General features: G+C 44.8%; 1 protein-coding gene across 1 annotated transcript; it reads right to left on the reverse strand.

Annotated features, from left to right (window-relative positions):
• Positions 1 to 2,242: 2,242 nt before the first annotated feature.
• Positions 2,243 to 104,913, reverse strand: LOC127212233 (rho guanine nucleotide exchange factor 28-like). The gene is made up of 9 exons (XM_051172277.1): positions 104,834 to 104,913; positions 51,834 to 51,981; positions 49,585 to 49,878; positions 30,218 to 30,401; positions 26,964 to 27,144; positions 21,190 to 21,259; positions 5,224 to 5,276; positions 4,652 to 4,712; positions 2,243 to 2,421 (listed from the first exon to the last, which is right to left on the reverse strand). Exons 1-9 carry the CDS (start codon positions 104,864 to 104,866, stop codon positions 2,243 to 2,245), a joined length of 1,203 nt encoding a protein of 400 aa, XP_051028234.1. The 5' UTR covers positions 104,867 to 104,913.
• Positions 104,914 to 144,179: the final 39,266 nt, after the last annotated feature.

Here is a 144,179-nt window from a genome sequence, read left to right on the forward strand (position 1 = left end):
CAGACTTAAATGCCAGCCTTTGGGAGGTGGGAGCAGGACTATCAGGAGTTAGGGTTATCCTCAGGTATTTGGTGAGGTTGAGGCCAGCCTGGACTACATGAGTCCCTTTCTGAAAAAATGACAACAAAATGACCCAAAGGCAGCAGTAATCAATATGCATTGTATTGTGCTAATGTAAGGAACATTCAAAGAATAAGAATACTGTTTAAAATGTTTGATAAATAGGGGCTGGAGTGATAACTTAGCAGTTAAAACTTCTGGTTGCTCTTTCAGATGATCTGGGTTTGGTTCTCAGATTCTGAGCACACACACACACACACACACACACACGTCAGGTCACAACCATCTGCTACTCCAGTTCCAGGGGATCTGATGCCCCTCTCTGAGGGCACAGGTATACATGTGAGCACTGAATGGTTCACAGACATACATGCAGACAGAACATACGTAAGCATAAAAATAAGTATTTTAAGATAAGGAAACTATTTTTTAAAATAAAAAATGAGAACCGGGTGTGGTGGCACACACCTGTAATCCCAGCACTTGGGAGGCAGAGGCAGATAGATCTCTGTGAGTTCGAGGCCCACTTGGTCTACAAAGTGAGTCCAGGACAGCCTAAGGCTACACAGAGAAACCATGTCTTGAAAAACCAATAAATAAATAAATAAAATAGAACTCATTTTTAAAAATGATTGCAATTTGGGCCCCTGCATGAGCTGGCCTTGTCCCTCATGGCATCTAGAATGCATAACCATTTTCCCTTTCTTCTTTCTTCATGCTTTGGATGAAAAATATGCACAGCAACCTTTCGAGTGATCGTCTTAGATAGGAGTCACTCAAGGGATTTAATGTAAAGTAAATAATGAAGAATAAAATTACATTGCTTGTCTGGTCACAGCTCTGTCAAAAAGCCTAGGGATGAGATATTTTCAAATTCAGTAGAAAATATCTTTGGGTAGAGAGTTAACGGAATATTTTCTTTTAATATTTAATATAACCCTAGTCTTCCTAAACTTTTCATTATTTTCCACAACAAGTATTGATATACTCTCTAGATATAAGATACTAAACCACCCTCAAGCTTTTAAAGCTTGTTTTTAACTTATGTGTACGTATATTTTGCTTCTGTGTACATATGTGAACTGTGCAATGAATGCATGCAATGCCCAAAGAGGCCAGAAGAGGGCGATGGAACCCCTGGAATTGTATTGCTGCGGGTGCTGGAAATCAAACTCTAGTTCTAGGTGAGAGTAATCCTAACCACTGAGGCATCTCCCCAGTCCCTCCCCAAAAGTCTTATTTATCAAGATTCTGTTTAACATGTCTGCCCTTTGCCAAGCCTACTCTCTGCCAGCCAGATCTGAAACAGCAATCGATAAGAGATGGCTTCTTGCCAGAGCCTCACGATCTTGAAACTTCCAAAGAAGACCGCCAACCAATTTCCTTCACCACCAGCCCCAGGATGTTCTCTATCTCCCGCCAACCCTCCCCCCACTCCCAAGAAAAGTTAAGACATGCCCCATGTCCTTGGCTTGCCATCTTAGTTTCACCATTCCTTCATTTTTTTTTTTTTTTTTTACCACACCAACAGCTGCATGACACACAACTTTAGCCAAATACGTTCACCCAACCTTTAACCCCATGAAGCGCATGCGCGATGAATTACTGCAGGAAGTTTGGCTTCAGTGTGTAGCCCGGGCAACCTCATTCGTATGCTGAAATATTCTTTCCCGAAGGTACAGGGCACTCGCTTCCCAGAAGCTTCTATGATTCATTTACAACTCTGGGACTATAGTTTCACGGTCCTCAGACAGAAACTTAGCATTCGATTGGGATTCTTAATTTCCGACCAAAGCCACACGGCTTTCCTTTTTTTCCAGAGTGATTCTTTTTTAAGCGGAAGTTTGCCAAACAGCAGGCTGTCTGCTGCCCGGCTGGTTCCGTGTGGTTATGCATCCTTGTGGCTAGGATTCCACGCAGCTCACCCTCCCACCATAGGTCCCATAGGCCACGCACTCTTGCAGCAGGTCCCTCCTTCCTCCAGCTGTCTAACTGTGAAGGCAGCCCACTGTCTTGTGGAGGCAACAGTATCAGATCCCAGCCCTTCCATGGATGGTTCTCTCTTTGAGTAAAACTAATCCTGCAGTTTCTCCACACAACAGCCCAAGGATAAACATGGATCCACCCAAGGTGAAACCATAAGCGTGCTTAAAACATAAGACACTGCTTTCGTGATTTCTTTTTATGACTCAATCGTGTGACAGATGACACGGTTTGCAATCATGTCCGCAGAGAACAAGGCCATTATTCCTGAACTTGACATTAATGTCATCTTCTCAACGTTGATATCAACTATCCACTCTGGCAGGTCTGGTGCGCTGGCGTGGATGAGTTCACACGCTATTCTATACCCATCAACTCCTACGATTACAGTCATTTCTTGTGTATAAAACTAACAGCCAATACGATTCTAATGTTCCTTTGCGAGGGGCGGGGTGTCATGAGGAACAACACAGAGAACGTACTCTAGCCTGACCTGTCTGTTAGAATAAAATTAAAGAGAATTAAGCCTACACTTTCTCAGACACACCGGCCACACAACCGATGCTCGACAGACATGAGTGGCTGCCGCCGACTGTTCTGGATAGCACAGTTCCAGACACAACCACAGCACAGAAAGGTCTACTGGAACAACACCGATACAGTTTGCAAGATGCCATTGCGTTTGTACTGCATCATTTAAAATAATAACCACACAGCGCCATCTTAACACTTCTATCCCGCAAATCGTATCAGCAGTTCCTATGAGTCTGGACAGAATTCCCAGCACACAGAAAAGACAAGAGTTTTGAAGTGGCCTCTGGGGCAGGGGAAGCAGCTTCCCGGCTGCTGCTCACTGCCGTCCTCTTCTTGGTGGTTCTTTTAAAGTCTATTCTTATTTCTTTCATAAAGCCAGGAGTCCCCACCCACCCCCTCTTAATTCAAACATTTAAGTAAACAACAAAGCAAACGCTACAGTCAGAAAGGCGTGCCCATGGCCCGCTTCACAGGTGTTTGGACCTAAGTCTTGCTCAGTCCTCTCTCCCAAGGTCTTCCTAATGTCCCTCCTCAGACGCAGTGACATCACCGACCAAGCACTCAGTTTAGGCAGGGCTACTGCAGTTTACAAAAAAAAGAAAAAAATTCTCACCCAACAAGTACACCAGTAGGAGACTGGGGAGAATTTCTAGAGCACCAAATTAAAAATAATCCCACTATTTAATACGTTTAACAGGCAGCCTCTCCTCCCCCTAGCAATCTGAGTAAACAGTCTTCAAAGCCGACATTCCCTGGAGTGTGATGCAATCCGTAGATGAGGCATCCTGCATGCGTGAATAACAGCCATGCTCCCAGCTTCGGGGCCCACAAGAGTCATGTAGTCTAAGTGATGTTTGCTTTTTTATTTTTTTCCCCTCCTTCCTCTTCCCCTGTTCTGGCCTCTGGAAGTTAAGTTATCCTTCTTACCTTATATAGCAACAGTAACAGATGTGTCCACACTGCTCAGTTGTAATTAAGTTTCTGTTCCAAGTTCAGCAGAGCCCCAGGCGGGGACATCTAGCAAACCACTGGCTGGCTGAGGGCCAAGCCCAGAGCAGCATACTCAACCACCCCCAGCGGGTGCTTCCTCCTGGCCTCCTCTAGGCTATGGGATTTCCCGACTGTTGTAACAGCTCAGACACGTGTCTACTAAGGATGCGGAATGCAATGACAGAGCAGCCAGGAACCCCCTCATAAGCTGCTAGTGATGCCTCCCAAAGTCAGCCACCTTTGCTGCTCAGTGACTCTCAACTCTTTAGCCTGAGCAACTTTTGCCTAAGACCCCAACCTCCTCACCTGGGGCCACATCCTAGACAGCTCTGCTCTCTCTCGTGCTCTCCAGGTGTGCCGGCTGGCCCAGCTGCACTGCACCTGAGGGAGGCTCATGGACATCCCATGCACATCCCAGGCCTCTGCTGGCAGCCTGGCCCACTGACTTCCCCAGGAACTTCATTCTACTCCACCTGCTTCTAGATAATTCCAGGGATGTGTCTGGAGAGAAACTAGCCTTGGGAAACATAAAGGAACCGGATGAGGAATCCTGGGGAAAAGCCCAGGGAGAGGAGAACAGAATATTCCAGGTGCTTAGAATGAATCACTTCTACCCTTGCCCCACTTAAGGGGCCCAACACCCCACAGTAGCATCTGCTCCTCTCCTGGGGGTGGGGTTAGAACTACATGGGCTCATCCCTGTAGGGACACACTGAACACTTTGTGAAACACGAGGAATGGCACCCAAAGTCTATTTGTGTATTTCCAATCCATGGGGCTTAGTTAGGTGTCTCATGGAATGGAAGCCCCCGTTGATGAGGTCACCATGACAACTACCATGCCAGAGTCTGGCAGAGTGAAACCTCCTCAGGAACAGTTCTGAGATCGTCCTGTGTGTTTCAGATGATAAATGGAAGTTGTAGTGTCGTCACTGGAACCTTAAAGAATATTGACCTAGGTAGGCTGAAAGAAGCAAGCAAGGTTCTCAGGAAAGAATATTTCAAACATATTTTCTTTTTGTTCATTACATATCTGGTCCATAGGAACCCCCTGGCTGCAGACGATGCATCATTTTCAAACATACCCAAATCTAGACGGTCCTGGTCTTCGGGTTCATTCGGTCCATCCTCCCGGCTTTTGATGCACTGAAACGGACACAAGGGAGGTATTTCATCAAATTCCATCTTTGCTCCACCAATGTTTATTTCTCGTGAGCTAGAAGCCTGCTCTTGGGAAAACATCATTAAACCCACATCGCTCACATCACAACTCGTAAACAGGAGATTCGTCTGTGCGTATAATTAGCACCGGGAGTTAAAAATAAGGAAAGGATGTGTGCCCAGCTAGAACACACCTGAGCGCGGTCCACAGGTAAAGCAACATCAGCACACATCCGCAGATGAGCCTTCCAGGGCACTGTGTTCCGGAGGGTGTAGTCAATTCTCTTGTGCTTACAACAGTGACAACTTGGAAAGATAGCTAGCTAGGCTTGGTTATCACGTATAGCCCGTTGTGATCCTAACAAAAGAAACTGGATTTGGGACACACCCCTGCCTACTTGTGGATTTTCATAAACCAGCTCAACTGTCACGTCCACTTTAACTCTGTAGAGATACGCAAAGGTGACAGTGAGGCCAGGCAACCATCATTCCTTACCTTGGCATCGTCTTCCTCCAACAGTGATCTGCCAGACTCCAAATTCTTAACCTCTGCGAAAGACATAATTCTTTAGTTTAAAAAAATTTAAAAATTATAAAAAAAAAAAAAAAACAAGAAGAAGGAGGAAAGTAGAAGACAAGTATAAACAAGGCATCCAGGACCCTCTGAGCAGTATTAGCTAGGTTTAGATTAGGCTCCTTAACAGCCAACTCTACCAGAGAATAAAGGATGTGATCACCTGCCCGCACATTCACTGGTACCATTTGTGTATATTAAAATGTAAACAAGGCAGGGAGCGCTCAATGGAAATCCTGGGGCAGCAGCAGGGGTGGGGGTGAGAGGAGGCCGGGGAGGTGGGATAGAGAGGATGGGGACACAACATTTAAATAATCAGTACCCTTGACTGCAAAGGAAGGATGCTCACCCCTGAAGTCTCTAAATAGATGTTAATGATGGGACTGGTACCCACCTGAGGGACTGCTCCCTTCTCCCTGGATTCCACAGTGTCAATGGGGGAAAGAAAAAATGACTAATTCATTCTAAAAAGAGATTTAGCGGTCCCTTCTGCAGCACTGAAAGTGGACTCACATAGCCCTCAGCATCGACCTCAGCTGGCCAGACTGGTTAAGCAGTGACTGGCCCCAGATGCCTACCCCCACCCACCCACCCCCAACCCCCGTGCTCCCCTCTCAGCAAAGTTTTTCCTGCAAACAATGGTCAGGATGTTCTATGATGATCAGGAAACCCAGGTGAGGAGGCATTGTCTCTGTTCCTTGGCTGATTGACTTTCTTCCCAAATACCCAGTTTCCGGGAAACAAGTACAAAGGCTGTGAAAATAACCACAGGGCTTAGCCCTAGAAAGAGTAGTGTTGATATCCGCCCCCCCAGGGGTGAAAACTTTTCACCTAAATTTAGAGGAATATACGACCCCGCTGGCCCGCAGGGTCTTTTCTGGAATCTCAGTTTCCCAGCTTCCGATGGCCTTCTCGATGTGGTCCCAGAGAAATGCTAGGAATTTCCCCCAGAAAGTTCATAAACTTGTCAATGCCTACTCCATTTGCTTCTGTTAATTTCAGCTGGTTACTCGCCTCAAACCTCCAAGCAGATTTATTCAAGCTCTTCACACTACCAGGGGCTTCGTCTATGTTTCTGCACAGAAAATATACAAGGCCTGACTTTATAGCCCTCCATGATAAATCAGACGGAGCAAGAAGTGATGAGGCAAAAAAGGAGTAGCCACAATTCCACTTGTCACATGTTTTTAATGCTTAAGAATAACTGAATCTGGCCTGGAGGGATGGCCCAGATGCTAAGAGCACTTGCTGCCTTAAAAAAAAAAAAAAGATTTATTTACTTATTATATATACAATGTTCTGCCTGCATGCCAGAATAGGGCACCAGATCTCAGTATACATGGTTGTGAGCCACCATGCGGTTGCTGAGAATTGAACTTCGGACCTTTGGAAGAGCAGGCAGCACTCTTAATCTCTGAGCCATCTCTCCAGCCCACACTTGCTGCTCTTACAAAAGACCTCCTGAGTTCAGTTCCCAGAAACCACAACTACTGAGAACTTTAGCTCTAGGGGATCTGACACCCTTTTCTCACCTCCACTGGCCATACCTGTGTGCAGACTTATGCACAATGCACAAACATACACCTAAGTAAAAAATAAATGACCTTTTTCAAAAACTAACAATTTATTTTCTATCAAGCGAGTAATGCTACAGTGACACTGGACAATTGTGTGTTGACCATGGACTCACAATGGGTATCAGGCTTCATGATGAAAATGAAAACACAACAACCTCAATTTTGTGCAGTTGTGTCAACTCCTCTCAAGAGAGAATACGTAGAGACAAGGTTGTACTCAAGCCCAGCCTGGGAGTTTATACAGCTAGTGTCAATGCCAGCTTTTAAAATGCACTTCCCACAGATGGCCTCCAGGTGGCAGAAGAGTAACATTTGCATAAAGAGCCGCCAAAGGAGTGAAAATAAGTTGCTTTTGCCTTTGGAGTGTGCCTTTTCAGTGCCCCAAACTCCAAAGCAGAGTCAAAGCCAAGTTCTCCAGTCCACTTCACCGATGTACAGAATCGGTGTGAATCGCCTACCTCAGTGTTGGCCACATAGGTGTCACCAAGTCCCTTTGGAAACTCATTTCTATGTGAGAAGACTTCAAGTAGATAAGACTCGCGATGGCGATGGCGTGCCAAAGAAAGAAGGGAGTGACGGGAAGCAAAGGTCCTAGGAACACATCTGCACCAGACAGGAAGAGGACCGTGCAATTCTATCCTGCTCGCTATGGCCTATGCCCTTAAAGCCACTTCAGACCACTGTATTTCTAAAGCATTCCATACGTGCAGGCATTTGCTCTGAAAAGCGCCCTGGAAAACAGGATATGGCCTGTAACCATTTGCAATACCAAAGGGCTCATTCAGCTTTCTCCCTCAGCACCACCCCACAAAAGGCTGACCCCATGATCTTGGCACATTTACATTTCCAGTCTACATTTTCCCCTTATCTCCTTCTCTCTCTCTCTCTCTCTCTCTCTCTCTCTCTCTCTCTCTCTCTCTCTCTCTCTCTCTCTTAAAACAACTGCGGTAGAAAAACTGACATCCTGGGGGGTTGGGGGGGGCGGCAATCATATTAAGCAAAAGAAGCCAGTCTCTGAAAGACAAATACTGTGTATTTTCTTTCATTTGTGGTTCCTGGATTTTATATAAATGTGTGTAGGCATGTACATGTTTAATAACAGGAGTAAAATGAGAGGCAAAGTAGAGTAATAGAACGGGGGTGGGGGGGAAGGTGAAAAAAGAAAGGGTAGGAGGCATGGGAGGTCTGCATGGTAAGAAACTTCAAAAGCAACTAAAATTTCAAATGATTTTGGAATCTACTACACTTGGCAATGAAATGATAGATTCCCACCATAATCACTCTTAACTTGAAACATAACTTTCAAATGTATAAAACTCCTCACCCTAACACTAGATTTTAAATGTTTTGAAGATGTGTGGATTCAGATCCATAACACATCTTTCATTAATTTGGAGCCACTCACCAGAACGGCATCTCAGAGTCTGGCACTTGTTCTACTGGAGTTTAATTAAATGGCTCCAGGAGAGTTTCTGCTAAATTAGTGGGCTCCTTTTACACTAGCCTAGGGTACCATCAATTGCACAGTGCAATCAAACCGCTTGTTGCTATAGTAACCTTCGGTTGATAATAGTATCAGTAACTCTAGCTATTCTGCTTTAAGGGCCTATACCGTTGTCTTCAAGGCCCACCCAGAAGGAAGAATTACCTCTCTAAATCAGACTTACCAAACTCGATAAGCACGTTTTTTTGTTTAAATATTGCCAAACTATAATAAAACAAGAGATAATCTCTAGTACTTCTGTTCACTAATGACACAGCACCAACAAACAAGGATTTTACCCCAGGGCTAAGGAGCTATAAGATTAAAATCAATGTCTCATTAAGAGGCTCTGCCCGGAGAGAAGCTCACACCTCCGCATACAAGCTTTCCTACCTCTTGTTGCAAGATGGATCCGATCTAGATTTAAGCAACAAAAAGTGAGCCAGAACTCTCTCGACTGCCCTGTGACTGACCTCAAGGCCCCTTCCTCCAGAAAGAAAGCAGCAAGAGAAAGGTTCTCACCAGAACCAGGCTGCCCACCACCTTCTACTCTCCCATTCTACTGGCCACTGGCCACACCTAACTGAGACTGGCAGAGTCCTGCCATGCACATGGCCTATGCTCTGCCTCCCTAACAAATACCAAAACAGCACCCTAATGATGCTTAACCTCACCCTACGACTCCTCTAGTTACACACTAGTTCACACGTAATCCAATATCCTCCCGGGTGTGTGCCACATGCCTGTAACCCCAGTACTGGGAAGGCTGAGGCAGGAGGCCACATAGTAAGCTCCCCGACAGCCTGAGCTATGAAACATGATATCCTGTCTCAAAAACACAAAACCAAATAGTCTTCGAATGACTCTTTTTCTCTTCGTGGGCAGTGAGTGCATCCTGGAACCAGACTTTAGGCTCCGACCAAATTGGCTTAGGAACCAAATGACTGTATCCCCCACCTGTTACATACAAGGTGGGGATCAACAAATGTTTCTTCCCCATCCCCCCCCACCCGCCAACATTTGATCCCCAAAATACACCCATCTGATAAGATATGGTGGGTGTTAGGCTAGCTCTGGACCGGAACTGAGAATGGAAGCTGTTTGCTTTCCTGGATTGCTAACTCAAACACCCGCGGTCCCTGCATACGCTATTACAGAAGTTCTGGTCGCCAGTGCTAACTGGAAAGGCCAGGGCTGTGCCGTCTGCTTCTTCCTACACTTGTCACTCTGCCACCTCCTTTGCCTCTCTCATTCTGTGCTAAGGTACCACTGCTGACTTGCTCACGTCCTTGTACTATACGGCTTAGTGTTCCATTCACCCCCAATGTGAGCGTGCAGCTCCCAGTGCCAAACAGCCAACATGGTGAAGGACACACTCTGAATTCTATAACACTTGAACTTCTGTTGAATTCCGCCACCCCACCCCACCCCCATTAGTGGATGTACAAACGTTTTTGTTTTGATCGCAAATGTGGGATGGGGAAGAGACTTGTGAGAGAACAGGTGATGTTTATCCACTAGAAGACGAACCACCTCGTGCAGGGGCTTGGGTTTTGCCAGCTGAAACACATCTTAGTGTGGAGATATGTAGATGAGCCCAAAACAGGAGGTGGGGCTTTTGGGGTCTTGGTATTGTTTGGCTGTTCATCGCTCCATTCTGAGACGCTCCTAGAGAGAACGAATGTTCCAGAGAACACTTCAGGGCTCCTGGGTTCCCGCTGCTGTTCCAGGTTCCAGCAGCAACTTTGGTTGAATTGCTGGTCTGCTGAAATCCTGCCAACTACGCCAGGGGAATCGCTCCCAGGAACTAAGTTCAAAAAGGTCTACTTCTCCTGTTCCCATTAACCTCTTTTGTCTCCTATCTAGGGTAGGTGGGTTGGAAGGGAGGTGTAATCATTAAAGAACCACAAATAAAGTAGGTTTGGAAAAAGTCAAAGCCTACACCCCGTCCCCCCCCCCCGGCCCCATTTTGCCCCAAGTGGGAATATTAATGATAGCCCTCCGAGAGCTCAAACCTTACAGGCAACTCCATAAGCTCAAATCACCCCTACAGCAGCACAGATACCAATGAAGGAAGCTGGCCCTTGAGTACATTACCATGTGCTGGCTTAAGGTCACCTTATTGTTACATTCGAAACTACTCAGAATGAAAAGGGCATCTTTGTGAAATACTTTTTATCTACATCTCTCTTAATACTTTTTTTTTTCCTGAGCCACAACAGTAATTGTTTAAGAAAACTTGAAATAATATCAATACAATTGCCGTCAGAGGAAAATAAACCAAATTTTAACGTAGGTTATGCTTGCCTAGCCTTCCGCATATATGGTGTGGTGTGTGCATCACACCACACCACCCATCCACTTAGGGTACACAATTCCTTTGGCTTTAGTATAGTCCAAGGTGTGCGACCATCACCCACCATCAATTTCAGAGCTTTCTCCTCATGCCAACACAAAGCCACACAGCCATAAACAATCATTACCCATAGTTTCTCAACTGCCCTCTGTCCTTTGACCTCTGACCCTCTCCTCCTCTTGCCACAGCCCAGGCCTGACAACCACTGCCTTATTTTCTCTTGGTGGTTTTGCCTATAAGAATCTTATACAGCTGGAATCATGCGGTCTTTTGTAATTGGCCTTATCAACACAGCACCATGCCTTCAAGCACTATAGCAGTACTTTTATATTTCTTAATGATTAAAATCTTTATTTGAGGGGGTATGGAAAGATGGCCCAATAGTGATCTTCCAGAGGACCTGAGTTCTGGTCCCCAGGACCCATGTCAAGCAGGTCACAATGACCTATAATTCCAATTTTCTTAAATGAAAACAAAACCAAAACCAAACTTAACTACAAAATTAATCTTATAAATACTCCAAATTATCTACACTAGAGTGAAATAAAACAGCTTAATTTCCTACACACTAAAAGGCTATAGGTAAAATATAGAGGAATTTAACCCAACAGTCATAAAGGTAGCCCCATCTGTATTTTAAAAGTATTGAATATGGGGGTGGGGTGGGGGTGGGGAACGGGAAGCAAACATTAAAGAAAGAGTTCTCAACTTGAAAACATCTCAACTAAACTCAACCAAAAATACAGTCCATGATTTTTTGTTTATTTTTACTTTTGCATATGTGTGTGTTGCTGTATGTATGTGCATGTTCATTATGTAGAGGAAATTTGTGTTCACAAGCACATGGGCATGTGTATGGCAGAGGTTGACATGGGGTGTCTTCTTTCATTGTCCACTTTTTGTACTGCATCAGGATCTCACTTAGCTCTGAGAGATCCTGTCCGCTGGCTACTCCTACTAGCTAGCTTGCCTCAAGGAGGCCCTGTGCTGGGTTACAGGCAACCCTCCACATTGGCTCCGCTTTTAACTTGGGTTCTGAGAATCCTAATTCTGGTCCCCACACTGAGAAAGCACAAGCTTTATCCACCAAGCCATCTCCTTGTCCCAACTTTAAAAACCACCACATGAAGAAAAAAACTTCGAATGAAAATGGATGCTACCACCTACTTTCCAGTTAAGCTACCAAATTGATTGGTATTCTGGAAACATTTGGAATCATTTTTAAACATTTGCTACTTTGATCTTGAGAAAAATTTACCTGTGAAAACTAAAGCTACAATCGGCGTTCATGTAGAATGAAAAAAATTTTTCCTTTTTATTTTAAACTTAGTTATCATACAAAATATTATACAGGTTTGTGTGTGGACATATGCCCTTTTTTCTCTTGAGTATATGTCATGTGATGATTCTGTTTAATATGTCTCGTATGAACATTTACGTCTATGTACATTCTATCCCTAGACTCTCGGGGGGAAAAATTCAACCAGGCATCAGGGGAGATAGCTTCCGCTCTAAAATTGTGGTGCAATTATCAATAAGCATGGGCTTTAACAAAGTCACTATATTTCAATGTGAAATTAGGGCATAATTTTCCTAATTTAATCAACGGCTTAAATGAGATGAAGTAAGTGACTTTCCTTTAGAATTGTTCTTGAGTCCCCATAACTTCACTTAGAGACTACCTTAAGAAAGGGGCTCCTTGGCTACAGTTTTAGGATAAGCTATCCAAATCTATTACTCCTTGGGCAGGTTTTACACTCGTCCCGAGCCTGCTAACTTGACCCATCTGGAAGAAAGACTCTAAATTAAGAGTAAAACAACTTTATTGCCTTGAGGTGAACTATGGGAGCCCCTGGCCTGCAAGCCACAGAAGGTAGCTGTAAAACTCCACAGACGGTCTGTAAAACTCCCTCAGGCTCAGTCAATTCTGTGATATGATGGAAGGTGGAAAGGCTTTTCTTTAACATATGCAGAAAAGCTAGTATTATTCTAACGATGTACAAAATGAGCATACTCTCAGCTCGTCACCCTGTCTTTAGCCTTGGACCTTCACTGATGAAAGTCGTTTCCCTTTTAGGATTAACAGACTGCCAAGGCTCGGTCTCTAAAGAAAACCCCAGAAAAGGATGAGCTTCCCTGGAGTGAAAGAACTCACTGCACACCACGTTCCGCCTTAGAGGGACGTTTTCTGCAATCCTTTTGTGATTTTTTTAAAAATGTGTCTTTTTTTTTTTTTCCCGGAACCACCACACTTATTTCCATATTGGCTGCACCAGTCTGCACCTCAATACACGGCCCCCTTTCCCCACATCCCTGCTAGCATCTGCCATTGCCCTTATACCCACAGATCAATACATCTCTCCACTCTCATTAGAAGCTTCCACTCACACTAGATGATGATTGACATTGTGACCCACAACTGGCCGAGGTGCAGAGAATAAGGGACTGCAGAATGCTGAGCTTTAAAACAGATAATTATATCACACATATCCCCTCCCAAGCCCTGGGGATCATGGTGGAAGAGGAGGCAGAAAGAGTGTAAGAGCCAGAAGTGGTGGAGGCCTACCAGGAAACATTATTGTCTGGACACAGCACGGCAGCTGTACTAATGAACTCACAGTGGTTGGGAGAGCAGGCACAAGACTTGGACAAGCCCACATGAGGCAAAATCCCAGCATGGAGGCGGGTATTGAACACCCAATCTGATCCCTAACTGTGGAGCTATTGGCAGCTGCTAAGTGCTGGGAGAAGGAGCGACAGTTTTCTCTAAGAATATAGCCATACAACTTATTCTCGAAGAATAAGTTGACCACATTCCAATGAGAGACCACACATCCAAGAATAATTGGGCAGCACAAATTAGTCTTTAATGACAAAAAGAAAAAAAAAAAAGACACAAAGTTGGAAGGGGAGGGGAAGGGGGTTAAATCTCAGAAGAGTTGGGGGAGGGGTGAATATGGTCAAAACAAGTTGTATGAAACTCCCAAAGAACTAACGAATTATTTGAATTGGCACAGTCTTATGTATATTTACATGTGCACAATACATCAGAGAAATTTGCATTTCTACCACGTCTTTGATTTCAGAGCCTATAAATCCCTCTTTTCTAGTTCTTAAAATATCTAAGGTGTTATAAAGTAGTCTCCCTGCTGTGCTATGGAACAATGTGTTCCTTTTACATGGCAGTATGTTGGCACTTGTCATCCAAATTCCCCATAAGACTTCCTCCCTCTCCCCAGTCTCCCACCTTCCCAGACTCCAGTAACCATTTTCTCTGCTCTCTCCTATGACATTAACTCTTGCGACTCCACCAATGGATGAGAGAATACAGTGTATTTTGATGCCTTACATTTTAAATTTGCTGAAAATGCCCAAATCCCTGTTGTCTCATTGTTGCTATCTTCTTTTCTTTCTTCCTTTCTTTCTTCCTTCCTTTCTTTCTTTCTTTCTTCTTTCCTTCTTTCTTCTTCTTTTTCCTCTTCCTCTTCTTCTTCCTCTTCTCCTCCTCCTCCCTCCCCTTCCTCTCTTTCCTCTTCTTCTTCCTCCTCCTTTTCTTTTTTCTTTTGATTAATTTTTCAAGACAGGATTTCTTTGTGTAGAGCTCTGACTGTCTGGAATTCACTCTGTAGACCAGGTTGGCCTCGAACACAGAGCTCTGCCTCCCTCAGCCTGCCAAGTGCTGGGATTACAGGTGTGCACCACCACCACCACCACCACCCACCACCAAGCTTCCCCTGCTTCTTGGTGAATGATGTTCTCCAGGCCTCAGCTACTCCAGACTAGGACTAGTAGTTGTACCTCAACTGAGTAACCATCTCAGAAAACAGCTTCCTTAATGATAGACAGCCTCAGTCCCCAACACCTCAGCTCTTACATCTTGATGAAACACTTCTGGTACTACATGCAACTATTCTAAAAGGCCCCGAGAGGCAACTATGTGTAGATAACGAGCTCTTGCTCTTCCAACACTATCTCACAGGAAACGCTTACATATGGAGAACCAGCCTACCATTCCTCCGCGAACCACATGAACAACATCCAAGCAAAGAATCTACTCACTTCCAGTCACTGTGACGGACGTGGTGTGCCTGGTACCTCATAACACTCTTTTGCCATCACCTACACTTCAGTATAAGCTGAGGTTATTTAACCTACACTTAGAACCAGGCATGAGGCACTGAATAAGGTGCCTCACCTTTAGTATTAAGGGACACCCCACCTTTACTCCCCCTCCGCCCTCCCCCACCATTTCCATAAAGGCAAACAGGGCCGAGTAGCTTTTATAACGCTGAGAAGCCAGTTCACAGCCGAGTTGAGTTCTGAGCTGTCTGTTTTGCTGCCTGGCAGCATGTGTCATTAAGACAAGTCTGAGCATGCAGGCCACAAATTTCCCCATGACAAAAGCTTGAGATTACCATTTCCAGGCAATGATCCTGATGTTACACTTTTTCCATCACACAAACACCAGAGAAGATTCTAGACCTGCAGTGTGAATGAGCAAGAAATAAGATTCTCTTGTCCGGGAGTTGCTGGGATATTGCAATGCAGTGGGTAAGATGGTAGGTAACGTCTGACTTCTGACTGCCTGGACAAGATGTGCTATTTAAGACAAATTTCTGCTGGGCTACTAGTCATGAAGAAAAGTCAATTCTTGACTCTCAGAAATGCCCCCCCCCCTTTCATGGCCACTAGCGTGTGTACTCCATGAGGACACACACTTCCCTCGATTCCCACCCACGTGCTCAGTGCCTAAAACAGGTCCTGGCATACAGCAAGTCCTCAGACATGCTAAAAGAAATTACTCAGGGTAAAGTTGAGAGCAGGGCTCTCATTGCTTGCTTTGGTTATGGCTGACTCTCCAGGCCGACAATAGTGTCCAGTACAATGTAGGTACAAAATACACAGTTAGGGACCATGCAAGGAAACAGCCCACGGGACTCATACTGCCTGCCCAGGCTGTGTCTAGTGTTGGGTTCTCTCATCAGACCCACACAGGCGAACAGCTGAGCCAGCCTAGCCCCAAAGGAAATGGTTTTGCCCTGCTGGAACTCATGTTCCAATCCCCATTTCCTGTTTCCTTGTTGATGAAAACAGGGGGAAGCTATTATAATAAAGTCATAGACCAGTGACACAGAAGTTGAGACAGTGTATCACACAGATGGTTTGTGCCATCTACAAAAGAATTTTTTTTAATGGATGAGTGTGATCAAGTTATGTTATTTACATGTGCCATAATCAAATCTACTCATGTGTATAATTGATATACAGTAATAAAAATAAATACAGAATAATGAATAATAATAAGAACAATAACAGTAACAATAACCTGGGCTTGAACAGTGGTACCTGAGATTGCAATGGTTCTTCTCAGCTTATGCTGCGACCAATAAGCTCTAAGCAGACAACGCCTCTTGTGGCATCAAGAACTGTGGGATCTAAGCGTGATGGCTCACAACTTTAACCACAGAACCCAAGAGGCAGAGAGGCCAAGTGGCCTCGTATACAAGAAGGCCTGAGTCTCAAAAGTACAGAAGTAGAAAAGCAATTTTGGCAGGGTGTTAGGGGTTAGAGATGGCCTCACAGGCACAAGACGGCCGTGAGCAGTTTCAGATGCACCTCCCGAGACGATGTGCAGAGAATGTCTCCATGGTGATAGATGCTGAGAACCTAGGTGGATAGGTGGAAGTGAGGCCTGTGAAGAAGGGTCAGGAAAGATGTGGAACAGCACCACTCACCAGAGTGCCGTCCTCAGACCACTTCCTCAGGACCCTTCGTGGATCGGCTGAGTTGTAGGAGGCAGCTCCACAAGCTCCTTATTCTAAACTTACTAGAGTCTGTGACACACCAAATGCATTCTGGGACCCTACGTTAAGTTTCGCACAGAGTATTTTCTATCCACTAGTGGTGGAAGGAGCCATACTTTTCAGGGTGTCTTATGAAGACTAGTTCAGTACATAGCTGTGCAGAAAGTCGTAGGGTATGTAGCGGGCAGAGTGGTGCACAGTGTGTTCTCAGTGCTTGGGAGGTAGAGGCAGGAGGATAAGTTTAAAGTCATCCTTGTCTATGTAACAAGTTCAAAGTCAGCCTGGTCTACATGAGACCCTCTCTTGGGAGATTGGGAAAATAAAACAGAAGAAAATACTAAGTAGGAGACTGAGTAAGAGTAAGACTATGAAGGCAAGAGGGAAAATGAAGTTTTGTTCTTTTTGAATGACTTTGGGGCCTGTGGCGGTTTGAATGAGAGTGCCCCCCCCCAATAGGCTCATATATTTGAATGCTAAGTCACCAGGGAGTGGGGCTATTTGAAAAGATTAGAAGGATTAGGAGGCGTGGCCTTGTTGGAGAAGGTGTCTCACTGGGGGTCAGAGGTGGGGGTGAGTTTTGAGGTGTTAAAAGCCCATGCCATGCCCACTGTCAGTCTCTATCTCCTCCCCACCGCCACCCAACTCTGCTCAGAGATCACTGTATAGCTCTCAGCTACTGCTCCAGCACCATAGATGCCACCATGCTCCACACCATAAAAGACTAAACCTCAGAAACTGCAAACAAGCCCCTAATTAAATATTTTCTTTTATAAGAGTTGTCTTGGTCATGGTGTCTCTTGGCAACAATGGAACAGTGTCTAGACGGGCCCATTTCATTTGTGCAGAATAACTTCCCATTATTCTCCAAGTACAATTACAATCATGAAATTATAAGTCCGTAATTGGTTCACAATAATAATAATAATGAAATCGTTTATCACACTCACAAGGACAGCAAAGTCAATTTCCAATGCTAAAGTTATTACAGTTCTTTACTCTGTGACAGCTGCAGATTCCAGTGTAAAGTCTGCACCCTGACTTCTTACAGCATCAGGAAGGGAGGAACACAATAGGTCTACTTTCGAATGCACAAAGAGAAGTTCGGTTTAGCGTTAAGAAGAAATAAAAGAGGACACTTTTTCTTCCAGTTGAGTCTTGGGTAGGTAGGTACCAGAAAGTAAGAAACCAAAGTATCTTCACTCTAGTCAAATACTGCCCTCTGCTGGAAGGTGCAAGCAGCTCCACACATTCCCCCTCAAGGTCTACGGAATTTGCCTGTTATGCGGATCTTGCAGACTTGGGGTTCTTGCCAAATTCTTTTGGTTTGGTGCCCTCAGTCCTGGTTGGTTGTCCCGTAGACCCATCAAACTCAACCTGTCTAAAACTGAGAACATTGTGTCACAGCCCTCCCTTCTAGCCCACCCAGAAACATGTCCTAGACACAAAAGTGTCCTTCCTTCCCACAACCCTCGTCTATCTCCACTCGACTCCTGGCCTTACTGCGACACGGTACAGCTTTTCTGTATGACTTTCTAAAGCCCTCTGGCCAGTCCCCTGCCATCCATTTGGACCTTCAGCTCAAAGCCCCGTTCTCCCAGAGTGACCTTTCCAGGTGACTGTTTAAAACAGCTCCCGGAGTTCTCAGGGAGAAGTCACAGCCCTCTGAGTCTTCCAGAAGCTCTGCCAAGCTGGCTACTCCCAAGCCTGTGTTGTTGGCATTTTTACTACCACACATGGGTGGGCAGACGGGGAAATGACCTGGATCCTCCACATTCATCTCCACTATCCCCTCTATAATCCCCTTTCCTCCCTTAGTCTCCTAACCCCAGGGGCATATCTTCCATGAAGCCTGCCTTGATTGTGTCCTGTCACAGGCTACAACATTCCTGGAACAATATTTTCAAAGGACCCATGGAGCACTTCCCATAGTCTGCTTGGGAAGCCTGTCTTCCTGTCCAGCCACGACTGCAAGCCCCTCAGCCCCAAAACTCCAAAATCTAGTGTTTACTTAGACTTCATTTTTGTTCTGAACTGGTTTGAAGATGGATAATAAGAAAGATGCATGAGATAATCTCTATTTTTAAAAAATCATAGGTTGGCCGGGCAGTGGTGCCACTCACCTTTAATCCTAGCACTCAGGAGGCAGAGGCGGATCTCTGTGAGTTCGAGGCCAGCCTGGTCTACAAAGCAAGTTCAGGACAGCCAAGGCTACACAGAGAAACCCTGTCTTGAAACTCCTCCCCCCAAAAAATCATACATTGATTTTTTTTTCTCAAGACAGAGTTTCTCTGTGTAGCCCTAGCTGTAAGACAGGGTTTCTCTGTGTAGCCCTGGCTGTTCTAGAACTCTCTTTGTAGACCAGGCTGGCCTCAAACTCACAGCGATCCACCGGCCTCTGCCTCCCGAGTGCTGGGATTACAGGCATGCGCCACCACACCCGGTTTAAGAAGTTGACTTTTAAAAGGAGTGGAGCATAAGAAATAGAGGTGAGATATAAAGACGCAGCAAGCACTGGGAACTGGCAAGTCAGACGCTTTCAAGTATGTCTATCAGCCAAGTAAGAAACCTGATCAGCTCCAGTTACAGCAGTAAAAATGGGGCAAGTGCTTAGGGGAAGCCAGCATTCCCAACACAAGAAAGAAGGTTCTCATACGATCTTCAAAGAGAAAAGATAACATTGCCTAGACTACCTCCCTGGGTGGGCAGAGCCACCAGCAGCAGCACTCAGGGAGAATGGCCAAGGCAGTTCCTAACTCAGCCCAAAGGGACAGCATGGACAGGAAGTTCAGCTGCTCAGGCTTAACCCTGCAGCAGGGGCAGTGTGTAACCCCGCAGCAGGGGCAGTGTGTGTGGGTGACACACAGATCCCAACAGCTCTTCATACATACTTTCCCCAAGGCCTCTCTTCAGCCAACACAAAGGCAAAGAAACTAAGGTTACACTCTCTGTCAAATACATAGAAGGCAGCTACCCTGCGCTGCTAATTAAACACAGAAGCAAAGTACTAACCAGCTGTTAGTTACTAACACTCGCAGAAAAACAAGGATCTGGCCACCTCTGCCCCTGACTCCAGCATCTGGAACGGTGATGCTCAGCCCCATCAGACTGAGAGTCCTTCACTTTTCTGATATTTCATGAAGTCCCATGACTATCCCAAAGTCAAATTGATAATTGATTTTAGCTCCACAGACACATGAATAACCTTATCTGTACACATAATTTCAAAGCAAAGAAGTCAATATAATACCCCTAGCTAGAATGTGCAACAAAAGGAAACTGATGATAAGATCATTTATATTTCAACATTAACAATGTTTTCCTGTGCTGGCGCGGCCACCATTGGAAAGCAGCAGGCATGGCCCCTGCACTACTTCATGGCCATGGGCCTCTCCACGAAGGCCACAGGTTAAGAAAGAGTGGCAGCAAGCCAAGGCCCAGCCTGCACCTCACCAAGCACACCAAGTTCGTGTGGGACTTGATCCGGAAGGCGTACAGTTTCATGCCCTGTGAGCACTGCACCATGGAGCTGCTGATCAAAGTGCCCAGGGAGACAAGCATGCTCACATTCATCAAGAAGAGTGTGGGCACACACATCCATGCCAAGATGAAGTGTCAGGAGCTAAGCAATGTGCTATGGGCCATGAGGAAGGCCACAGCTAAAAAGGACTGATTCCCTCACTCTGGCCCCCCAATAAACATTTACGCTACAAAAACACTCAATGATTTCCTATGTACCTGATAATTAGATTTGTCTGATGATTGGATTTAGAAGGAAATTAAGGTGCTATTCCACACAAGAAGCACAATATGCAAAGAAACCACGTGAAAATGCTTCTTACAATGAAAACGTTTAGTATTCAACTTTCTATCAGGATGATTTGTGTAGAAAAAAAATGTGTGAACTATAATAAGGCTTTTATAACCACCTCCACCACCATGATCCCCCCAAAAAAACCCTGCCACCTTGAATAGAGTGAGGAGAATTGGCAAGCTGAGTGCTCTGAAATAGGGTGGCTATGGGATTCCTTGTGCGTTAATGTGGAGTAGAATAATAACAATGTATTGAATAATAATAATAATAACAATAATAATAATGATAATGATATAATAATTGCCACAGTGAGAGCCCCTACCACTGGCATACCTGCCTTTAATCTTGGTATCGGCTCAATGCAACCAACTCCTAGGCTTTCAGGACCATCCAAACATTTGTACCCTGACAAACACCACCAGCACCTCATCTCCAAATGCTAGCGGTACTGTCCATTTTTTGTGCCAACAAACACACCTTCATGCTTTGGAAGCATTCCCTTGAGGATCCACCAGCCCAGCCCAGAGGAGGAGTTATACAAGCTTGAGTGAGCAGAGTAGCAGCCAACGGTTGGATGAGGAAGGAAACCATGAGCAAAGCTAACTTTGGAAGGAGGAAAACAGGTGTGCTGGGACCTGGCCCAGGGCTAGCAAATGGCATCAAGTAAATACTAGCTGAATAAGAAGCAAACAAAACAGTGCACTGTGCATGGGCCCAGGAGTGGCGCTGTATCCCACAAACCCAGATTCTGCCTCTACACCCCTTAATTCCTTCTATGCTTTACTGCGCACGACAATGGACTGGTTATCAGGTCCTGCATTTCCTGGGTTCCTTACATGGGGCAGAAGCATGCTTACCTTCTTCGGTTTCTGCAGCTCCTGAAGGCATGGTTGCTCTCTCCTCTGTCTTGGCTTCTTGCTCAAGAGCCTACAAGATAAAGGCAGGGAAATCACTGAAAACCATTTTGGGATCCAGATATGCATTAGAGGTTTAAAAAAAAAAGTCAACATCACAGATCTCTGAGCTGGGATAGCTGGCAAGGAAAGGGTTGGGGGTAAACCCTGAGAGAGGAATTCATAGCCGGTGTCCCAGGCTGACAAAAGAAGTCAGGTGAAACCCAAGGGCAGGGCAAAAAGCCTGCCATAAATCATCATTTTTTTTTCCTGCAGTTCATAATAACAAGTTTCTCAGAAGTGCATGAACCAACCCAGACAGGATCTTGAGACAGAAAAGGGAGGACTGAGTGGACTGAGTGTGTGTGCACACCTGCCCTACTGGAGAGTCCTGCATCCGCATCACACACAGGTGACGTGAAAGGACAAGCTAAGGTGGTAGGACCACAGCCAGGGCGTATCCAGAGGGACCACAGGTCAAAGAAGTATACAGGCTGCCAAGGCTGTCCCTAGCTGGATCCAAGTCACAGAGCCATCTCAAGGCTACGGCAAAAAGCTAGCCTCTTGTGACCAGGGTAGGTTCCTCTTAAGATTCCCTTGGCCCATGAAAACACAACAAATCAGAATTATACGTTAATGTGCCGAACAGTTAAGCAGCCAAAAGAATGGTATCAGTATAGGTTCTGCAACAAACCTCCAGCCGCCTTGGGTGGAAAAATCACACGATTACCATAGTGGCTGAGTCCTGCCACACACACACACTCTTAGGCTGGTAAATGGAATGCCTCATTTACTGACTATCTCAGAACATCCTAAGGCCAGAATATATACCCAACATACAAAACTTCAAAAGGACAGCAGGCACTCAGGGCCTAGGCATTCAGCATGGGCCACAGTGGTCAATGTTCCATGTAAGAAGTGCTGTTCTCTCTCCTGGGCCCTATGAGATTAGGAAAGGACTAGACCAAGTCTACAGCAGATGCTACTGAGAAAGGAGGACCTAGTTTGGTTTTTTTTTATTATCAACTTGATACAGCCTAGAGTCACGTGGAAAGAGGACATCTTAGTTGAAGAGTTGTCTTGATCAGATAGGCCTATGGCCTTGTCTGCAAGAGACTCTTGATTGATGATGGATGTGGGAGGTCTAAGCCCACCATAGGCAGCACCATCCCCAGGCAGATAGGAAGCTAGCTGAATGAGGGTAGGTGACTCATCAGTTAAGAGGAATTGTTGCTCTTCCAGAGGACCTGGGCTCAGTTCTCAGCACCTTCATTGCAGCTTACAACCATCCATAACTCCAGTTCCAAGGGCTCTTGATGACATTCTCTGACCCCTGCTGGTATCAGGCATGCATATAACACACACACACACACACACACACACACACACACACACACACACACACACACACGCACGCACGCACGCACGCACACGCACGCGCGCAGTCAAAACATTCACACACATAAAACAAAACAAATAATCTTTAAAATCCTATTATTCTTAAGGAAGATAGAACGTGGAACATGAGCCAGTCAGCAGCATTCCTCCATGGCTCCTGCCTCTAGGCTTCTGCCTTAAGTTCTTGTCCTGATGTCCCCTAATGAGAGACTGTGACACAGAAGTGTTACCCAAATAGACCTTTTCCTTCCCAAGATGATGTTGGTCATGGTATTTGTCACAGCGTCAGAAAGAAAACTGGGGCAGGGTGGCACCTAGCATGAGGAATGGAGCTAGACCAGGGATCATCATACGAGTTCAAGACCTGAGATAACCATCTACCATATGTTGTTCCTGGGACAGCCTTGACCTTGAACCCCTGTCTTTCATTGGAGGGAGTTGCCAAGCCTATACTGCATCAGACAACACTAGTTTCTGATTACAAAACTAAACAACGTGATGCACAACACTTACCTTTTTTTCCCCCTTATAAATGAGAGGTGTAAAAACAATTTTTATTTCCATGAATATTTTGGAATACAAGTTTTAAAGCTTAAAGTTCCTAATTGAGTTATTCATTATCCACTTCGTTCTAGAACCAAACTTACCAGCACACTGATGAATTCAAGGAGGCTTTGTGAAGGAAAATACTTTTAAAAAATTAAAAAGGTACAGGCAGGTCAGGCTGTATATGTGAAAGGCTCCAAGTTCAATCCCCAACACACGCAACAAATTAAACAAACAAAAATATATAATGTTTAGGTTTATATATACATATATGTAGAGAAAGACCTTTTAAAATTCTTCATTAAATTTTGCTTGTTTGCTTTGTGTATATGTGTGTGCTGGTGTGTATGTGTGGAGCAGAAAACAACTTGCAGGAGTTGATTTCTCTCTTTCCACTGTGCATGCCCCTGGGGATGGAACTCAGGTCGTCAGCCTTGTCAGGAAGTGCGATCACCTACGAGCCACTTTGACAGGCAGAATCTCTTCACATTTGCCACTACAGTTTGGATATTTAGTAACAATTTGACTTCTAATATTGTAGTGATTTGAATGAGAATGGCCCCCATTGGTTGATATGGTTGAATTCTTGGTCCCTAGTGGTGAAACTGTTTTGTTGCAGTGTCACCCCCAGTGACATATCTTCAAAAGCCTATGCCAGGCCCAGTGTCTTTGTCTCCGTCTTTTATATCTGGGTCTCTCTCTCTCTCTCTCTCTCTCTCTCTCTCTCTCTCTCTCTCTCTCTCTCTCTCTCTCTCTCTCTCCCTCTCTCTCTCTCTCTCTCTCCTTCTTTCTCTTGTGCCTCTGTCTTTGTCTCTCTGTAACTCTCTGTGGCTCTCTGTCTCTCCCTGCGCCTCTGACTCTCCCTGTGTCTCTGTCTCTCCCTGCATCTCTGTCTCTCTGCCTTATGCTTACGGATCAGATGTAAGCTGTTAACTACTGTTCCAGAGCCATGCTCCCCGCCAAGGTGGTCACAGACTCACCCTCTGAAACTGCAATCAAGGCCCAATGAAATGCTCTCTTTAGGATTTACCATCTCTTCACAACAATACAGCAGTAACTAAGACAAGCATTTATTACAAATTGTTACAGCATTAACATTGTCAACTCTTTGACAGAGAGAAAACACCAAACATTAACAGCTCTGAGCAAGTGTGGCTTCTGAAGGTGACGAGAGACAAGCTCGGGATTGGACAGGGTTTTATGACTAACTTCTAGAGGGCTGTAGGTAAATGAGACATGCCCAGACCACCTAGAATGAACATGTGTCCTTGCCAAGGACAGCGTATGCCTGTGTGTCCATGTGCACAGGGCAGCCGCTCAGACCATGGTCATACAAAAACAGATTTCAGTACATATCAGATTCAATGAAGCTTGAATTCTTTTTCTTTTCCCTCCCTCTTTCCTCTCTTTCCTTCTTGTGTTTTGAAACAAGATCTCAGTATGTAGCCCCTGCTGGGCTAAAACATGTAATCTTCCTGTCTTAGGCCTTAGCCGACTGGAATTACAGAATTAAATGTCACCCCTCCTGGGGGCTGGAGAGCTGGCTCAGCAGTTATGAGCACTGACCGCTCTCCCAAAGGACCCCGGTTCAATTCCCAGCACCCATGTAGCAACTCATAAGTGTCTGTAACTCCAAGATCTAACATCCTTACACAGATATACATTCAGGCAAAACACCAATGCACATAAAATAAAAATAAACAATTTATTTAAAAAAACAAATGTCACCCCTCCTGGTTTAGCATGAATACACTGTATGCATAATCCATATGGAATCACGTTAATATTTATTACCCACAGTTGTCTTAGTATAGATACCCAAATTAAGAATTTCATCTTGGAGCTAGAGATATAACTCAGTAGTTAAGATCACTTGCTGCTACTGCAGATGACTAGTGTTCAGTTCCCAGCAACCCCTTTGGCAATCTCACAACCACCCTTAAGTCTACTTCCAGGGAACCCTACATCCTTTTCTGTTTCCATGGGCACCAGGCACACATATGATACATATACATACACACAAGCAAAAATGCATACGCAGAAAGTAGAAATAAATACATGATTTCTTTAAAAAAAATGTTTTGCCTCTGGCTTATGCTTACAATAACATGTGAGCATGTGCGATCCAGCATGACCAATTTCTAACTCAAGAACATAGGGAATCATTTGTCATGCCAGTTGGAGTAAATGACTTTGGGTGTCAGAAGAAACGCCGACCTTCTCCGCACCTTCCCACCCTCTTTGTTTACCACCCAGTCCTATCCCTTGAGGCAGGAAGGATAAAGGAAAACAAAGACATTTGGACCAAAAGGGTCATTTCATTGCATTTAATTATGCTTGTCTGTTTATTAAGACACAGGATAATCTCAAGTTCATGGCAATCCTCCTGCCCTTGCTTCCCAGGAAATAACATTACAGGATGAGCCACCACACCTAGCTCTTAACTGGCTCTTTTCTTTTTTTCCGTGCAATGAAAACTTCAGAAACTTGTCACTCATCTCGCTCTCCATCATGACTGTAGAGCCCCCTAGTAGAAACAGCTGTGGCATCTCGTTTTATTCACCCAATACCTTTCCCAAAGCCAGCATCTCAGATGTGTGCAGTTGAAAGACTCTATGATGGTGCGGATGCCCGGTGTGTTTGCTGCACACAGAACTTGTCCTATTCCTTCTAGTTTAGGTACCACGCACCACACTGTTCTCTGAACAGCTCTCTCAGGGCCATGTGTGTTGCTAGGCTCTACCCCTGAGGTTCCTGGGGACAGCCTCCTCTTGAGAGTATGTGCCCAGCATCTGCCTGGTGGGGGACTCATCACCATATGGCACTTCTGTGAGAAGCTACACGAATGGCTAGAGGCTTTAGTATCATTAAACAACAAATGAAATGAAACTAAAATGGAAGCTAAGCCCTCACTCGTATATAATAATAGAATTTTTTAAATCAGAAAATTACACACAAATTTCCTAAAACTCAATGGGAGTCAGATCAGACTCTGAAGAATATATTTCCTTTTAATTACTTAAGTAAAATTCTATATGGGATATGCTGATAATATTTACTTGAAACATGTTTTCAACTGTATTTGTAGTTAATTATATAACATAAACATAGAAGCCAAAAAGCTATAATAGACTGTAGTCTCTGTTTCTCTGAGTTGATGTTTTAATCTCTTTGAAAACCTGTACAGCTGAGGAAAACTGTGTCTTACTAACAGATGTGCTTGACACGCAGGACCACAGAGTCTAAATAGTAAATTCAAGGGCCGCTGAGCTCTGTGCACTAGACTGAACCAGGTTCTAATCAACACAAGTTTCCTTCTAGCTATGGCAGGAAGGGTAAATCTCTTTATAAAAGAACTGTGTTCTCACCTGTCCTGTTCATATACAAACAGGACAGAGTTTTAAGTCACACCATAAGAAAGCCCAGCAGCTGATGCTATCAACTGCTGTAGGTAAGAATTAGAACACCGTCAATAAGTACAAAGATGTAAAGGTTGTAAGTTCAAGGCTAGCCTGGGCTGCATAGCAAGACCTTGTCTCAGAAAACAAAACCAACAACAAAAGAAATGCAGGAGAAACGAAAATCTATGGACTACTGGTTCAGTGATGCCTAAATCTATGTTGGTCTTCACTCCACTGATCCAAACCCGGGCTCTAACTCCACATCCTCAAGTTTTCATTAGGAAAAAATAAAAATAAAGGTGTTAGCTACCTAGCTCCGCTCCAATACAATAAACAGATTCCACAGTTACTAAAGGAACATGCACCACTGAGTGCTGGGATGAGGATACAAACCTTGACAAGAAGGGCCCTGTCCCAAAAATATTTCCGGAAGAGTTTGATATCTGCCTCCAACAAGTGCTCAGATGTATGGTTGACGGTCAGAGTCAACGTTTCTGACGAATGAACGAACTGCAGAGAGGCATCCTCGTTGAGATGCAGTCGGGAGCAGCCTGGGGACCGCCTTTCCTGAAAACTGAAACATAACAAGTCAAAATCCACACAGCCTCGCAGATCCCATCCCCCATCCTGCCCTGATATTACAAATCCAAATGGAAAATGACCCTTAAAAGTCACTTACACATTCAATTACACAAGCTCCTGTAAACAGATCTGGGCCAAGCCGTCTTTCTTTTTCCACAAAAAGACACTTTGTTGTCTTTTTAAAGACTACATGTTTTAAAGGTTCCTATAAACAATGAAACAGTCCTGATTTTTAAGCATAGAACTTTACCTCACTATTTCACTCTCCTTTTAATCAGAAAAGATGCCTCTCCCTTTAACAGAGCTCCCAGAGAACAAATTAGCTGGCAGCCAACAGTTTGTTCGGTGATTATAATGAAAAACAGACTGACTCCCCAGGGAGTGTGGTGAGGTTTGGATGTGACAAACAACTGATATATGCCTAACACACTGGTACCACTGTGCTAAACCATTTCCTCATGCAAATTAGAACATGCATAAATTTGATTAGGTCATAGCCTTGAAAACATTCATTAACAGTGAAACAACATACCCAAACTAAATTCTTGTATACAAGCTTATTTTCTTGTCTGTCTGGGCTGGCTAAGAACAACTATGTTAGCTACACAGGTTATTGGTGGCTGAAGTTACAGCAGTAAGTATATATAGCTTATGAGTGTATATGGAGTATACTTACAGCTTATAACAGAAAAGATGCCTCAGGTGAAAAATATTCCTGTTCATCATGTGGTCACATCCCAGCCAACTGTCCCCAGATCCTCACTTCACAGAGCCAGCTCTGCCCCTTCCTCTGGCATGACCTCATTATGCTAATGAGTTGTTTGCTTACAGAAATATATTAAAGAGCCTATAACTTATGATGGCTGATGTCTAATTTGTCATTTTTGCAATGCTGTAAACGACAGAAGAATCCTTAGAAATGTGACTTTCCGGGTTGGAGTTTTGATTTTGCCCACACTGGAGGGATACACACATGGTAATGTTACTCTCTGCAGCTGCTGGGCAGTGGCAAGAACCATCATCCTGTACTCAGGCACACGGCCATGAGGCTAAAAATCTGACATCCCATGGTGGACCGCATTGCCCAGAGCTGTAGAGGAGGCTAGGTATCATACATGTATTGGCAACTTGGGATGCTTTCAACCTAAAATAGGTTCACAGAGCATACCTCCATTTAAAACTGAGGAGCCTCCGAGCTGACTTTTATCTCCACCACATGGAGTGACAAAAAGAGTCCTCTAAAGGGCAGTTGAACTCAAACACAAAGTCTTTACATTAATTCCAGAATCCTCTAGCAAACATTTCCTCATGCCAACAAGCCACTGAAGTGAATGGGCCAGGAGCCTAGGCAGTAGTATAGCTCTTGTTAATTTAGAACATGGACATGGTAGAGGATGTTTTTGTGACTCTGTATTCAAATGCAGCTTCTGTACCCAGAGATCTGGTGATAGTCCAGATGTTGGCATTGTTGTTCTTATCCCCTGACTCAATATTCTGTAAACATTGCTCTCTATCACCTACTGATTGGTCAAATAAAGAGCTAAACAGCCAATAGTTGAGCAGGAGAGGATAGGGCGGAACTTCTGAGCCCAGTGAAGGGGTCCCAGGTGGGAACTGGAGAGAGGAGTCGCCATGAGGACACAGATGGAGAAAGTACAGCCAGGGCAAGACTAAGGTGGCAGGTAATGGGTCACGTGGCTGGGAAGTAGGCCAGGTCACTATTGGCAAGTTAGAATAGCTGAGTATCTGCCCAGCTACGGTGCATGAAGCTGCATAATAAATATAATATGTCTCCATGTCATTATCCAGAGCAAGAGTGGGCATAGAAAAACTTCTCATTTACACAGACACTCCATCATATGAGCCTATGATTCTATAACCATATGACCACATATGGGTCTACTTTTAATTACATATATGAATGGGTCTATCAAACATGTAAACTTTTAAAATATACAGTATCTTCTGGGGTTGGAAACAGGAAGTAGTCCACCTCCAGGGAGGAGCACTGCACCAGACGCCATAACTCATTCCAAGGTCACGTTCTTGCCTCTTCCTTTTTTAGCCAAGAAAATGGGGTCGTATTCATAACCAAAGGAAAGGACAATTCCCCCTGGAGAGGCCTGTCCCTTGCTTAATGACTATTTAATCAAATAAGGCAAGGGAGGAGAAAGGGAAAGTTCTGGCTTCTGCCTAATGGCCACTAAAGGCATCAAATTACTATTAATTAATTGCATCAAATTAATTACATTGAGTTATATGAGCCAAACAAGAAAAACCATCCCACTAAGCCACACCATGTAATAATACTCTAACAACATTTAAAGTTCATGTTGCAATTTCCAGTGTACTATCCTATTTATAATTTGTATTTTTATCATGGTATACCAAGGCAATCACTATACATGACTCCTTGTTTCATAATTTAGGGTAACAATCCATCTGAGCCGACGGAGCTCACAACCCACTGGTCAGTCACGGGGAGTGATGAGAACATCACCACTCAGACAACTTAGTTAATACATAATCTCCTTTCCATGAGTTGACTAGATCCTAGTGACTGCCCCCATAGGGTCTGCCTAGTATTCTTACAATGAAAACTATGACCTTGACACTGAACTAGAAATAGCTCAGTAAGTAAAGCAGAAACAGTCCCATTTCTCAAATGATTTAAAAGACAGCCAAGTGGCCATATGTCTGTGTAATTACAAACTGTGATTATTACTAAAATTAATCATAATCATAAAGGAATCTAACTCAGAAGCCTTGGTTGAGGAAATAATGTCGAAGCTAAGACCTGAACAACAGTATAGACCACTGTTTGGCTGACAGTTTGTTTCCTTATCTCCTGTCTCTCCCTCACAAAATGTTCCCTACAAAGATATCTGCACACTACACACTAGCTACATGCAAACATATGTACTGTACACAAGAAAACTACCTGAAAAAAAAAAAAAAAAAGCCAACATTGGCAGATGGCTCAGTCATTTCCCTTTTCCCATAATGCTTGCTGGGTTTTAGACAGGCATGGATTAAGAGAGACACTGTCAAGCACTTGAACTCACGTTGGGATGTCTCCCACCAATGTGGAGTATCCACTGTGCAAAGCTAAGTCTGATGGTGTGGTGCCTTCTTCGTTGGGCAGCTCCAAGGCCTTGACTCCTCCAGGGAGACACAAGAGGAAATGGAACAGCTTAGGCAGGCCCCATCTCACAGCCAGGTGCAGGAGGGACTCTCTGCGTAGAGTTACTGAAGAAAAGGAGAAAACATGATGTTAGTTTCCTCCAGTTATGAAGTTTGTTTTATACGTTTTACTAAAGAGATGACGTATCAGGTGTAATAGACGCATCAGAGCTGGAAATACATCTTGACCTCGCACTCTATGAATGGGATTGCTGGAGGTCATGGAAGCAGAGGTTATTGGAACTAGGCTACTCATAGCTGGTATATGCTCTTTTCATCCAGTATGCTACGCCTTGCTGCCATGTGTCACTAAAGATGCAGGATACAGGTTCCCAGGAAAGGCCATCCTTTGGAAATACACTCTCATCAACTTCCATGGTACCCAGGAAGCAGATCCTGCACCCAGGCAGAGCAGGCTATCCAGTCCAAGAGCATAGAGAAGCCTCTGTTTTTTACCATCTGTCCAAGGAGCCACTCTTCCCTCATGAGAGGCTGTCACAGAAAGCAGTTTCCTAAATCCAGAGCACTGTGGCCACAGTCTGTCCCCAGCATCATTATGATGCTATTGCCCAGCCATTAAATCCCTGGGTACATCACAGTGCCAAAGGCACCCTGGTGCTCAGCTGCAGTGAGGCCTGGGCCTTTGCAGATGCCCATCCTTGGCATCTCTGTGCTGTTTACCACTGGCTGTTATGATCATTTCCAGACTCCACCGTACAGGCTGACAGGCCCTTGAAGATTTCCCTTCTTAACAGTAGCTGGGAATGCAAAAAGCCTTTAAGCACTTGCCAAGTTTAAAAGTGACTAGTTATTAAAGACCTCAATTTTGTATGTTTATTTACTTCATATGTAATTTGTAGAGTGCTTGTGCATGTGCCTCCCAACTTTAATAATACTTAAGATATAGGTGGTTCATGACAGACACTGTATTGTATATATGTAAACTATAAAAAAACATTTTCTTATACTAAAAAAGCTACACCCAAGCTGGCTGTGGTGGCGCATGCCTGGAATCCCAGTACTCAGCACCGTGAGGCTGGAAGATCACTTGAGCACAGGGCTTTGAGACTAACCTGGGCAACACAGCAAGATGCAGACTGCAGACTATATACATACATACATACATACATACATACATGCCAAGCTCATGAAATCAATTTGCATGGTCACACTTTAAAGACACCTTGTTCTAACAGCCTCTGCATAAAAAGCTGGTCACTACAGATGTATTGTGATAAGCAACAGACAGTGGGGGTCTGGTAAGTAAGATACCAACTGTACTCATAACCCAAGAGAGCTAGAGCTAGACAGTGAAATGGAGGGCCCAGCAGGGTCGGAACCTTTTATTCCGTCCTGTGGGGTCCCTTGAGCGTCACAGTGCCTGGCATACTGGCTGAGCATTTACAGATGAGATGAAATTACTGGCAGATCCCTGTGGAAGTTGGCTTTTTGTCCTTGATTGTGCTGCCCTACGGAAAACCCTTCTCCTTCAGTTCTGCCTCGCGTAGCTCCTAAATGAGATCGCACAACACACACTGTGTCCTCCCAGTTGGTACTCCCACATACAACCAAGACATTAAGGACAAAAATGCCAGCTTCCCACACAGCTCACTGTCCACAAAACCATGGTCTGATTGTTCCATTGTCTTCATTACCATAACGAGGCTCTTGCCCAGGCAAACCAGTGACTGTTTACTACAGGAATGTCCCACAAGACTCATCAACCCTTCAGCAGAAACCACCAACGGACAGTACATAGAAGCCCTAAATCCAATTTTAAACTATTATGATGCTTGCTAACTCCTAAGGAGCCCCTCCCCCAATCCTGCCATTCCTGTCACCATTACTGACCCTACTCCCACAATGAATACTCTTTTATTATGCCAAGCTTCCATTTCTCAGTGAATTTCTGTCTTGCACCCCCAGCCCCTGAAGCCACTAAGGGTTTGTAGCAATGTCACCAGTCTTACTATGACAGTGATAAACACAGCTTTGTCTTATCAGTGTTAAAATTATTTGTGGAGCGGGGCAGTGGTGGCACACAGCTTTAATCCCAGCACTTGGGAGGCAGAGGCAGGCAGATCGCTGTGAGTTCGAGGCCAGCCTGGTCTACAGAGCAAGTCCAGGATACTCAAGGCTACACAGAGAAACCTATCTCAAAACCAAAATAATAATAATAACAACAACAACAACTTGTGGAGGGAGCATTGAACAAACTCTAACACACGAGACAAAATATCCCACTGTGCATGAATATGAAATAAAACCTCTCACCTGACATTTTCACAGGTCTATCCTGCTCCCCCTCATCCACATCAGTTACTTCTGGCCTGGACATTTCAGTAAAGTACTAGCACATTCCCTGCACAGTTGCTCCATCATTGGTCCTGTGACACAGCACATATGCATTCCACAGTGAAATAATGGCCCAAGTCCCAGAACATCTAAAAACAAACCTGCAACCTGGCTGTACACAGTTACCAAACATTTATTTAATATGCCTCCTCTCATCTTTACAAAAATCACAGGACGTGTTGTGTTGCCTTTTCCACTACAGGTGCTGGAAACTCAGCCTAGTGCCTCATGGGCACTAGGCATGAAAAGATTGACCATTGCTTTTACCCTTCTAGTTATGTCTGTTATACTTTTTTTTTTATTAATTTTTATTAATTAAACCTTTTTTTTAATTAATTTATTCTTGTTACATCTCAATGTTTATCCCATCCCTTGTATCCTCCCATTCCTCCCCCCCCCCCCATTTTCCCATTATTCCCCTCCCCTATGACTGTTCCTGAGGGGGATTACCTCCCCCTGTATATTCTCATAGGGTATCAAGTCTCTTCTCGGTAACCTGCTGTCCTTCCTCTGAGTGCCACCAGGTCTCCTCCTCCAGGGGACATGGTCAAATGTGAGGCACCAGAGTACGTGAGAAAGTCATATCACACTCTCCACTCAACTGTGGAGAATATTCTGACCATTGGCTAGATCTGGGAAGGGGTTTAAAGTTTACCTCCTGTATTGTCCTTGGCTGGTGCCTTAGTTTGAGCGGGACCCCTGGGCCCAAATCTGCCTATCATATTGTTCTACTTGTAGATTTCTAGGACCCTCTGTATCCTTTTATTTTGCTATTCTCCCATGCGTCTCTCATTTAAAGTCCCAATAGGATGCCCTCCCCCTCCCTCTGTCCCAGTTTCCTGGTAAGTGAAGGCTTTCGTGGGACATGTCCCTTGGGCTAGTATGCAGATAGAAGTGAGTATATACCATTTGAGTCTTTCTGCTTCTGGGTTAACTCACTCATTATGATCATTTCTAGCTCAATCCATTTATCCACAAATTTCGGGAATTCCTTGTTTTTAATAGCTGAGTAGTATTCCATAGTGTATATGTACCACAGTTTCTTTATCCACTCTTCTACTGAGGGACACTTAGGCTGTTTCCATGTTCTGGCTATTATGAATAAGGCTGCTATGAACATGGTTGAGCAAATTTTCTTGTTGTGTGCTGGAGCATCTTCTGGGTATATTCCAAGGAGTGGAATAGCTGGCCCTATTCCCATTTTTCTGAGATAGCACCAGATAGATTTCCAAAGTGGCTGTACTAGTTTGCATTCCCACCAGCAATGAAGGAGTGTTCCTCTCTCCCCACATCCTCGCCAGCATGTGGTGTCGCTTGAGTTTTTGATCTTAGCCATTCTGATGGGTGTAAGATGGAATCTCAGAGTTGTTTTGATTTGCATTTCCCTGATGACTAAGGAGGTTGAGCATTTCTTTAAGTGTTTCTTAGCCATTTGATATTCCTCTGTTGAGAATTCTCTGTTTAGTTCCAAGCCCCATTTCTCAATTGGGTTATTCGGTTTGGTGGTGTTTAATTTCTTGAGTTCTTTATATATTTTGGATATTAGACCTTTGTCAGATGTAGGGTTGGTGAATGTCTGCTATACTTTTATGACTAAAAAAAAAAAAAAAAAATCCTGGCTTTCATTCTTAACAGACTCCCAGCAGGACAAGTCTGATGACATCTGTACTTATTTTTCCTATTTTAAATAATAACCAGGAAGAGACTTGCTAGGATCGGGTAACAAAATTAAACACACACTTGCACCCACAAGCATACGCACACACCAGCCATCAGAGGACAGCCTATCAGCATGAGATATTGAGCAGTTGAGCAGCCATACTAAGGAGAATTTTTACATCACAGAACCCAATCTGAATATGGTGAGAAATGTCCCATGCTTGTACAGGTTGCAATTTGCTTCCAAGAAAAATACAATCTGGGGTGGGGGGAGGGGCGATACTAAACCCTCAGTGTGCAAATGGTATCATTGGTAAAGGCGAGCATGGTTTCAGGTATGTTTCTTAGACCTATATTCCTTCAATTATATGCCTTAGAGTGTGTGCTACAGTGATCTAGAACTGGGGTACTGTGGACTATGCTCAGCTGATTAAGAAGAGTGAGTGGAGGGGGCTTGGCTCCTCTAGAAACTCTCAAGTCTGTATGGCTAGTCCTAGGCACCTACCTACTCTCTATTTGTGGGGAGAGGGGAGGATCTATCCTCACATCTTGAATGGGAGAGAATAGAAATAATGCCGCAGCTCACCACTCCCTCCACGCCACCTCCCACCTCAGACCGCCACCTCCACTTCTGGAAGAGGAAGGAGAAAAAAGGGCAGGGAAAGAAGCCGTTTCTGCTGGTTACAGAAAGCACATAACAAGCATCAAGGAGCGCACACACTCCCGCTGTCTAAAGTTCACCATGGAGAAAGCAAACAGCTTGAAATAGGAAGCATCATGACATATATAAATAATTCTGCTTGTTGGAAGGTTCAGATTTCTCAGCAGCAGCCGATAGAACAAACTGTGGGGAGGGATTATCCAGTCCAGCAGAGGTAGGGCTGTTGAATTAAAGTGGACAGACGGAAAAAAAAGACCCAAATAAATGCCTGTTCATGTTTGTATCGCTAGCGCCAGGAATTATCTGAAACGATGTGACTAAGACAGAACTTGTAATAACTGCGCTGCTGGCGACCATTTAAAGGTATGACTTCCACCGTCCCCGGACACAATCACCCAGACTCAGAGAGGAACTGAACAGACTGTGACAGTCAGTCGACCATTCCTGTTTCAGAACAGTGAGGGCCCATCTGCCTTTAACCGAGAACGAAGCTTGATTTCTGCATGCCTCACTCTGGGGCATCAGTCTGGCATGCACAAAAAAGGATCCAACAAACCCAGGCTCATTTGCCATGAGCAAGTATCTGACTGGCAGCAACTCATACGAGAAAAGGTTTACTTCAGGACATGGTTTGAGAGATGCGGTCCTTGATGGCAGGGGAGGCACAGCAACAGGAGCCTGCAGTGTCTGGTCACACTGTGCTTTCAGTCAGGAAGCAGAAAGAGAGGAACATTGGTGGGGGTGGATCTCTCCTTTTCCACAGCCCATCACAATGATGACGCCTGCATTTAGGGCAGGTCATGTTGCCTTAATCCTCTTTGGACATGCCCAAAGAGGAGCCTCACTAATGCCCCAGGTGTTTCTTTAACTCAGTGGAGCTGACAATTGAAATTAACCACTCCTTCTCAACTCAAAGCGTCACTTTTAAACCCAAATATTCCACCGTCCTCAGAGGTCCGTGGCCATTTTACAGTGTAAGATGTTCATCCCCAAAAAAGGCTCTTAAGTTTACCAGTTCGAACATTATTCAAGAGCTCAGAGTCCAAAATCTCATCTGAAACACAAACAAATCTAACCGTGAGCCTGAAATAAACCCTCTAAAATTAAAAAAAAAATTACATATTTTTAATATACAATGTTGCAAAAATAACTATCCCCATTCCAAAATGGAAGAATAGGGGCATAGTAAGGAAATACTAGATCAAAGTGAGGCTGAAACCCAACAAGGCAAATACCAAAACCTGGGTGAGGCTTACAACAACATTACTGGTGCGTTATTAGGTTAAGAGAGCCCGGCTTCTCCAGCCTGAGGCACATAGAGCCTTTCTCTTAGACCTGGTACCTAGAGCTTTCAGTGTAGATGCCCAGTGCTTTCTCGGGCATTTCCAATATCCTGTTGGCTCCATGGCAAATTGGACACCACGGTCTTGGCTTCATGTACCCTTGCAGGTAACCTGCCCCCATCACACACGGTGCCTGGCCTTAGATGCATTCTGGAACTGTGGGGAATGCCTGTATGACTCCCTCACTCTTACATCTCAAAAGTTGTGCCAGGAGCTTAAGACCTGGCCTTCCGGCCCAGAGCTACCCCAGCTTCTATGTGACTGATCTTTCTGTGTCTTAAAAGCCAATCCTCGGACTATACTTGTAGGCAGTCCTGGGCTTCATCTTTCCTATTGTCCTCAGGCATGTGAAAAATTACTGTACCTTCTACCTCCTCAGATTGTCATGAACCTAAAACTGCTCAAAAAAAAAAAAAGCCCCTTGGGTTGGTGAGATGGTTCAGTGGCTAATGGCACCTGCTGACAAGCCTGAGGTCCTGAGTTTGATTCCTAGAACATACATAGTAATACAGAATCTACTCTCACAAGTTGTCCTTTGACCTTCTCACATGTGCTGCAGCATATCCATGCACGCACATACACAAATAAAATAAACAGTGAAAGAGTACAACTAACTAACTAAATAAATAGGGCTTCCTAAATGTAAACTGTAAGGCATTTCCCATGAGTTGCCTCCATATCCATGTTTATTGACAATAAACTATTCACAATAGTCAAGACACAGAATCAGTCTAGGTGCCCATCAGCAAATGGATGGATAAAGAAAATGTGGTAAACACACACACACACACACACACACACACACACACACATTTTATGTGGCTAAAAGAAGAATTAAATTATGTCATTTGAGATTAAATGGGCAGAATAAGAGATCATCGTCTTGAACAAGATAAACCAGTCTCATAAATTTTGCTGTTTTCTCACATATGCGGAGTATATGAGAGCATGTTAAAAGGATATGAAATTAAAAGGTGGGCTAAGATGTGGAAGGGAGCTGGGAGGGAGGGGGAATGAGGGCTAAGGAATGGAAACGAGGAGGAAAATAAAATCAAAGTACAGTGTATACATGTAAATGATATTGTAGTGAATGAAACCCAATAGCTTTGTATAATTAATATTTTAATAAAAGCATTGAAAACATAATCAGTTGAGTATGACTCAGGACCTCACTGTCACTGCCAATATCATACACGTTATATTATATTTCATTATATCATATTATATTCCTATAAATACCTGGGAACACAGGGTATTATCTAATAAACTTGTATCTTACAGCCCGTAAAAAGCTCATTCCTCATATTAACTCTAGCAATGAGTATGGTGTGTCAGGAAACATACACAAGACCTCAAAGTTCAACCTTAAACAGAACTTCAATGTTCGAGAATACAAAACCATCATAATCATTTGTTGTGGCTAGAACGAGAATGAGTCCCCATAGGCTCATATGTTTCAAGAGTTGGGGGCTGCCTGGGACGGATTAGAGGTGTGGCCTTCCTGAAGGAAGCATGTCCCTGGGGCACATTTTAAGGTTTCAAAAGACTCATGCCATTTTGACTTAGCTCTCCCTGCCTCCTACTTGTGGCTCAAGATGCAGGCTCCCAGCTGTTCCTGCTGCTACACCTTTGGTTTGCCATCACGGACGCTAACCTTCTGTAAGCCTAAGTAAACACTTTCTTTCCTAAGTTGCCTTGGTTATGTTGTTCTCACAGAGAAGAAGAAGAAGAAGAAGAAGAAGAAGAAGAAGAAGAAGAAGAAGAAGAAGAAGAAGAAGAAGAAGAAGAAGAAGAAGAAGAAAAGAAGAAGACAAGAAGAAAAGAAGAGGAAGAGGAGGATAAACTTCTTATGTAATAGTATTATAATAATAAAAATAAACTACAAGTCCAGTGAGATGACACAGTATATAAAGCCTGGTGGCCTGAGTTCAATCCTCAGGACCTACATGGTAAAAGGAGAGAATCAATTCTCGCAAGCTGTCCTCTGACCTCCATATATGCCCTGCACTAAATAAATAAATGTAATTTCAGAAAGCAATGATGCCACTAAACACACACACACACACACACACACAGACACACACACACACACAAAAGGGAAGAAGGTTCTAAAAAATAGCCAAACACTCAAGGCCTTCCCCAGAATAATTAAATCAGGACATCTGAAGAAAGGTGTGAGCACCCATGTTTCCTTTTGACTCTAACACTAAATCAGAATTGGGGTTCTGCCTCTTGACCTCAGTATTTGTCAAAATGCGACTGATTCGCAATCTTCTCTGGAGAGCTGTCATCAGTTAAAAAAAAAAAAAAAAGAGTGTTACCCAAAGACAAAAATGACTGAAGTCTCCTGTGAGTTTAGCAAGTTCTTTTTCACTCAGAGTGCTAACTGCTAAGCCAGGAAATAGCTTAACCACTTAGCAAAAGGCTAAAACTAACACACAATGAGGATAAAAATCTAGAAACAAATGATACTTTTAAGAGCTTTTTAAACACAAGTAAACTCAAAGCAGGATTTGGTAACATTTCAAAACTCTTGAGGGAAGCCATAGGAATGTGTTCAGCATAGCAAGTTTTTGAAGACCAGTGGTCTTGCACATAAATTCAATCCATTAAAAAGAAAGTTCTACTCCAATTTCCAAAGCTGCACAAACAAGCAGGCCTCAACTTGTGCCCCCAGGTTATTCAGCAGACAAATATTAAATGCTAGTATTTCTATGTGCCAAACCCAAGTGCAGAGGGACACGGCCCCTCCCTGTGAACAGCAGACAGCTATTGTGTTCAGAATAAAATAAAAGTCTATAAAATTGTTGTCTGGTGAACTATGATTCTACGTCTCAGACACAAAAAGTCTATGAGTAAATAAGGAAATGATGTGGCCACTAAGAAAACATATCTGCATATCGAACCTATGAGGTGTAATGACATAGAAGTTTACAGGTGTTTGTAGAACACCAAATACAAAGAGCGAAATATAAAGAAACAAGAGGAAAAGATTAACCAAAATGTATATGGAGATTAAAAGAGAAAAGCTGGCATGGAATGCACGCGCGCGCGCGCACACGCACACACACACACACACACACACACACACAGGCGCTGAGACGTCTGCAAGGTTGTCAGTGAAGCTAAGGCAAGGGGCATGCAGTGCAGCATCCTCCACTGATGAAGTCCGCTCAGGGCTCCAGTGGTAGATCTGCAGCCAGCCTTCAACACAGAAGGTAGGATGCTGGTGAGCCTGAAGTAGGAATCACAACTGCAAATATCCTAATGAGAAAGAAAAAGAGCGAGCATCATAAAGAACAGATGGCCATCTGGGCAGCCACAGCTCCATCATAAGGCCAAAAGGGAGGCATGGAGAGGCATTAGCACAGTGGCAGGCCATGCTTGCCTTGGGCTTCTTTCTGCCTCGGATGCACTTGAGACAGTCAGATTGTAATCCTACCTAACTGGGAAGAATCTCAGGAAACACCCGTCGCCCACCATCACCCCAGAAGCTCTGTACTGTGTGCCTACAACTTAGATGGATTTGGCATCTCACAGAGCTTGGCCATGTTTTAGCTTCCGGAACCAGAACTAGATAGTTGAAACACTAAGAAGTCTATTAGACCTCCAAGATGAAGACTTCCTTTTCGGCTTTTACATCTAGAGACATTCCAAACTAGAATGGACAACACAAGCAACAGTACCAGGTACTAAGAATCCAGCCACAACCTCGGAGAGTACAAAGCGGGATGAACAAAGGGGCTCAAGACCTGGATTTGGGCACTTAGGGAGCCCTAACTCTGGGGAATTGCCTGGCTTGTAAAAGGGAAAAATGATATCCACCTAGCTTACTACCTCAGAATGTCAGAAATAACACATAGGCCAGAGCTCCAAAGAACTCTCCATGATCTTTTTAATGTAAGAAATCACAGTGTGCTGTCACTAAGTGGGTACGTGGCGTGTTTGGAAACTGTTTTTCTCTGGTTATCATTTAAAAGCGTAATTGAAGGGAACTAGTCTCTGGCTTAGGATGCCCTGTAATTGCATCAATGCAGAGCTCCACATGAGCCATTAAGACAAATTGCCTGTAATCCCCTGCCTGGAGCAGCAGGCAATCATTAGGTGTCATGGTCACCAATTACTCCAGACTTTCTTTCTAGCCTATGAAATCCATTTCCACCCTTCCCCCCCCCCCCCCCCCCCCCCCCCCCGCCGCCCGCTCTCGTTAACTAATGTTTCTTCAAGTTCACCGTCTATTTATGGTGGACTTGCTTGCAGCATCTGCTCGTCCCTCATACCACAGGTGAGTGGAATTCTCGGATGCATCCATGCCTTGTTGACCTTTCAGAGACCTTGGTTTTCTTAGGCATCAAAAGAAAATGCACTGCGGTTTTCAGTGTGTGTCAGACAAGCAGGAAAAGTGTGGATTTATCTGGCAACTGGCCTCTTGAAGTCTGCAGGAATTTAGCCAGTGATCTACAACGGGACAGGCTCTACTCTTTGCCTGGGTACTGGACGCCAGAGCCTCGGGGCCCAGGCTAAGAGACCTTAAACTTTTCGGGAATGAACTATAGCATCATTGAGACATGTGAATCCAACTCATTCAGTGTCAGGGGCACAATTAGCAAGGGCACAATTGTCCCCAGTGAGGGAAGAGAGAGAAGGGACGCAGGATCGACCAAACAGGAAGTCAGTATCAAGGGGCAAAGCTGAAAAGGCTGAGAAGAAGCTGCAGTAGAAATGTATTTACTTGTCTCAGCCTTTTCCTCCCAAGGCTTAAGGATCATTGCAGAAGAGGGGGCGGAAAGATTTTTAAGACTCAGAGATGGTGGGTGTTTAAAATGAAACAGTATTTTTTCTGGACGCAACAGGGCAGCTGCCCATATGAACACTATGTTGTTATGACAGCAGTCACCAGACCCACACACGCTCATGACAGATAAACCCCAGGATGCAATGGGGGGAGGCAGGCATGAAACTCCATCTCTAGCAAAGGATCAACTGAAAATGGGTAGCTGTTGAGAAAGAGTTAGGTTTGGTTTTGTTTTTTAAGGAAATGATACGTGCCCTCCCCCCCCCCCCATTTAGATCAGCCACATTCCAGGAGGTGACCACACACCCACGAGTATTCAACTAACACAAATTGGATTTCATGGGGGAAAAAAAAGACATGAAGTAGGGTCGAATGGAGGTATCAGTGGAAGGGGGAGAGGTGAATATGATCAAACTACAGTATATGATATTCCCAATGAATGAATAAAAATATTGTTTAAAATAAATAATAGAAAATTTCCAGAACTCACAAAAGTATGTATCAAAGGCGAAGTTTTATAAAATGTAAAATATATTTCAATAAAGTTCGTATTTTATTTTAAAAATGAGCCACCACAGCCACATTTATTCCATGCTTGTGAGGTACTTGTGACAACGATGTTAACAGGTCTGACATATTACGCAATTGCGCAAGGTCACTCAGGAAGCAAGGAGTGCATTGAGAACTGAGATACCAGCTAGGTGTGGGGGTGCACACCTGTAATCTCAGCTCTGGGAGGCAGAGGCAGGTGGATGGCTGTGAGTTCCAGGCCAACCTGATCTACAAAGTGAGTCTAGGACAGCCAAGGCTACACAAAGAAACATTGTCTTGAAAAACCAAAAAAGAAAAGAAAAAGAACTGAGATCCATTTTCTTCCTCTAAAACTTTAGTTCCTTCTTAGCCAACATCTCTCCCATAATGCAAAGGCTTGAAGTGGCCTCAGCTGCAGTGCACTTAAGGCAGACAATAAGAAGATAATAAAGGGTCACATGTTGAGTGGTAACAGATTTATACAAAACAATTAAAGCTCCATTATTAAAGATTCAGGGATGGATTTATTTAATACCATTTGTGCTACTCCTACTATAAATTATGGATGGGAAAGAAAGAATTATAGAGAAAAATAATGCAAAAATAAAATGTTTTAGAAGAGGACATGAAAAAGTAGACCCCTTAGGAAACCAACAAACTGAGGGTGGAAGGAGGACATAAGCAAAATGAAAATGAGCTGCACAAACTCTAAGGACCCAGGCTGATGACCCAATCTCAGGCTTTGACGAGACAGACAGACAGACAGACACACACACACACACACACACACACACACACACACACACACACAAGCACGCAACATACATATGACAAATAAAAGCAACTGTAGTTACAGGAGTGGGAGGGAGCACAGGTATGTAAAAATGCAGAATGGTATTAGAGAGGACTCTTACAGTTTCTATTTTTAAACTTTTTAAAGATTTTATGCATAAGAATGTTTGGCTTGTATGTCTGTCTCTGCCCCAAAGTGCGTGACTGATGCCCATTGAGGCCAGAAGAAAGTGTTGGGTTTTCTTAGACTGGAGTTACAGGCAGTTGAAAGCCGCCATGTGGGTGCTGGGAATCGAACCAGGGTCCTTTGAAAGAGCAGCCAGTGCTCTAAAGCCTGAGCCATCACTCCGGAGGTATCTATACAGCTTCATGCACATACCAGGGCTCCTACTTTGTAAAAGTCACTGGGGCCAAGTAAAGGGGACCTGAACAGAGCACACAGCTGGTCATTTCCCCCAAAACATCATGGATTCTGCTCCATTCACTTCCAGTCTCTCCCACTCACCTCTTCAACCACTGTGCTTTTAACCATCAAAGACTGGCAGTTTTAAAACTCATGTGTGATTAAAACAACAACAACAACACAAGAACAATCACCATCATCCAAATCCTATTAAGAAATGCAAGAAAACTGAAACTTTTCACCTTTTTTTTTTTTCCATTTCAAAATACCCATAAAATGATTCCTTGGATGCTGTCACTTTCACGTTCAATTCTAGTCCCTTGTGTGCAATCAAAAGCTGCCATGAGCACCCTGTGTGTTTGGGAGAATCCAAGAGCAATGGACTTGGCCAGCAGAGGTGAACTTCAAAGCCTCCCAGGGCTTAAGTTGCAGTGGGAAGCACACCAGGGTGAAGTGTTCAAAAATAAAAGCTCCCATTTATACTACTTTTTTCCCCCTGAAAATTATAATTGGGAGAGAAAGTGACCCAAATACAACCTTCTGTTCCATTTCCCGGATATGAGAATACAGATGTGAGTCCTTCTTCCAAGTCTAAGGTCCACTGTTGCCAGACAGAAGCTCAAGGTTCTAAAACACTTATTTTATGTGGATGAGTGTTTGCCTGCCTGCATGTTTGTGCATCATTTGTGTGCCCGGTGTCTGTAGAGGTCAGGAGAGAGCATCAGATACCCTGAAATGTTATGAATGGTTTTGAGCCACCATGTGGGTGTCGGAAATTGAACTCCGTCTGGTCTTCTGCAAAACCAGCCAGTGCTCTTAACCACCGAGCCGTGTCTCTCTCTCTCTCTCTCTCTCTCTCTCTCTCTCTCTCTCTCTCTCTCTCTCTCTCTCTCTCTCTCATCAGGAAGCTAATGTTTTAAAAAAGAGTTTGTGATGTTTCTTTTACTCGAAGGCACGGTTTCTAAAAAGGAGAATATGCCCACTAAGAGACATCAACTCAAGCTGCAAAACAAACCCAAACCATCTGGAGGGGACAAGGTTCTTTTCCTCACGGAATTCAGTTCAGCATTGTATTCTTTACCACCAGAAATCCTATTCCTGGAAAACCTAAAACAGGCTCGGAGGACAATGAAAACAGTTTTTAAGTGAAAGATTTAAATCTCCCTAAAGGATACCTACTCTCAAACCAAGATGCCGTGAGATGACATTTGACACTGACATTTACCATAAGCACCATTCCAAAGAATGCTGTCCCTGCCATTAGTACTCACCCTGAAGGTTACCTTAGCAACCAAAAGAATAGAACATGAAGTTAACATGTCAGAAAAGAAGTGCCCTATAGAAAATACAGAAGCATCAGAAGGCTAGAAAACAACACTGAGTACATACACAATTACTTAAAACAAACAAACAGAAACAAGCTTTTCAAAAGAAACATACAAACTGCCAGGATCCACTGTTTCCTATAATGCAATAATTTCAAAACTCTGAAAGAAAAAAAGAAAAAAAAAAAAAGCAGGAAATTTCTATGTTGTACCGAATCTGTCTTGTGTAGGCTTCCTACCCACCAGTATTTCAGCTCATGCCATTTGAAACTTGTTGGCCAGTATAAAGCTTCAAGTAGAGTGACAAAACAGACTGGCCCCGTGATCTGCGGGCCAGGAAGCAAGCAAGCCTCATGGCCCAGCACATCCCCCCTACTCACTTAGAATTGAACACAGTGAAGTCAGCCCAGTCAATGGTGCCTGCACCCGAGCCTCGCTCTCCTTCCCTCCTGCACCCTCAGCCAACACACTGCTTTCAAGGTTAAAAAGGGCCCACCTCCATCTCAAGTGCTCACAAATCTGGCCTCTTGCAGGCTGCAGGTCTCTTTCCCATGCAAAGAAAGGACAAACTTTCTCTTCAAACACTGCTGACCCACAGACCCCTTTCCCTTGCTGCCTAGTAGAAAGGTATGGGTCTATGTGGCATGGAGCAAGATGTCCATCATGTGTGAACACTGACGAACAAGACAGTTTTGTAGTGTCTTGTAGTGACAGAAGAACTCTAAATCTTACAAACTTTCCTCCGAAGCTCTGGGGGGCTCTGTATGCCCTTCCTCTCATTAGCTGCAATGCATAGAGAACCGAATATTCTTTGGGGATGCTAATGACCCTATTTAGCAGAGCATAACCATGCTAAATGCCCATCTCCACTGTGACAGCACCGCTGTGCTACTTTCCCTGTACTGTACATTACGTGTGTGTTTCATGACAACGTCCACTATTTTTTCCTTTAAGTTCCTATTCATCATGCTGTAACTGGTTTTCATACAAACAGGACACTGCTCAGACTTGCTCTCAAGAACAGCTATTCTGCGACTGGTAAATCGTAACTCTAATTTCTAGATTCAAGTTTAAACCTAAGAGAGTGTGCCCAGCTACAGAACATATTTTTTATTTAATATATGGTTCTCTAACATACCTCCACTCCATCTCATCAGGACCACCAACCAGCCCTCTTTGATGATGGATCTTCACCCAGCACATACTCATAGCCTCCTAGATACATGGGCTATGTCTAAACCTGAGACTGCCCTGAAGAAAAGCTGAAAGGACCAATTGGCTTATCTTCTGAATTCCCTCTGTGGGTAGAATAACATATAAAGGCAGAAAGTTGACCACCCTCTAACCTCATAAAGCAACCTAAAAGATCAAACTTTGTTTTGTTAAATACTTAAAATTTTCCCCTGTAGATTCAGTTCTCTGCAGCACTCTTACAAAACCAAGCTCAATGCTTCCAGTGGGTGTTAATGGAGCCCAAGCATCCCATCAGGGACAGAGAGCATCTGTCTAGAAAGGCCTGAAGGAAGGGATCCTTGTCTACTTATAGACCTGCAGATGGGTCCAAATCCATCTTTCATGATATTAATTTGCCCTTATTTCTGGATAGATTTAAGTCAACTTGACACAAGCTAGAATTATCTGAAAGGAAAGAATATAATTGAGAAAAAAATAATAAAAAAAACCCCAAGATCTGGCTGTTGGGCATTTTCTTAATTAGTGATTGATTGGGAATGGCCCAGCCTACTGTGGGTGTTACCTTCCCTAGGCTGGTGGTCTTGGGTTCTATAAGAAAGCTGGCTGAGCAAGTTATGATGAGCAATCTAGTAAGAAGCACTCCTCCATGGTCTCTGCATCAGCTCCTGTCTCCAAGTTCAGGTCCTGTTTGAGTTCTTGTCTTGACTTCCTCCAATAAGGGACTACACTGTGCAAGTATGAGCCAAATAAACCATTTTCTCTCCAACTTGCTTTTGGTCATGGTGTTTCATCATAGCAATAGAAATCCTAACTAAGACACTACAAAAACAAATTTTTCAATCTGTCAATTTGCTATACATTAATGTATATATTAATGTATCAATGTGTATCTATTAATATATGTGAGAAATACTATTTATATGACCTTTTTTTAAAAGGGTCTTTCCTCACTCTACTTAGAAAGCACGCATAGGACAAGCTGTGTCTCTCAGTAGGCTGGAAAAGAATATGCTGTGGTCACAAGGCCAGTGCCATTAGAACTGAGATGGTCACATGGCAGCCCCCCTCTGGTGAAGCCTGGCTTACCAACAATCTCTGTCAGGCTTCTGGAAACACAAATGCAGGAAAGCCATTTGGTCGAGCAGGAAGGGAGGCTTCAATGCAAATGTCAACTGAGCACAAATCAGTAAGACATTAGAACATTTTATCCCAGCTAACCTAATTGTCTACATTATGCCAATCTCCGAGAAAACATGTCTGTCAAAACACAAACAGGCAAGAAAGCCAAAGCAAAGCAGATAAGCTGTGACATCTTCTTGGATAATTCTATTACCTCACCCAGCATCTTACTGCAAACAAGGAGTTCAGAGGCCCTGCAAATGCTTCTATCATGAATGCTGTTTTGCAGAAGAAATGGGTTTAATTTTATGAAATAGATATGCAGCTTAATGTAAGGCCTGAAATTAAATAAAGCCTGGGACACTTCCTTCTCTTGCGTGCATAACAAAGTTGCATTATGACTGATGATGGGTAAGACGCAGGCCAAGAAGAGATCTTGCTTTTCTTTTCTCTTCTTTCCCCCACCATACCATTTTTATTGGTTCTCTGGGAGTTTCCCATCATGCACCCTGACCACATTCACTTCCTGATCCTTCCATATCCATCCTTCACCTTGTGACCTCCCCCACCAAAAAAATATATATATATAACAATAATAATAATTTTTTAAAACTTCACTTTCTGTTATCTATATACTTAAAAGAGCAAGATCAAACTCTCAGTGGCCTACTTCTTAAATAGAACGGAGTCCTTCCCCCTCCCACACTCTTGCCAGAAGCCATCAGTTGTAGAGCTCTACACTGCAACATCACCATCACAGTTTTTAAGAGTTCTCATCAGTGGCTCCCTGTCTAGGCGCTTCCTTTTTGTGGAGAGTGGGATTGTCACGGAAGCCTTCCATGTCCCCTCCTCTCACCTACACATCAGCATTCATCGCTTTCACAGCAAAAGTGGCCTCCTTGCCCTTTGCAGTTGCTGGGAGCACAAATCATGGGCCACCACACACTTTCTGGCGACAGCACAGAGCACGAACATGGCCCCCTGCTACAGTAGGACCAAGGCCCCAGACAAGGGGGTGCCTCGACATGGCCTTGGGTGGCAGTGTAGGCCACTCACATCAGTATGTCCCCTGGCTACAGCATGACCCGCGAACACCAGCATGGCCTCGGGCTGCAGAACAGACAACAGAAATCCACATGGCCCTTGGTGGCACACAGGCCATGGATATCAACACAGACCCTAGCTGCTGTAAGACCACAGACCCGGATGTGACCCTAAGGAGCAGCTTGGCTCAGACATCACCATGGGAGACCCTGTTTTTCTAAGGAGGAGCAGTGCTTCACTCCTCATTGTCTGTCCCTGATAATCAGCAGAGGCAAAAAGAAAAAAGTACAATATTTACCACAAAATACAAAGGAACCCAGTAATGCTCCATGGTGGGCCTTAGGTCAGACTCTTTCTACAGCAAAGCTATTATCAAAGTTAAGTAATACTCCTCTGGTAAAAATAACATCTACACCTAAAGAGACCATGAAAAACAGACGACAAATTTAGAGGATGAACAAAGAAGTTTTAAAATAGTTTTTTTTTTTTTTTTTTTTTTTTTTTTTTTTTTTTTTTTGGACAGGTACAAAAATAATTGCTGAATAGTTTGTAGGATCTTGAAAAAGTCCTATGCAGAACAAACACGTGGTGCAGTAATTCTACTACTTGATACTCAAAGGAAATAAAATCAGCTATCTAGAGAGACACCTACATTCTCATACTCATGGCGGCGCCTGTCTCAGTAGCTATGGAACTGGCAACAAGCGATGAGTGGGGAAAGAAAACGTGGTCATATACAAATGGAATACTATTCACCCATAAAAGAAATGAAACCAGTCATCGATGGCAACATAGCTGGACCTGGAGGTCACTGTGTTACAAGAAATAAGCCAGACACCAGACCAGTTCCACGCGATCTAACCTACATGTAGACCCTCCAAAAGTATGCCGTAGAAACAGAGAATCAAAGGATGGTCACCAGAGGCCAGGGAGGGTGACAAGGAGAAAATGTTGAGCAACAGGTGTTAACGCTACAGCTAGGTTGGAGCAAAGGGTTGTAACGGCAACTATTCATTTCAAAAAGCTGCATTTTAAAAGTTATAAACATAAAGAAATGATGAATATTTGATGTAAGCAGATTTAAGCAGATTTAAACATTAACACACATTTGATATGTGTGTACACATAATGAACACACATATCAAAACACTACATAGTACCCAGCAACAGTTTTGAAAAATAGCAAAAGATACATTTTTTAATGTTTCAATCGCTTCAAATAAGTACATTTAAAAACACAATTACTAGGAAGGAAACTGGATTTGGCTTATGATGGGTATCCCCACCAGGAATACAATACACATCTCACGGGCCCAACCCTCGGCCTGTTCCTCACGTCATCATTATACTAGTAAAGGCCAAGAGACCAGAAGGGGACAAGAGGAGGAGACAAATCAAGGGGGTTGGGAAGGAAGACAACGAAGACAGGGAGAACTAGAACATGTGACACAGAAACAGTGGCCACTGGGGGATGAAGGAGACCATTGGTGCAGAGACCGGTGCCAGGGCTGCAGATGGCCCCTTTTCATGCGGTGCTCCATCAAATTCAGGCCTTCAAGCTTGCTCGGCAAGCACGTCCTATTGAGCCATGTCATCTCCCAGACTCGTAACACTGTTTGAGATGTCAGCTCATCTGTTACCTTTCTTCCAGGCTACACTCTTCCGATATTCCACAGAGCCCCCCTTTTGTGCCTGCTTCCTATTTGGATAATGGCTACAACGTCCCTTCTTGTGGCAAGAAACGAGCCAAGGGAATTAGAGCCACGATCCAAAGGCATGGGCTCAAGGGTCAGCCATAAAGAAACAGTCTACCTCTTCTGAGCAAAGCCCTTTGATGTCACCTCCTCAGATCTCCTGGGCACAGAAGCATTAGCCAGCTGCAAGATTAATGGCTGAAGAACCCAACCACCCCAAGGCTAAAGGCTCAGCTAAGAGGTGGGAAGAAAAATCTACCCAGAGAGACAGACGGTAAACTGTAAAGCACATTCTAAACATATCACACATCAGAGGTCTCTGACACAGACCTACCTTCAAGTGAGGCATTTCCCAGGACTGTCCAGCCTAAAGGCAGCTCCAGTTGGGTCAGAGCCAGCACAAGCTCCTCATCCAAGGCAGGCAGCGCGTCTGCTGTCAGGGCAAACGGAGTCAGCAGAGTCTGGTGACTACAGGCCGTGAGACGGTCAGCCTGAGTGACCAGCAGACGAGCCAGCCTGCAGGCCATGTTGTCCACGTAGGTCACTGAGCCAGAGCCCATGGTCACTGGGGAGTACCCTTCTGAGCAGAGGCACACGGACACCATCACCGTCTCCTGAAGCCAGTGGCCTAGAAGACACGAAAATGAACCATCCAACCCATGTCTGAAGGAGTCACACAGAAGCCCTGGCTGGGAAGTACTCTACAGGAACAAGCGGAAAGTTGAGTGTCATCTGTAAATGCCACCATCCCGGGAGGGTGGGGGACAATTATGAGCTGACATCGTTTCTTTTCAGTGACTCTGGAGTTTTAAATGATCCTTTAGGAGCTCTGAGAACTTCAGAGTCTCTTTCCACCAAGCATTGTCACCTGCTACGCTTCACCTTCCACTTCTGCCTAAGCCCTGGATTCCAGTCTGCAAGTCTGAGGATCTTCACTCTTTCTGCTCTGCCGGCGACTGGACCACTTGCCCTTAGTCATTTATTGAGGCAGTAGATTTCTAAAATCTGACTTAGAAGCCGATAGAAGTGCACCCGAATTCCACAGGGATGCTTGGGATGTGGGGTAATGACCACTAACTAGAGGCTATGGAGATGAACACACCCAACAGAAAACAGGAGTTCCCAGGGTCAGCAATGGCTCCAATGCCCTGTAGATGTTCCATTGTGGCAGGTTGCCTTCCTCCCTGCTGTCTTTACACTCCTCTTTGCCTTGCTTTCCTGTCTCACCAAGGTTGGTGAGCTTCTTCCCAGCTACATGGTGTTTTGCCTTTGGTAGAATCTCCAAGAGTGTCACCTCTGGGACCATGACAGCTGCACTGAGAAGAGCCACTCAGGTCCCCATGTACCTACTGTACAAGTGCTCATGGCTTTGTGTCCTCTTCCCCTGCCTGACACTCTAAGCTTTCCCCCAGAGGCTACAATGCCAGGTTTCCAAAGACCAAGAGCATCTGCCCTCCTCACTATGACTCTCCAAAGCAGAGGCTCAGAAGATGCCACCCCATTAGACTGTACCTATCTAGTATAAATTGCAGAACATATTTGCAGTGGTTGATAGGCTACCCTGGTAAAGCTAACCATTTCCCAGCGCTCAAAGGCCACCTCAGTAAAGCTATTACCAGGGAAATTTAATGTTAAGAAAATATACTGTCACTCACCCCATGAAACCTGTCAAAATGAAGACAAGGGCCCTCACTTTGAGCAGGCCACAAAATTAGGAGAAAGGCTTGCTTTTACACATAAGAGGGCCATGAGGCTGACCCTTCCATGTAAACAGAAAAGAAATAAAAGGTTTCCTATGAGAAGGGGCATTTTTGTTATTTTTATTATTTCTCTATAAGTTTCTCATTAAAGTAGAAAATAAAAGTAAAGTAGGAACAGAAAGTATGCCAGTTTATTTGCCAGAGTAACAAGGGTAGAAGGGACCAACAACAAGATGACAGGGGCCATTAACAAAATACAGCAGTAGGTTTGTTTGTTTGTTTGAGTGCTTGTTTTTGTTGTTGTTCATTTTGTTGGTTTTTTGTTTTTGTTTTTGTTTTTGTTTTTGAGACAGGGTTTCTCTGTGTAGTCCTGGCTGTCCTGAAACTTGCTCTGTAGACCAGGGTGGCCTCAAATTCAGATATCCACCTGCCTCTGCCTATTGAGTACTGGGATTAAAGGTGTGCACCACTACCGCCTGGCATTTGTTTTTTATATATGAGTCCTGGAGCGGCCAGGCTGACCACAGAGAAATGAGGAAGGAGGGTGTAGACATGGTGTGTCATGTCAGCTTGTCCTGAGCCAACCCAAGTGACAGGCTAGGCCAAAGGAGATGACTCAAGGCACATCCTCCATTGGCTATGCCTAAAGAACACTAGACCTTGAGAGCTAGGGGTTGCGGGGGTGCATCCAGGACTAAGTCAAGGCAGACACCAGTGGAAGGGCCCAGGGAGTCGGTGGCACGGGGCATGTGTCCAGCATGTACGTATACCCCCTTGTGAACTCCTGACCTTGGAGAACTTTTTTCTGTTTCCTCTTGATTCTCCACTTAAATATCCCTGAAAGGAAGATGTCTCCCCCTCCGCCACTAAGAGGCCTGCTCACCTGGAATGCTGGATTGGAGAACATTATCCTCGATGCGCTCAGCGATCACCACATGCCTCTGATGCGACCCGTCATAAATAAAGTAAAACTCCGCGTCTTCGGGAAGATAAACGTTTCTGCCAAACTTCGCATAGACCGTCCTCTGCCCCTGAAAAAACAAGTTCAGTCTGGGCATCAGTATACTTCCTTGTTCTGCCTCTGAGAAAACCACAGGGAAAGGGCACAGGCCCACAGCCCTCACACCTGTCACATGCACTGCACGTGAGTGAGCTCAAATGTCACAAAGGCGCCTTCCAACAACAACCTTTTCCAAGTGATGGCCTCCTGATGTGTTTAGTATGAGAGTCAAGGCTGGCCTGCACTGCTCTGAAAGTGAAAGACTATCAAGGAACAGGAATGAATAGGCTCTTTAATTTGCGAGGTGTGTGAGTGTGACTTTTCAGTGCCTACAATTTCAATGCCTTGAATATCCACATCACTGTGGATGATAATGTTATCATGTATGCAAAATGTCACTATAAATATAAAGGTTCATGATACTTATTCTTAGCTTGGGCCCTAGCATATGCTAGACCACTGTACGCTGCAAAAGCCATAGATAGTCACAGACATTCTCAGATAAGCAAGAACGCTCGCTCACTGCATTGACCATGTCTCCTCAGGGTGCTATCTAAGCCCTCTTTCTCAGCTGGGTTAGCTCATCTTTTGTTTTAAGAGTTTCTAGCTAGCGCAGAGCCTTACAGAGCATCCCGGTTCCAAGGAGAAGCACTCCTTCGAAGGAATGGAACAGCAGGTCTTGAGGGCTTTGTCAGGGGCTTAGCCGACAGCCAAGCCTGCCAGATATCTCAGGATCCTGCAGGCCTCAAAGATGCAGAATACTCCCTGCCTGGAGTACAGAAAGGCAGCCCAGAGTAGGCCTCCCAGGAGAGGGGATGCATTCCGCCCAGCCTAGGGGAGCGGCAGAGAGGTGGGAAGAAAGCAGAGAGTAGAAGACCTTACTTAGTGTGGAGAAGATTCCAGGTATCTGTATTGTTGCCTAACCTAACAAAAACAATCCAGTTTCTCAGCCTGAGATGAATGGGAAAGAAACCAAGGAAGGGTCAGACCAAGTCTCCTGGGCATGAGTGTCAGCTGACGGTCCCCTACAGCAGCATGACATTGTGGGAAGCGAAGAGTCAGGCTAAGGAGGAGCAACACACAGTCCAAATGAGGCCCCTCCTTCTTTCCAATGACCATATCATTATTTGATCTAGAACTGCTTTTGACATTAAAAAACAAACAAACAAGCCGGGCAGTGGTGATGCATGCCTTTAATCCCAGCACTTGGGAAAGAAAGGCAGGCGGATTGCTGTGAGTTCAAGGCCCACCTGGTCTACAAAGCAAGTCCAGGACAGCCAAGGCTACACAGAGAGACCTTGTCTCAGAAAACCAAAAACAAACAAAAAACTGTTTTTTTACACTGGCTTGCGATCACACTCTCAGAATGGCATCTAACATTACGAACTAGTATAAATACAAATCGGTGTTCGGAGAAAATGCCCTAGTGCTCATTTCTAAAGTTTCCTGTCTCTGCATGTGAGCATGCACATGTCACACACACACACACACACAAAAATTCTACCATACAATAGCTTCAGAAAGAGCACAGGAAGGAGAGCTGAAAAGCAGAAGACAGAAACAATAGCACACATTCGACTGGACTGAGAGGAAACTCCAACGACTTTCCATTTCCTAAGTAAGGAAGCACAGCTTGCTTTAGTCATGTTCCTGGTTGCTAATTGGCCGTTAATCCTCCATAGATAGACTCTGAGCTGCCCCGCTGATGATTTTCTTAAACACAGAGCAGGCTGCATAAGTAGATCAAAGATTTTCACAGATGACAAAGCTATCTAATCTGTATCTACTCCAAACAATGGTCACCTCAGTGTCTCAGTTGGCCAGGTGAGCAAGGACTACCACTTAGGCAAGAGTTTTGCCACAACCATTCCAGGTACATCCCTCCCTTGACAGTGCAGCCTTCCTCCCTCCCAGGAGCCACGCCATGTTTTACGGTTCATGACGGCAGAGGCAACAGGTCCCCTCGAGAGAGGTGACCTAGTGTCCCAGCACGGAGGATGATACTCAAAATAAAAGGAGTCTCCTTAGTAACCACAAGGACATCAGAAATACGATCAAGGATTCTGGCTAGGGGAGGGAGGTGATGAAGAAGCTGGTAAGATAGAGGCGGGCAGGTGGGAGAGGGCGGCAGAGGAAAAGTACTGGAGGTCAGGAAAATGAACAGGAGCTTCAAAAGAAACCAGCCGAGCTGAGCTGTGCAGGAGAAGCTGGCGGGGGGTGGGGGGGAGCTATTGGAAAAAAAAATGGGCTGACCCTGTAAGTTCCAATAATCAGCTGCAGGTGACAGTCCCAGGCTGAGACTGAGGGATCTCTGGCCACTGTGGCCACCCAAAGTCTGCCCCTCTTTTTATGAAGCCACTGAGCTTCGCATGTGGCCAAGACAGACTCCACTTTCAGAATCCCCACGTACAAACCTTGCTCACGCCCCCATCTGAACTCAGCTGCAGGCTTTGCTTTGACAACTGAAAACAATAACTTGACCTAATAAAACTGACGTATCAACACCAGCACTACAGTTGCAGATGGGTGTGTTAGCTCCTCTCTGTTGACTCTCTGCCCCCACCCCCAAATCTCAAATACTTCATTAAGAGGCTAGAGAGATGGCGCGGCTGTTGAGAACACTGGTTGCTCTTCCAGAGGACCTGGGTTCAACTCCCAGCACCCACATGGCAGCTTACAACTATCTGTAACTCCAGTTCCAGGGGATCCAACATTCTCACACAGATATCCATGCAAGAAAAACAACAATTCACAGAACAAAATAAAAATAAGTAAATCTTAAAAAAAAATACTTCCTTGAAATTTCTGGAAACCATGAGAGACATACAAGATTACCTTCTCAAATTAATTTACAAATTTAACATATTCTACTCAAAGCCCAAACTGAATATATTCAAAGAAAATTGAACAAAGTTATTCAAAAGTTTATTTGGGAGAATAGATAAGAATAAAGATTTAGAGAGGAAATAGTATTTGAGTAGTGAGGAGATGGACAAGCCATACCAAAGCAAAATAAAGAATAAAACCAGGGTCTTGTAAACAGAGTGACAATGGCAGAGAGACAGAACCCAAGGTAGAGACAGACACATGGACATACAGAAACTGCATAGTAAAGATGGCGGTGCCTCAAGTCAGCGGGGAAGAAATGGCCTCAGCTTCTTTTTCATGGGCTCATGAACTAACCTGCACGCTCTCAGCTTTTTCAGCAGTCTGTCTCTATAGGGTGACTGTATTAGTTTAGTTACTGGGCTTTCTCACACTGATGCCCCCTTAATTCTCACCCAGCATGCAGGGCACAGACATATATCTATACTCTGTCAGTGACAATGGTATTCGCTAGGCAACCTTTACTATTTAGTTTCTAAACTACCTAACATGCACAGCATTTTTAATCAGATGACGACGAAGACAGTACATCTGTTTATGATGGGGTTCTGCGATCGAGGACCATGGGAAGAGTTTTTTATGAGTGGATATTAGGTAGTCCCGGCACATGCAAAAATCATTAACAAGACTGTGTCTGTGTATATGGATTCATTTTCTGAAGGAAGGGTTATGATGGCATTCATCATCATTTCAAAGGCCCAAAGATTTTTTTTAAAGGATTATGAGTGCTAGCTTTTATAAGGAGAGGCAAAATGCAAACTCAGCATATTTTTATGGCTTTTCAATGGTGATTTTTCAACTTTTTATAAGATGATCAGAACATCCAAATATTAGACACAGCTTCTGTGTGAGAGGGCTTTAGGGACAAGAACACAAGAAAAGTGAATGTGACCTGATACATTAAATTTAGTTATGAAAGTTTACAAATACATAAAATCCATTATTCTATTACTAACAGTATAGTGTAAGTGAAATACCAAGTTTTGATTTTTTTAATAATTGAAATTTTTTATCATAATAATCTGTACTAGCCTTCCCTGTAGAACAAAACCTTTGAAAAGTTAAACACCAGGAAGAGAACCCCAGGATAATTTTGCCATTTTATAGGAAAGTTAAAACACGCTACAGGTGCCAATGAGCCTTATGCAAACTAGTTCAGGACTCTAGAGTCAAAACCACAATGTTGTTTGTGCTGATTGATGCTTCACCCCTGAGCCAGTTCTCTCACTGTCCGTGTGTGATGTGAAAGAAAGTGGTAAGAGCAGACAGTATTCCACTTCAGATTTCTGTGCGTAACTAAAGAATTTCTGTAAAACGTGGAGCACTGAGAGACAGCGCTTGCACAACCATGAGGACCTGCATTTCATGCCAAGAACCCACATTAACACAAACAAACAAACACACATACACACACACACAAAAACAAGCAAGATGGCACACACTTGGAATCCCAGTGCGGTGGGGAGTAGGGGGGTAGTGAAAACAGATGGATTCCCTGGAGCTCACTCTCCAGCCAGGCTTCCTTGGCAAGCCCCAAGCCAGTGAGAGAGCCCACTCCAAAATCCAAGTCTAACAGCAGCCTAAAGAAGACACCGTATGCTGATTTCTGGCGCCTCTCTCTCTCTCTCTCTCTCTCTCTCTCTCTCTCTCTCTCTCTCTCTCTCACACACACACACACACACACACACACACACACACACACACACACACATACACACACATGATCACACACACGCACGCACTACAATTAGAAACTGTTTCCTTATGCATTTCCTCACTTTATTCTACAAGAATGCCTGTGAGGAACTACTGTGATTCTCATTTCTAAAGGAGACCAGGTCTAGTGACCAGGCTGGACCTTCCTTAATCTCCCTGAAGATACAAGGACAGAGACATTTATGTAAGGACAATTCTCTCTGTTAGTCAGAGACCCTTAGGCGGCAGCACAGAAGTCAGGCCTGAGAGATATAAAATGCCAATTCTGCCTTGTTCAGAACTGAGGAACCTACTAATTCCTCTAGAAACAATCCATCTATGCTCTATCCGGTCAGAAACACCGAGGCCAGGGAATGTTTCAGTATGAAAACAGGCAAAACTGGCCACATGTTTAGAGGAAAGTGACAACGATGCCAAAGAGATGCAAAAGGCATATTGTCACAGGAAGAACAATTGAAGGAACTGGTGTTGTTTTGTCAGAGAAGAAGAGACTGGTGGGTAAACAGTCACACCGCAAATATCCGAGGGTCTGCCATGCCGACAAGGGACTAGACACGCACTGCAGGACCCTGGGGAGAGCCCAGAACAATGGAGGGAAGGCTAGGGACAGAGTTCAGCATTGTGAGAGCATTGTCAGGACCAGAGATGAACAGAGCTGTCAGACTTCGAAGTGGGGGGGGGGGGGGACCAACCCTCCTGGAGAGGGGACAGGCTTGTGGCTGCTTATGTTTCTGTGTTTGTGTGTCTGTGTGCTCTACCAGACAATAGTGCCAAGCCAAGCCCAGTCCCGAGAGCCAAGAGCCCATAGCATCTAGGATGCATTGCCTCAGTGAAAAACTGAGAACTTTTCATTCCAATCCATCCCTCCCTGTGCTTTTGCGCTTAGCTCAGTTAGGTGCAGTAGACTAGTGATTTTTTTCAAGCTGACATCAACAGAACCCTGAGGTTCTAATGGAAGGACACTGGGAATTTACAAACATACCATTCAAGTTTCGTTTTGGAAATGGATTTCTTAAATTAAATCTTAAAAGGCTGCTGTTTGCTTTAGTGGATTATTCACCAAATTTTAAGACCCCAGAGAGCCTCCCAACTGCCAGGCTTGATCAAATTTATACAACGTAATAAATTTAAACTTAAGGGATAAAATTATCATTGTAAATTCTTGTGAATTTACCCAATGAAGTTCCAGGAAAAAGTATTTCTCCTATAAAAGTTCCCATATCATTTCTTTTGGGTCTTTAAGTCCCCTCTAACTGTAAGTCTAGACCCTCTGCTCTCTAATGGAAGAAAACACTCTATCAATGACAGTGATCTAAGAAAATACTTCCCCGTACTTTTTCCCTATAATCCATGACTCAAATGGCTTGATAATCACAACACTGTGAGGTCCACACTTTAGAGTCACGTTGAACCCACACAGACAGCAACCACACGTGTTTATTATTTAACATTCAAGGACTGTGTGGTCATGTTAAGCCAAATGCTGCCTGCCGGTCAGGATAGATCAGCTGACAGCTTTAAACATGCCAAACCTAAGCCAAGACAGAGAGCACAAACAGCCTTAAGTCCCTGTAAACTGATATGCCCTGGGTAAAGAATGGCTCTGTAACCATAAAAGTCTTCCTTCAGGGGTGGACCACTGAGGCCCTGTGCGCCACAGAAAGAGCCCCCGAGGAGGTGTCATAGCAAGGATCAGTGCTCTGTCCCCCTCAGCTGAACAGCAGCTAAGCCAGAACACCGTCGTGCACCCCAGCACACATGCGCCACCTACACACGTACCATTGAGCAGGCAGTTCCTAAGAACACCAAGGACCCTGCCAAGGAATGCCAAGCAAAGATAGAGAATCTTGCCATCCTTGGCAACAGGACCATGGCCTCAGAAATTACAAAACAAAGCTCATCCGGATCCAAGTCGGCCAGGGAGAGCAGTTGGGAAATCTTAAGAAGGACTAAGGAGGGAACACTGAAAGGAAATGGGTGACAACAAGTCAGGAACTGAGGGCGAAGATGGGAGACACCTTACAATGTATCCTTTCCTGACATTGGCGAGTGAAGGTACTTTCCCAAAGCCCTCCTTTGTAAGCTCAATTTTTTAACCAATATATTTTATTATAACTTATTAACCGAGCGTACGTCATTTATAACCCAACTAACCAAAACCATAGGAAATGAGGATTAAGGAACACAACAACAAAACCATAAGGATATCAGTTCCGAGGAACGATTATCCTGGTGTTATCAGCAGGATTTCTTCTGGAGTAACTGGAACCCAGAACCTCAGCAGGAGCCGGAGCCCCGAAGCCTTCCCTTGAGCGGTTCTCTCTAGGAGTGTCTCAAAGTGGAGCAATGAACAGTCAAAACTATCCCAAGTCTCCAAAAAAGCCCCGCCTCCAGTTCTGGGCTCATTTATATATCTCCTCCCAGAGTCTGTTCACAGGATCTTTTCAGCTGACAACAATCGAGCTCCTGCATGAGGTGGTTGGTCTTCGAGTGGATTAACATCACCTGTTCTCTCACAAGACCGTGCTGGTCCTGCACTTGGGATCCTAAAAAAACCATGTTTTTCTCTCCTTTACTCCTTCCCAAGTAACCACACATCTTTGCATTGCTAAGTCGGTCTCTCTCGGTGCTAGGCATGGGGAAGAGACCCTCTTAGACAGCCTGGCCCCACCTGGGCAGCTGGTCTTAGCCTGTCCAGCTCAGACAGAGGTGGCCTGGCTTGGCCATTCAGGAGCAGCTTTTGCCAGCCTTTTTCTGTTCCTCATTCTTGATCTCACTTTTGCACTCTTAGTCTCTCCCCTCCCTCTTTTCTCCCTCCCTCCCCCCCTCTCTCCTCAGGTCAACTGTTTGGAGGCTCTAAGCCAGAAAGAAACAGACCTGCTACAGAGGTGCCAAACCTTGGCTTCCCCAGAGGTGTCATCTGGCCAAAGCAAACCAGGCTCCACGCCCCTCCCCCCTCTATACTTCAGCACGATGTCCAGCGGTGTGAGGGGAAAGACTATAGCCATAGACACAGAGAGCTAAGTGAGAAAGGCCTGAGAGGAGAGTGCAGCTAATCTTGTTAAGAATAATCCTCCATTTCCTCAGTGAGGACACCACAGGTAAGTGAATGGCTCAGCCCCGCCCCCCCCCCCACCCGCCCCCAAGCAGTAGCACTCTGTGGTCTCACTTACCCATTTATATTCACGACACATATGGAGAATACAGTACGTGTTTTAGCTAAAACAAATGGCCTGCCTCCCCACATCAAAGTTTTCTAGTGTTTGGGGGGGGGGGACACTGACAAAAAAATAAATAATTATGCATCTGAGAAGTGCTCAAGAGCACATCAGAAGGGAGGGATGGGTAAAGAGACAGAAGCCCCAGATGATTGGGAAGAGCCTCTAATATAATGTTATTTTTAACAGGGGCCTAAATAAGGTAAGAGCCAGAGCCGTGTGGACACAGAGAGAACACATGAGGCAGAAAGGCCAGCAGGAGCATGAGGAAGCTCGCTGACACATTAGGGGGAGAACAGGAGGCAAGGTCAGAGACAAGCAAAGGTCACATCCAAAAGACTCAGCTGGTAAGTCTGATTTGGAATAGAGAAGTTTGGTGTTGAACTGATGCTCTGGCTGTGTTGTTGCAAATAAGCCTAACTGGGGAAGGTGAAAGCTGGGGAAGCCAGCGCATCAGTCCAGGTGAGATCTGAGGTGGTATCGTTACAGAGCACTGTCTGCACATGTCACTGAGGCAGGTCCCCAATGATTCTCTCGGCCGAGAAGCGCTGGTGCAACTGTGTTCCAGACCATACCAGTGCTCAGCTCTGCTTCCCAAGGACCACAGCAGCTCCAGTGGCCACCGGGACAGGACGCAGAACTTCCTAGAAGCCAAATAGGAGGCGGCTGCAGTGATCTGCTGCTAGGGTGGGCTTAGAACTTGGGGCCCTTCCTTCCGTTCTTAAAGGGAGATGGATGAATAGACAGACAAGAGAGAGTAACCAGTGGCTTTTACTAGTAACTACGTACAGCATCCAGTGATTAAATGGTGATGTAGGTCAGGTAGCATTTGAACCTCAACGTGGGAATACCTTTGAGCATATCCCTCTGAGTCCAGCTGTGGCGAAAAGGATTAACAAGATTTGGATTTTTCTAATGTCAACTGCAAACAATTGACAGGCACATACAAGCTGAGATTGCTTCTAGACCATGGCAGGCGCCTACTGAAGACACCTACACATCGTCGGAGTCCCTTCCATACAGACACTCCTGAAGTAAACCCGGCTATGCAGGGTCATTAGCCACTGTTTCGCTATTGAATACTTTTTTAAATGTGGACCCTCAATGTGAAAAGACTGCATTTGTTATCTGAAGTTGCTTAGCGTCCGTAAGAATAACAACGGCTGCCATAGGAGGCATGAATGCGTTCTGTGTGCTTCAAACACACGGCATTCTGGGAAAGACAAAACTATGGCAATGGGGAGAGGAAGATGAGTGGCTCCCAGGGTGGAGTGAGGAGGGAACCTGAACAAGCAGGTCATTGTAGTAGTTATTTTGTTTGTTGCTGTGCCAAAATTCCCAACATAAAAACCACTTCCATAAGGAAGGGTTGGTTTGGGCTCATAGTCTGAGGGTGAAGTGTGTCAAAGGCATGGCAGCATAGGTTTAAAAACAGCTGGTCACACTACAGCTACAGACAGGAAGCAGAGAGAGAGAGGCATGCTGGTCCTCAGCTCCCTTTTCCCTTTGTATTCAGCCCATGGGATGGTACCACCAACACTAAATGCAGACCTTCCCTGTTAAATCTATCTGGAAACACACTCTCAGATACATGTAGAGGCATGTCTTCCAGGTGATTCCTGAAATCTAGTCAAGTCCACATGTGCATTAGCTTTCACAGTGGTTTGTAGAGCAATAGTGGATGGGTGCCATTGTACTTCAGTTCAAGCCTGGAAGATGCCCAACATTAAGAGAGAAGCTTAATTTACATCATGGACTTCAGGTGACTGTCTATGTAGTTCCTAGGGTGTAACACAAGTGCCACTATGGCTAAGAGTGTCGATAATGGGGAAAGCCACGCATGTGTGGAGGCAGAGAACATCTGGAAATCACTGTACCTTCTGCTCTGTTTTGCTGTCAATCGAAAAAGGCTCTCAAAATAGTCTTTGAAATAGTTGGAATGAGGTCCAATGACCAAGAGCCACTTTCAGACAGGCCAGTCACAGGGAGCTCTCAGAGTTGGACATAGAGGCTGAGATCAGAGTGGCAAGGTGTGTTGAGGGTTATCCAGGAGGGAAAGTAGTAATGATGGTGTGAAAGGGAAGAAAATAAAAATGGATAGTGAAGAAGACAGATCTATTGGAACATCAAAGGCTGCCGAAACATGGCAACAAAATGGAAAGAGCTGTGGCACACCCGGGCTCAATGACAGTGAGATCATCAAGAAGGCAACCCAGCTGCTGTCTTACAGAGACCCCAGAAAGCTGTCGATATCAAAATAACCTCATATCTAACAGTCACACCCAAATAATGTTTGGATAACTTGTTCCAAGCAGTAGTCTAGGGCGCAGGCTCCTGCCATCTTGTGGCTCTGTAGCCTGTGACTTAGTTCCTAATTTGCCTTCTCCATTTCAGGAGGAAGAAAGGAGCATGGAAGACCATGGCTTTCCAGGCCTGTGCATGGTACCCATCTCTTCCACTCCATTTCAGGGAGTAAGAATTCAGCACGAAGCTGTGACTGGGAAGGCTTTTTTTTAAAAAGTGGGTATCCATGAAAAAGACCAAACGGTCTGGTTATGGGGTCCATGTCTGCCATAAGCTCTCATCAAATGAGTGATGCCCTCAGAACATGTAAGGCAGAGAAGACACGGCAGTGGGAGCTAGTCACACAGCAAGCAAAGTTTAATCAAATTTGAAGACTATACTTTAAAACAAAACACACCCAAACGATCATGAGAAGAGAGTAAAAAAAAAGTGGTGATTTCTGTTGGATACACTGATTAAATAGCATCTCCCCACCCACAAAAGTACATTCCCCTCTCCCCTCCTCCACCCTTCTCACTCCAAGTATATTTATCCTCAACATAGCATCAGCATCCAAGGTTGTACTTACATATGGATCTCTTAATTTGGCAGTAATAGGAACTGGGAAAAGCAGCATCATCAATAAAAAAAAAAAATGGCTGACTACTTGCATTAGTTGTTCCTCTCATTGACACAACTAAATACTTTACCAGAGGAACTGAGGGAAGGAAGGATTTATTAGGGGTCATCGTTCCAAGGGATACAGCCAGGGATGCTCTGACAGTAAGAACAGGAAGTGGCAGGTCACATTGTATCCACAATCAGGAAGCAGAGAACGATGGCTGCCCCCAAGCTATGGGACGGTGCCACACACAACGTGAGTCTTCCCATCTCAATTAATCTAACATGGGGAATCCCTCACAGACGCACCCAGGGACTCGTTCCCATGGCGACTATAAATCCTGAGATGCTGACAATCAAGGCCGACATCACTCTAACGTGTACCCTTGAAACCACCCAGATTCCAACACAAGTGACCTAAGTTTTTTCTGGCCTGTGGCTCCATAACCTTACCTATCAGAACGTAACACCGTATCATTCCATAAACACCACACCCCTTCAAAACCGACGGCTTAAACAGCAACCCGCCAATCACGTGGTGGCAGTAACTATGGGTTTTTCTTAAAGTCTCCCATGATGCCTATGGCTGTTCCATATGGCTGTTCCAGAGACTCCCAGTTATCTCCTTAAATGTAAATGACCTCAGGATATTACACAAGACTGCTTCCCCTTGACAACACTCTTCCACAACCCAGCTGACGCACATATCCAAACCGTGCTGCTTGGATCTGAAGCATCTTTTTGAAGAGGCCCTCAGATTTGTTTAACTGGTTTCCTTCTCCTTCGAGACTACGTTTCCAAGCTTTGGTCCACACAAGGAAAGCACGCATAACTCCGGTGAGTCGATGCAAACACATCCCCAGTAACTACAAAAATTAAAGCATTCCTGATGAAACCCAATATGCTAAAATTTTGTTGAGCACACAGTTGCTAAAAATGGAGTCTTCTTGTCGGGCTTTAAACATTTCTGGATAAGAGATTTAATTTAGTTTAGTTTAGTTTTTTTTTTTTTTAAACCAAAAGCAGAGAAAAGAAAATCAAAGCACATTATATGATCATTATAAAAAGTACCAGTTCAGGCAACTGAAATGCATGTTTTCCATGATTTGATTAAAAACTCAATACAAACTTTTTAAAAAATATAAAAGTCCTAAACAAGTTGCTAATTTAGGGAACATCAAGAATAATCTGTTCTTTTTAGATCTGAACTGTTAAATCCTAAACAAAAAGACTTCTAAGTAAGCTGTGCCTGTGTCAGACTGTGGTGACTGTGTTTTGCATCCGTTATCAATGGGCAGCCCACTGGAGTGCTTCTCCCTTCATCTTGCCTCAAAAGCCCCCACAGAGGAAGATGGAATCCAGCAAGGTGGGCTGCAGGCCTCTACCTCCTCTCCTCCCTCCCTAGCCAACGGTCAACCTGTCAGCCATTCTCCAGGCTTCTAGATCATCTTCCTAACAAGGTGTCAGGCATTTTAAACCAGTGTTCTGCGTAAAGTAGACACAGACAACATGTCTGCCTGGGACAGATTGATATGTGAAAGTAAACCGGGCTTGAGGCTAAATTGAAATTTCATTACACTTCACTTTAAAACTCTACAAACAGAGGTTGGAAGGATAGCTCAGTGGTTAGGAGTACTAACTGCTCTTGCCAAGGACTTAGGTTCCATCCCTAGCACCCACACATTGGCTCACAGCCATCTGTAACTCCATTTCCCAGGGATGTAACACCTTCTTCTTACCTCTGTGGTGCACGTGGTATGCCTATGCAAGTAAACACTCAAACATATTAAATAATTTGTTTTAATTTAAAATATGTATAAAAGCATACGAACAGAACCGTAAGCCATCAAGTTAACTATAAGCTACAAATAGAATGGCTATTCATGTTTCCTACTGGTCCCTGAACTCAGTAAAAACCAATCTGCAACCAAGATTGGCTATATATTCACTGGACAGCACTAGGCCCCTCTGTCAGGAACACGCACACAAGCACTTCGTGGTGTTGTCTATTATTCCTACTTTTTAAATGAGAAAGATGAGACTCAGAGCAAATTAGGTCACAGCTGGGGTTCAAATTCAGGCCTAGCTGCTCACTGCTTACTCCTATTTCAAGATTAGCACTATTGTTAGTGTGTAGATAGCTCCTGGGTATTTGAAGTCCCCTCCACCAAAAAAAGGCTTGGTGCTCTAGTCTCCCAAGCTGACAGTAACAGTCTGGATAGCTTGGGGGAAATTGGCTACTTACCATACTTTGGGCATCTTATCAGGGACAGAAAGGACCTGACTTTATAGCATCATAAAACAGCGGCCCCACCCTCGGAACATGATCAGGGCCTGAATGAATAATAAACTCAACACATCTCACGCACGGAAATAAGCGGGGATGTAAGGAAGAGCAAAGAAAGAGCAAATGTCTCTTTTAGACATGAGGAATGTTCTATGGGACAGGAATTTCTCAGTGTTCCTTTAGCATTTCCCCACATGTAGGGGCCAGCCAGCCAGCACAGACAGGTAAGCATTTCAGCCCGGCAGCTTCCTGTGGAGGCCACTGCGATCCTAAAGCTACCAGGAGAAATGGTCTTGAAGACAAAGTCACCACTCTCCAGAGCAGCGCAGATCATCACTTCCTAGCCGACCAAGCCCCTCTCCATCTGCCCTCAGCTCGATCGCACCATCCTCTGAGGCAGACATCTGTTTTCATCTCTGTTTGACAAACACGGAAGCTGAGGTAGACATCACTAAGAGAGACTGTCTAGTGCACTGCAGTTTGTTAGAAGGCTGAGCCAGGAAGTTCCTTGTCATCTTGTTCCTAGGTCCTTCGGGAGATTACGCTACCCAAGCTGATGATCTCACAGGCTCTTCAAATGCCAGGGAATCAACAGAGCTCTCACCATTCATGGAGAGATCCCCCTCCCCATACAGTGACAGCCGTGTGGCTCACCACAGTGTCTAGGGTGTCTGCGATTACCTGTTTTTTGTTTTTTTTTGTTGTTGTTGTTGTTTTCCTTATCTTTATTCTCCATAACCTTGACTCTGCTGTAAGCTATAAAACCACTCACGTACCAATGTCAGTATCACACTTTCACTCTGTCTTGGGGAAAGAGTTCACACACCTGTGCTCAACTATCCCACATCATCGCTGCTGTTTTTGAACACCAAGGAGGTGGCACAGAGAAAGCCCACAAAGAGCACAGGGACTGAAAGACGTGCACAAGCCTGGGTTACCCGGCTGCCTCGTCATCAGGTGATGCACAGGTCCCTGTGACGCTAAGCATACCTCAGCATCATGACCTTTAGCCTCCCACCTGGCTTCTCTGTAGGTAGCAAATTCAAAAGGGCCTTTAATATAGTCCTTTCCATACTGTCTCCAAGAATTCTGATATTGTATCTTTTTAAATGTTTCATTGGCCTCATAAAGTCCAGGCTAGTCTCAGATTCATTACATGGCTGAGGCTGCCCTGTTCTTCTGAGCCTCCTAGGGTTACGGCAGTGTGTTGCCCACCTGGGATTATGCCACGCTGGAGATTAAACTCTTGAGAAGGACAGGCAAAGACTCCACCAACTGAACTGCACCCACAGTCCCTTAAAATATTGTCAACATGTTAATTTTCAATAAAAGACTTAAGATCAACACTATCAAGACGGAGGCAGGGGGATTACTGCAGGCCAGCTAAGGCTATATATATAGTGAGACTCAGTCTCAAAAAGAAAGAAAGGAAGGAGGGAGGGAGGGAGGGGCAGAGGGGAGGAAGAAGATAAGAAAAAAAATTGTTAGCTAGCTAGCTATCACCTAACTTGAAAGAAAACTGCATTTCAAATTTGCCAAGTGGAAGAGTTGCTCTGAAATCTGTCTAGGCATTAAAAAAAAAAAAAAAAAAAAGCTACCAATTGTGACCACTGATTTAATCAGCAACTAGCCTGCTTCCTTATTATACTGTGATAAAACAAAGAGGTGATTATGCCAGGAATGAGAAACGTTCAAGTTAACAAGTGGGGCTCTGTGCTGTTCTCAGTGTCGCCTCAGTGAAGGCTCAGATGCACTTATCAGATTTGCCAGTGGCAGAAACAAGGTTGCGAGGGTCAGTTCTGACGACCCAAGATTCAAAAGGAATTCAGCTGGGTCAGTACTAGGATGAGAGTCACTAGCAGTGAGATATCTGTGCTGGGGTAAAGACACCCCAACAATGTGGTGGGGAATGGAAGAGGTCCCCTAAACTACTGCTGCTGGGGAAAGGACCTGGGGATGCTGAATACAGGGAGCCCTGGCTGGGTCACTAGGCATGATGCAGCCGCCCAGCCTGAGCTATGTCCCTGCAAGACAACCTCAGTTCAGGGAAGGTGACATGGCCTTTCCTCCTGAGATGAGCGGAGACAATGCAAGATTCTGCTCAATTAGCGGCGCCACATGCTAACAACATTAGAGACTCAGTTAGGAGCACCACATTCTAACATTAGGAGCGTATGCACCGTAACAACCCCCAAACCCACACTTTGAAGCTGGGGTTCCTGCTGCTGGAGAAACACCTGCAGGAGCATATGAACATGCTTGGCAATTTTTTGGGCAAATCCATCCAGGACACAGTATCTTAGTGGTCAGAACTGGAACCAAAGAAGAGAATAATTGCGGGGGCGGGGGGGGGGGGGGATGAATTATTGGAAGCAGTGAAAAGTATTAACATTTGTTCTAGTTTGCTTTCTGTCGCTGTAACAAACACCACAACCAAAAGCAACTTTTGGAGGAAAGAGTTTATTTGACTTAACACTTCTATGTCACGGTCCATCATTGAGGCTTGGAGTCAAGTTAGGAACCCAGGCAGAAACCGTGGAGGAATACTGCTTCCTGGCTCAGGCTCAGGCTCAGGCTCAGGCTCAGGCTCAGGCTCAGGCTCAGGCTCAGGCTCAGGCTCAGGCTCACAATTAGCTGGTTGTCTTAGACAAACACACCGGGCTACAGATGGTGCTGATCACAACAGGATGGGCCCTCCCACATCAAACATCAATCAAGACAGGCGCTCACAGACACGGCTGGGCAATCTGACTGAAGCAATTCTTCAATGGAAGCTTCCCCCTTCCCAGGTGGCTCAAGGTTATGTCAAGTCAACAATAAAAACAGAACTACTGAAAGCTAAGAAGGATCTTGTAGCCAGGCGCGGTGGCGCACACCTGTAATCCCAGCACTCAGGGAGGCAGAGGCAGGTGGATCGCTGTGAGTTCAAGACCAGCCTGGTCTACAAAGTGAGTCCAGGACAGCCAAGGCTACACAGAGAAACCTGTCTCAGAAAGAAAGAAAGAAAAGAGAGACGAAGACAAGCAGAAGAACGAGAAAGAAAGAAAGCGGAGAAAAGAAGAAAGGAAAGAAAGAAAGAAAGAAAGAAAGAAAGAAAGAAAGAAAGAAAGAAAGAAAGAAAGAAAGTTATTTTGTAATAACGACAACTGGCCAAATGTGGACTCTTCCTCTCCCGTTAGCTATGCTAAGGAGAGTAGCCAGCATCCCTCCTGCTGTCAGAGGGAGTTCCTGCACACAGCACTCCACGATAAAGATGACGCTGTCCCATGATGAACAGGAACGCCTTTCTCTTGGGGAGTCATGAAAGCTCAGAGTGAAAGTGATCATATAACAGATCTTTTCACACCTTCCCTCAATTCTAACCAAGGAGACAAATTGCCCACACAGACCACACTATTTTTTTCTTTATATGTCTCCCAAAAGAGATTTCCCTATCTTCATAGACCTGGCTTTGGGGGACTTTCTTCCCCCATGCTAATACAATTCGTCCTTCTCAGTTATATGAACCCACATGGTTACTCTTCTGTTACTGTGACAAACACCAAGACCAAAACCAACTTATACTGAGAAGGAATTTATTTTGGTTTATGGTCCCAAAGAGCTGAGAGTCCATCACGGTGAGGACACATGCAGCGAGCATCAGGAAGGGCAGCAGGAGCAAACTGAAAGCACAATTCTTCAAAGGTCCCAGGGAAGTACGTCCTCCAACGAGGCCACGCCACCTAAACCTCCCAACTCCATACAGGCTGAAGAGCAAGTGTTCAAATGCCTGAAACTGTGGGAGGGATTTCTCATTCGCATCACCCCAATGAGGACAGACTGCTCTTCCAGAGGAGCCAGGGTTCAATTCCCAGCACCCACATGGAGGCTCATAACCATCTGTTATAGAAGTCTAAGAGATCAGACATCCTCTTTTGTCTTCTGCAGGTACCAGACACACACACATAATGTACAGACAGGCATGTAGGCAAAACACTCATACATATAAAACAACTAAATAGGTTTTAAAATTAAAAAAATAAAAATAAAACCCACACCAAACTCTAATGAACTGGATTGTTGTTTTGTCAGATTTTAAAAAATATTTTATTTAATTTTAATTTATGTGCTTTGGTGTGGGAGTGTCAGATCTTGGAGTTACACACAGTTGTGAGCTGCCGTGTGGGTGCTGGGAATTGAACCCAGGTCCTTTGAAGAGCAGGCAGTGCTCTTAACCACTGAGCCATCTCTCCAGCCCTGCTTGGTCAAATTTTTTAAAAACAACTATTTTTTGTTTTGTTTTGTTTTAGACCTTAAACACCACGAGTCTCCCAGATTTCTGTATGCCAAAAGTCCTTCAGAATCCTAGCCCCATCAGGAGGCCCTGCATGCTTCCACTCTGAGTGCGAACACTAACTCCTTGTACAAGAGTGCTGCTTTTTCTTTTCAGACCCAGATGTCTGCCTCCTTGTAAGAGAGCAAGGGAGTGACTTAACATGTTTAGATTAAGCCACTCAAAATGGAGGATAAATAACAGGACACACAGGCATACAGGACACTTTTAAAAGGCTGGTGACATTCCTTTTTTTTTTTTTTTTTTTTTTTTTTCCTTTCACTTAAAGGCACCAAACTACAATTTCAATAAAACACATCCTTCTCTCATTTCTCTGGGGACTGGAAAAGCTGCTGAAATACAGCGGTTTGAAACACGCTTAGTATAGAATTCTCGCTGGCCCTGTTCCTAGCAACCTCCACTGAGCTTGGCAATGGATCGAATGTCCCATCGACATGCTGCTACACAGCCACACCAAACTAATCTGCTGGTGAGTGAGCAGATCAGTTTTCCACTGGGCCTCCTCCTTTCCCAGCCAGATGGAAGGCATATACCAGAGTCTGTTTAAATGCTTTTCCAACAAAGAAATGAAAATCAGGGACTGGAGAGATGGCTCAACTGTAAAGAACACTGGACACTCTTCCAAAGGACCAGAGGCTCAGTTCCCAGCACCCACATAGTGGTTCACAACATCTGTAACGCAGATGACTGACCTCTTCTGGTGACTGATGAGACACCAGGTACACACATGATGTACACAGACATGTAGGCAGGATACCCATATATATATATATAATAATTAAATAATTTTAAAAATAAAAATAAGAAAAGCACATCAAGTTTTAATCAACTGGGTTGTAAATTTTTTTTTAATTTTAAAAGAAATGTTGTGTATTTGGGTGGGTATAAGGGCTTGTGTATATAACTGCAGATACCCAGAAGGCCAGGAAAGGGCATCACCTCCCTGATGCTTCATTACAGGTGACTGCTAGCTTTCCGTATAACCTTGACCGTGATGTGCTGGGATCAAACTCAGGTCCTGTGAAAGAGCAGTATGCTGTCTTAACCACTGAACATCTCCGGTCCCTATAATCAACTCTTTTAAAAGAAAAACAAAAGTTGTAACTGCTATAGCTTGGTTTTAGGTAATATGTGTACATACACCAGATGGCAAACTAGTATCTACATTAATATAAAGACTACATGAGTCTATATGGCTAGTCATACCTGGTAGACAGGAAATTCAGAATCTAGAATGTCAAAAGAAACTTCAAATTTTCCATAGAGGAAACACACCACACCCCCCCCCACACACACACACACACACCCCACACACACACATTTTTTTTCAGGTCTAACTAAGGCCTGGTCTTTGCAAACAAGCTCAGGACAAGTGGGAGGAATGGCACACATTGTGGGGTATTTTATCTGTAATGCTATGCCATGTACTATTTGTCTTGAAGTTGGAAACGGCAAGAAGAGTGCCAAGCATCCACAACAGCAGCCCAGTCTTTATCATCTCAGATCCTGGCTCTGCTCTTCCTCGCCTTACCAAAGCCTGTCAGGCAGGTCTTTACCGAGTCAGGAAAACACACTTCACGCCTAACCACTTTAAACCAGACATGTGAAAAAACATCCTTCGCCCCAAGAACAGCCAGTTTCCCTGATGCCTACAAACACTCTTTCAGCAGAGACTGCCCTCGAACCAGCAATGTGGGGAGTATATTTCAAAAGACAACAATTGTCAGTAATTAGCTGATTATTTATAACAGTCTCTAACCTTAATTTCATTTTGTTAGAAAAAAACTGGATTCTCATACAGATAGAGATTTAAAAAAAAAAATATTCACCACATAAAAAAAACCTGTTAAGAGCTATTGTTGTTTACTTAAGGAGAAAACCTAGTGCCCACTAGATCAGCATTCTATTGCTACTCATGAGCTCACACCTGAAGCATATTTCTCACAAGACAACAGGTCATAAGCCCTAACTGGCCCAAAAAAATCTTCAGAAAACAGAAATCTGTATAAATACAATTGGGCACATACAAAGAGCTACACACACGGAATGCTAAGCTCTGTACAGAAACAGCTCACCATTCTGCCACTGATTAAACTTAAATTAAGTATTATGGAGACACTGAAAACTATATCTAATGACACAGAACAACACGTGTATGGTGGACAATGCGTCCCAGAAGCAGGTAAACGGCAACCATTTTTGTTACAGTGGGATGTACCTAAATGAAAAAGGAAAAAAATACACGTAATTGATGTTTCTTTACAGCAGGAGTTCTCAGCCTGTGGGGCATGACCATAAGAAAACACATATTTATGATGGTATTGGGACCACTCCCCCAAGAATAAATGTATTTTTGTTGTGACCCACAGGTTGAGAACCACTGGTGTAGAGCATCATGTCACCTCAGGTTAGTACAGGCCCTGTGGGTCGTTATGGCAGCTCTTGTCATAACCACCAGCAAACGCACACATCCCCAGCACTCTCCAGCAACTAACCTGGGGCCCCTCTGTGCAGTGCCATGCTACCCAGAATCCACAGGAGCAGAGCCCTAAGATGTGTAAAAACCCCAACGTCTCCTGCACACTGTGCAGTTAAAAGGGAGACTTGAATGACCACATAATGTGTGATTCTGCTGATATGGCATCTGAAAAGTTCCTTTTGGTTTTGATAAGTTATCAGGAAGAAAACAGAACAAGAGTTGTGGGTGTGGTTGGAAAAGGAGTGGCCTTGATTCTTGTGGATGATGGACATGGTCCACACCTGATGGTAGTGCTGACTATGGGACAGTAAGCCTTTGTCCAAAACCACAGAACACATACAAAAAAAAAAAAGTAACCTGCATTATATATGTAGGTTGTACCCTAATGGATTTGCCCTTTTACAAATAATCACCCCTGTAGAACTAAAAGTAGTCCAGATTATACAGGTTCTATGAAATTCTTTTCCAAAAATGTCCTATGGAAAAGAGCTGGGAGGTTATTTTTTTAGCAGTTACATGGATATTATGTAGTAGGCACAGGACTGTAAAGGAACGGGACACAGATATGAGGATGTTGCTTGGTTTGCTTTGCTTTGGTTTGGTTTTTAAGACAAGGGTTCTCTGTGTAGCCCTGGCTGTTCTGGAACTTGCTCTGTGAACCAGGCTGGCCTCCAACTAGGTCCACCTGCCTCTGTCTCCTGAGTGTTGAGATTAAAGGCGGGAGCCACCACACCCAGCAAATGTGAGGATTCTTAATAGGGATGTGTACATCACATAAACTCTTAACGTCAGACCTCTACAGGCCACTGATTGCCACGAGGGGTCTCACAGGGTTAGACAGGAGGTTCTTAAGCAGAAAAACAATTAACCAAAAATGTTTGACTGTCAGCCCCCAAGTACAGGGTCGACACAGGAGCCAGAGCTCGGCCACACTAACTGCCAGTGCCCCTGAGCCTCTGAACGATCGTTTCTGTAGCAGCTCATGCATGGCTGAGTGGTCCCCAGGCTGCTTTAAATTGCTCTCCATGCCTTCTTGGTGTTATAAAAGTGTGTCTGCCAGATGCTGGAGAGGCAAACAGTTGTTCTCCTAAGTCAGTGGCTCTCAACCTTCCTAAGGCTGGGACTCAAATGGTGGTGACCTCCACCATAAAGCTATTTTTGTTGCAATGTTATAAATATAATTTTGCTACATTTATGAATTGTAATGTAAATACGTCATTTCTATGGAACAGTCATTTGACCTACAAAAGGACTGTGTCCCACAGGTTGAGAACCACTGCCTTAAACGGATTTGGGAGCAAGGAACTTTCTCTTGGCCTGAATGGGGGAACTGGCCCTCTCGGTTTATTCCTTTTCATTGGAAAGCACATACAAAGAGGCCATTACTGATTTCTTGTCAGAATTACAAAGTCATACTGAGACCACAGACGTGAATACTAGTTTGTATAAAGCAAGAAAGGGTTTTTCTAAAGAAACATTCTTTTTCTCTGTATGGAAAATATGAAACTTGTTTTCTGTGGAGAGCATGAAAAAGTAGCCCGGGCAGGTGCAGGAAAATGACTGGGCAGCAATTGCATAATCCCTTCTGTCTGTACACATCTTGAAAGGATTGTCCAGCTTCGGTCAGTATGTGGACTACAGATACCACACAATAGAAGAAAGGCTGCCTCGCAACCGAGACTCCAGAAAGGGAACACTTCAGCCAATTAAGATATTAAATTATCCTTAAGGCCTTAATAAGACCATTTGCATTTCAGCTGGGCACAGTGTCACACATCCAAAATCTCAGTCTTGGGAGGTAGGAGCAGGGAGATCAGAGCTGAAGGAGTTGAAGACTAGCCTTGGCTGCACACAGAGTTCAAGGCCAGACGGTGCTGCTTACACACCATCTCAAAAACTGAGTCAAGCCAATGAAAATGAGAGAGGGGAGAGGGAGGGAGGGAAAGAGAGAATAAAAGAAACAGAGAAAGTAGCAGAAGGGATGAAGGGAGGGATGGGAAGAGACCTACATTTAAAAGTGGAAAGTGGGGTATGCTGTTCTAGCTTACTTATTAAAGCAGGCTACCTGGAGCTGGGGAGGGGGTGGCTCAGTTATAGAGTGCTAGCTGGGGAGGCTAGCTGAGGACCTGAATTCAGATGCAATTAAAAATGTGGGCATCGTGGTGTCTGTAATCCCAGCACTGGGGAAGTGGAGACAGGCAGATCTGCAGGGCTTGTGAGGAGCCAGTCCAGCTAAATTGGTGGTCTCTGGGTACAGGGAGAAAAGTTGCCTCCGAAAATAAGGTGGAGTTTGACTGATGAAGACACCTATCTCTGACCTCTCACCTCCATGTGCATGTGCACATAAAAATAGTAAAAATAAAATAAAATAAAATAAAATGTAAGCAAAACTAGCCAGCTCATCAAAGAATGGTGACCTTAAAACTTAGCCTTACTTGCTAATATTTATAAATATACACCCAGCCACACACACACACACACACACACACACACACGCGTGCATCTTGCACATCTTCATTTATCCTCTGAAATTACGACTAATGATCTATCAAAAACTAGACATCGACCTGCTTGCTCCTCAACAGGGTTTTCCAGAGGCCAAAGTAGTAAGTGCCGTGAGTAACACTCATAAGTTGACGTCAGTAGCCAAATGACCAAGAACACACAGGAGGAAGAAAATTTACAGTCATCGTTTTCATGTTTTACTCAAAGAAGGTCTCCCTAAAATGTAAACAAAGCATAGGAAAACAGCGTGTGTGTGTGTGTGTGTGTGTGTGTGTGTGTGCCCATGTGCGTGCGTGTGTGTACCTGTATGTGTATGTGTGTTTATGTGCATATCTGTGTATGTATGTTTGTATGTATGTGCATGTATGTGTAGTGTGTGTGTGTGTGTGTGTGTGTGTGTGTGTGTGTGTGTATTAAGAAAGAGGCAAGTGTTAATGTAGAGTTTCATCTGGGCTACGATCAAGGAAGGTAAGGTGCTTCCTTCTAGTCTGTTCATACACACACTGCTTTATTTTGTCCTACACTTAGTCTCACGATATCACAGAAGCAGCTCTTGGCTTTACACATGCCGTTTACACTCTCGGTGAGCCATAAAGCAGTTCAAAACCAGAGGCGGCCACTTTGCAAACTTGAAGGCAGCCTGAGCTACATGACACATGCCATTTATAGTATCTGTGAGCCTTACAGAGGAAGCAATGATACTTAGCATCCTGAGTAGGTCAAAATTAGATAAAAGGCTTGCACACGAGCAGCCAACAAGGCTGTGGAAATGCAAGAACACTCTTTATCTTCCCGTCCCACTTCCTTCCAGAGAGCGTGTGCCACATAGTCACAACGGATCACTTCTACGGTCTCCTCAACAGGGAGCCTAGCATAGACACACACTTTGATGTTCCTGAGGCCTCAACGTCAGTTGTGTGCGTGAGCCCCTGGGGAATTCTTTGTCACTTAGTAGTGAGCAATTACAGAAGGCACTGTTTCACGGGCTCCCAGACATAATTACGTGATATCAGGCTGTGTGCCTCGGCCTGCAGAGGATTTTCCAAGTTAAGACAGGTCCAGCTCCAGGGTCATGAACTACAGGAACTGCAGCCCAGCCTTTACATACCATACTTCCTGGCAACTCTGACACAGTTCCTCAACCGTCCTCAAGCAAAGGGCACAAGTTTGACAACTATTAGCTGTATGGGCCAAAATTAAAAAACAAAACAAAACACTACGTATCAAAATAATCATAGTAATAAGTTCTTTAAGTGAGGGGATTTTAAATTACAATTAAAAGAAAGATGATGTGGAGGGGTGCTGTGAAACTTGTCTTCCAGCTGGGCGTGGCCATTGCACTTATGAACTCCTGCCAGCTCGGGTTACCTATACAAGATCGATCCAGCCAAAAAAAATCCAAGACACAGGTGAAGGGGGTTCCCTTCAGGCTCCATCTCTTAATTAGGAGCTATTGGTAGTTAGCAGGTTCTGGGGGAGGAATTTAAGGAAGAAGAAGAAGGAGGAGGAGGAGGAGGAAGAAGAAGAAGAGGAAGAGGAGGAGGAGGAGGAAGAGGAAGAAGAAGAGGAGGAGGAGGAGGAAGAAGAGAAGAAGAAGAAGAAGAAAGAGAAGAGAAGAAGAAGAAGAAGAAGAAGAAGAAGAAGAAGAAGAAGAAGAAGAAGAAGAAGAAGAAGAAGAAGAAGAAGAAGAAGCTAGAGTGACAAGCTAAATTCAGACTCATTTTAGACAAAGGCCTCAACAATGCTCAAAGTAGAAGTACTTCCGGGAAGAAACTAGCTCTAAAGTCACTGACCAGTAGAGCAAACCCAGGTGTTGTGGGGCTCAGGGCTTTGCATGTATGATGGGCTCTGTGGACCACATCTCCTGGAGTAGCCAGGATTTTCTCAGCCCACAGGAAGGCCAATGTATAAGCAGGGACTCAGGAGAAAAAAATAGAAATGAGATGGCTAACGTGTGTCCACAGAGGCCTGGCATGGAAGTTCATATACCATGCAGTCCCCATGGTCACCAGAGCAAGGTCATCACAGAAGGCAGCCCCGGCGCCTCCCTGACCCCTCAAGTCCAACAGGAAAAAGAACGTTGGAGAAATCAAGATTCAGCAGTCTCCTGGTCTCCATATTCCTAGAACACATTAGAGTGAGAATTACAGCTGTAAAATCTCCCATTTCAACCTAAAAAGGAGTTAACAATCAGAACAAACCTGAGCCCCTCCCCTCCCCCCAGTAAGAAGAAAACTCCACATACACATTTCTGATGAAGCCACCACTCTGACAGACATTGGGCTGACTCCCCCAAAGGCTCTCTGAGGCACAGCATCAGTAAAATGTCAACACACACGCGCCTCTGCTGCTGTGGTAGCTAAGCGCTCTGTGTTTTGTTTGTTGACATCAACTGTGAGCGACACACTTAGACACATGCGCTCGCCTTTTGTGAGAAGCAGTCAGCGAGTGGAGAGAAGTCTAAACATCAGAAATCTGACTCTGGGGCCCTGGTCCAAGCGCCATGAGCCCTCCGCACCTATCTCTCCAAGTCTCAAAAGGAGCCATTCCCTTCCGGTTCCACTCAGGCCCTTAATCTCTGTCAGGCTGGACCAGAGGTTCTCAATCTTCCTAATGCTGCGACCCGTTAGTACAGTTCCTCATGCTGTTCCCCGACCATAAAAAAATTATTCTTGTGGCCACCTCATAACTATAACTTTGCTACTGTTATGAATCACAATATAAATATCTGTGTTTTCTGGTGGCCTTTTGGGGCTTGTGACCCACAGGTTGAGAACCACTGGGTTGGCCCTTCAACTCCGCATTCTACTCCCTTCTCTTCCACATACAGAAATCCTATCTAAACCACCTCACCCTGGCAAATTTTTCCTCTAAAAATCTCAAGTGACATTCTTAGAAAAGGGCATTTGTAGGTTTCTTAAAAAAAAAAAAAAACTCTTTATACCTCTGCTTTGTTAAGGCCACTGCCATATTCCAAGTGATTACATTTACATTAACTGTTCTGCATTTTGCAACACATTTTCATTTCAGCTATTTGCCTGTGAGCCCATGGGTGGCCTGAAGTCAGGATTGATACTGGGAACTGTACTGCCCGCTCTTCACCCTCTCCTCAGTGTGCAACATTCTGTGGCCCCGCTGTCTAATAAGTCTTTGTTAAGCATTTGGTACTTAGGCATATAATCCCCAGGTAATATTTTTTTTCCTAAGTAGAGCAGGTATGTCCCAAGCCCTGATGGCCCATCTCTGATCCCTGGCTGCCAACATGGTCAGGTTATCAGGTAAGCAGAGAGCAATTCGGGAATGAGTGGCATTTGGATGCTATAATGCGGGGAGGCCACTCTAGCACCATTCCAGGAGGTGGTCATACACAGAGGGAGGCAGAATGGCCTGGGGAAGAGAGCAGACAGCTTTCCCCAGCCAGCCACAGTTCTGGTGTGGTATGGATGGTGCCAGAAGACCACCAGAAATACCCTTAATAGTGCATCAACGAATAGCAGGTCCTGCCGGATGAACATGTGTCCCTGAGGACTGCAGAGGTTACAGGGATGACCACCAGTCCATAGACGAATGGAAGGCATGAGATGTGCAGGGTGCAGGGGTCCAGGAAGACATCCACAGGAACTGAAAAGCATTAGCCAGGTTGGCTCAGACAGCAATCGCACTCTGACATCACCGAAGCTACAAGGATGGAGGAACCGATTGAGGGCTACCATGAAACCAGAGATTCCCATCTCCAGACCCTCCTTTCCTTCCCCATTCACGCAGACACCATCCTGGAGGGGGAGCCCAGGAGGAAGGCAAATGTGGGAGAGACTACGTGTGTTGTCAACAGAATGAATATACAGAAACTGAAGGAACTGTTTCTATGCCCACATAAAGCCGCCAATCTCAGAGTGGACTCCTTTTGTTATCATTGGCTACCTAGGAGCCCCAAATCTTGCTTAGGAAAAAAAAAAGTGGAGAAATTACATTCTTGCTTGAGTATAGCATGAAGAGATCTATAATTCTGTTTGTTAGCAAACAGAAGAGAAGTTCCACTTCCATTAAGACTATTTTCAGTGCTGTTATTGTTTCCACAATTGATGGCAACAGCCGTTTGCCACTTCTCCCTGCTACAAGAAGAAGCTCACACATGAGACTCTTGATGGCTCATGACTTTAACAGTGACTTCTCTTTCCCACGTCACATCCAGGAAACCACGAACTCTCTTCTTTCTGTATTTCTGCCACCTACAACATCTGACATGTGGCAGTCAAGAAAGCTGTAAGGAGTGGTGGCCAGTCGACAGAGACGGCGCACAGCAGGTTGTCCTCCCATGACATCAGAGTACACACAACCTGAGCTATGACGCCATCTAGTATTTCCCAAATATTATGTTGATGTACTATAAATAGATTAGGCAGAAAGGGCCTCAAGGAAGAATGGGGAGAACGATCACAAGAGGAAGAGAATGAAAATCAAGGAGTTTTGGCCGGGCGTGGTGGCGCACGCCTTTAATCCCAGCACTCGGGAGGCAAAGGCAGGCGGATCGCTGTGAGTTCAAAGCCAGCCTAGTCTACAGAGTGAGTCTAGGAAAGCCAAGGTTACACAGAGAAACAAACAAACAAACAAACAAAAACAAGTTTTGCTGGAGAGATGGCTCAGAGGTTAAAAGGACTGACTGCTCTTCCAGAGGTCCTGAGTTCAATTCCCAGCAACCACATGGTGGTTCACAACCATCTATAATGTGATCTCATGCCCTCTTCTGGCCTGCAGGTGTACATGCAGACAGACCATTGTATACATAATAATAAATAAATCTTTAAAAAACAGAAAGAAAGAAAGAAAGAAAGAAAGAAAGAAAGAAAGAAAGGAAGGAAGAAAGAAAGAAAAGAAAGGAGTTTAACAAGCCAACCAATATGAACCACACAGGAAGCAGATTCACCAAGAGATATTCTGGGTAAGAAAGAAAGGGAAAGAGAAAGGTAAAGTGGGCCTCGGGCCAGGCTTACACAATGAGCAAAGCAAAGACACAAATCTGCTTTGTCAGTGCAGCAGTAGCCACACATTGACCCAGGTGACTATCACTAGGAACTGTTGCACAGTCTATGGAGTTAATTAATAAACCAAGGGAAGGGGGGGGGGGTGTTTCTAAACCTATTCCCCCTTTCAATACTTTAAGCTCACCAACTACTCAAGTATGAAACGGAGTTCTTTGCTAAGTGTGCACATGGGTCATGCCAGCGACAGCAATATTCTTCTTCCTTGTTTTTCTTTTTCCAGTGTTGGGCATAGAAGCAGGGGTACTACGCATGCTAAGCAAGCACAGTGCCACTGAGCTATGTCCCCAAACCTATTAAGTGTTATCTTTACCGCCAGAAACAGGTGGAAACAATGAAGTCTGCAAGAACAGCAACCTTCTCAAGATTCACAGCCTAAACATGAATCTCCTGAGAATCAGAACGCAAAATTTTTACTGAGTGTTTAGTTTAACTAAGTCCTTCTAAGCCAAATTCAATAGGCTGAGACAAACATTTCCCCCGAAGTACTCCTTCAAACGACCTTAATCTCTGAGCACGGACAGGAGCGTAGACAGCCTAGAAAAATATACACTAAAGAGTGTGAAGAATGTCACTGCGAACTGTGGCATCTGGGGTTGGCCCTGTAGGAGAGAGGTGGTGTTTCCATAACAAAGCAAACAGCAACAAACACAGGCTGTTTTGCTGGCCACACGAGAATCTCCCTGGGGCCACAGTGCTGTCCAATCAACGGGGCAAGAGCAGGACACCACTGCTTGGAGTGACGGACCTTGTTTCTACAGACGTGGGCCTTATCTGCACCCACATTTGCTCAAGTCAAAATAACAAGCACAAGCCAACCCTCCCCAAAACAGCCGTGCAATGTGTGCAAAGCCCTACATAAAAGAGTAATAGGGGAAAGAGACTCGGACTCAGATTCAGGCCCTTGCATTGACAATAAGTCAGCTCTCCATATGCTCCAGCTCAGAATCTAGAGACTCAACAAACCTCAGATGGAAAATATCCAGAGAGAAACTGGGTCTTCACCAAACGTGGATAGACTTTCCTCATGTTGTTATTCCCTAAACGTATTTACACAACATTTATACTGCATGAGTTTTTTTTACAAGTAAATGGTGTAAAGCCGGGTGTGTGGTACAGCCTTACATCCCATCAGGGAAGCAGAAGCCATACATAGGATCTCAAGTTCCAGACCGGCTTGATTTACAGAGTGAGCCCAGGCTAGCCTGAGCTGCAAAGCAAGACTCTGTCTCCAAAGACAGAGACAAAAGTGTAGTTCAGTGGTACAGTGCCTGCCTAGCATGCACAAGGCCAAGGCCTCATAGTCCAGCATGACAGTAGATCGATGGACAGGTAGGTATGTAGGTAGATACATAGATAGAGAGACATGAGAATTGTGAAAAATTCATGCGAGTGCCACACATCATCATATAACATGGGCTGGAACACTCACAGATTTTGGTATCTGAGGGGGTCTCCTGGCCAACCTTTTCAACGAATGAGGGAAAACACAATATTTCTCAGGCAACACATTATTATTTTAGGAAGCAAATTAACGGTTAGGATTACTTTAGGAAATAAAGGTATTTGGTGGATGGTAGCTTATCGGTTAAAGAGGAAAAAAAAAAAAAAAAAAATCAAACACTCCCTGAAAAGTTCTTAACTTCTGTGGTGCTCTGCATGAGAATGACCGCCAAAGACCAATATGTTTGACTATTTGGTGCCCAGCTGGCGAAACTACTTGGGCAAGATTAGGAGGCGTGGCCTTGTTGGAGGGGGTGTGTCACTGGGAGGCGGGCTCTGTGGTTTCAAAAGACATTTTTTTTTTTAATTAGCTCTCTGTGCGTTCTACTCTGCAGATCCAGATGTCAGCTCTCAGATGTCCGTGCCACCATACCCCTCCCCCACCAGTCATGGACTCCGGCCTTCTGAAACTGTAAGCCCAATTAAACGCTTCTTCTCATAAGCCGCCTTCTTGGTTATGATGTCTTGTCACAGCACCGGCAAAGTAACTGAGATGACTTCTTAAGGGCACGTGAATCAAATCCACATTGGTCTTTATTCCGGAAGAGCATGCAGTTTAAAGGAGACAAGATCCTCCTCTTTCTTAAAATGAAGCTGAAAATGTCCCACGTGGTGGGGGCACCCATGGTAGGACAGGAAGGGACATCACTCGTGTGCATGATGAAGAGCTCCATTGGCACATCACAGAACAAGTAAAAATTTTTTACAGTATCATCATAATTTTTCTGAGATTTAACAACACCTGAACAGCTTTCCTTGAAAAGTCAAAAGCTCCACTTGTAAGGGTTAACTGTTAGGAGTTCCGAGAATGGCCTTGTATCCAAGGAACGGCTTTCTGTGACCGCTGTGCTTGGGATCTGCTCTCTGGCGTACACTGGCATTAGAATGTGCTGGGATCCTTAGTCAAAATCTACCTTTACAGTAAGGATTGCTTTCCGAACACCATTGAAATCGTGAGAAAGCAGCATTACTAATAAGAGACACCTGAGCGTGTTGTGAACCTTTGCCTTGGGGAGCTGGTGCTTTGTTTCTCTTTTGTCCAAAAGGCATGCAAGCTGCCTTCCTATCTGAGGGACTCACCCATTGTGTGAGGCCTGGTGGCAGGGGAGACCCTACCTCACAATGGACATTTCCTCCCCTGGTCCCTGGAAGTCATGTGACCTTGGCTCAGCTCTTGTCCCTTCCCAGGCTATAAGTTTGAATAGAAGGACACAAAGACTCAGAGTCCTTTGAGACTCTACACACACACAAGTGGCAGGAAGCCACAATGGGAGCGAGTCAGCAAAGCACTTCAGCCATTGGGCCGGTTCTGGATCCACATTCACCCTGGCTGGTGCAGACTCTAGGCTGTAGTTCCTGGAACAGCGCCTTGCAGCATTCCGGTCTGTTCTCAGCCTGGGCTCCCAGCTCTCTTCCATCTTCCATTCCATTCTATTGTTTGCAGTAAGGGACGTCACTCACTCAAAAGGAGACATATTTTCCATATGAGCCACAAAGAGTTAATAAACCTCAGGAGCAGCCACTTGGTATAAAGGACAATAGTAAAGTCCTCCTCCGTAAAACACCACAAAGTCTGTGAATTTTTGCTTTCTTAACACCAGCTTGTTAGGAAGAAAAGCATTCAGTTCAAATATTTACTCTATGAAATTAATCTCTAGTGATAGAAATCAAAACAAAGTTTACTTTTGGGGAGTAGAAGGGAAGGGAAGGGCTGTAAAAGAGCCTGGGGACGCTGGAGGAGTTCTGAGTTTTCATCAAGGCAATGGTGTCATGGACATATATATTTGTAAAAATATTATGTGTAGATCCATGCATACCATTACATATAATTTATCTAAATGGACACACATACACCTGGAGTCATAAACACAGAAATATAAAGAAATATGCGCAGATGGTGATGTGCACATGATGTCATGGATGATCAGGAACTCGACAATATTTATTTGCACACACAGTCTTCTTTGAGCTTGGACTTTTCCAGGAAGTCTAATCTGATGATAAAACGTTCACAGTGGACACGTATCAATACTCACACCCTTTGGAGTTGGGCATGTGATGAACTTTGGTTTCACTACCTTTTTTCACACTTTCAGCTTTTCAATCACACTCGGTGGTCCCAACACATAGACACACATGCTCGGTCCTCTCCGTGACACCATTTCCTAATGTGCAAACTTAGAACTCAATTCTCTGCCCTTCAAGTCCTCTGGTTTCCTTTTCTATGCAAATGACCTTGATTGGTCTCACTAATGGGTCCCAAAGGCAATAATTAAACTGTGTGTCCACTGCTGACCCAAGCACTTGACCTGGCCAACTACTACCCACTACCCTTCTTACACACGGGAGGAAACTAAGCTGCCTGGAAGTCAAACACCCCTCAACACTGGAAGAAGCCTAACCTGAGTCTCCTAAGTCAACTACTTACAGCCAAAATCCAAGACCAACACATCCTCTCCTCTGCCTTCATTTCCCCTGATGGTGGCCGATGAACTAATGACTTCTGTTTAAAGACGTCTGTTCTCTTTTATATTGTCTCTCCCCTTTTCCTCCCTTCCTCTTCATCTACAGCAAAACATGACTCATGACAAATAAGAGGGGAAGGCTGCTTCCACCGAGAAGCTTTAGACTCGTCATACTCCCTCCTTCCAGACAAGAAAATAAAACGTTTAACTCATGAAAACGCTATGGTGACTTTATAGACAACACAAACTCAGAATGGCCAATCCTGGCTGGCCCCCCACAATGACGACACGTTTCCATTTTTCAGCCTTCTGAGTGGCAAGCTTCCCAAATGCCCCATGATCACGTCTCTGACAGCTCGACTAGAAACCTCTACTGGCTCAGATTTGAAGCCAACAGACTGGAAAGACGCTGGTGACCCATTTCCTTCCCTTGTGCTCACTTTCTCCCACTCTACGTCCCTGCAGAGTCTACCCTTCAAAGCTCCCAGGAGGCAAAGCTAGGTTGTATCAGTAAGCAAAGGGTCTCAGCTGGTATCTACCCCTTTGTCCTGGATCCTCAAGAGCAAGTCAGTAGCTAGAAGACAAGAGGACAGAAGGGAGGTTAGAGGTGATGGGGGGATAGATATATAGAAAACAAAGAATGCTTTAAAATGGATGACATAAAAACAGCCCAGGGATGTTGCTTTGCTTGGGTAATGAGTCTGGCCCAATAAAACCTCGATAGGAAGGTTGGTTTTTTCTTTCACAATTAGAATAATAGCAATATTACCAAATGTTTCCATAAACACGCACTCTCTACACAGTAATTTATTTCATTCATGTAGGGTTATTACAGTCCCTCCTTTTGCAAATGAGTGAAATAAAGGTGTGTAATTATTTGGGGAGAAACTACAAGAAATGGTACCTAAACAAACAAACAAACTTTTTTAACCAATGCTTGTTGTGTTTATATTTAAATAATTATTTTCAACCAATGAATACACAAAGTCACGATCTCTAAGCCCAGAACAGAGTTATAGTGCTCACTAGTTGCTTTCTGTTTTCCTCCTGAGAGAAAGGGAGAGAAAGCCAGCCCACGTGCTGGGCTATGAGCCTGGAAGGTGATGTGAGCAGTGGAAACATGCCTCTGCCCTAGCATCTAGATGAGGACTCGTCTGTCCTTCTGTGTACAGAGCATGCTGAGAGCTCAAGGGGAAAGTTCGCTGAAATCTGTGCCCTTTGCAGATGCTTATCTTCAACTTTTTCTCAGTGGCTAACAAGGAAGAGCTCTATGCAAACTGGGCCAACTTTGCAAGAAACTTCAGACCCTGCCCATGGCAAAAAATGCGGCAAGCTTTAGCAAGATCTGCCCTGGTCGTGGTACTGTAGATACCAAGCCGGTCACAAAGAAAAATATCCATTGTACCAAGAAGTAAAGAGAGGTGAATAGCACTAAAGAAATCTACACCTGCACCTCAGTGCAAAAAAAAATAAATAAATAAATAAATCACCTGTGTGCAACAAACAGTACTATTTATCACTCTCTCTCCTCCCACAAGCACAGTGTGCTCCGGGGTGCTTATGGAGAATCCATTTCTTTTCAAACAAAAATGGAACTAGAGTCAAGTCAAGTAAGACTGGTTGCTACATTGTTCTCGTTAAAATATGTCAAACAGCCACATGCCCGTAATGCCAGCACTCGGGGAGGAAGAGGCAGGTGATCGCTGTGAGTTTGAAGCCAGCCTGGTCTACAGAGTGAGTCCAGGACAGCCAGGGCTAAACAGAGAATCCTTGTCTCGAAAACTTAAAAACAAAACCAACAAAATATGTTAAACAAGCAGGCTGAGCACACAGTAGGACAGTAGCCTTAAGTCTTAAGTGACCTCAAGCTGTGTTATTTACTGTGGCTATGAGGTCCTGCAAAACTTCCCAGTCCCTTTGAATGTAGGAGATATTTTTATAATAATACATTGTAACAGCAATTCAATAGAGGGAAAAATGATCTTCTCAGCATATTCAAAAGATGGTTAGTACATGCCTCATTTTAAACAAAAATTAACTCCAGGGCATCAGAGATTTCAGTGTAAACACAAAACTGTAAGTTTTAAGAGAAAACCTAAAAGATCCCATATTTGACAAAAAGTGTTTAGATACAGCACCAAAGATATTACCCATTAAAGGAAAACTCAGGGTTAGCAAGATGGCTAAGCCAGTAATGGTGTCTAGGGCTAAGCCTGACGAGATGAGTTCAAATCCAGTATCCAAGAGGTGAAGGAGAAAACCGATGCTCTGACTGCCACACTCTCACCATAGCACATGCACTGTGCGTTACAAACACACAAAATAAATGTAATGATTCTAAAAAACAAAAATAAGCTCAGTAAACTAGACTCGCTTTTTTAAAAATAAAATCAAGAACCGTGGTGAATGTTCTGAGAACATAACCCACAGACCAAAAAAAAAACCAAAAAACAAAAAACAAAAACAAAAACAAAAAAAAAACCCCTACAAGTCATATAGGTATCCAAAATACATAAGAAACTTGTATCCAAAATATATAAGAACTTTTACAGACCGACATGAAAACACAGAGGAGAGGGAAGTCCATCTCTACAGACACCTAATGAAAGAAAGCGCATGGAGGGTAGGTATGCATGCATAACTGCGCTTGGCACCGCTGAGAAGAGAAACACAACTGGGTCCCAGGGAGCTGCAGACCCAGCTGCCAAGAGGCTGGTGCAAAGGTCATATGAGTGAAGCATTTGGACAGCAATCTGGGCAACAGAGCCAGTCCTCATTTCAATCAACCAATCAATCAACCAATCAATAAACTCATATAATAAAATATTGCCACACACCCACAGCCTAGACAAAATAAAGCAAACCCAACACTGAACTTGTAAACACGCAGGCCAGTGAGAGCCACACTTTCTTGTTGACCCTGAAAATACAGACGGACACAGCCTCTGGGGGGAAGCTACTTTGTAATGTTGTAATGATAAGACATAGGTGATGGTGCCGACTCGGCAATAGCACTCCACATTACACCTGGTGCCGACTCGGCAATAGCACTCCACATTACACCTGGTGCCGACTCGGCAATAGCACTCCATATTACACCCAAGTGCACTGAAAACCTGTGTCCCCATAAAAACCTAAAGGTACATATTAAAGCTTTCAACAAGTGAATGTTTACACTGTGGTATATCCATACAAAGGAATACTACTCAATGACATAAAGAAACAGCTTCTACCCCGCCTCTGTCACACACACACACAAACACACACACACACACACACACACACACACACGAATTTCAAATTCATTTTGACAAGTACAAGAAGCCGTACTCCTAAAGGTTATATATTACATGGCTTCACATATAACACAGTCTTTTAAAAGGCATATCATAAAATCTATAAAAAGGAAGGAAAAACAGCCAGGCGGTGATGGTGCATGCCTTTGATCCCAGCACTCGGGAGGCAGAGACAGGTGGATCTCTAGTGATTTCCAGGACAGCTAGGGTTACACAGAGAAAGCCTGTCTTGGAAACTGGGGTGGGTGGGGGGGCGACCTTTGATAGGCATTGGAAACAGGAAGGGGGTTTGACTGAGAGACTGGAACAAGAAAACAAGAGAAAATAAAATAAAATTAATTAATTAATTAATTTAATTAAATAAGAAAAAAAGAAAACAAGAGAGCTGATGGAACTGCTTGGTGTAAAACTATTTTTCCCAAAGACTACAGAACCCTAAAATACAGAAGGTTTATTTTATTATATGTAATTAAAATAAAATCATCTTGGACTTTGGGAGAGCCCGGGTACAGAACACACACAGCTGCAATGAATGAAGCTAGCTGTGTTCCAAACGGTGACATGACCACTTGGAAGGAGGTGCAGAGGAAGGGAGCTGACCTCAGCAGTCAGTTTTCAGAGAAGAGCGGAACATCAATTGTGCTCCCACAATTCTTACCAGGGTCCTCGTCGGCAACAGTACAAAACTACTTAACAAGTGAACTGTTGGAAAAATAATTAAATACACTGTAGACAACGACAGCCAAGATTTTCACTGACAGAGAAAATAGTTCAAACAAAGAATAAACAGAAAGGACCAGAGTCAGGAAGCCAGGCCCTACCCATGGCCGCACCATGTCGTACCAACTGCTATTTCCCAGACACATTCAGATTGCTTTTCATTCCAGAAAGAGGAAAACAAACCTCTTTGCTTTTGTTTGGTTTGCTATTCAGTTAGAGTGGTACTAGTGAATTTCTTTCGCTTTGGGCAAAGTTACTCTTTTATTTGCTTGAGGCAGGCAGGAGCAGCAAGAGAGGACAGAAGACAGGGAGGCGGAAAAGGGGAACCTATAAGGAAGCTGTGTGTCCCATCGCATCTCAGTTCCCACTTCTGGGCCCCCAGGACACACCCGAGGAGTTACTCCCCAGACTTCTTGGCTGATCTAGAGCTTCCATGAAAGCTGCAAACCTGAGACTAACCGTTGTCTTCCTGTATGCGATCTTCAACCAAAGCCCCAGAGGTGCTGAGAGCTCTCCTTGGCCCAGGGCCAGGAGCCAGGTGCTCTCCAGACCTCTTCCAGTGAGAAAGCAAGTGCTGCATGATTTTGAATTGACATTCACAGGCGCTAAGGACAATAACCTTGATTTCATCTGCTTCCTCTCGCGTAAGGGTGGGGGGGGGAGATGCTATTTTTCTGACCCAGGAGATTTTCTGAAAGAATGCAGAGCCAGGTGATGGAAGTGCTGAAACTGTCCTACTTGAAGAGCTACGATGGCCAGGACTCCCTGCTGAGTCTCCAGTCCCCCCCCCGACCAGATAAGCTAAGCTGCCCCCACAGGGAAGCAGTGGTCTGGAAATAAGGTGACAGTGTAGGGCAGCCCCCGGTCTGTGCTCACTTTTCTAGGTAGCCCTTTCAGTCGCTGCGATGGTAGAGAGTTCAACCTGTAGTGATGACATGATTTACACACATGACCTAGGAAATCACAGTTACTCAGACTCCCTGAAAACTGGTCAGACACAGGCTCTCCCCTGACCCTGTCTCCTTAAGGACTGTCCTGCTCCCCGCTCCCTTCCCATGCCCCTAAAATACTCACTCAAGATTTAGAATAAAGAGCAAACCTAATCAGAGCATGCATAGCCAAAGGGAGGTTTTAACTAATGGGAAAGGTGGGGAGTAGGAACAGGAAACAGCTAGGTGTATCACACAAGCTGGAGGGAATAGGTTCTATCCCCCAGGGCCCAGGTGAAAAGCCAGTGTGATGATGGGCTTGCTTGTAAGATCTGGAGAGGTAGAAACAAGGGGATCCTTGCTAAGAACCCTAGATTTGTCAGTGAGCTCCTGTGCCAGTAAGAGAGCCTGTCTCGAGACTAAGGTGAATGGTATGATACCCAAGGGTAACCTCCAGCCTCTCCACACCTGCACATACAATGAGAGAGAGAGAGAGAGAGAGAGAGAGAGAGAGAGAGAGAGAGAGAGAGAGAGAGAGAGGGAGGGAGGGAGGGAGGGAGGGAGAGAGGGAGGGAGAGAGAGAGAGGGAGAGAGAGAGAGAGGGAGAGACTTGGAGGCAGATTCTAATTGCAGTACTTATGATCAATTGGGTCACCTGTGATTTGGGGGGGGGGGACTGAGCTTATGATAATGACACCTCAACTAAGCTCCCCTACTCTGTACGCCAGCTTTCCAAATGGAGTCAGATGACTACAGACATATATGTTGATGGACATAGAGATACACAGTGGATTCGACCGAAAGTACAGGACACCTCCCCCCACTAACCAGGCTCAGAGTATGCACAGCTGACTGAACTCACCATATAACCCTGGTATTCAGATCAGAATCCAAATCTACCCAGCAGTGAGGGAAGGCTCATCGGGTCACAGGGATAATGAGATGACGCCGATTTTACCCTGAGTGAGTGCAAACACAGGTTATGACGTGAAGTGGTTGAGACTTGCATTCCTGCCTTTTGGCCAAGATCAAGTGTACAAAGCTTTGAGGAACTCTAGTGAGAACTCTCAACACTAAGGATGACCATTTGCAATATCTTCATCAGAATCCATACCACACCACTTCCCCCCACCCATCAAGAAGATGTCTTCATTCAAAACAAAACACTAATATAAAATTGGTGTTGATGGGGACATGAAGAGAACACCACTCCCTCCCATGCACTGTTGGTGGGGTGTGAACCATCTTCAAACAGCTGAACATTGAGTTACCACATGAAGGAGCAATTCTACTTCTAGGTATATACCCAAAGCACTGAAAGCAAGGACTGGGACAGATTTGTACATCAGTGTGTTTAGAGTGATGAAACGCATAGAGAGAAAAGGTTCAGTGGTGGCTTCCACAGCCTGAGGGGGACAAGGAATGCTGCTAGTGTTTAGTGGAGAAGCAGCTCCAGTTGGAGAAGAGGAAAAAGTCTCAGGGATGGGTGGGAGGGATGGATGTGAACATACTCAGTGCCAACGAGCTATGCTCAAAAAAAGGCTAAAATGGCGCCTGTGTGGATGGCTCAGTTGGTGAAGTGTTAGGCACACAAGAATGAAGACCTGAGTTCAGATTCCTAGCACCCATATAGGAAAGACTATAATCCCCAAAATGGAATTATAGGCATGCACATGAGGTGACAAGAGGATTCTGCAGCTTGTTGGCCATCAAATCTAGGGAGAGACTCTGCCTCAAAAAATGTAAGAGTATGACAGGAGAAGACACCAACATCAGCCTCTGGCCTTCTCTACACACACATGTGTGCACATGCCCACGAACACACAAACATGCACGCACGTACGTCTCACACATAAGACAAATGGCTAAAATGCTATGTTTGGCTGCATGGGATTCATCAAAATAACAAAGCAAAAGTGCCACAGGCTATAATGAGCTTTCATCTTCACAAGGATGCAGAGAAATGGGTCTCTTGAAAACACACTCTGGTGAGAAACACAGTGCATGGCCACCGTGAAAAACAGCTTGGCCACGCCTTCAGAGAGTAAGCATGCCTTCACACAACCCAACAAATAAACTCCTGCAGGGTTACGTCGAAGAGTTGTAAGTTATATCTGAGCAAAAGTCCATATAAAACCCGACCCTAGCAGCTTTATGTATAATAGCCTAAACCTGGAAGCAGCCAAAAGTCCTGTAGCAGTCACAAGATGCTACAGACCTCACACCCATACCACAGAGCGCTATTTAATAAAACGAATGAAGGGCTGATACCTGTCGCCCACTAGCTACCTCTTGTGAGCATCATGTTAGATGAAAAACAAACAACCAGTCTCAAAGGGCCACATGTTGTATGACGTAGCAAGGGTGGTAGAGGCAGGTAGGAGTCAACATTTCAATTCCAAGCTGTATACAACTCTCAAGCAGGGTGGAGCGCCTCGCACCTTTAATCTCAGCCCTTGGGAAGCAGAGGCAGGGTTAGAGACTCTCGGGCTAGTCTAAAATACATAGTGAGTTTCCAGACCAGCTGTGGAGACTCTGCCTCAAAGAAAATTCTATAAATGAGAAAATTATACACATGGAGGTGAGATCGGTGATTGCCAGCATCTATAGGTGGTGGAAGAAGAGGAGGGAAATCCACAGGAATGCCACAGTTTATCTACTCATTAAGGAAATATACTGGCAACTGTCCATCATCAAAAAAAGTTTCCAAAAACCATCCCGACTTTCCCACTCAATAACACAGGGCCACAGGTAACCCAGTGGCTATTTCCACTTGCACTCAGCTCAACTTCCACTGGAAACACAAAGATGCTCACTGACCATCTGCCAAGTCCCAGCCCCCCCCCCCCGACCACTGGTTTTATCTGTCCCCCACCCTAAGGCTTCCCCTCCTCTCTCTCTAGTGAGCGTTTTTGACACACTTTCATCTACAGTAGACCTTAATCATTTTCAATCTATGTTCAAACACCCCTTACAGTTCAATGTAAAGACACAGAGTGCTCTGAGTGGAAACTAGTCCAGCCTATAAGCCAGATTCAAGCATACAATTTTGCATATTACATATTCACTACTAGGTTCTATCACATAAGACACTTTCCGGATGCCCAGAACTTCTAAGCATAAGCCATTTCTCTCTCACACCTTTATTATGTAATAAAGACTATAGGCAGGGGTATAAGGCATCTTGAAGTCACAAGTCAAGACAACAAGAGACAACTTCCTGCTGTCAAAGATGGTTTCAAACTTCCCACTAAAAAGTCATTCAGCTAGCGACTGTGCCACCCATCCCTAGGCTAGCTTACTCCAATTTATGAAAAACACTTTCAGTTACTTAGCAAAATAACCTGTCATCCCTTCCATACGCTATCTAAAGGCAGAGTACAAGTGGTGGAAGTCTAAGAATCCTGCTTGATTTATGCATTTCCTCCATCTAACTTGTGAGTACTCAAGGATATTTAGTTTAGTTGGTGCTTTAACGATGCAAGCGTATTCCAGCATCCCATCAAAAGCCCTGCTGCAAATAAATCCTTCAGGAATCACCCCCATTTTATTCCCCCCGCCCCCAGGGCTTTTATTTGTTCTCGGGCTAATTCAAGAAGCCACGCTTCCCCAGCCTAGAACATCATTCTCAGCAACAAGAGACAGGTTCTAAGTGACAGACGACTGTGCCACCCGCCCTCTGCTCGGCACTTCCCACACCCAGGTCACCCACAAGAGACAGGATCTCCACAGGCAGCTCCCACAGTCCTGTCACTTCCAGTCCCATGCAGACATGGAAGTCTTTGGTGTCTTGGAGAAGATAACTTCAGTCTTTGACATGGTCTCCATGTGGGGCTGGTCCTGAATCCCCCTCTCTCTCCCTCTCCTATTCCTACAAAAAAAAAAAAATGCCCTCTCCCACTTTCTCCCCTCCCCACTCCTCCTTCTCCCTCTCCTATTCCCTCTTTCTTTCCCTCTCTTTCTTCTCTCCTTCCCTCTCCCATTCATTCTTCCTTTCTGTCTGCCTCCTCTCCCTCTTCTCCTCCCCCTCAGGGGAAAAAAATTGGGCTGCCTATTCTACCCCCGCCCCCAATAAATCCACCATCTGTCACAAACAGTCATTGTCCTTTATCCTCTGCACTTAAAAGAAGTGCAGTTTGCTGTCTGGCATGGTGGTGCACGCCTTTAATCCCAGCACTCGGGAGGCAGAGGCAGGTGGATCCCTGTGAGTTCGAGGCCAGCCTGGTCTACAATGCCAGTCCAGGACAGCCAAGGCTACACAGAGAAACCCTGTCTCGAAACACCAAAAGAAAAGAAAAGGAATGAAGTTTGCAAATTTAAGTCTAAGAATTTGAAGAACACACGGAACATCACAGAACGTGGCATGGGAGTTGGAGACAGCTACAGGTAAGCAGGTAGAGAAGACCTGCTCCAAGATCACTCCACCCTGTGACAGTGGCTTGCCTCACCCTGGAGTCCTCTGACCCAGTTAAGACATTAGCCCTCTCTCAGCCACTTCATGTCCCTGGAAAGTTTTTCCTGTGGTTTGCTGGTTAAGTACACTCATAGCACTAAAGCCAGCCCTGGCCAAGGTCTCCTGAGAAGCGCTCCCTGAACCCTCCTGTGGTTTCCGAAGCAAACTCAGTGTGTATCTATCCAGCCTTTGTCACAGTGACCATGTCTAACACTCTCAGTAATGGGTTCCCTAATCGTGAGGTCCCAAGGGCAAGACAGCCCATTTTCCCAAGGAGACAGTCACCAAGCTGCAGGAACAAAACTTCCAGGCTCTGGTCCATAGCGTGTCTTCCAAAGCCTGGAAAGGACCCTGAGCAATTTATCTACGACTGTCACTTTTCTTGGTCTGCAACAATAAGCTGCTTCCAAAATGTTGTCAAAACTGACCTGCCCGAAGCTGAGGTGGTCACCAGATGCCATCGAAAGACAGCGTGTGATGGCGGGAAACTACCTTAAAATCTCATGTTTGTTCAATGTCCATTGTCAACTGCCTTACAGAAAACAAAATAAAATTATCCCCTGAGGTAGGAAGGGTGGTGGGGGGCAGGGTGGGAGTCCACATTTCAACTACAATTAGTAATGTTTGCTTCCTCCCCCACACTCTTCCCCTCAGACACTCCTCTTCCTGGTGAGAGGCCCTGGAATGTCTGAGGCATGTCAATACGGAGACAAGAAGCGATTGAATTAGGACTTTTTAATCTATGGAATTTGCCAGCTTTCATACTTTCTAATTTCTCATTATAAATGCTCATTTTTTTTTTAGCTAGTTTTGTGTTTATAACTTTATTGTCTTTTCCTGAAAGACAGCCCCTCAAGAGGCACAAGCTGAGGCCTCATCATCTGTCCCCACCTATACTTCCGCTAAGCACCTGGCACACAAAATCTACCAGCGAATTAATGGAAGCACCAATGTCACAGCTGGTCTCTCAGCATCCCTGGTGAGAATCAGTAATGTGAGGTTCTAGGGAAACAGCCAAGGAGAAAACATAGTGTAAGACACCATGTGAGTCCCTAGCCTGGCAAGGTAGTGGCTCAGGTTTTTTTGTTTTTGTCTTTGTTTTTGTTTTTTGTTTTCCATGGTTGTGGGTCTAAATAACTATGAACATTGGGAGATATTTCTGAAGAGTGCTAAGAGCGGTTGCTTTCTGAGGTGCACCTGTGGGGCTGGAGAGGGGCGTTCCACAGTTAAGGCCTCTGCTCTTTCAGCGTTTGCTTCCTTGCATCCACACGGAGCTACTTACAACTGCCTAAAGCTCCAGACCCGGAGACCTGACACCTTCTTCTGACCTCTGCAGGTGCCCACATACATGTGGCATGCGCACACGTGCACAAACGCATGCGCGCGCGCGCACACACACACACACACACACAAACGCAAACACACACACACACACACACACACATTTTTTAGAAACTTTTATTTCGAGTGCATGTGACATGGCTCTTCTTCCCCAAGTCAGAGGTTTCTGCAACAATCTGTTAGAGAAGATGAGTGCCTCATGACCCGCTTCCTAGCCGAACGTCCTCTCTCTTGCATGCTAATCCTCAACATGGCTGTTTACCTGACAAAATTTACACACGCAGTGCCCAGAAATTGAGTTAAGTCTCCAAGTCTGGGGACATGTTTCTCCCAACCACCAGGTCTGCTAACTTTAATGCTTACAGCCCCCTCCTGACTGGCTCCCTCAAATCTTCTCTGTGTGCCTGGAACATAAAAGAAAATAAAACACAATGGCTAGCCTTGTCCTGAACAATGATGCTCACATACCTATGGGGGAAGCCCAGAGAGAAATAATCAAGAATCACAATAAGAGTGCTCCAGAGCTGGAACACTTATCACAAGGCCGAGCTCGACCCTGAGAACCCACGTGGTGTGGCACAAGCACACATAAATAATAAATAAATAAACAAATGTTGGGGAAAAAGTAACGAGTACTTCAGGATGCGCCTCAGTCACTATATCTGGGATAGGACTAAACTGGGACCGTTTGCCACTTAAGTGCCGAGCGCTGAGTTAGTAGTGGGAAATCTGTAACCAAAATCATTCTGGTTCACGATGTTTGAATGCTTTTCCCATTTAATACATGAGGAATTAAACAAAGCAAGAGTAAGAGCAAACTGTTTTGAAATACAAAGCATAAAGTATGTCTATAGGACATCACTGAAGATTCAACACCTTTGCTGAAGCCTGGCATGGGATAAACTTGGTCACACAAAAGCAGAGAAGCAGAGAAGCAGAGGTGAGTGCAGAAGGGAAGCAGCCACACAGAGGTCCTGGGATGAACAGGAACATGGCATTTGAAAGACACTGAGAAAATCGAGTGTGGCTGGAGCTTCTAGTGTGGGGCTTTCTACAACCTCACCTGTATGGTCACAAGTAATCTTGAATTATCGGCAGCTATTGTGCCAACTGGACCCTCCCCCAAGGGCAGAGCCATCCCTGAAAAGGTCTTATAGAAAGTCAGAGGGCTGTCTTCTTCCCTTCGATCAACGAACATTCACAGGGAAAACTGCAGTGTACAGAACACCGTAAGATATTAGTATATGGTAAAGGGAAATGGAGGAAGCAGGGAGGACTTGGGCAACGCCCTGGGAATAAGATAACAGGAGTGTAGACAGCCTCAGGTAGGCAGAGAGAGGACTTGTCTAGCCAGTAACAGAGAAAGGATATGGCTGCCATGGGAGAGGTGAGCACAAGCCAAGAGCCAATATCTAAGGCGAAAAATAAACTCCTCACAAAATCAAAGAAAATGGAAATGCTGGCGTGGGGGGTGCTATAGCAACAATCCAAAGAGACTTAGGGTCACTGTCAAGGACAGAAAGGGGCAGCCCCAACACCAAGAGGTGCTATGGATGTGCCACCCGCAAGGACCTAGAAAGTCTCAGCAAAACGTGGTTGTCACGTGGGATGCCTGGGAGACTGGTGCTTAGTAACTAAATTCAGGAAACTGGAAAGGGGCTTATAGAGAAACTTGAAAATGCTTTTTTTTTTTTTAAATCACCGTCTATGTTTTAAGTCAAGGCTGGATAACTGAGTGATAATGGCAAACAGACCGCATGGAAAAAGAGGGCAGAGCAGGAAGGCCACATGTGGGTGTATTCAAGGAGGAGTCAGAAGAGAAGAAGAACAGATGAGATGGGTTGGAATGATGGTGCTCAGAGGTTAAGAGCATGGGCTGCTCTTCCAAAGGTCCTGAGTTCAAGTCCCAGCAACCACATGGTGGCTCCACAACCATCTATAGTGCAATCTGGTTCCCTCTTCTGGCCTGCAGGTGTACATACAGACAGAACACTATAAACATAAATAAATAAATCTAAAAAGAAGAAGAAGAGGAAGTAGAAGAAGAAGAAGAAGAAGAAGAGATGAGCTGTCTTAGAAGGTGAAGGGACTCTGGAGAAAGTTATGCAGCTAGGGCAGAAAGTGCAGCTCACACACAGCTCTGCAACAGTGACATGGGAGAGGCAGGAGGTCAGGGAGCCCAAAGGAGCACATTTCAGCATAAACCAGATCTGTGGAGGCCACATGCATATAAATCCTCTGTGAGGCCGGCACTCAACACTTTTTGCATTCCCCATAACTCCAGCTAGTCCTGACTTGACCCTGTCACCTGCCTTCTCCTTCACAGAGCACTAATCACACTAGCCTTTTGCTGCCCCTTCAATACAGGAACTTCACGCTCTCTTCTGGGACCTTTGTGCCTTCTGGTTCCCCATTCTGCATGGATCACTCTATCCATGTAACACACCCATGTGCGCACGTATATACGCATGCAGACACAAACACACACCAGTCTCCAGCACAGCAACGCAGATGCTGTAGCCAAGCCCTGGACTGCTCTGATGTACATTACTATCTGGAATTCTCACCTCCGTTTGTTTGCCTCTCCCCATTCCTAAATAGACTAGGAAAGGGAAGGCAGGACCCTGAGGCCTCTTTTCTCACTCTCTGAGATTACAGTACATGGAACATAACGTGAAGTTAAAGGGGAGGTGGGGGGGGGGACATCTTAAAGGAAAATAATGTCTGATCTTTCTAAGATGTGTCCCACCCCCACCCCAGATGTGCATACAGTAACATGCACACATATGAAAAAATTAATAAGACGTAGTAAAAATTAAGTCAATTACTTCAAATAATGTTTTTCAAATGCAAAGGTGCACCTTACCCACTAACATAAGGGAAGAGAGGCAATGGAGACTTAAGAACACATTTGGAAAGTCCTTTTCAGGCACTGCAGGAATTGTCAGGGCAGCTGCTGCCCAGGCTCGGTAAAACAGTCCCCACGATCTTCTTTGCTCTGTGGCTACAACGTTCCACTTCGGAATTTGCTTCTTCTGAACACAAGCAGGTGGAAAGGGAAAGAGCTTTAAAGGGGCAGCCCAAGCAGAGAGAATGTGGAAAGCTCCATTTAAGTCAGTTGAGAGCAAGTGCTCCTTGAAGCAGGCCAACGCCAGCAGGCCTGGCTTAACCAGCACTGGCAGTGGTACCCAACAGCTGGCAACTAATGGGAGGATGCTCAAGGCCTGTGTCTGATGGAGGAGGACACAGGCAGCATTAACACATCCGCTGCACAACATGAACGTGTGGTCCAGAATTTGAAGCCAGGAGAAACCCCTCCAGGTTCCACTCCCTAAGCCAGAAAGAGCCGCGCACATTTGAAAAGGCGCCATTGCCCAAACACTCTGACCCCCCACATACTCCACCTTCAGACTTTGCCCAGAAGCCAGCGAGACCTGCAGAGAGGAAAGCCCAGTGATACCATCGTGTCCAGGAGCCCTGTTTATTTTGGAATTTGGACAGAGGTGAAGTGAATAAAGTCCTAGTCTGTTTCTAAGCCAAATCATTTGCTAGGGTCTGCTGGTGGATCTCTAGTAATCTGTGATTCCAGAGTATCAGATGGTAGTTACCGGACCTAGGTTTCTGAGAGTAAAAGAGCTCTCAAAGGCAGGATGTGTGTGGACATAGTTACCGCTCTCCTAGAGGACAAAAATAAGTGAAACAATTTAAGGACTAGGAAATACTGACATGACTAGAGAGTTCCAAGGAAGGCAGCAGGGTAAGAATGACACAACAGTACCCTTGAGGACCCGGAAAAAAACAGAGTTCTGGTGATCAAGCAATGGGGACAGGCACTGTAATTTATCAACCACTTTAGGTGGGAAAACCCCAAACTCATCGACAGATCTGCCCCTGACAGTTGCTAAGCACATACGTGTCATGGTTTTTAGGACAGAATGTGCAGTTACACTGCACAGCACCAAGACAGTAGAGTCTGTGTGGTGAAGTAGGGCCACTCCACACAGGAGCTTTAACTCCCACGCCAGCAAAGAGAGCCTGACTGAGCAAAACATCTAAGGTCCCCTTACAAAGACTCCCAGATGACGTAGTCAAGCAAGGCCAGTCAGGGGTGGGGAGGTGTTAAGGGTCATGAGAGGCCAGTCACCGGGGATGCAGAGCTACAGACGGAGAAAGGGCAGGCCGCGGGACAGGATTTCCTTCAGCAGGAACCAGAAGCTGGTGCGCCTCGGCGGGAGTCCGGAAGGAGATGTCTGCCTGGTGATGCCAGAACAAAGCCACCAAGTCACAAACTGCCTTAATAGGAAGCCTCTACCCAGAGCTAGGAAATGGCCCTGGGACTCAAACAGTCCAACCAAACAACCTGGGGCCGCTCCTCAGACCCCTAACAGAAGGCTAACACCCAGAGAGTAAACACAGCCAGACAGCAGCATGAGCTAAAAAGAGCCAGAGAAGCAGGAAGACTGATGGGAGAGGACTTAGCTCCCCTACCGAGGGTATTGACCAGGTCTCTAAACACAAGATTACAACTTCGTGTAGGGCATTCAAGGAGCCCAGATAGATCAATCAGCATCCCTCCTAAGGAGACGCCAAATAAAATAATAATATCAAGATAACGTGCAACAGAAATAGAAGATTAACTTCTATTTCTGTGTCAGGATCCAGCTGACAATGGGGTACTGAGAGAACTCCGCCGTCCAGCCAGCTGTACAATATGCAGCCCTAGAGAGGGTTGATCACCTCCTTTCCAAACTTCCTTACAGTAGTACATGTCAGAAAGGGCGCCATTGGCAAGAGTCTATGAGCAAAGACACAAGGGCACCTTTGCAGATGTAAAGATCTGCATTGACTGGCCAGAATTAGAAAAAGAACAGAAAAGATGGGGTGTTTGTTTGTTTTTTGTTTTTTGTTGTTGTTGTTGTTTGGTTTTTGTTGTTGTTGTTGTTAAAAAATATTTTAACATAATGCTTTGAAAAATGAACTGAGACAATAAATCCCAATTTCATCATTATCACAATTTTTGTTTTGTTTCGGTTTGGTTTTTTTAGTTTCTCTGTGTAACCTTGGCTGTCCTGGACTTGCTTTGTCCTGACTGGCCTTGAACTCAGAGCAATCTGACCCGCTTGCCTCTGCCTCCCCAAGTGCTGGGATTAAAGGTGGGCGCCACCACACAATTATTAAGGCTAAAATTCTAGACAATAAATATGTCTGAAAATTGCTGAATAAAGTGTGGCCTATTCCTTATCCCTTACACCACAGCCCCACACCTACGTATTATACACTGCATTGACACATTCTATGGCTTAAACAAGACTTAGTTTCTTAGGGTCTTAAAGTAAAGTAGTCTCGGATAACCATATGCAATTTTCATTCAGGTGTGGAATGTATCTGCACCATATCCGGTCACCATTTCCCTCTCTTGTCCCCCACTCTCCTTCTACTGGTCTCCTACAATGGCAGTAGAATAGCCTCAGTGCCACTGGGAACACATACCAGAAGGTAAGTCAGGACACAGCAGAGACACCCACACACCATGTTCATCGGGACACTAAAGAAATGGTGTCAGCCCAGATGCCCATTAGCATGGATAATTTTTTTAATGTGGTATACAATAAAAATGGAACAGTATCTAGCCATAAAGAAGAACAAAAAGCCTATCTTTTCCATGATAGAACTGGAAGTCAAAGTATTAAGTATACCACACTGAGGAAAACAGACACCCATATTTCTCTCCTGTACTGAGATTAGGTTTCAAAAAGTCTTAATCCAGAAAGTATGTACAGAGACAAAAATAAAGCAGAGACTGACGAAATGTCCAACCAATGCCTGGCCCAACCTGGGACCCACCCCATGAGAGACAGCCAACCCCTGACACTGTTAAGAACACTCTGCTATGCAGGTGGGAGCCTAGCATAGCAGTCCCCTGAGTGGCTCCACCCAGCAGCTGATGGAGACAGATACAGAGACCCACAGCCAAACATTGGGAGTAATGTAGGGAGTCTTGTGGAAGAGTGGGAGGGAAGGATAGAAGACCAAAGGAGCCAACAAACCAGAGCCAAGGACCATGCATAGACCGGACCTAGGCCCTCTACACACATGTATCCGGTGGGCAGCTTGGTCCTCATAGGGGTCCCCTAGTAAGGGGAATGTGGGCTCTCTCTGACATGGACTCTGTTGCCTGCTTTTCAATCACTTCCCCTTGGCAGGACTGCATGGCCAGGTCACAGTGGAAGAGGATGCGCTCAGTCCTGATGCAACTTGACATGCTGGGGTGGGTGGGTACAGGGGGGACTCCCCTTCTCTGAGGAGTAAGGGAGGGGGGACAGAGGAGGCAAGGAGGGAGGGTGAGACCGGGAGGAAAGGAGAGAGGGGGCCATGACCGAGATGTAAAGTGATAATAACAAAAGAAAGAGAAGAAAAGAAACATCACAAATTGGCTGTCCTGCTTCTAGTTTACATCTTTCCAGGCGTACACATCCCTGAGCCTCACCTCTCCAGCTCAGTACATACCACAAGGACGCACGCACCACAATACCCAGTGACGACACAAGATGAACACATCAAGTACAGACCACCATCCTCACTACATCTGAGGACAAAGAGCCTGGCTCTGCAGACCCACAGATGCAGGAAGCTGCTCCAAGGCTGCAGATTGGGTCTGCAAAGCCTACATCCCAACATTACGCAAAGCAATTCGGCATCGGAGATGCCCATCTGGCCGCCAGTCTTGTCACACTGCTTCTCCTCTGAGCCGACCATGCTCTGTTTCCCTTTTCTTGTACTAGGGGCTCGGTGGACCACCATGCTTCACTGCATGTACAAACTAGAGTGAGTCTGCACATAAGTTTGTGGATATCCCAAGATTCCCTAATAGTAGGGCAAAACCATCTTCCTAAAGATGACCGAACAGAAAGACAGCATCCATGTTTCCTTCTGAAATAGATTCCTACTAAAATAAGAAAAGACTGTATGCCCTTTCTTTGTGCATAAAAGAAAATGCAAAAGATTACATCTATAGAGCCGTGGGCACAAAGAAGCCAGCATAGCATGAAAATGCTATGTTAAAAACTAAAAATAATAGAAGCTAAAACTGTGCTGGCAAGCAAGGGGGAAAATGAGAAACTAGACACAACAAAAACATAATTAAGTTGAAAACATGCTTCCAGAATTCAGCTCCTATCTACCCAAAAGACAAACAGTTCAGCCCCTGGATACTGTTCTATAAAGAAAAAAGGGGGAAAATAGTGTCAGACACAGAAGAAGAAAGGGTCTAAAAGACTAAAACTGAAAGTTTTCTTCATGGATCCAAACAAAATACTGGGAAATTTAAATCACATATTTATAACCACAGATAATCTGTAGCTATAAAGACATTTCTCTGCCATCTTTACAAAGAGTTCTCCATAGTGATAACAAAATAAAAACACGGGGACATTTTGACCATAAGAATGTCACAAGAATTCATTCAAGCCAGGACTCAGTCAAAGGAACCAGGAAATCACTGGAAAGACCCACCTGAATGAAGTGATCTTTTCTGAGCTGTGAATAGACATCAGGAAGTCATTTCTACCAACATTTTGCCCTCTGGATTTATTAAATTATCCAGATGATCTAATTTTCCCTGACGCAAATCTGATAAATTAATTTATTTTTAAAAAGATTGTTGCAGTGACTGAAATTAAAAAAATAAATAAATACTTATGCCTACTTCACAGGATGTGTGTGTGTGTCTGTAAATATATAGCATTATTGTACAATTTACGACAATATCCTGATCTGTTATGAATCCTTCACAATTTGTGATGGGAGGATACTACTTAATTACATAGTTATTTTTTCCAGGGAACTAGGTAAAACAACTGAGACTGTCATAACTACATTAAAAAAAAAACATCAAATTAAGAGGTACAGTGCCTCTCAGGCAACTTGGAGAACTCTACAGAGCTGAAGGAAACATTGAACTGATTTGTGACAAAAATTCAAGATACAAACAGACCCTTGGAAGACCACACGTCAAACTGCCACAATGAGATTAAACACAAGGCTTCCAATTTGTTTGGCTTACTCTAGTTCTAATAAGAACAATGTCTGTACAAAATATAACACACATGGACTTATTTTTTAAAAATTAAGAGTTTATATACCAAACTACGGTGAACTGGGAGAAACCAGACATGAAGACAGTCACTTCTTGACATCATGAGGCACTAGTTTCAGGACCCCTGTAGATGCCCAGATCCGCAGACGTGCAAGCACTTTATATAAAATGGCTCAGCATCTGAGCATTTGTATAGAGCCCCACACAGCCTCCCGGATACTTTCAATCATCTCTAGATTATATTTAATATCTAATTTAACACAAACAGTACAGAAATGGTGTCTATGCTTTATTCTGCAGGAGACGATGACGAAAAAAAAAAAGCTCTGCTTATGTTCAAAACAGATACAATTTTCCCCCTAAACACTTCTGGTAGCTGCACTAGCAACATCTGATGATTAAGACCAGTGAGGAGTCACTCCCACGAGACACCAGGACAAACTGCAGCACAGGTCCTGTGTCTGGACCACATGCACTTTGCCCAGTTGATGGGGCTTGGTTTAAGACTAGATTCCAGCCAGGCGTGGTGGCACACGCCTTTAATCCCAGCACTCAGGGAGACAGAGGCAGGTGGATCGCTATGAGTTCAAGGCCAGCCTGGTCTACAAAGTGAGTCCAGGACAGCCAAGGCTACGTAGAGAAACCGTCTCGAAAAAACAAAAACAAATAAATAAATAAAAATAGATTCCATTGTAATACATGCTACTGTCTTCTGAATATGGAGACCAAGTACCCCCAAATAGGTTACATTTGTCTGCTATGATTTTGACACAAAATGTTAAGTAAAAAGGGCAGGACTCAGCATAGATACGTAGCTATACAAAGAGCTCTGAGGAGTCAGCGATGGTAAACATATTCAATGCATCTCATCTCATGTAGGATAACGTCAGTTATAATACGCATTTTTACTTCACTACAGATGTCATGTTTCATTATATAGAATTACATAGTCACCAAATGAATTCTTCTAAAATCAATATTTACACCGATTTTATTGCTCATCTCGCAGATCTTTCTGTTTACCCGACAGCTTTGCCTTTTAATGCCAACTCATAGTGAAATCATTTTGACAACAGTATGAACTGCTGTGACCAAGATGACAGATACGCAGGGACAGACTCTACCGGGACAGAGTGAGGGCCAAGACAGAGGTTCAGAAACAAAAGGAGGAGGGATTACATCTGAGAACTGATGATACAGTACTATTCCAATGCAACAACTATTTAACGTGAGGTTGTGACTTATTTTCCTAACACTACTTGGCATTTTCTTTTGTTTTAATCAGCACATGTGAATGCTTACTGGGTCATTATAACATCTTGTCTCTCAGACAAGTGCATTAGCTCTTCTCCTACTCTGTCCTGGCCAGTTTGTCTATGTTCAAAGTAGCTACAACACAAGGATGACAAGCACAAAATTCTGTGATTTTTTTTTTTTAATAACATGATTCGGATTGGGGATTTGTCTGTTTGGGGGAAAGAGGAAATAGGATGTAATCAGTGCAGAGAATAGGAGGACACCAGGACAGTAGCAATGAAGCTGGGCAGTTTTGTTTTGTTTTCTTTTTAAAGATTTATTTATTACATACACAGTGTTCTGCTTGTATGTACTCCGGCACACCAGAAGAGGGCACCATATCTCATTATAGATGGCTTTGAGCCACCATGTGGTTGCTGGGAATTGAACTCAGGACCTCCAGAAGAGCAGACAGTGTTCTTAACCACTGAGCCATCTCTCCAGCCCCTTGTTCTGTTTTTTCAACCTTTAATTACGGTAAGGCTCAGGGGACATTTAATAACCTGCAAGTCACAATCTGGAGAGAAAACTACAGCCCCTGGAGTAACTCAGAAGGCAGCTTTGTTATTATTCAGAAATCCCTTTATTGTACTACTGTGTCTTCTTTCAGGAACTCCTGCAGTCTGTGCAGTGTGTGTGGAAGCAGGTGAGAACCCAGAGGACATGGGAGGGTGTGCTAGCTCAGTAGTGAGGTATAGGTGGTGGATGAATATACTAATATTTTTATTAACTAAGGTTCCCGCCTAAATTTGTTCTGGCTCCTTGATGTTCTGTTCTAAACCTCAGTTTCAGCCACGCAAACACCCATACTTTCCGCCTGGGCCCATCTCTGAGGAAAGAGGCCAAGCGGAGGCTGCCGTGTGCCATTTTGTGAGGAGACAATTGGTTCATACTGCACTTTAACTATTCTCCAAAGCAAACCCTACACATGTGAAAACCTTGTGTCCCCTGTCTGCCACTTCCACATAAGCCTTACATTTGCTCTCTAAATTCTTACTTCATGTTCAAAGTTAATACCGTTATCAGCAAGGCATACCCCCCAAAACAAAAATAACAACAAACAAACAAAGCATACCTCCAAAAACTGCACACAGAAAATCACTTTTCACTATTATCAGAAAATTACCACAAAATAAAGTGTCCAAAAATCGCTCATAAAAGTAAACTGAATGAGCTGCAAATCATAAAGCCTTTCAAAAAATACTGAACAAAAGATAATTAAAGCCTAGGTTTCCGAAACAGGACCCAGGCCATTTGAAAGGCTATACAAAAACACATGACTTAGACAGCAATGTTCCAGGTGTTTATAAAAAGGCTCCACTCCACAGTAAGTGAAACATGCCCCGCCCACTTCACTCACAAGGTTCCAAGTTAGGAAAGGGCCGCTTGGACCTAAAGCCCAGTGCTTGGGGACTTACGTAAAGCGGTACTTCACTGCAGCTCAACTCCATGGCTCCAGCATCTGTAACGGAGACAAGACGATCATTAGGGTGAGAAGCCTGTCACCAGCCCTCAGCACCCTCTGTGGCCCACACATCAAGGAGGAAGGAGTGCAATCGTTAAGAACGCTAGAGAGATACAAAAGGAGTGAAGGAGGATGAGGGTGTGGACCAGTGGCAGAGTGCTTGCCTCACGTGCACCAAGGCTGAGTCCACTCCAACACCCCCTTCAAAAGGAATACAGAGGGCCGGGCGTGATGGCGCACGCCTTTAATCCCAGCGCTTGGGAGGCAGAGACAGGCGTATCGCTGTGAGTTCGAGGCCAGCCTGGTCTACATAGTGAGTCCAGGACAGTCAAGGCTACACAGAGAGACCTTGTCTCAAAAAAAAAAAAAAAAAAAAGGAATACAGAAACCAGGCACCGCCTTACGTAAAATCATTCTCCCCAAGAAAATGGGATGCCAGCCCCTCAAAAACTTAAGCACGTGATTCAGTAATTTGATCTCTACATATATACCCAGAAGAACTGAAAATGGACTCAGGATGGACGTAGCAGCCCTACACATAGCAGCCAACGTGGGGGAGCAGCCCTAGCACCCAGTGGCCGTGGAACACTGTGACAACCAAAAGGCGGCAGACGCGTGCAACGGCATGCTCAGTGATGACGCTCTTCCACGTATGACAGCGCGAAAGACTTTGTGCTAAGAAGCCAATCAAGGAAAGAAAAACTCATCCCACTTGCACGAGGTAGCTAAATAGTTAAATTCATAGAGACAGAAGCAAGAGTTAAGTGCAGCCGGATCACATACTCAAAATGGTCCAAATGACAGACCTCATAAGTATTTTACCACAACAAAAGGGCACAGTAAGTTACATACAGCATGTGCCTGAGGCAAAATAAAAGGAACTTGAAAGAAATGTTCAAATTATGCATGTGTGATGGCATACATTTGATATATATATACATGCATACATATATACATATGTGTGTGTGTGTGTGTGTGTGTGTATATACACACACACACACACACACACACACACTCACCTCTGTTCTTTCAAATTAGTCCCCATACATAAGAAAATCCCAACCCTTCGGACACTCCACTGACTGACACAGAATTAGCAGCAGTTCTAAAAGCCACAGAGGGGCAACATGTATCAGGAAAGCTTGGGTGTGACTCACCACTCTCTCACAGGCTCCTACAAGGTCATAATCTACTTTGCCCAGATAACACAGAGGGTATAAGACACTGAGGCCAGAGGTCCCAGCCACATGGTCTCAGTGGACACACAGCCCACCAGCAAGCTAACCGGCTTCTCTGCCAGTTGCACAACCCTCCATCTGCCTGTGCACATCTCTTTCCAAATAGAGCCCGGGGAGGTGGGGGGGGGGGCGTCTACAAACAGACGTATGGACAAATGAGATGTGGCACGGACATACAATGGAATGCCATTCCACCTGAGAGAGGAAGGAACACATGCCTCGGCCAGGATGGATCTCGGCGCTACGTCCTCAGTGAAACGAGCCAGCCAGCCAGAGCAATGCCCTGTGGTTCCAGTAATATGGGAGAGCGAGAGTCAAAGGTGGTTTCCGAGATCAGAGAGGGGAGGCTGTTTTGTTTAATGGATTTTAATAGATGCCAGGTTTGAGGTTTCGCACAATGAACACTGGATAGTGGTACCGAAGAATAATAAAGCTCTTAACACTCCCAAGCTGCACACGTGTACACACACACACACACACACACACACACACACACACACACACACACACACACACGAGTACATTTTACTTTTGACACACGGCCATAATCGAGAGTAAAAACAGTCTCAAAATAGCACCTAGAAGCTGGCTTTCTGGTTAAAAAAAAATCAAAGGCCCATCACTATTCATTGACCATCCGCTGTGGCTCATGGTGCCGCCAAAGGGGAGGGAAAGTGGCCCAGCCCCCCGCCGGGGGTTCGGCTGAACATAGACAGCTAAAAGTTGCATAAAGTACAGAATGGGTCACGTGGAACTTCTGGATGGGACAGCAAGGAACCTCATCACCGCCTTCCGCCACCCCGAAACAGCTCCCCACTGCCAAAGTTAGGTTCTCTTCACCTGGCTCTGGGCTTTGGGCTTCTGCCTCAACGTACAACTCTGGGGGCACGACAGGGGGTGGGGGGCTCTAGGAAGGCGGGCTCTTGGTGACATCTGAATGGTGACATTTAGTGTACCAACCCCCAGAGGATACGCTTGGCAAGGAAGACGATGAAAAGTTCTAGATTAAGTGTTCCAATCCTTCAGACACAGTCTAGCACAGGAGCCTCTCAGGTCACAAGTCACGTGAGTCATACGGAAGGACAACCCTTGTGGTGGAGGGCAAGCCAAGGACCTGACATCCGGGTGCTTCTTGATCCTTGTTCTTGACACAGCACGAGCTGTGCAAGCTCCCAGGAAGCCACCGGATGCGCTCCTGGATGACAATCCAGATCCAACAAGACTAATTTCCCAGGCTAGACCAGTGCCTTCCGGAGTCTGGGAAAGAGACACCCCGAGGGCTATAAGAGAACAGTCCCATTGTGGGTTCCTGTCCTTCTGTTTGTCACTGTCACTTCCTATTGAAAAATGAAAATAATGAAACAATGTAAAACTCAAGAGCCCAGACAAATGGAGAAACTCCAACTTCCAAACCATCTTGTTTTCTTTCTTTCTTTCTTTCTTTCTTTCTTTTTTTCTTTTCTTTCTTTCTGTTTTCTTGCATCAGGGTTTCTCTGTGCAGCCCTGCCTGCCTCTGCCTCCCAAGTGCTGGGATTAAAGGCACACACCACCACCACCTGCCTGAACTCCAAACTATGAGGAATTCAACTTTGAACGCTGACATCATGAGCACCAGCATTGACCCTGACCCGCATCCTGTCTGCTGTGCAGCAGGACAACAGGAGCCCCTCACACTCACACCGTAAGCCATCCCATACTGAAGGCGAAGGGAAAACTAGATTCCTACCTAACATTAAAACAACAACAACAACAACAAAACAGTATTGTAGCAATGTGATGATTTTTTTTTAACATTTATTTATTATGTATACAGTCTGCATGTACCCCTGCAGGCCAGAAGAGGGCACCAGATCACATTATAGATGGTTGTGAGCCACCATGCAGTTGCTGGGAATTGAACTCAGAACCCCTGGAACAACAGTCAGTGCTCTTAACCACCGAGCCATCTCTCCAGCCCTGATGTGATGATTTCAATTGCAGGAATAAACAATAAAGAAAAAAACTAAAACATGTATCTTCATGAGTAAAACTGTTTCAGACTCACATATCAATTAAATGAAATGGGCAAAGGTTTTCCCACACAGGTGTTTCCCCTTACACAAAGAACTAAAGGCAGCTAAGGAATGCCGTGGCTCGGAGAAATAGTCTCCCCCTGACAGGAGGACAATAACCAGTTCTGTAATTTCAAATATTCAGGCATGAAAGCATTCACACAGGTTGTATATACACAAGCCAGGAGTGGCAGCACATTCATTTGATGCCGGCACTCCATAAGGCACAGACAGGAGGATTTCTGTCAGCTCCAGAATGGCCTGCTCTACACAGTGAGTTCTAGGACAACCAGGGCTACATAGGGGGACCCTTTATGAAAAATCAAACAAACCAACCAGCAGTATACAGACTGAGCAGGTTGCATTTATGTACTTAGAAACATATATGTATATAAAAATACATATGTAACAAAATTTAATACTTAACAGGAAAAAAAAGGCCACAAATTTGAGAGCAAGGAGGAAGAAGGAAAGGAGGAAATGATGTAATCATAATGTAATCTCAATGAGTAAAGAAAATATTTTTAAATGGGTATTTTTAATAACAGCTTATATGTTCTAGATTTTTTTAAAACAGGGATCAAACACAACACTTTGGGCATTCTAGGCAAGCTATATTCTACGTCCTTGATTTTTTTTTTTTTCCTTTGAGACAGAGTCTTAGATATAAGCTCAGGCTGGCCTTGAACTCAGCCTCATAAGTCTCTTGATTAGAAGCACACATCACAGCCTCTGGCTGGATTTTGTCTGTTAATAAAATATACCAAAAAATGAAGTGTCCAAGGGGGTGGGGAGAGATGAGAGTAGGTACGGTTATGGTTAAAATACATTGTATACACATACGAAATGTTCAAAGAATACTGGCAGGGGAGCGGGGAAGGGGTCCACAACCATATGGCCAGCAGAGTGTCGATCCTCAAAAGATAAGAAGGAAGTCCTGTTCAACGTGACTCAGTAGCTGGTGTTGGTTCAAACTTCGAACGTCTGAATAATTTATTTTAGGCATATCTAAGCACAGCATAATTTAGTGAAAAAAACTTCCAAGGAAAAACCAATCCAATCCATATAAAAAAAAAAAACCAGCCTGAGACATGACTACATGGAAACTCTTTGCAAAGCACAGGTGACATCTTCCATAAAGAAGTGTTAGATAAATGGACTAAGAAAAGCAACATATGAAAAGGTTCTTGCGGGCAGAAGGTCACCGGCCTATTAGCCACCTCTGTTCCCAACCTTCTGGGTGTAAAACTGGTTGTGCACCCCTCCCTTTGAAGAGACAAGTTTGTGTGTTTAACATTCCTGGCTTCCCCAGTGCTTACCCATGAGCAAAAGGACCTCTGTGGCTTTCATAGAATACGTTAGTATACATATATGAAATATATATGAAAATAAACATAGAAGATATAGTCTGAATGCAAATGACTTCCTTTGCAAGTAAATAAACAAGGCAGTGGCTCTAACAAAGGTGTTTGTTTGTTTTGCTTCTGGGGATGTAGGAACACAAGCACATGTGTGTGTGGGTGTGCAGGGGCCAGAGGGGGGCCTTCCGGTACCCTCCTCTACCACCCTCAACCTTATTCCTTTAAGACAGAGACCAAACCGGAAGCTTGCCTATATAACCCTATTGTGAAGTCATGGGTCTTGGAAGAGAACCTACAGCTGCCATTTACTAAACCACTATAATTCCGAACTACATGCTACGTATGTTTCCTAACACACAAAGACAGCTGTAGCCCTCGCCCCTCACCAAGGAAACCCCTCTCTGTAACAGACAGAGACTATTACAGAAAGCCACAACCAATCAAAATGCAGAGTTGTGGATCTTGGTCCCAACCAATACATCTGCAGAGCAACCCTGCACCCAAGGCTCACACACACACACACACACACACACACACACACACACACACACACACACACACACACACACACACGACACACACGACACACATAGGGAGGTCAGAGAACAACTTGGATGCTGGCCCCCACCTTCCACCTCGTTTAAGACAAGATCTCCTGGTATTTGTTTTCATTGCATACACTGGACCAGCTGACAGGAAGGCTTCTGGAGCTTCCTCTCCTCTTCCTCAAGGAGCTCTAGGCTTACGTGCGTTCTGGGGATTCGAACTCACGGTCCTCTTGCTTGAGCAGCTAGTGCTTGACCCACGAAATCGTCTCTCTAGGCCTGAAACTGGCTTTAAAGTGTTTCATAGCTGAAGACACCACATAAGATCTGGTAGAAATAATAAAGTCCCCAACCTCACTCTAAATTCTTCTAAAACTCCTGTTGGAATGTATTAAATTAGTTGTAATGAAAGCAATTTGAAGACAAAAAACTTACGATCCACCTAATACAACTGTCAACCTTCAAGCTGGATGATATATGTAAATTTTTGTTCCCTTTTGGGTTTTCCCCTGAGGAACTCCTCTTTCATGGGAAGGAGCTCTGAGTCCTCCCTCCTCTTCCTGGCTAAACTACGCTGGGTCTCCTTCTACACCAAGATCAGTAATCAAGCGAGTTTGTATTTGCCAGGCCGGTTGTAGCTGTCTTGTCCCTTAGCACCTCCCTGTATAAATGTCACAATCAGACTTCTGCTGTGTTCCCAAAGCCTGACTCCCTCCTGTAACTTCTACATGGTTCAAATGCTTCAAAAAAAAAAAAAAAAATCAGACCGCATTTTCTAAAAACAGTTTTTGGGAAAGTAAATGCCAAAATATTTCCACAAATCTCACAGATACCAAAGGCTGTTTGGACTGTAGTCCATAGCATTTTTCTTAAGGTTGTCTCCAAAAAGGGAAACAAATCTTACAAATGAGACACCGAAATAGGCTAGCATTACACCAAATATCTAATATCAAAATTTTTTTCGATGGCCAGTTAACCCTAAAGAAAAATATTAAAGCAATTTTAAATAAGCTAAATTTATAAAGTTGGGAAGTAAAATAAATATAACATTCAACTTGTAAGGAAAAAAATCCACTCCTCACTTTATGAAATTTGAGGCTTCTAACTCTTGTACCTCCGAATGAGATAGTCATGGGTGTAGAACCGTGACTTATTGTCTGGGTGTGAGGATTTCTTGGGATGGGAGTGTTGCCTGTTTCTTTGTTTGTGACAGAGTTTCACCATTTAGCCCTGCTATATAGGGAGCTAGCGATATAGACCAGACTGGCCTCAAACGCACGAAGATCCACCCATCTCTGCCTCCCAGCTCCTGGGATTGCAGGCCTGGAACATCCTGCCCCACAGAGCCGGATCTTTAATTTCATGTTTGAAGGCGCTAAGAATCAATGTCTACATGCCTCTTATAAAGCCCATAGCAACTTACCGCTGTAAGTATTAGTGCCTACACTAAGAAAGCAAATGGCATAGCACACGCTCTGCTAAATATTCCATAACCCTGGCAGCCTGAAAAAGAGTGTGTGGGAAACAAAAGCTTAAACATAAAATTATTCTACACTAAACTTACAAAATTAAGTGCCGGGCGAGGGGCGGCCTCCTTGCTCCACCCGTGCCCCTCCCTTCCAGTCAAGCTCTTACATCTCTGCAGAGCAACAGGCTTTCCGTACTTTATGTGTTTTCATCTCACTGTGATTTCCAAGTGGTGTAAATAAAACATAAATCAGTTAAGCCAGGCATGGTGGCACACGCCTATAATCCCAGCACTCGGGAGGCAGAGGCAGGCGGATCGCTGTGAGTTCAAGGCCAGCCTGGTCTACAAAGCGGGTCCAGGACAGCCAAGGCTACACAGAGAAACCCTGTCTCGAAAAACCAATAAATAAATAAATAAATCAGTTAAAACCCAAAAGGCTTTTAAGGCATAAAATTTTTATAAAGTTGCGAAAAGGATCTTTGGGGAACTGTTTCAGTTTTATATAGGAAGCAATTTATCAATGAGAATGTAGCACAGACCCACTGACAAGTGGCACGGAAAAGTCGTAAGACAGCAGCTTCAAACATCATAATTTTAGTGCAAAAAGAATGAAAGTTATTGTATCTAACCAAATGACAGATATATGCTTTGAATATTAAATATGGAAACGCAGATTTTTGTATGTGAAATGAATCACTTTTGGTAGAAATATACATGAACCATCCTTGATCCCACACAGACACATAGGCCCACACATACACATACACATGCGTGTATGTGCAGAGAGAGAGAGAGAGAGAGAGAGAGAGAGAGAGAGAGAGAGAGAGAGAGAGAGAGAGAATTCACTCTCTGATCACTCTCTGGGTTAGCACAAAGTTAAGCATTAAAAATGGCAGCTTGCGCAAGATCCCACAGCAACCAGCAGAGCTGGTGGTACCCAACTCAACTGTGACGCTAATAGAGAAGGGAAGTGCAGAACACTCCGGGCTGTGAGGTCAAGTCTCAGAGACAGCCTTTGATGCAAGCACAATGGAAATGCGTAAGGAGGGAACCTTTAGGCACAAAGCTACTACTGAACAGACAATGATGACTGTATAAACCTGTCTGTCACTAGAATGATCTTTTTTGAGTCATGCATGTCTCACAGATGTAAGAGGAAAGCCAGATTACTTCATAAACACACTGGGGTCGTGCCTGAAGACTAAGAAAGGAAACAGTACAGTAACTCTTCAATAGGGTCTCATCAATGCAAACTAATGGGGGTGGTTGGAGGTGGGGAGGAAGAAGAGAGCCAGTTGGTCTGAAATAGTGCAGCCCAAATTAGAGGGTGTTTATAAAGTACAAAGAGGAGCTTGAGCTGGCTGGCTGCTAACAGAATGTTCCGCCAAGCCTGTCACACTCATTTGTATTTCTCAGGATATATTTGCACATAGACAAAGTGATTAAGGCCATAAAAAGCTTTTTTTTTTCCTCCCCAAATCTACTGAACTTTTACTGAGTCTGTGAGTCTTTTTCGGTGTACTGTTTACAGTACTGCTCAACTGTCATCCGGGCATCCTGAGCAACCTTTCAACACTTCCATTCTCTCCTTAGCAAGAACTTCTCCAAAGTTCCTCTAAAGTGTTCAGAGTCAGCTCATTGCTGTGGACTCCGCATAATGCACTCTGTAGGCTGTCTTGGGAGGGACACACAAATACAGGATACTACGCCTGTCAAGGTGCTCACAGCCTGGTCCAAATGACAGGATGAAACAGGAAGGTATCGGAAATGTGTAGGCTCAGTTTTCTTTACCGATATATTTTATTACAACTTATTAACTGAGCATATGTCACTTACAACTCGACTAACCAAAACAATAGGAAATGAGGATTAAGGAACACAGTAACAAAACCGTAAGGATATCAGTTCCAAGGAGCAATTCTCCTGGCATAAACAGCAGAACCCAGAACCTCAGCAGGCGCCGGAGCCCCCAAGCCTTCCCTCGAATGATTCTCTCTAGGAGCATCTTGAAGTGGTGCATTAAACAGCCAAAACTATCCGAAGTCTCCAAAGGCCCCGCCTCCAGTTTTGGGCTCATTTCTATATCTATGCCCAGAGTCTGTTCATGGGATCTTTTCAGCTGGCAACAGTCAAGCTCCCGCACAAGATGGTTGGTCTTCTAATGAATGGATTAACCTCACCTATTCTCTTACAAGATTGTTCCGATCCCACACTTGGGATTCTAAAAAACAGATTTATCTCTTCTTCAGAAATGCGACTGGTGACTGGCAGAAGATGAGGGTGTGAAGCCAGCATGAAGAGATAAGGGAGTCCTCTGAGAGAAAGAGGTCTGCATGACGGCCGGCTTGAGGCAGATACAGAGTTTGGGAGGCTGAAGACAGAGGGAACAGCATATATCTATACAGAATCCATCCCTAAGTCACCCACCATGCCTGTGGCAGACACAGTGGAGCTATGAGGGGGCTGAGTAGATGGCTTATTGGGTAAGGTGCCTGACCCACAAGCAAGGGGACCTGAGTATGAATCTCCAGCAATAAAGCCAGGAGCAGCAGTGTGTGCCTGGAGCTCCTATGGGGTCAGGTACAGGCAGGAGGATCCCTAGGGCTTTCTGACCAGATTATCTAACAGAATAAATGAAAGACTCTATCTCAAAAATATAAGCAGAATAATAGAAAAAGATCCCCACGTCATCAACCACTGGCCTCCCCTACTCTCATGTATAAGCGTGCATGCACAGAGAATACATACATACATACATACGTACGTACCTTTGTACGTACGTACATACGTACATACATATGTACATACATACATACATACGAGGAGGATGTAAGGGGGAAGGGTTCTTGGATAGGGACCTATGATACCTATTACATTTTATTTTTTGCCCAACAAGCGTATATCCCAGTTTTCCTCTGCTTTCCCCTCATGGGAGATACAATGCCTCATTAAGTTCAGTGAAGGCCCTGATTCTGACAGCTCCCTGTCTGGGCATAGCTAATGATTCTATCAAACTGGACAGGGGACTCATCTCCAATATCTCATTTCCGTTTTAGAAAGTGAGAGCCAGAACACAAACAAATTGCACAAGGCCCTGCCGCTGAAACTGAACTGGCAGGCAGGGACGCTCAACGCCCATTTATTCGCTGGTTTCTGGAAGTCTGGATTTGGTGGGTTTTATTTATTGTAACTGTTCTGTCTACAAAAAACATAAAGCAGCAGCCTAGACAACAAGAAGACAAACGGCACGTTCCTGAGGAAGGGCACGTGAGGTAAGTCAGATACGAAGCCTTCCTCCGATGCTTGCCTGGCTCCCTCATTTTACAAGCTACATAGAGGGCCTCCCCCTTTTTGTTACTTCACTGAAAAGGAAGAATATTTTTTCTGGGGCCAAATGTGGAATTTCTAGACATTCATATGTTAACTAAGCCATAAGTTTAAAATAATGTGGTCTATGAATGAAATTTATAGAGCCAGGAAAGTACATGAAAATAAATGTAAAATGTTGTTTCTATGTACTTTACTGGCCAGAGTCTAAAACTTACATTGGGTTCTCAGTGGACCATTAGAACCAGAAAAAAAAAGATAAGAATATATTCTACCAAGATTATTTTTTTGCTTTGTGAAAGCTCATGTTAGGAGACTGAAAGGGCATAGCATACGCTAGGGGAAAATATTTGCCAAATACATACCTGACAAGGAACTTTCAGTCTCACTGGCAAATACCCAGAGGACAGGAATTAGCATTTCAATGCAGAGAGTACACAGATGGCAATAAACACACTAGCAAGATGTTCAACATCATTAGCCATTAGGGATGTGCAAATTTAAACCACGGTAAGGCCAGCACCTGCCATTCAGCAAGGACTAAAACAAAAAAGAGCGCATGCTCTGGAGAGGATGGAGAAACCCGATGAAATGACCCAGGCACTATGGAAAGTGGTGAGAGGATGGCTAAAAGAGACAAGCACAGAGCGCCACCAGGAACTGCACCAATGGCTTCCCCACACAGCCTCGAACTAGATGGTCCCAGAAGCCCTTCAACAGCTCCAGAAGAGATGCCTATGCCACAGAAGCGCGCAGTGGGCCACCTCAGTCTTGGCTTCTGTATTCACGCACCCTATTGAGCATAGACAGGCTACGCAGTTGGTTGTATCTAAACAAAATCTGTTTCGGTGTTTTGTGTTTTGTTTTGTTTTTCGAGGCAGGGTTTCCTCTATGTTATCTTGGCCATCCTGGACTCGCTTTGTAGACCAGGCTGGCCTCGAACTCAGCAATCTGAGTGCCTCTGCCTCCCGAGTGCCGGGATTAAAGGCCACCATGCCCACCTCTAAACTAAATCTGTACAAGTTCCCCCCCCCCCCATCATTATTCCCTCAAACAGTACAGTATTTACTTGTCTAATGCTGATAGGCTATTAGAAGTTATAAATAATCTAGAGATGAGCTCAAATATATGGGAGGAGTCCACAGGTTATATGCTAATACAACGCCATCTCTATAACACGTGGACATCCTCCAATTTAGGTATGCACGGGAGGTCCTGGCCAATATCTACCCACAGATGCAAAGAACAACCACACACTATTTACCACTACAAAGGAGAAAAACAGTGACACACACAATGGCGCGGATAAGACTTCAAGAAGCGAGATGACTTAGCAAGGGGAAGCATTTGCTCTCCCAGGGAACCTGGACTCAGTTTCCAGAACTCACGTCAGGCGGCTCCAGGAGGATGAGGTACCTCCTGCCTCCACAAACGCCTGCACTTATGTGCGAATACCTACACACAGGCACGCACTCAGTAGTAAATAACAGAAACGAGTCTTTAAAAATTTCAGGAAGGCACACTGAGCAATAAAAGCCAACCCTAAAAGGTGGCCAGACAATACGATTCCATATACAACATTTTGTAAAAAGAAAAATGCCATTCAAATGGAGACATACGGGGAGTTAAAGACAGAGGTTGAGATGCAGATATAGGCAGATAAAACACAGCTGAGGTTTTATTACCATTTGATGTCTTACATGGTAATGGGCATAGAAACTTACACAGGTGATGAATTGGCACAGCATAGACATGAAAAAGCACATGCTGATTCGCGGAAGTTAAGATGGGAAAGCCCGGATAAGGGTGATAACATGTGTCAACGCCTACTGTGTTTGGGTGCTTTCTTAGCTTTATTACTTAATATGTACTTAGTTTACTTCATATGCCTGAGTGTTTTCATGCATGCATGTGGTGCACCATATGTGTACCTAGTGTGCGAAGAGGCCAGAAGAGGGGGTAAAAATCCCCCTGGGTCCAGAGTTATAGAGGTTGTGGGGTGCTGGGAAGCAAACCTGGGTCCTCTGGAAGAGAAAACAGTGCTCTTAAATGCTGAGCCATCTCTTGAGCCCCTGGAGACTTTATAAAGGAGAGGGGGGGGAGGGAGAGAGGGAGGGAGGGAGAGAGAGACAGAAAGAGAGAGACAGAGAAGGAGAGGGAGGGAGGAAGAAAGAGAGGGAGGGGGAGAAGGAGGGGGAGAGAGAGGGAGGGAAACAGAGAGAGAGAGAGGGAGGGAGGGAGAAAGGGAGGGAGGGAGGAAAACAGGGAAAGGGAGAGAGGGAGAGGAAGGGAGAGAGAGAGAGAGAGAGAGAGAGAGAGAGAGAGGAGAGAGAGAGGAGAGAGAGAGAGAGAGAGAGAGAGAGAGAGAGAGAGACTGGGTGCAGTGCCTGTGGGGGCCAGCAAGCGGCATCAGATCCCCGATCCCCTGAAGCTGGAGCTGCCCGTACTTGAGAGCCGTCTGACACGGGCGCTGGGAACTGAACTCAGACATCTGAGCCATCACTCCAGCCACTGGCTAAGATATTAATAGTATAGTTTTGTAAGCTTCCAGCCTGGGGAGAAGCTGAACAGCACACATAAGGGACCTCCTATTGTCTCTGAGAACTGAATGGAAATGTGATATTGTCCCAATAAAAATTACAAGTAAAACAATCCCACCAGAACCCATGCATCCAAATCAGTTTATACACACACACACACACACACACACACACACACACATACACACACCACACTTTCTTGGATTTCCCTGTGCTGTTTCTTGTCATTACTTAAAACATTAGTAGGCTCTCTTCACCGCTTACTACATTGTGTCTAACCATTTTGGGTGGCACCAAAGCTTCATGCATTGAGAAGGAGGTTGAGGGCTGGCCAGAGGGCTCAGCATTTCTTGCTCTTCCAGGAGACCCAGGGTTAGTTCCCTGAACCCACAATGGCAGCTCGCAACCAGGAGATCTGATATCCTCTTCTGACCTCAGTGGGCAAAAAGCACACGTGTGGTAAACAGACATATATGCAGGCAAAAAACAAACAAACAAAAACACCATGCACATAAAATAAACTGATTTTTTTTTTAAAGACTGAACTTAATAAAAATTTTTTTGAAATAGCAAAAGATGCTCAAATCCACTGAGGCAATACTATATGTGAACCAAATAAGGAGCATTATTTATGAGCAAAACCAAAGTAACAGCTGAAGCATGAAACTGGTTTCTCCTGTGGAATTCCTTAAATTAAGATGTTGAGGTCCAAGAGAACACTTACATTCTTTTGGTTGAAAATCCCCTTGAGAGGCAGCAGGAAACCACAGAAGGGCTTCTAGTGGCGTAAGACCTTAGCTCACGTTGTATTTCTACGACACTGACGCAAACAGTGCTGAAGACCTTGGAGAGACAGCATAGTGGAGCACCGAGACGAGTTGGGGGACAGACTCGTGGGCTATCCCCTGCTACTTACATGAGCATTTAGTCAGGTGTGAGGTCCCAGAAATAAACAGTGCTGAGCACTCTGGGGAGACAGCCACACCTCCCCCAAGGCTCTTCTCTGTTTTTCTGACTTCTTATCCCCACCCAGACTCTGTATCATCATTATAGGGATTTCCCCCCCCCCCAAAAAATGATAAATCCTTTAAATGGAACTGCTAATGACAATATCCATTTCTTAGACCCTAAAACACACAATATATGAACACTGGGGATATTCTAGAGCAGTGTTTTCACGTTTAGGACTGACCTCCCAGCAAGGATTCAAAGCATTGAGATTTAGCCTTGACATATGACTCTTTCTAGTTGAGCAGTTATTTGTTATGGCTGTGAATTATACTGCATAATAAAATAATAAAATAAGCTGTTCCTCCCTTTCAATACCTTTCAATGTATTTGAAAGGAAGGGTTATGCACATGTGAAAAAGGTCAATAATGACCTAAAGGAATAGACAAGCACTGAGGATACTATGGCTACTCACGTGCTCAACAAATGTCTCCTGAGTGCCCATTGTGTAGTGATGACTCCTGTCCTATAGGCAATGCTGGCCATTTGAGAGAGGGGAAAGAGGACACCCAGGTGCGGTGGATGCAGTAACAATATAAAGGCAGACACACATCAGTCTATCAGTGTGGAAATATCAAGCGTGCTCTCCTAGAACGTGAAGCCTGAGTTGGGTTTTAAAGGATGCAGTGGCTTTTAGGTAGGGCCATGCCTACCCAGGAAGGCTTGAGAGATGAGGGTGGCAACTTTAGTGAGTCACAGAGGGATTGATGTGATGGTGTGATGAAGTGAGAATGAGAAGGAGGACAGGGGATGCTACTGGTCTTAACACCCTGGTACCAGGATGTTAAGTGTCCTATAATGCTAGATGGCCACAAAACCAGCAGTTGGCCCACCCCAAGCGCTGACCCTCAAGCCTATGGGGAACTGCTTAGACAGAAGGTGGAATTGGCAAGAAGACCACAAAAGAGAGCTACTGCAGGCATAAGAAATGGACATCACCTCTCAGAAGCATAAAGGAAGACCCATTCGCTGAGCTACAAAGACCTCTGAAACCCACAAGTGTGTGTATTAGACAAATACAAGAAAGGCTTTGCCCAAACTCCAAGGTAATGTCACATAAGAAGCATGCATATCAAGCTGGTGGGGAGGGGGTTATGGTGACAGAAGTGATAGGAATTGTGTTTTCAAAGGAAATCTATGGTGGCTGTGGTCAGTCACATGAACAGGAGAAAAAGTAAAACCATAGTCATGGCGATAAGGAAAGAGACACTGCTGTCCCCAGGGAGAGACACTGTTGTCCCTTAGAGACAGACACTGTTGTCCCTCAGGGAGAGACACTGCTGTCCTTCAGGGACAGACACTGCTGTCCCTCAGGGAGAGATGCTGCTGTCCCTTGGAGACAGACACTGCTGTCCCTCAGGGAGAGACACTGCTGTCCTTCAGGGAGAGACATTGCTGTCCCTCAGGGAGAGACACTGCTGTCCCTCAGGGAGAGACACTGCTATACCTCAGGGAGAGACACTGCTGTCCCTCAGGGAGAGACACTGCTGTCCCTCAGGGAGAGACACTGCTATACCTCAGGGAGAGACACTGCTGTCCCTCAGGGAGAGACACTGCTATACCTCAGGGAGAGACACTGCTGTAACTCAGGGAGAGACACTGATGTCCTCCAGGGAGAGACACTGCTGTCCCTCAGGGAGAGACACTGCTGTACCTCAGGGAGAGACACTGATGTCCTTCAGGGAGAGACACTGCTATACCTCAGGGAGAAACACTGCTGTCCCTCAGGGAGAGACACTGCTGTAACTCAGGGAGAGACACTGATGTCCCTCAGGGAGAGACACTGCTGTCCTTCAGGGAGAGACACTGCTGTCCCTCAGGGAGAGACACTGCTGTCCCTCAGGGAGAGACACTGCTGTCCCTCAGGGAGAGACACTGCTGTACCTCAGGGAGAGACACTGCTGTCCTTCAGGGAGAGACACTGCTGTACCTCAGGGAGAGACACTACTGGCCAAGATGTAGATTCGGGTACAAGAGGTAGACATTAAGATGGACGCCCGTGTCTAACTACGTGTTCCTGGAACCCTCAGAAAAATCTTTCCATACCTTAGCAATGAATTTTGGAATTCAAGATTAAAACAGCAAAATGTTTTCTCTTTCCATTGACTATTATAAGGTTCAATGCAGTACAAAGAAATTTTCAACTAACAAATAAGGCATTTCTTAGATCTCTCTGGAGGGTTTGGTATGTCTCAGTGGTAGAGTGGTATGTGAGCATGTGCAACCCCTAGCGTGGATCTGTAGCACTGAAAAACAATCCTCAACATTAGAATGGCACAGAAAAATAAGAAGACCCCGCCCTTGAGACAGTTAGGGACAAGTCCAGACACATGTATGGTTAACAACGACCTTGAGGTAGTTTGGACATTCCAGAAACTACAATTAACTGCATAATAATATCTTTGGTGTGTTCTCTGGGGAAACAGTACATAATTTCCTGTTTTCAAAAAGGATCTCCTAGATACAGCTCCTATTTTACTTTACTTAGCTATTACTAACCCATTTTACGTCAAAAAGAAAAGCAGTATTATTCTTATGTGACACTTCAAAATTACTATTTAAAAATGCGCAACCTGCATGGATCCCCACTGGGAAGAATGGCTTTATTGTGTGTCATGGAAGCACTGTGTTTGTATTCCACACCGAGGGAAACCAAAGAAAAAGGCTTTGTCTTCCCAGGCAGTCTTGATGTGGACAAGTGGGTGAGTCTTACCATGGATACACTCCAAAACACGCACTGCCTTGAGTGAGGCAGGTGAAACCTGGACCTTTTCCCATTTCATGGCGTCAGCTCATACTAAGTCCTCGGACCCAAATGCCCCTTCCTCAACTCATGCTTTCTGTGGCTCAAATGCCACTATGCTTCTCGAGCAATATCAGCTCCTATATTGAGGCCTAGATTTTGTCCCCACTGGAGATGGGGAGGAATGGGAGAAAAGGAACAGAAACTGGGTGCTATGTTCTACAGAGCCTAAGGGGACAGACATCAAATCAAGGCAGATTTTCACACACCATGAACTCAACAAACTCCGCGTTCTAGAAAGCACAACCCACAAAGTGAACAGGGTGTGCAGATACGTGCACAGCCAACTTACGGTTGGTGTTGGACTGGTTCCTTCCAGTCACAATATTAACCCTGCTAACTTTTACCTCGGTCCCCTCTGAAAACATCCATCCATATGCGTACACACACAGACACGCTTTCTCCTATCTGGTCTCCTAGGTGCTATTTATTATCTTTATGTGTATGAGTGTTTACCTGTGTGTATGTATATGCACCATGTGTGTGCCCGGTGCCAGCAGAGACCAGAAGAGGGCGCCAGATCCCCTGGAATTGGAGTTACAGACAATTGTCAGCCTCCATGTGGGTGCTGGGAACTGAATCCAGGTCCTCTGTAAGAGCAGTGAGTTCTTTTCACCACTGAGCCAACTGTCCAGCCATTAAGTTCCCACTCTGCTGAGTGGCATGCTCAAGGTTAATATGATCATGGATCCTTGTGGGCATAAAGTCTTGGTTTAGCCCTACTGTGACTCTGCTTAGTCAAGAGACAATCACGCCTCTGGACGAGATTACAAGAAGCATGCAGTTTCCCAAGGACATGCACACATGTGGGGAAGGCTGGAAGGGGGGGGGGGTACAACTCACATGCCTCTGTATATACCATACACTTGGCTACTTTATGTGTCCTATAAACTTAGACAGCACATGTATGGAAGAAGTGTCATTGTAGATGGCAGCTTATCTAGCCCTCAGGAAAACACAGATGCAACCAGCATTCCCCCAAGGTAAAACTTGGACCAAATGGCTGATTTATTTTGTCTGCTTCACCATTGTGAGGCCATATCATGCTGTGTCCAAATAAATCATCTTCACCATTTTAACTATGCTAAAAGAATGAAAATTAAGTTAAAATGTTAAAACAGTGATTCCATCTGTGTGGTGCCACCACACTCTGAAAAAAGACTTTTTTTTTTTTTTTTTTTTTTTAACTGTAAAAGCAATATCTTCATCAACTACTCAGAGGTTAGGCCTTTGCTGGGGGTCGGGGAGGGGGGGTTGCCTCCATTTTACCTCTGCACCTACACCCCCAGCCCTATCCCACCCTGCTATCAGCTATCTGTTCCCCCGATGTGGGTCCCATTTGTTCCTAGTTTCTGGGCAGTACTTCCTTTTTCACTGCTCAGCTAAAATTCCTAGGGTGAGGGAAACAAAGGCCCTGGCCCCAGGGGAAGTCAAGATTCTCCTGAAAGAGGTCCACAATTGCCAGAGAACCCAGAGGAGAAACTGATTAAGATGCCAGAAAATAATGGAAAACACACACCAAAATGAATGGGGGGGGGCTACTACCGGGCAGGTGATGTTCGTAGGATGACCTTAGAGGAAATTGTTCACTGAGTTTTTATGGGTCTCCTTTCTGCTGCATTATAGACTAAATAACCTGAGGGTCATAGCAGTCATAACATTTGCTAGTTCAAGAATTACTTTAAATGAGTAAGTGGACTCTTCAAAACTGTAAGGAAGTTCTCCAGCAGCTGTAAACAGAAAAAAAATAATGGGAGTTTATGACTAAGAATCTTCTCTCTGAAGGCATGCGCTGGTTCCAACAGCCCAGAAGATCTGTTACTAACAGGCTCTAAGGACGGAGACAAGACCTTAACGCACTCATGTGTGACTGGGAAGAAAAGCTGAAAGCCTTGCATGGCGCAGGCCTCCCAGTAGTGAAATAATACTGGGGAAAAAAACATGTCAACGACCTAACGGGAATGAAACAAACGGTTTTCCCAGCTTGAACTCTAAGTCTGAAAGAGACAGAGGATCCCTTCAGACTTTAACTAAAAAATTAACAGGAGAAATGGTTCTGTGCCAGAAGCACAAGTAAGATCAAAATGCGAAATCCCAAGACACACACAGTTAACATCTCACGGGGCGCAGGCACACAATTTAAAATCATAAAACACTCAACACAAACCTCCATTCCCGAAGGATAACACAAGTCATAAAAATCAGTCCTTTCTAAACATCAAGTAGTAGATTAATCAATCTGCCTATAAGTCAATAGATTTAAGTAATGATGCCTTGAAAATAATTGAAAACCTTTTTTTAAAAATGAAATGGGCATCATGCAGAAAGATGAGGCCAAGATGACTCAGATGCAAAAAGGACTTCGGGGGGAAAAAAGAACACTGTTTAAATTGTCATTGAATTAGTTAAGAAATGAGCCAAAAGCGGGGGGGGGGGGGGTTGGAGGGGAGCAAGAACTAAAGAATGAAAAAAGATAGAGCTCTATTAGGAAAAATAAAATATAGAATAAGCCCAATGTACTTTACATAAGAGTTCCAGATTGAGAGAGTGAGCAATATACAGAACGAAATAACAAATGTCTTTTTATAATTTCTATGAATTGACAAAAGGCAATTTCTCAGGTCTTCGAACTATATTAGCACCACAAATACAACAAAACAAATAAATCTTAGGCAATTTTGCAGAATAATGTGTGATTTGATTTTGGTAAATAATATTTTGGATGATGAACAAAAAAAATATAGAAGTGGATGTGGTATCACTCACCTCTAACCCCTGAATTTGAAAGGTAGAGGCAGGGGGATTGGCAGTTTGAGGCCACCCTAGGCTATATCTTGGGACTAAAACAGCAAGGAATAAAATAGAGAAACATCAAAGCAATTGATGTTTGTCCTTGACAATATGGATTTGTAGGGAGGGACACAAACATTACCTTAAAAAAAAAATCTCTGGGCTGGATTGCAGCTGCCAAAATGAAGTTCAATTCCTTGGTGACTTCTGATGGAAGCAAGGACCGCACCTTCTCACATTTGGAGGAAGATCATGTCTTCCCTTTTTTCCAAAGAGCTGAGACAAGTATAAGGTCCCGTCCGTGCCCATTCGAAAGGACAATGGAGTTCAGGAGCCGGCAGATTGGCAATGGGGTCCAGGTGTACAGGAAAAAAATACGTCATCTACACTGGATGAGTACAGCGAGAAAAGGCTAACGGCACAACTGTCCACGTGGACATCCACCCCAGCAAGGTGGTCATCACCAGGCTAAAGCTGGATAAAGACTGCAAGAAGATCCTGGAAAGGAAAGCCAAGTCCCGACAAGTAGGAGAGGAGAAGGGAAAATACAAGGAAGAAACAATCACGAAGATGCAAAAGTAGAGGCCTCTTATACACAACTCTCACTGAAGACGGTTTAAGTGTTTGAAAAAAAAAACTCTATTGTTTAATTTGTGATGGCCGCATATTTTACCTGTAATCTTTTAAATGTTAATTGTAAAGTTTCTAATTTCAAATTTAAATTTCAAAATGAAGAATGAGGTGACTATATATTTAATATGTTATACTTAAGTTTGTACTTAGCAAATTTTAAATATTTAATTCTTGAATACTTTAATCTACCTTTTTTTTTTAAAAAAAAAGAAACTAAACCACCACAAAACAAAAAAATAAATAAGTTACCAACCTTGACTGCACTCTGTAAGCCTCATGCTTCAAGACGTTAGACTCGTGATCTGTAAAAATGATGTCGTGGCACCTAATTTACAAAGCTGTGCAGACAAGAAAAGGAGCTACTGCAGGCAAACCGACACAGTGCAGTACTCAGGCCTCACTATGAGGCAGAGTCCTCCTCCCCCACTGAAATGATGTGCACGAGTTGTCACCTTTCCCTCCGAGCCTCTCAACACTCCACCTCAGCCTCCTCAGCCTCCTCAGCCTCCTCAGCCTCCTCAGCCTCCTCAGCCTCCTGGTGTTCCCTCTCCGGGGAGAGAACTGTTCCTCTGATTACTTCCCCTCACATCGTCCTTATCAGCCACTGCAAACTGATCAGATCCAAACTGTTCCTCTTTTAATAAAGCCTCATAAAAACTGGTTCTCTTTTACTAAACTTTTATTAAATATACTAACAAGCTAGAGTGGAGAGCTTGCCTAAAGGCCCTGGGCCTCTCTGGCTCATAATCCTAGCCAGCAGCTGACTCCCTCCCCCTGCCCCACCACCAACCCCCCCATCGGCTCCTTTTTGTTACTTCTTCATTTTTTTAAAGGTTTTTTGAGAGAAGGGTTCTCTGAGGAACAGTCCTGGCTGTCCTGGACTTGCTTTTGTAGACCAGGCTGGCCTTGAACTCACAGTGATCCACCTGCCTCTGCCTCCCGAGTGCTGGGATTAAAGGCGCGTACCACATTCTGACTGCTAATCTGGCACTCCGTGAGGTATCCCCACCACCACCTCCAGCTCTATCCTAAGAGCCTGTTGAGTGATCACCAAGGGCATGTAACTCTCACCTCCAGTCTGTCCTAGAAACTAAAGCCAGGTTTGGCACCCAGTATTAGAAGTCATTGTTTTCCACCGTTTATTCCACCAATGAGAAAACAACCCCTGGTCACCATTTGCCACATAAATCCTCACCCAGACAAAAGTAGCTTTCCATGTGTCCCCACCCATGCTCTACCAATTTCACCCAGCTCCAACCTATCACCTCTCTGTGTCCCTACTTGCCTAGTCTAATACTGCAGTATGTGACATTAGAGGTTGCATCTTGGCTCAAATGCCCACTCCACGACCTTGAGCTCCCTCACCTGCCTCACAGCACCTGCTTGCAACGACCAGGTGGAAGCCAAGCAGCAAGACACCTGGAGAAGGGCCCTTTCTTTCATCTGTCACCTTCCCCAGTGACGGCATCTTTCATCTATCCCGAAACAGAGTCAGCAGCCATCACAGCTCCGTTTGCTAACTGTTCACCTCATCTTCCAACTATATTCTTCCTCTGTGTGCCTCACTGTTCTCTGAACCTAGCAAAGCTGACGTAAGAGAGTATGTCTAATCATTAGAGTCCTTGACAAAGAGGAGAGGACAATGGCAATTGTTTGGGAAGCATCAGACGTCTTCATTAATATCTGGGCAGCTGCTGGGTATCGGGATATTTTATGTTAAATATTATACCATTGAGAAAGAGAAGCAAAGCTCCCAGCACTTCTGAGGTTTACAGTGTATTAATGGGCAATAAATAGCATCTAAAAAGCAAGTGTTATAGCACTTTAGAAGGCGGCAGAGGGGAATAAAAAGCAGGGGAGATTGGCAAGGGCAGAAGGATGGGCAGTTTTCAGTACAACTGTTGAGGAAAGCCAGCAGGGGAACGTTGTGCAGATGGGTGGGCAGAGCTCCCGAAAGCCTGGGTGTGACCCGAACGTGTGCACAGAGCTGCAAGGAGGCCAGACACCTAAAGCAGAGGGAATAGGAAAAGAACAGTGGAAGATGAGGACCATGCAGAGTGGAGGGCTAATCCTATAAGGCCTCACAGGTCAACCTGAAAAACCCTGGGCCTGAGGAGCCATCTACGGTTATGAGCTGAAGAACGACACGAGATGACATAGAAACACTAACAGGTGCATGTGCTTAACTACTGTGCAGCAGGCAGACTGAGAGGGGTCAAAGGTCAAAGCAAGGGCCTTGCTGGAGGCCATTGCTGTGACTCAACAAAGAAGACGGTGGCTGAGAAGGGGACGCATCAAGGAGACGGTGAAAAACAAGTCAGACGCAAATATATGCTGCAGACAGCTGCCAAGACGTCCTGACAAACTGGGAAAGAAATCAGAGGAAAGAGGAAGGACAGCTGTCCCTCCAAGCTTGAAGTCTGAAGGAAGGCAAGAAGCAGCCGCCAGCAGACGTGGAGGTGGTGGGGGCAGTACAGCACTGAGTGAGGAATGCAGGAGCTCGGTTGCAGATGCTATCAGTCTGAGAGACGTGCACACAGGAAGAGCCGTTCCAGAGACAAGAGACACGCATTCTGAACTTGACCCACGAATCTCTCTTGTGGCTTTTTGACTAGAACTCTAGTAGGAAGGCGAACAAGGCTGACAGAGAAACAGCCCTACGCGTCAAAGTCAAGAAGGGGGAGAGGAAAGATATCTACAGCCCAAACAGGGCTTTTGGAAACAAAAACACCGCCACACTCTGACAACGACAGCTGACCAGATGAATGGAAACAGCACAAGGACAAGACAAAAAACAAAAACAAAAACAAAAAACCACACCTGGCCATTTCACAAGAAACCTCTCCCATCCTACCTCCCCTCACAGTTCAGGTCTCCAGTCAGAATTTGGCCCAGGAGGCTATTTTCCTTGGAAATCATAGTCATTTAAAAAAAAAAAAAATTCAAGGTTTCTAACAGTGAAGAGTGAGGAGCTAAACTATTAACAGAGCAGCTCAAGTCAACCCTGGCTCCTGGTGACCTTTGCGTCCCAACTTTGTTTCTCAGTGTGCAAGTATTGCCTTGGGAAAGATGTTATCCCCTGCCTACCCACGGGATTCCTGGAAAATTAATGGGAGCCTGCATATTAAACACACGAGCTACTCAAATAAAGGAATGGCACAACTGGATCTGGAAGGTTTTGAGGTCCAGAAACATCAGTTCTATTTTCTTATAAAGCTCACTGAAGTGGGTGGTAACACGGGCCTGTAATCTCAGCATTCATGAGATAGGAGGCTTATGAGTTAAAGGCCAGTGTGCGCTTGACAGAAAGACCCTGTCTTTAATTTTTTAGAAATGTCAGGGGTATGATTCTGTGGTGATAGTCTTGTCTACTGTGCGCAGACCTTAGGCTCAATTCCCAGCACTGAAAAAAAAACAGATAACTGAAGATTAAGATAGCAGTTTATCTTACACTGTCCTGTGGAGGCAAAAATGAAGACAGCATCTGAAGTATAAATTATGAAATTATCTCTTCTTAAGATAAGAACGCAATATTAATCAAGTCAGAAGGCATTAAAAGTCACTAAAAATAAATTAAAATGCTGTCACTCTAGGAATGTGTCTCCCATGGGTTAAATGTGCTGACCTGTGAACCACTGATTGGGCCAAGCCCCTAGCTGTACAAGTTAGACACATGACAAAACTCTGAGAGAAAACACAGACCTTTGTCCCAGAGCTCTAGAATCAAGCACATTGTAAAAGCCATCTGTGAAAAGAGCCTTGTTGAAGGCGTTCTCTCTCTTATTTTCCAAGTGCTATCCGACTCCATTCAAATGGTGAGAATTAGCATTGAAGTGAATAGGCCAGTGTACAGATGCTGTTCAGGATTCATAGAGATGGGGGTCCTGGCCCAATTCAAGCAATCTTGCATTTCAATTAAGTCCTGCATCAGAGCATGCCAAGGACCAGAAGAACATGCAACCTAGAGGTGGGAGAAAATCTTCCTCTGACAAAGCAATGATGTGCAGGGGTTACTGTGCGCATAGGGGGCTTTTCCATGCCTGAACTTTTTATCTCAGGAAACAAAAGCAAACAACGGCCAGAAAAATGGTCAGGCACATAGAGGGTGGAAGCCAGCCAGGAGCTGGAAAGGACACCATGGTTGGCCTGAGTCTGGATAGATGTTAATGAATTCCCTTCAGCAACATTTCACGGAGTAGTCCCACTGTGGATACCTGAGACACGAGTCCCCACATTCCCCAAGGTCAGGGAATCCGAATCTCTCATCTACAAAGGATGCGTGAAAATTTCTGGATTTCCCTTTCTGTGTTTTCTGCCCACTGACAACTACAACTAGGCCCCCACTGGTCTCCCCACTTCTCCTCAGTTCGCTCTAGTCCTTGTAGCCCCTGAGACTAAGGTTAAAATCCTAAAAACACTGTCCTCAGCTACCATCTAGCCCTGCCCCTTCTAAATCCTTCAGCGGCTCTAGAGAGCAAAGGTCTCCTTGCCTCTCTGTGTATTGAGAGAGCCCTTTCAGGACTTCAGCCGCACCTCTTTCTTTTCTTCTCCAGAGCAGACGTTTGTGGGGTGCTAGTTACCTGGCCTTTTTCTCTTTTCTTTGTTGGCACCTGGATCTTCCCTCTAGGAAATCCTCCCTGTGTATAGCTTTGACAGGAAGTAGAATTCCATGATCCTTACAGAAGCTTGCCCCAGTAGAGCCCAGACTTGCTACATGGCTAGTATATTTAATCAGGGTCCCCTCTTAAACAGTTCACTTAATTACCAAAGTCTGTATTGTTTGCAGCCAAAAACTATAGCTAAGTCATTCTGTAGCTTCTAACCTCAATAACAAACCAGACATCCCACCTACAGTGACCAATTCAGTAACCCCCCAAACAATACATAGACACTGCCACCCCTGGGACATCTTCCTGGAAAATAGAGGCCAGACAGGAGTGCCCTGAGAAGACCAGCTTGAGCCAGAAATGCCAATCAACTCTAGTTCAGAGGCGGAGTATGAGCAGTGGGGTAGCCCAGAAGAGACTGGACAGAATGCTCAGTCTCAACAGACTGATGCAATTTCACCATACTAAAGGGAAGATCAGAGGTGGGTCAAGATGGCAGACATATCCCATCGCATACACTGTGGACAGGAGCATGGCTGTGAATAGGACTTAAGATCCCACCCACGACGCCGTGTACAAAATATAAGAGGAACGGCCGAGAGACTAGAGACATATGCAAGGCCCACTCAAAGGGTACTTTGCACACTGAAGTGAAAGAGAGGCTCCGAAGAAAACTGAACATTAGATACCCAGACTCATGAGAGATTCCAGTGCTACTTTCCACAATTAACTTTTTGAAATTTCTAGTATCCACTTTTAACACAGTCTTAATATTTCACTCACCTCTATAAAATTTAATGAACTGTGAGGCCAAGATGCGTGCTTCAGTAAATGCAGTGCAGAATATCTTTTTTCTTTCTTTCTTTCTTTCTTTTTTTTTTTTCTTTTGTTGTTGTTGTTATTGTGTTGTTGTTGTTGTTGTTTTGGGTTTTTTTGTTTTTTGTTTTATTCGAGACAGGCTTTGGCTGTCCTGGACTTGCTTTGTAGACCAGGGTGGCCTCGAACTCACAGCGATCTGCCTGCCTCTGCCTCCCGAGGGTTGGGATTAAAGTCGTGTGCCACCACGTCCGGCTAAATATCTTAATTTGTAGATACAGTGCCCCCAAAACTATTCCATCACATTTCCAAGTGGGAATTTGAAATAGCTACAGTTCACCTTCCTAATGCTGAGACCCTTTAATACAATCTTTACATGTTGTAGTGACCCACAACCAAAACATGGTTCTTATTACTACTTTATAACTATAATTTTGCTACTGTTATGAATCCTAATATAAATACCTGTGTTTTCCAAAGGCCTTAGGTAAGCCCTGTGAGAAGCTCACTGGACAGCTCCCCACGCCCCCACTCCACCCCCACCCAAGGGGTCATGACCCACAGGTTGAGAACCACTGGTCTAATTGAAAAGTTCTAAAAAGACCCAATTCAAGGAAATCGTGCCCGTGAGATGAAGGATCTGCCTCCAGCAAGATGTGTGCCTCTGGACAAGTTAACTTCATTAAGCCTTCATCTCCTTCTCTGTAAAATAGAGCTCCAGTGGCAATAGCTACAAACATGGACAGGTGGAGAATCAACATGTGGCAAGCCTCCCGGGGTGGGCCACCTCACTTCGATGGTGAGTTACTCTACCCCCTAAAAAGCGGTTACTCTAAGGTGGAAAGTAAGCAAGCCCCTTCTGCCCTGAGGCATCACCACACGACTTGTGCCAACCCTGAAAAAATCACCAGGATCCCTTGAAAAAAGTCAGTTTCCCACCTGTAAACAGGAGATGATGACAACCCTTCCTAGAGATGGGAGGCGCAGTGGGAACCGATTTAAACTTTAATGGATCCTAGGTGCATACAAATATTATCACCGAGTGCTTATATACTTATGAATGACCTTCTCGGAGACAGATTTCCGACACCACCTTTGAATTTCCAGTTCAACCACTTTCCTCACGTCTCTCATAAACCCACAAAGAGTCTTTATTGCCTCCCATGCCACTAAAATCCCGGTTGCCTTCCAACCTTCTTAGTGTGGATCCATTCTGCCTAGCTGTGTGATACTGTTTCCTCCTGTGCCCAGATGTTCACACTTTCCAGCATCTGCCTCACCTCCCACTCTCACATTCAATTCCCCCTTTTCCCCCTCCCTCCTTTCCCCTCCCTCCCTCCCTCCCTCCCTCTCCACCCTGCCTCTCTCCCACTCCACAAGCAGACCCTAAAGCCTAGCCCACATCCTCTCCTGCCTGGAGCCCCTGAGGTTAACTATTCTCTCTGAACGGAGGGCTCCTGTGTTCCCAGCCAAGCTTCCAGGTGCGCTTTCTGACTTGGCTCACGTCTCTACTTCCTTCCTGCTACTGTTATCTTAAGTAGGTAATAAGCTGCCGAAGGGAGAAGATCTTGTCTCCACTTCTCTGCCTGCCCCTGTCAGTCTTGAGAATAGTTCACACAACACAGAAGAGCATTGGGGACCTCGGGCCTCCTTGCAGCCTCAGAGCTTGGATACTCAGCTCACCTCCAAAACTGTCAACAAGCATCCACATTGCACGTGACGCCAAAGGGAGTCACGAGGACACAGTTTCCAGGCCTATAGGCCAGCGGGACAGCAAGAGTGGGTGGCTGAGCTCCAGACAGTTATAGCATTAACTGTGGACACAGATTTCAATGCCCAACCACAGGGAAAGAACGGAGTTGCCTTTTCTCAACTAGGAACTGAATCACAAATTCAGACGAAGATGCCCTTCACACGTTCTAAAACAAAACAAAACAAAAGAACATTAGGAAAAGGCTAGACATAATAAAGCTGCACAACTACTGGGGGGGGGGGAAGGGGGGAAGCGGGAACAATCAGTTTTGGAAGATGTTTTAATGGCGTAAAGCCTGTTGACTACATCTTTGCTCTGCATCAAGCTCTATATGTTAATATTTTACAAAGCAACAGCAATGAGGGTAGCTTGGCCGTACCTTTTAACACCCTCTCTAACCTCTACCAGCTTCCCTCAAAATACAGCCCAAGCAGCGGCGGCACAACCTCCAAAGCCACGAGGTGACAAGGGAGCTCATTTCTGGTGCCGCGGCTTCCTCCTCATTCCCGCTCTCTGAAGGTGTGGTGACCATTTGCTCTGCACGGCAATCCAGAGCATGTCATGATTCCCTTTTTAATGACAGAACTGTGAGCCCTAAGTCACCAAATGAAACCTGATCCAGCTCAGAATGTAACTCAGCCTACCTCCTGTCAGAGCTCACAACTAGGCTACACCACCAAGAACATTTTTCCATCCACCTTCTTAGGCCCAATCAAACTGCTAAATCAGACTGTTAAAGGCTCCGTATGTGTCAACTGGTCAAGGCTGAATGATTATAAAATCTGTCCCAGTTCGTTTTCACTCCCCTAACCATCTCAGAAGGAATGGCAGTTTTGTCCTTCCAAGCTTTGCCCCATCTGAACAGTTGAAATTCTGCCATTCCTTCTGCCGACCACTCATTTCCATAGCACCTTTCCATAGACAAGCTTCCCCTGGGAAGTCTATGAGAAGACTACATGCACAGGACTGTCACACCTCAGAACACAGCTCTCCTGATGCCTCTACAAGTGAACTGTCTGCAGGTCTAAAACACACCTTGGGAGAGCTGCCTACGAGACCCACTTAACTTATGACCTCAGCCAGGGGGTTTTCCCACCCACCGTGGTTAGCCATGTTGTCCAGAACGAGGGGTTCCCATCTGGGGGTTTCCAGAACACGCTTCCGCCTCAGCCTGATGGGAGCTTTACACGAGTACTTGTCTCCATTCTCAGAGCCATGGAAACAGGATACTCAAAGTGAGAAATGGGGCCTCCACAGAGCCTACAGCATAGGCTATCCCCACTTCCCACACCACAGGGGGCCCAGGCATGACTTTCAATCTCCTTGCCCTGCCACCACTGTGTCAATCATCTCTTCTGTGACCTCTTGAGCTGCAAAGGAACAGCTTTGTGTCAGCATCTCAATGTCCCTGCTACTTCTCAATGTCCCCTCAAACAAACACATACTCCCTTCTGGTATTTTCCAGGTGCTTTATCCTGTTCGTACCAGGTAGATGCATTTAATAGAAAATAACAAGCAAGAGTTCCTTATAAAGCCTTAAAAGGTCAAGCTGAAATTGTGTAACTCAATAAAGTTAACTCGGAACCAGAGAAGGTTGGACGGAGCTGACACAGCTGACTTCGTTTTGCTCGTTAGGAATACGTCTTCAGGCAAGTAACTTGCTATTCCTAAGCTTTCGGTTTCTGGTTTTCATGTGTCTCCGAGTTTAATAAGATAAGAGGGTTGAACGATTATGGTTATAGCATCCTAATCTTAAAGGGAATCACAGCGAACATCCTCCTAACACTTTGAACATATGGGTCTGAGGTTTTTGGCTTCTTGCTGTACCCTGAAGAGTGCGGTGATGTGTCATCCCAGAGGGACTGTGAGTTTGAGGCCGCTTTGGGCTATATAGTGAGAAACTGACCATAAAAATCAGAAGAGGCGGCGGGGGTGGGGGGGATTAGGAAGGAAGAAAGGAAAGCTATCATCTACCTTTATTCCTAGCCACATTCTTTCCGTTCCTTTCCCAACCCTTCCACTACCACATATGTAATAGCACATATGTAATATTCCTGAGCAGGACCACATAACAGCTAAACACTGAGGATTTAGCTCCACACATGAATGCTAAACCTACTATGACAACTCATCAGCATGTGCCTAGGCGAGCCACTTAGTATAAGCCTGTTTCGTCACATGTAGAGTGGGGATCACTCTTATGCCTTGTGCCTATTGCATACGGTAGTTATAGAAACAGGTGAGTGGCTCGCACAGAGCCCTTTGCAAGAGGCTGGCAAATGTGTGCTCATGGCACCGTTATTCGTGGTACTGGTACCAGTGAGTGCCACTCTTGTAACGCCTGGAGTTGCTGCAATCTGAAGGGTGCAAAGCCGCCTGAGGGAAGGAAGAGGGGTGCTTCTGCTTGCAGGAGGGACTGAAAGGGGGTGGGGCAGGGGAAAGAAACCATTGCTGGAAAAGTGAGTCGGTGCTGCAGTCCTGAGCAACCATCTGGCTTCTCACTCACTTACTCACTCCTGCCTATCCTGCGGAGAAGATGGCCACAGCATCTCAGGAACCAGCACAGAAAATCTATCACTTCAGCTACCCGACTGTGAGAGACGCAAGGCAGGTATGCGAGAGCAGGACAGCCTGTGACTTTTGTAATTGACCATGTTGGGGGCGGGGGGGTGGTTGGGGAGGGGAATAGCCAGCCTTCCATTTAATATAACAAGAAGCTGTGTTCATGTTGTGTTTCATTCCAGGAACCGCGGATAATTTTCATTCACCTGTTGACTCCCGGTCGCACTGTGGTCCAGATATGAAATATCACCCATTCTATCACACAAAAGATTTATAATAATGTTTCCTGGAAAGACTATTTCCCCCTAAACACTAAACAAGAACTCACAACTCAAGGGCGCTGTGCAAACAGCCCTGCTCTGCCCTGCTCTCCTCTCTCACAGTTCACGGGCAGCTGCCATGAAAGCAAGACACAAAATCCCAGGGACATGTAGATGGTGTAGATACAGGTCATTATGCCTATTTTCAAAACACTATCTGTAGAAACGGGGAAGCTTCCAGTAAATCAGAATGTGTTGCACAAAAGGGATGTGTGCAAGTGGTGAGTTTAACATGTAGAACAGAGGAAATGCACGTGCGCGTGTGCGCACACAAACATACACACACACACACACACACACACACACACACACACACACACACCTAAAATCATTATGACTCTAGATGCATGTGGAGAAGGGGCCTTGTAGCACTTGTCTGCAAAAAGTAAAAACAGTTGAGCTGTTTTATTATTTACCTAAAAATCTCCATTCAATTACTTCATTCATTCAAGTAATTATCATGTAGTTAAAACATGCAAAATAGTAGGCAAGGGTGTCTTGGTCCTTCTGGTCTTAAGATGCTCAGACTGATGAGAATTACAGACCACAGCAGATAGCTGTATGTACAAGGTGTCCCATGCCCAGGACACATGCAACGCCAAGCATTGCACTAAATGGGGACAGGTGGGAGCACAGACCACTCAGGGAGAGAGATGGCAGAGGTTCCAGGCTCCCTGATATCAATCCCCACCCTCATTTAAGTGTCAAGAGCCTTCCACTTCGGCTGGGTTGTGGCAAACTGACTAAAGTCTGTGTCCACTACAGCAGCCACTAGCCAAAAAGACCATTGAGCGCTTGGAATATGGCCAGTCTTACATGTTGACATAATACTAGTTTAGTGATACTGTCCCAAATACGCTCGTTCCTTTACATTTCACCTTTTAAATTTAAATGTCATTATTGGAAAACTTTAGACCTTGGTGGGTTTGTTTATTCTTGTTTGAGATGAGGTCTGTGTGTGTGTGTGTGCGCGCGCGCGCGCTTTCAAGTCAACCTCTTGCCTCAGCCTCCAGAAGAGCTGAGATGACAGGGCGTGTGAAAATTTGAGGTCGCATGCCTGACTCACGTTATATTTGTTTAGACGGCGCTGAGCTGACTGCATCGCATAGCCCTCCCTGATGCGGTGCCGGAGGAGGGTGAAGTCATAACTGGAGAGGTGAACGGGAGTAGTGTGTCCACTGTCTAACTCAGGCTAGGCACTCCTAACTTCTCTCTCTGTTCTGGCTGGGTGGGGGCAGATGTCCAGGGCTGAGCCAGCTGCAGCCAAGCCAGTGAACCCCATCGGTGACCCAGGGGTGATGGCGTAATCTGTTGCTTGGATAATCTCAGGAGTGACCCACCCTGTTCTCCAGAAGTCTGTAAGATTAGACAGTTATGTAAAAGAAGATTTTTATCTAAGTCCCTCTAAAGAAACCTAAGCTGGATCCCAGTGAATACAAGGGGGCATATGAGGAAAGTTCCAAAAGAAAAACAATCCTTTAAAGGACACCTTAAAGAACAGGAGCTAGGCAGGGCAAGAGCCCAGTGTGTTGTCACAAGAACCAAGGGCCACAAAAAGGGTTATTTCAGACAGAGAAGAGAACAGAAAAGGAAGAAGGGCCGGGATCAGCAGGTGTTCCGGTGAGCCCTCAAGTGGAGACAAGGGTAGCCCAAGAAGGCAGCTACAGAGGTGGGTCACATGATGGAGAGCCTCAGGTGGTGGGCAGAGGACCTTGATCTTCTGTCCCACAGAAGGAGGGCTACCGAGTGACTCCCCAAGAAGGGAGCAAATGAGTTCTGGTTTGCATGGCTCTGTCTGGCATCCTTGCAGTCTGGCCTGCGGCTACAGCAGTATGAACAGAGTGCAGCAGAAGTGAGGGCTCTTCAGTCAGATGTGGTGATATATACACCCGTAACCTCCCACCCTCAGGAGACTCAGGATGTAGAAGGCAAAAAGATTAGAAGTGTAAGGTCATCCTTGGCTACACAAAAACTACGAGGCTAGCCTGAGCTTAAGATTCTGTCTTTAAAAAAAAAAAAAAAAAGAATAAATAAGTATTAACCTTCAAAAGGCAGCCGTGCACAGTGGCACACCCCTGTAATCCCAGCATTCAAGGAGGCAGAGGCAGGCAGATCTATGTGAGTTCGAGGCCAGCCTGTCTACAAAGCAAGTCCAAGGACAGCCAAACCCTATCTCAAAAAATGAAAAGAAAAGAAAAGAAAATCCTTCAAAAGGCAAAGTCATACTGGAGTAGAAAGAGGAGGAAAGGCTAAGGGGGTGGTTCAGCAGGTTAAAGACACTTGCCACACAAGCATTATGGCCCAAGTTTAATTCCCCCCTCTCCACTACAGGAACACATGTTAAAAAAACAAGTGAAGTGACAAGAGTCTATAATCCTAGCACTCCTGTGGCAAGATTTGAGGCAGATAAAGGAAAATCAACCAGGAGCTCACTTGGACAGCCAGTCTGAAGTACATGGTCCAACAGCAGAAACAAGAGAGACACTGACCCACACCCCCACACACACACATGCACACACACATACACACACAGAGACAAACACATTCACACCTGCACATACACATACACACATGCATGCACAAAGAAGCTCTTTCTTAAGCCCAGCATTAAATTTCATCGTAGTAACAACACCCCAAATTGCTTAATGCACCTCATTTATTCCATTCCTTTTCTGGGTTTTCAGAGGAATGACCACACATGTCAAAATACAGTTCCATTCAAGTTTGGTTCAGAATTAAAATCAGTCAAGATCAGGTTAATGCTCAGAACAGGTTTGGGGTGTTTTTGCTTGTTTGGTTGTTGTTGTTGTTGTTGTTGTTGTTGTTGTTGCTGCTGCTGCTAAGCAAATTTACTGTAATATACTAACTTTACTAAAAATTGAATATTCACTTCACCCCTTTTCTCTTTGAGAACCTAACCAATCTCTTTTTCTTTCCTTTTGTGTATTTCTGCAACTGTGTGTTTGTGGCACACGTGTGGCCCTGCATGTGAAGGCTAAAGGACAGCTCTGTGGGGGCAGGCCTCTCCTTCCACACTCACTAGTGCTCCAGGATCTAACTCAGGTAGTCAGGCTTGTTACCCGCAGAGCCACCTCAACAACACGAGAAGAAACCCCACCCCGCCTCAACCTAAAAGAACTACCAACATTTAGAAATCTTAACAGCCTACTATGCAAATGTATTTTTTCTTTTTTATTAATTCATTCATATTACATCTCAATAGTTATCCCATCCCTGTATCCTCCCATTCTTCCCTCCCTCCCATTTTCCCCTTACACCCCTCCCCTATGACTGTGACTGAAGGGGACCTCTTCCCCCTGTATATGCTCATAGGGTATCAAGTCTCTTCTTGGTAGCCTGCTATCCTTCCTCTGAGTGCCTCCAGGCCTCCCCATCAAGGAGACGTGGTCAAATATGGGGCACCAGAGTTCGTGTGAAAGCAAATGTCTTTTAAAAGCACGAGCCAAGGCAAGTTACTTAAAGTTTCTATCCCACCACTCCTTTAAAATGATGATAAAAATCTGACCCACCTTCTATCTCCCAGAAAACTGAGGACTAGGATGTCAGTAGCGGCTCTCTGTCAACTGTAAATGGGTAAGCTAACTTTATTTTCTGAACTCTACACAGTGGGTAAAGTCACTTTCTTTTATAAAGAAGCAAGCTAATAGGCAGAGGGGAGGCAATAGAAACTGTCATCTTTCGTTCCTTTATCCATTTTTCAGACAGGGTCTCACTGTGTTGATCTGGCTAGCCTGGAACTTTCTGTGGACCAGGTTTGTCTCCAACTCACAGAGATTCAAGTGTATCTGTCTCCCAAGCCCAGTGCGCCTTTTTCATTTCAATTTTCCTAAGCAAAAAATGATCCATTCCATTAGGATTTAATGAAAATCGCCAGGCCTCACCTGCCAGAGATTCTAATTCAGGGGCTCTCAATGCCCAGGGTTTATATCTTTAAGGCCTCCTCAGGAAGCTTAAAGACCAGCTGGTTTGAGACCCACTTCTCTAAACCAGAAAACACCATCGCAGATCATATAGCCGAGCACAGACGGCTACACTCTGTACTGTCAATTCAAGCACACAGCGTGGGTGGAAGGAGTCCAGTCTGCACAAGTGTCTGAGTTAGGTGTGGGAGCCTAGCATGTGGTGGGCGTGAAACAAGGAAACACAGACACCAGCGGTGCGACACCATACAGCAAGTGTCACTGTGGAAGCTGATTCACATACTGACTCTAGAGTAAAAGGGACAGATGGTGGATCCTGGAGACCGGGGGGGACTGAGGGAGCAAGGGAGTACAGGCGAGAAGGAGAGGTGCAAAGGAGAATGGAGTGCAGATGCAGAAAGGCTGGCTGTGCTGAGGGGCTGTGAGATCTGCGTGGCGGGATGCACTCAGGATGCACACACCACACACACACACACACACACACACACACACACACACACACACCACCACACACGCCACCGTACATACCACCAAGGGCCTACGCGGGCCTGGCAAGCACAAGTTGTCACTGAAGCATTCTAGGTAGGCAGATGCTGTGCATGTTAGCGTCGTCATCATCGCTCTGAGAGCAGCAGAGAGGAGCTTTGCAGAGTGCTAGAGTAAGGCTGAGGGGGAACCTGGAAATGAGGGCTGAAGTTAGAAAGCCAGAGAAACAGTGACACGGGGAACCCACCTGAAGCCACGGGAAGAAATGGACAAAAATAACAATAAACAAAACTTACTATTTTTCATCCGAATTTCAACATGAACCATGGTACTCAAAGTCGGGAGAATCCTTAGAGTTTAAAAATGCTCATTAGGAAACAAGGTTAGGAAACTCACACACACACACCTCTTACTGCTTTGGTGCTATACAGTTTTAAACACAAAATCCCCAAGTGGCCACACAGAGTGGCACATTTAAACTAACTCAAGCTTTGCCTGTGGTTTTCACTGCCGATGCCTATTCCACACCAAATGTTTGAACACATAGTTGCACCGTGCTCCCGAAACCACACAAGTGCACCCATGCTGAGCCTGTGCAACACCAAACCCCTCTGAATTCACTCTGAGAACAGGCAAGTATAACCTGTGCAGGGCTCAAGCATGTAACGGGAACGGGGGGGGGGGGGGGGGGGGGGGGGGGGGGGGTGGCGGGGAGGTGTTGTCACAGGGCTCAAGTGTGTAACAAGGGGTGGGAGGGGTTGTCACACTCAAGTTCCACATCAATGACAGTGTGTAGTAAGGGACCCACATTAGAATGGGGTCATTGGGAGCTTCCATGGGTATCACCAACAAGCAATGCAGGCCGCCGGCAATGGTTGAGGTCTTAAACCAGAAGACTGCCTTTGAGGGCAGTCATTCTGGAAGCCGGCATTGACGCATTGGCATTGCTGGATCTTGACTATAGAGACTAACATTGGTTTTTTAAGGGTTTAAATTCCCTGCAGAAAACACCCTGCTGTCCGTACCCTGGAGGGCGGGGCCGGGGGTGGGGAGAGGGTAAGGGGGTGAGGGAGTGGGGGAGTGGGGGGAGGGTAATGTGGGGAAGGGAACAAGTCCCTGGGAATGAAGTGGGAAACCGAAGGACCCAGGGGACAGAATCAAGGTCAATAATGAGTGTGTGCAGAGTGGCGCCAACAGGAACAGGATAAACCCATGGGAGTCTTGCTCAAGTCCCAAGCGCACTTACAAGGTGAGCGGCTCCTGGCATGTGTGGACGGCTGGGAACACATGAACTGAGGGGTCAGAGTTTGGCATCTATGGGACCGTGCCTACTCCGGAAGCTTTTCACTCTAAAAATTCACCTTGAACTTGGAGAAGTCATAACTTATCAAATGGACAGCAATTTGTCTGCGTTTATTAAAAAAAATGTATATTTTTCTTAGGGAGACTTAAGGAAACCACGTAAGCCAGGCGATCAAACAAAGGCAGCTATCTCCCTTCACCGGGTTCAGCAAGTACAAAGATGAAGGAATAGCTCTTCCTGTGAAGACAAATCTGAAAATGGAGCCTCAGTGGACACTTCCTGGGCCTTTTGACTAGGGTAGATCCTCTTCGGGTCTCTCAAACACAAAGGCAAGCTGGGATCCCCTCCCAAGCCTTCCACAGAACCACCAAGGAAAAGGGAAAGCACCAGAATCCCACAGACAAATCAGTATGCGAGCTGTCGGCCTGAAGCCTCTTCCTAATCTCTGGACTCCATAGGTTCCCTCATCTGAAGCATGGGTACACACTAAGATGATCACAGGAACTAACGCTGACATACCTATGTGCATTAAAGCTAGCTTACAGGAAGAGAGCTCTGCCATATTCCTGCGTGATACTCAATGGCAGAAGTGCTAGATTAAGGTCCAGAGTCTAACCAGGGAAAACAACCAATAAAGGACCAGTACTACCATTATTCAAATCAAACTGCAGACCTCCCACCCCTAAGACAGGCCCTTCTGCTGTTGCTGAGGGATGGCTAGAGCACGTGACCTTTGTTTCTGCACCTCCATTTGAACGGCTGTGTAGATGGTCACAGCCCATCCAGCGATAGGAGGCCATGAATCCCAGGAAGATTCAGAATGAAGTGCTTCATTTTGTTTTCTTTTGCTTTGTTTTGTTTTGTTTTAATATATTAAAGAAGCAAAGCCTTGCTAGGGAGGAAGCAGAAATTTAAGACTCCAGAAAAATCAAACTATACTTGACTCTAAAAATTTCTAACATAAGTAAAGAAAAATAAATATATCATTGCTGCAATATGATTCTAAACTCAGCTGGAATGAACAAAAACGGGGTTTTCTTTCTGTTACCTTTTTATAGGTCTACCAACCCAACAGACAAGGATCTTTTAGTTACCAAGTTTGACTAATACTTGGTCAAGAGACCAATACTTGGGAGCTAGTCACCAAGTCTGAATTAAAAGAAACCAATACTTGGGAGCAGTGAATCAATGTGTGTGTGTGTGTGCGCGTGCGTGTGTGTATGTGTGTGTGTGTGTGTGTGTGTGTATCTCTGTGTGTATATTATATCTGTGTGTGTATCTATGTGTTTGTGTGTGTGTGTCTATGTGTCTGTGTGTGTAAATGTGTGTCTGTGTGTATCTCTGTGTGTGTGTGTTTGTGTGTGTGGGTGTGTGTGTATACATACAGGTATGTACATACTTGCTTCTAGGTGCTTTCACACGGAGGAAGTCATTGCCTTCTCCCTTGTTTGAGACAGTCCCCTGTTCACTGTTTGCATATACCCAGCTAGCTAGCCTGCAAGGTTTCAGAAATTCTCCTGCCTGCTCCTCATCTCATCATAGGAGCACTGGGACTACAGAGGCACGCTACCTTGTCTATCCTTACATGGCACCTGGGGATCTGAGCTCAGTTTACTTTACCAGTTAAGCCATCTCCCCAGACCCCACGAAACCATTTTTAATAGACGTAGAGACAAGTATTGGCCAGCTGTTGAACTGTATCCATCCCCACCCTCTTCCTAAACATGACAGAAATGTTCACACCAAACGTCTTTGACAAGTCATTTTCCCTAATAAAATGCCTCAGGAAATAAGTGGCCTTATACTGTATCTACGTAGTGGAAGAAAATAAGAACGTATCTTTGTGACCTTCAGTATAGAACCAAGCAGCCCTAGAATACAGTCACTTATTAGCTCCATCCTTGCACAACAGGCCTCTTTCAAGCTCTCCCCTGCCCCCTAATTGGAATGGGCTCAGCAGTTTTCTCACATGTCACTGAATGCAGAAGTGTCAGATTAACACAGCAACTCAGGACCTGCCATGGATCCTACAGACCACAGTCTCTGTTCCCTCTCATCCATGTGTACAGTAATGATAAATCGAAGTCACTGCAAAGCGAGCTACAGCTTTTCACTGGCTATGTGCATGCCACTTTAAACTAGGCAGAGTGCGCTTCCATCTAAATCCTGGCTTGATCAGCAAACTATCGTTTTAGCTAAAGAGCTGCCAATATCCCTTTCATAGGTCAGGGGACAACGAGTACAAAACACTTATCTAAAATTACACTAAGCTGATCGTGGTGGGAGCACATGCCTGTAATCCCAGAACTTGGGAGGTGGAGGCAAGCGGATCAGGATTGAAGTCCAGCCTCAGCTCCATAATGAGTTCTTGGCTACGCTGGGCTACAGGAGACCCCATTCCTGCCCCCCTCCCAAAAGAAAAACTAAAGCTACACTTGGTTTGCACCCCTAGTCTCCCACTTAATTTTGAGATTCTTAAGCCAGTGTAGTTCCCAACTGCATTCCAAATACCTAAAAACATAAATGCACAGGTAAGTGTAGCGCTTACTGCTCATTAAAGAAGCTTATTCTTGCATCACAGGAATCCACAACTGGTTGAAATATAGACATCAACTAACCAGGATACGCCCAGCCCCCATCCGATACATCCACAACACAGCCCTTACTCTTGAGGCTCAAGGAACACTGCAGAAGAGGGCATGGGGAAGACTGTAAAAAGCCAGAAGACCAGAATGTCTGCTGAGAGATGGTGTCTTCTGTATATGACAGGGAGTCGCACCCATGAAATCATAACAATATGGTGACCTAAACCAGACCTGCCCAACGGCAACAGTGGCTGACATTCCCAGCATGGATGGGGGAATTCTCAGAAGGCTCCTCTCCTAGAGGAAGCACTACGGGCGATGAATGGTTGCTGAGAAAGAGAATTAGTGTTCTCTGGGGTCTAGCCCCCTGACAGGTTATCTAATCCCTGGCTGGGTTGTATTTTTATGTGACTGCATGTGTGTGTGTGTGTGTGTGTGTGTGTGTGTGTGTGTGTGTGTGTGTGTGGCAATACAAATTAAAGAAAGGGTCATGAATTTGAGAGGGAGTGAGAAGGGTGACACGGGAGAAATTGAAGGGTAGTAGAAGTGATGTAAACATAGTATTGACATTATGAGGTCTTCAAAAAATAAACAAAATAAATGTTAAAAAGAAAAAGAAAAATGGTCTCTGATGTGTTTCATTTCAAGGAATCTCATGTCTATTATAAAATAACCACTGCTTAGTTTACATCCAAATGCACACATAATAATAGAAAAGCAAAAGTCATCCCTAATCTCTCCACAGAGGACACTGGGAACAACGCTTCATGTAAATCCAGCCTTAGCCATAATCTGTCCAAGCCACATTTGCAAATCCCTTTGGAAAATCCTACGTGCTGGGTCCATAAAGATCCAGTCTCCAGACAAACGCATCCTGACTGGACATGTCCAAAATAGCTCTCTCATAGACAAACAAACATGCCACTGTGCGCCATTCACTCTGAAGAACGCAAAAGAGGAACTGTGAAAGGCCATCAGCTGAGGGAAGCCGACCACATAGTTGGAATTCTACAGGAAGAAGTTAGCAACAAGAAGAAAACAGGCACCTGGCAGGAAAAAAGATGCTAAGGAAATTATTGAGACGTGATACACTTCCTGTGAAAACAACACTCGAGGTGGTGATTCACTCCGTTAGCATCTTCTAGAATTCGTGCGACTTTC

This window comes from Acomys russatus, chromosome 30 (genome assembly GCF_903995435.1).
Source record: "Acomys russatus chromosome 30, mAcoRus1.1, whole genome shotgun sequence".
Lineage (NCBI taxonomy): Eukaryota > Metazoa > Chordata > Mammalia > Rodentia > Muridae > Acomys > Acomys russatus.

Coding starts and splice junctions, on each gene's coding strand:
- LOC127212233 (XM_051172277.1), bottom strand. CDS start 104,866: ATGGAGTTGAGCTGCAGTGAAGTACCGCTTTAC. Junction 27,145..30,217: donor TTGGTGGGAGACATCCCAAC/GTGAGTTCAAGT, acceptor GTTATGTTTCAG/TTTTCAGGAAAGGCGGTCCC. Junction 2,422..4,651: donor CCAGGACCGTCTAGATTTGG/GTATGTTTGAAA, acceptor CTGTAATCGTAG/GAGTTGATGGGTATAGAATA.